The sequence below is a fragment of the Dermacentor variabilis genome, unplaced genomic scaffold (assembly GCF_050947875.1).
Source record: "Dermacentor variabilis isolate Ectoservices unplaced genomic scaffold, ASM5094787v1 scaffold_13, whole genome shotgun sequence".
Taxonomy (NCBI): Eukaryota; Metazoa; Arthropoda; class Arachnida; order Ixodida; family Ixodidae; genus Dermacentor; species Dermacentor variabilis.
This window is the reverse complement of record NW_027460291.1, coordinates 39447143-39591321: the sequence shown is the minus strand read 5'-3', so window position 1 is coordinate 39591321 and position 144179 is coordinate 39447143. Positions and strand designations below refer to the sequence as shown.

General features: G+C 45.5%; 1 protein-coding gene across 2 annotated transcripts; it reads left to right on the top strand.

Moving 5' to 3' along the window:
- Positions 1–24137: 24137 nt before the first annotated feature.
- Positions 24138–134990, top strand: LOC142566608 (nose resistant to fluoxetine protein 6-like). 2 transcript variants are annotated; one of them, XM_075677451.1, is made up of 16 exons: positions 24138–24194; positions 81323–82572; positions 85640–85851; positions 87893–88004; positions 90349–90433; positions 91231–91319; positions 98174–98353; positions 98881–98974; positions 99281–99367; positions 101139–101304; positions 103276–103358; positions 111495–111617; positions 122415–122535; positions 123888–124077; positions 130077–130219; positions 133166–134990. In XM_075677451.1, the coding sequence occupies exons 2-16, from the start codon at positions 81912–81914 to the stop codon at positions 133475–133477; spliced, it is 2658 nt and encodes an 885-aa protein (XP_075533566.1). In that variant the 5' UTR covers positions 24138–24194; positions 81323–81911; the 3' UTR covers positions 133478–134990. The 2 variants fall into 2 exon arrangements, with proteins under 2 accessions (XP_075533566.1, XP_075533567.1); XM_075677452.1 differs by lacking the exon at positions 24138–24194 and adding an exon at positions 31956–32124.
- The last annotated feature ends 9189 nt before the right edge of the window (positions 134991–144179 follow it).

The window sequence follows — 144179 nt, the reverse complement described above, 5'->3', positions numbered from 1 at the left end:
AATCTGGGTGCATGATAGTTGGGACACCCTGCAGAGTTCCAGGATGAACACATCTATGCTATTCTTCCACGGAGCAAATTCTCGTGCACCGTAGTGTGAGTACCCGCTGTGGTTGCTCAGTTGCTATGATGCTGGGCTGCTAAGCACGAGGCCGCGATATCGAATCCCAGCCAGGGCGGGCATTTTTCGATGAGGGGCGAAATGCGAAGATATCCGTGTACTTAGATTTAGGTGCACTTTAAAAAACCCCACTTGGCGCAAATTTTCGGAGTCCCCCACTACGGCATGCCTCATTATCAGATCGTAGATGTGCTTCGTAATGACATCGTGGTTTTGGCATGCAAAAACCCATAATTTATTTGTCTGTGTGTGTGTGAACATATTTGTTCCCGTGTATTTAGTGGTTGCAGAATACTTTCTTTGCACTCATAGATAAAAAAAGGCTAGTTTCTAACTCATTCAACCAGTGCTGTTAGTGTCAGGAGATCTGTGCATCCGCATCGACCCATTTACATCGTTTATGTCGATGGGTAAAGAGATGTTCTTTAACCAAGCAGTGAACGCCAGATGAGTTCGTCTTTCATCCAGGGAGAGATATACAGGTATTTCATCCAATACATTTAAAAAATCATAAAGGTAGGTATTTCGAGAAAAATAGGACTTCTCTTAAAGAGCAAGCTTTCAGGTTCGGCGGGTGTCAGAAATTATGAGAAGCATGCGAATTACATAGTTAAATAACTAAAATTTTGTAACGAACCTTTCCATTAGCGACCTTTGGTGGTTATTGCCAGTGGCGAATTTGTAGCCACGGAGACGACGATGCCGTATCAGTTTTTAATGCCAAGAAAAAGTCACTCTGTATAGCTCTGCAGCCCGCGAAAATCATGTATTTTTTCCTGCATGTGGCTATGGTGTTAGGCTGCTGAGCACAATGTTGCGGGATCGAATCCCGGCCACGGCGGCCGCACTGCGATGGGGGCAAAATGCGAAAACACCGTTAAAGAACCCCAGGTGGTCGAAATTTCCGGACCCCTCCACTACGGCGGGCCTCATAATCAGAAAGTGGTTTTGGCACGTAAAACCCCATAATTTAATTTAAAATTAGAATGCGGCGAACATGGTGCGCCGGAAATCTAGTGCGAACGCAACATCCGCTACGTCCGACATTAAAAAATGTCTCTGGTGGTTCCCCAGGCAAGGAGGCCTCAATGCTCAGCTGAGACCACGGCTGGCGTTATCTTTTCTTTCATTCGTAGGCACAAGAAAGAGGCTAGCCATTGCCCACTACATGGTCACTAGTTTTGGGAGCCCTGGTAGGTGTTGCCGGCAGGTTTACCTTTTTTTTCTTTGTATCCACCACTTCTGACGTCGCTACCTGACGAGCTAGATGTGAGGCGTCACCATCCGTTCATTTATTCATTAGGTTCATGTGCTGTTCGTTTATAATCGTTGCGTGTTAAGAAGCGTATGACACAAAGGTTCGTTTGCGGAGCCAGTAGGACTTTCGCGGCAGTGGCTGCACGCTTTTAGTTCCTGTGATTTGTAGCGCCAGTTTTACAAGCGCGTTTACGTTACCCTTTAAAGTGCTTGTTTTCGGGGTGCGCGTGCGACATAGCCATTGCATTACCACTGGTGTGACTTCGTCCATTTGAGGATCAAGGTTTCAACGCCGTAGCCTTAATATTGTACAAATGGCCCTGCCAGCGCAACTCCAGTACTCCATTGCCGAGGAAGTGGACATTCTGCTGGCTTATGTCAGCGCGAAAAAGGATGCGGAGGACGGATCGATGATGTATGCTGCCGAACATCCTGGCTGCCGTGTGCCAGCTCGCTCCACGTTCGTATCGATATTTAATCAGTTGAGCACCACTGGATAAATCCATGCACAGAAAAGGAAGCGACCAGCCAGTGCAACCGATGATTTACAACCGATGGTACAGTTCGGCAGCAGTGCACTACGGAGCCACATCTAAATTTTGCCTCTGCTTTTGCAGGTGAGCGGAATATCCTTATTTAGTCAATAAGTCATAGAATCTGTGCACTGCTGCCGAACCTATCAGCTTTCTTGTACTTGTTTGATTCATGTTACTGGTGTTGTTAGTGTATCGACGTACACTTTTGCTGTGCAATGTCGAAAGAGGCTAAGGCCATTGAATACTTGAGGCGGGAGCTCAGGGCAGACTTGAGAACCGTAAAAGATAAGTTTCAAGAGGTCACTGTGTTGAAAACAGAAATACAGCAGGTTCTAAAACTAAACCAGGATATTCGTGCAGAGAATGCCAAGCTATCATACAGAATCGAGGAACTGGAACAATATCAACGTTCAAATAACATTGACATAAAGGGCATTCCACTTGAAGGCGAACCACTAGTCGTTGTAAGGCAAATTGGCGAGCTAATTAAGGAAGAGGTCTCAGAGGCTGATATCGACATCTGCCACCGAGTGCCTACTGCTCGACATGATGAAGCAAATATCATTGTTCGGTTTGTCCGCAGAACCAAGAGGAATGCCTTCCTTAGCAAAGCTAAAAAAAAAGCAGAATGGATACAATTACACTGGGCTTTCAATCGTCCTCAAAGGTGTTCGTAAACGAACAGCTCACACGGTATGGCAAACGACTTCTAGGTGTCGCAGTAGAGAGAAAGAAGGAATTAAGATGGCGGTTCGTATGGACGGCTGGCGGCAAAGTGTTCGTACGCAAGGACGAAAATTCACCAGCTATTCGAATCGCCGGTATGGAAGACATTGATAAGATGACAAAGTGAGCGTCATGGCCTGCTTCTCTTCTTTCCTTTTTTACAGTTAGTTTCACCGTATGAACTGCACATATTATGATGTTGAGTCTTTCAATAAATTAGTGTCTCATACCAGTAAATTGCTAAAAATGTTTCACCTAAATGTGCGGAGCATAAAAAACAAAGAGGACAAACTGAATTCCTTATTTGCGTCAATCGCCCACAATTTTGACATCTTATTGTATTGTGAAACATGGCTTACTGTAATGATAACCCCCTGTACTGTGAAAATTACACATACCATGGGTTAGTAAAAAAAAAGTGCAGAGGAGGTGGCGTGGCTGTCTATGTTAAACAGTGCCTTGTACATGAGGCAATTTCAGAATTTTCACTTGTAACGAACAATATAGAATGTATAATGGTACGCTTAGAATATGTCACAGTTGTGGTTATATATCGCCCACCGTTGGGAAACAAACTGACGTTCTTTGATTTCCTAGAACAGGTACTACATTTCCTGAGCCATTCGTCCTCCCCCTTTATCATAATGGGTGACGTAAATATAGATATGTTGTCGGACGACATATCATCTAGACAGTTTGCTGGTCTCATCAATTCGTTTATGTGCACAAACGTAATCTCGGAACCCACAAGGCTAACGGCGCAAACAGCTACCTTGCTTGATATATGCATAACCAATGTACACCCAACTGACTGGCTTGCGGGACTGTTATCCGCTGATATAAGTGATCATCTGCCTGTATTTTGCTTCATTCCTCACGCGGAAAAACGAGGGGAAGGAGGAAAAAAAGCGCAGCTTTGCAGTTTCCACGCAAGCGCATTAGAAAATTTTCGTGCTCTGATCCTATCAACAGACTGGTCATCTGTATTTGAAAAACAAGATCCAAATTCCCCCCCCCCCAGCCTACGAATTGTTCTTTCATAAAATTATTACGTGCTACGACCTAGCGTTTCCGTTGAAATTTTGCAATCAGAGGAGCAAGAAACTACGAAAACCCTGGATAAATGCTGCTTTGCTAAAAATGATAACAAGAAAAAACAAAATGTATCACTTGTTTGTAAAATGCAGGAGTGTGCAATAGTTGACTGATTACAAAAAATACAGAAATAAGGTCAACAGTGCATTAAAGCAAGCAAAAATTAGGTACTATGAACGGCTATTTGCTAAAATAAAGAATGACCCTAGCAAAGTTTGGAATGAAGTTAGAGACTTAACATCTACGAAAAGACGGAACACGGAGATTAACATAAAGACAGCCACTGGCGTGTTGACAGGCAGAGAAGCAGCAGCTGCTCTGAATGAATCTTTTATCTCCAGCACCCAGCATCCGGACAGGGGGGAGCCCACGGCCACATCTACAGTGAATAAATTCAGTCTTACTAACTCAGTGATACTTACACCTGTTACACCTGCTGAAGTTGTGCAACTGCTGTTCAAAGTAAAAAAACACCGTCTCTGCTGGGTACGATGATGTGAAACCAGTACCAATGAAATACATTGCGGATATAATTGCACCTGTCCTTGTTCACATCATAAACAGAATGTTTGAAAGCTATATATTTCCTGATTGTCTAAAAATAGCACGTGTATGCCCTGTTTACAAAGGAGGTGATAAACATTTAATGACAAATTTCCGGCCGATATCTGTCTTACCTGTTCTGTCAGAGGTGTTCGAGAGTGCCCTGAATGTTAGACTACAAACATTTTTCACTAAATATAGTGTAATTAGTGACATGCAGTATGGATTCCAAAAAATAAATCTTGTGAAGCAGCTCTTCTTAATATCAAACATAAAATAATAACAAATATTCAAAATAGAATGTACACATTAGGTTTATTTGTAGGCTTCAGGAAACCCTTTGATTCAGTATGCCACAGATTATTAATAAGCAAATTGGAATAGTGCGGTGTACGAGGTAACGTATTGGAACTATTACGACATTACTTAACCAATCGCTATCAATAAGTCAGTATAAATAGTGATGTTTCATCTTACGCAGAAATCGTAAGGGGTGTTCCACAAGGATCAATACTTGGACCTCTTCTATTTATAATATATATTAATGATCTGTGTGACATCCCCGACTCTCCCGAATTAGTTATGTATGCAGATGATACTAACATATCTTTTAAAGCTGCTACTATAACAGAGCTCGAATTGAAAGTTAACAATTACCTGAAGCAACTCCCTTGCTGGTTACAACAGAATAAGCTACAAGTGAATTATTCCAAAGCAAAATATATGATATTTGCTCCTACTAATAAATCACGTAACTGCAATGCGGCCATTCTTTTTTGAAGATGGGCTGGTAGAGGAGGTAAAATGTCAAAAATTTCTTGGAGTGTGGTTCCAAGAGGATTTGGCCTGGAACATGCATGTTGACAATCTTGCTATGGAACTAAGCAGAACTGTTCGTTACTTATACAGACTGAGTACTCTGGTCCCTCCATGGTTGAAAAGTTCGTTGCACTACGCACTCTTTTATTCTAGATTAACCTACTGTATTTTAATTTGGGGCACTACTTCGCAAAAAATTATAATAAATTGATAGCGCTACAAAAAAGATCCCTACGCGCATTCGAGGGATACTATGGCCCTGTACAAAACTTCAGAACCACACCATATTTTATGAAACATTCTATGTTAAAGGCGAACCAGGTGTATTATTACAGGTTGCTGCAATACATTGAACAAAAAAAATCGCATTACATCTTGAATGTACCCACCAATCCGCATTACAGCCTTCGACAACATAACATGAGAACACCAAAAATAAGAACCGATTACGGAAAACAACTAGTCAGTTACCAGGCACCTTCACTACTAAATCGTCTACGCGATTTTGAAGATGAAATTATAGAATATTCGAATAAATCATTCAAAAATTTCCTCATCCTGAACAATATCGAGTTCGTCTGATTAGAACCACCCTATAAATTGTCAGTCTTTTGTTTCTTTTGTTTTCTGGTTGTTGGTCTCAAACAAAATTCATCGTACTTTGATTATGCTTTTGGTTTCTCATATTTCTTGCATACATGTTTTGTTTCAAGAAAACACTATTGTCTCGCGGCTATCCAGTTGATTTCAGTATGTATGTATGTACGATAAATGTTGCTGCGTGCGGCCTGCGTGCCAAATTGCTGTGGGAGCAGAAGCCTTCGTCAGGCCACATGGTCTTTAGCTTCTGTTTCCTTCCTGTTGTAAACAGGAGAAATAAATTCATTCATTCATTCATTCATTTTGACACCGGTGTGCTGGCATACGTCGCTGTCAGGCCGGAAGCGAGCTTCAGGGAAATTGCCAGCGCATATGGAGCGAGCCCAGCTTCAGTCTGGAAGTCACTTTCAACACACAGCTACCACCAATATCATTTGCGTCATCACCAAGAGCCGAGACCAAGCGACTTTCAAAAACGGCTCGATTTTTGGAATTGGTGCCTTATTCAGTGCGACGAAGATCCGGAATTTCTCAATACTGCTTTGGACCGAGGAGGCCCAATTTTGTAGGGATTCGAATGTCAATTTTCACCACGCATATTATTGTGCGATGAGAATCCCCACTGGCTTTGTGAGCATAAGCACCAGGTAAGGTGGTCATCGAACGTATGGTGTGGCTATTATAACGGCCGTATTGTTGGTCAGTACTTCATCGACGGGAAACTTACTGGAATGAAGTACATAGAGTGCGTTTTAAAGGGCGTCGTCTGCGAGTTTGCCTCGCATTTAACACTGGCGGCGCTGAAAAAAATGTGGTTCAGCACGACGGAGACCCGCCGCATTTTTCTTCGCCGGCTCATTAATTCATTGACGAGTTCTTTCCCAACCAGTGCATTGGGCGTGGCGGAAACACACCTTGGTCACCTAGGTCACCCTATTTGTCACCCTTGGACTTCTTTCTCTGGGGATATGCTAAAAATGAGGTTTTGAAGACGGAACCAGCCAACCTCGAGGATATAAGGCAACGTGCGAGAATCTCCCTCGACAACATTTCCAGACCGATGCTTTTATATACTATGAACTCCATGAAAGAGCGCCTTCGCCTGTACATCGCAATGGACGAAAATAATTTGAGCACATCATGTAAATATTCTGTGTTATCGCACAATATGATATTACTCTCGTGGAGTGCCCGAATAGGACTACAAACAAATGAAAGATTGAAATGAACCATTGTTGTTCATTGCGGTTTGTGACGTGATTCAAAACTGCTAAATATAGTATGAGGACAAGGGGCCCTATAACGTAAAACTATTCCAAAATATTTTTATTCCAATTTCCTGACGTCAAGTTTGCGTAACCAAGGACGCAAACATCGGGCGGTCACCCGCAGGGTTGTATGAATAGACCAATCAAATGCTCTCCTGGTTCATAGGAGGTCACTTTTGTTTGCTTCAAAAACGAATAACATTGCCTACGCTGAGCGGCTTGTCTTATCTAATTGGCTGACAAGAGGCGAGGAGCGCGCTCAAGTGGAGAGGGATTTGATGGGGCCGAGCCACTGTACTGAAAATCGATAACAGGACTAAGAGGGTGGTGCCGGCGTCTGCGACTGGTCCGCTTTACCTTATTTAACTCGCGGTGCGTGGTCGAAAATCGCGGCGGCATGCAATGGAAGGTTAAGAATGCCGCTAAAACGGATCCTCAGCAAAGAAGAGTTGGCAGAACGAGGTCGTAAACGCGCCGAAAGTATTCGAAAACGTTTCGCGGCCACACAAAAAGATTTATTATACGCAAATAAACCCATGCTTTCCGGTAGGTGCGAGTAGCCAGTGCCTGCAGTGATCGGCGGCAGCCATCTTTTATTCCTTTCAGAACGGGGCAGCCTGCGGCTATTCAAAAGAAAACTCAGTTTTCTTCGGCATATTAATGCATATTTAAGGCGTACACGTCACTTTGACGCGGTGAGTTCTTGTGGTTTTGTGACGTCGCGTGGCAGGCAGGGGAAGTGGGCGCAGCCCGAAAGCCTTTCACCAATAGCCGAGGGGTAATGGCGAAAAAGCGTCGAACCAGAAGCAACTTTTTTGCTTTTGTTCGGTCAAATCATCCATAATCAGCACTCGTCTTATCAGATGGGGAGCTATCGCGATTTTCGTGACGCCTTGTGACGGCCAGGCGAAGTGGGGCTGGTCGAAAAAAGTTTTTAACCAATCGCGTAGGGCTGATTGAAGAATTGGAATAGAAAACTTTGGTATAGTTTTACGTTATAGCGCCCAATTAGCCCGCCCTTGATACCTCCTGGCGTCCGCCGCAGCTAGCAGTTTCCTTCTGAAGAGGTTTTCTTTTTTTCTCCAAGAGCCTACTCTTCAGAATATTTGAAAGCGTTCGCTGTAACACCCTGTATTTGTGTCAACATGTAGGCTCCCTATTGGTGACATTCTATATCTTGCGTACATAGTCGTGAGTCATAGTTGTGCAAAAGACAATATTCAAGAAGAGCTGTTGCGCATTGTGATCCCTATACTCTAATATCAAGCAACGATTGGATAACGGCTCGATATAATAACTGCCCGTATAATAAGATTTTCATGGAGTTCACTAAATGCAGACGCAGGCAGACTCGCAAACAATTTAGAGAACAGACTAGCTAATACTACTTTATTGCGAAAAATGAAACCCAAGGGTTTTCATCCAAAGTGGTAGCTTGATCCTTGAAAACAGGGTAACTGAATGTGCATCGCCTTTTCTTGGATTCTTCATAAGTTGAACTCCACCACAAAAACGACAAACATCCGGCAGTTATGGTATTAATATAATTAACTGTAGTGTAGTCAGCATGCACATTTTATTTCTGTGTTACAATAACGTTGTAGCTAAATACACTAACAGCATCCAGGACAGGATAAGTGAGTGGAAACGCACAAAGCGCTTCCTTCGTTTCTTTCCGTTTGTCCTATCCTATGCGCTACACGCAGATGTATGTACACACACCTACCTACAACACGTACCAACCAGCCAAATTTAGCACTCTTCTCATTTGGAACAATGGCCCTGTTAATATAGTTTAAATGGCAGCGCATGCCTTAATTGAATGCACCTGATGAAACTGATGTGTGTATGGGCGTGACACAACATCACACTGGACACACATATGTTTTCTCGCTTTGCTTCTATGTTGTAAATATGTCTGTGCTAGTATCAAGGGTCTCATGTAAACATGTGCGGCTTTCGTACCCAATTTGATTCTGTCATTGTGCCCGAGTGACGAGAAACATAGTGCCAACATGACTGTCTAATCCTAGTATGAGACTACATATGCACAATGACTTAAGTCACTTCAGCATGGAGAGTAGCGTCAATGTTTCTTAAGACAGACACTGTCACGTCTTCAGAACACTTTACACGCCTAACTCCTTACAAGCGCTTTTCCCGCATCTTAATACAATCAGCTCATTACTTATGTGTACGTGCACTTTTTGAGAATGTTTCAGTTCATCAGAAACAGTACATTATCTATGCGAGCCAATACTCCAATTCATCGTTCTTTGTCAATTGTGGCAACTGGCCAGCGATTTTATTAATATTCATGCTGCGAGATAGAAGTTTTTGTCTTTGAAGTCTGCCCACGTTTTCACAGAAATATACAAATGTGAAGGACTTAACCATAACCGAAGGTAATTAGTCAGTGAAAGGCATATAATGTTTGCCTGTATAATATCTATTGTACAATTGCTCCTCAGTTTTATCCTTATATTGTAATGTCTCCTGAGGGGGCCTTGTTAACTGGGTTCAAGAAACGAATCAATAAGAAATTACTAATAAAAATGGAAACAACCATGAAGAAATGAAGAAAGAAATTTGACTAGAGGATACAGAAGAGCCGCAAGTGAGTCACAGCTGCTGTGCAAATGTATATAAAAGCGGTGACGCAAGAAGATAGATCAAATTTTGGTGTTGGAAGCACAAAAAAGCTGCAATTATGCAACACAGGTTTACCTAGTTATTCTGCCACTGACACAAATCGTGATATAAATAACAAAGAAATCGTCCACGCAGACAACAAGACGTAAGCACCCAAGGGCATCTAAGTTTCGGTCTAAGGCCGTCAAAGTGTCGTCGCTAGTGGCTGCATATGTAACGGTAAACAGCAAAAGTGTATATTTTTTCGTTTCAAGCAAGGACCTAACAACTCGGCTGTTTTTTACAGGTAGCGTAGATGGCATGTTCAATCGGCTGCAGCACTGTTAGCGCCCACAAGCTCAGCGGTGCCATGGTATCCTTCCAGGGTGTTTATTTTCAAGCATAGATGAAAAGAGGTGGTTGTTCGCTTTGCCCCGTTTCTCGGCAGTGATCACTTCCTTGTAAACCACATTGCGCTGCGACTGATGTGGGTTTTGATAGCAAAGTTATAGCGAAAGCTAGCCTTGGTTACTTCCTGTAGCCCACTGGGAAGCACTGTCGTTGCAGTTCCGGGCGCCCTTACGATTTTAGTTTTCCTTATCTTTTAGAGCGAGACACTTCAGAAACGATAAGACATTGCCCTAGCACTACTCGAAGACAATCTCCTCACGTTTGGTCGTGTTAAGACTATACGGGGTTTTGTTGCGTGATTCTTCCTGTAAAATGTGGCATCGGCGAACGGCAAAAGATAGGCGTGGTAGTAGGTGGGTCTTGTTAGCTTTTTTTCTGCTGACTTTGCTAAATGTCCTTCCGCCATCTGTTACCTTCCGCATACAAGTAAACAGGTACATGTAGATATCAGAAGATATTCGCATACCACCATTTGCGCTTGTTCAACACTGTTTTTAAAAATTGTGTACGTTTTATTATTCTGGTCTAGAAGTGTTAATCATTGGGACGTGAAAATAACTTTAGAAATATAAAAATCTATGAATTCTCTTTAATAAGGTGAAAAGTTCTAAAAACAAAACTCCATGCACTTCGGTCTATTAATGTGCTTCAGTTTTTCCAGACTGCAGGCACGTTTGATGAGAAAAAAGGCCAGACTGTTCCCGGGAAAGCGTAGTTACTACGACTAAGATATGCGCGACAAAAAGACAAAATCAAGAACGGGAGTAAGCGGTGCTGTTTTTGCGATGTGTAGGGCTTATTCGGGCAAGCGACAGACATCGCGAAATAGTGCCATGCGCGTTGTAATGTGTTGTCAATTAATTGACAATGATATCAAAAAATGAATTGCAAACGTTAGATGTGCCGTGTCATGAAAACTGTGTATGATTTCACAATGGCGCGTTCAAGGTTATTCGCCCCACAGGAACCTATAGCGTCTGTCATCTGGGCAAATTATTCAAATTATAACCAGGCGATCTGTCTACAGCGGCGTTTCGAGACTCTTACAGTCATTCGTTTCGCGCGTTGTTTTTATGATTTTTAACATTTCTCTTTGCTTGTTAGTTCGTTACTGCATCACTATCGTTTAGGAAGCGTCTTCTTCTGACATGTAGAACATATTATTTTTGGCAGTTCGCGAGCCTCGATCAACACGCTCGTATGCCTGCATTACGTGGTAATTTATTGAAAGAGAAGTGCTCGGTCGCGTGCTGTACTTCGTCTTCGAACTTCTGCCGACTAATGTCCCCTATCTTGTTCCCCGCAAAGCCCCTGCATCCACGCGGAAACGTGTATGGAGGGGCTTTAGTTCACCGTAGCTCCGTCGCTCGCAATTGCGACACTTCTCTTACCTTTGAGTTAATGTTGCTCCGTCAACCTTGTCGGTCTTACTTTTGTTTAAACTGATGCGTGCAGTTTAATACATTTAAAGGGGCACTATAAGGAAACACCAAATAGGTCTATACGGATAACTTATTGGCGCAGCATAGCCTCAGCCCTTTTGCGCCACTAAACCACATTTAACTAACTAAGGTGAAAGTAAACGTAAGTGTTTTTTTTATTTTGGGCAGAAAGCTAAGTGCCAGTGCAACAATGTGACGTCCCGAGTGCAAAGTGTGCTTATATATATACTTCTTCACTCGTTTAGGCTCCCCGCCCCAGAAAATTTTTCTTGAAACAATTCAAGTTGTGTCTCTGTCTCTTCGAAAATGCAATGCGCTCTATTTGTACCGATAAAAACTTAGCTCGCTGCTATCAGACGCCATAATAATAATAATAATATTTGGGGTTTCACGTGCCAAAACCACTTTCTGATTATGAGGCACGCCGTAGTGGAGGACTCCGGAAATTTTGACCACCTGGGGTTCTTTAACGTGCACCTAAATCTAAGCACACGGGTGTTTTCGCATTTCGCCCCCATCGAAATGCGGCCGCCGTGGCCGGGATTCGATCCCGCGACCTCGTGCTCATCAGACGCCATACCAATTTCATAACTTGATGGCTGGCTGCTGTGGGAACTCCAGGCTCCGTCGTCACCCATCTTTCGTTTGTGCGTTACCTTCTGACCCACGAAGCCTATTCTCATGGTAAGACATGAGCATAGCCGCAGAACGCCATAGCCCCTGGTCCGCCACGGCAGCTAACACGAACTGGTGAACCAGTAATACAGATTGTGTAAAAACTTCTGATACGATGGTACAGCAGTAAGCGTTAAGAACTCGGTACACAAATACGAAGCCACAAACAAGTGGCTCTTCCCTTCCTAACGTTCCTATTCCTCTCGCTTCACCAAATGCATCACTTCCGGGAGAGATGCATTAGTATTCAGTGACGCTTCTACGTGATATGGTAGCTTTACTTTGGCTTTCCGTCTTACCGCATGCCAAGTAAGCAGACGTTATCGGCTGTATCACCAACCATCATCCACATTTGTAGAGCTGTTTGGAGTATTACAGGCAGCAAGATGCCGAGAGTGACAGTAGTTGACAATGCATTATATAAGCCTACCGAAAAGGAGCCCTACAAGTCTCACAATATTTTTACTTTATGTTGATGACTTTATATTCGGCGAGACGTTAATATATCCGTGACTGGTTAAAGTAAAATCTGTGATTGTACCCCCCACCTCCATCAATATGTTGCAACGAGAAAGCAGGCCCACGGGTGTAGAATAATGTATATTTACAAGAGATAACGTTTATGGCGCTCAGGCAACGGCCAGAGTCTTCATTCTCCTCTAGTTCGTGTCCACTTATTCATTCTCTTCACCGTAACAACGTTCATCGTTGCTTTCCTAGTTGGTCCCGAGGTCTGTTTCCAGTGGCTTCCGCGCCACGACGGTATCGAAGAAACAAAGTATCTCAGATTGGCTACTGCGGCGCCCGCATTAGGTGCCCTGCCACCCGCCGCATTTGCCTCACCAGACGCCAGGACTGTTCGTTGCACGCTGCTGCACGCACTGGGTCAGAACATGTGGTTCGATGAGCAGGCAAAGCCACATCTTCCGCTAAGTCTATCCATTACTGCGCTTTTCACCAAGCCAAAAAAATTGGTGGTAAGTTCGACACACCCGCCCATCGTCGGCGCGCGGACGTAGCTTACACACCTCGCTTCTTGTGTCGCAATGAAGGAAGAACTTCCCCAAACAGTAGTTTATGCGACAACCCTGACGCTGCTGTAAACCACACTCGCATACTTATACAATGCCAACGGTATGCCAAGAGGCAGATGGCCTGCGCTCACTGATTTTGGGTCAGAAAGGTAACGGCACGCTAATGGGGGCACACCGTTGTGATGAAAGTCGGTCGCGCAGCTTTAAAGAAACAAAATACACACAAGATAAAGAGGATTACTGTTAATGGACACGATAAGCCTTTCAGGGTGCAAACATATGTTAGATTTGGCGGACCGTTTCCGAGCTCTCCAGAGCACTCTGACGGCGCGCGTTCCAATTGGTTGGTCTGAATTGAACGATCGGCAACAATCCCACAGGTCCTTTCAGAGCACCGCTCTCCGATTGAGAGCCCTCCGAAACGTTTCGACCGGGGAGCGGTATAGTTCCTGTGGTGTGGCTCAGGCAGCTTCTACTGTTGGCATCGCAATTTGGCACGTTGGCTTGCGCGGCGGCACAGTGAGCTCGCTGTGCATCGGTGCCTCGGTACCTACACCCCTTGCTTTTTTTTTACGAACAGAAGAAGCGCTGTTTTGTTTCCTCATCTGGCCTCCCATTCCTATTGCTAGCGGCTGCACGTCCGGCTCGGTCGCGCTTTCTGTGGCTTCGATGAAGAGCGGGCACAGTGTTGTTGCCGTCTGAGCTGCAGCGCGATAGGGACCAGATGAGTGCACCTTTGGGTCTCTTGCTGTGAACCCGTTGATGGAAAGTACAAGCAGCCGAGCATCTCTGATGGCTGGCGGAAGAAGCTAAACACGAAATTGCGCGCAACGAGAGTGTGTAGCTGCGCAAAACCACGCTCGCCAAAGATAGAGACAGAGTCATTTGAATACACGCAAGCAAAGAAGCCATTATAGATATGATAGAGGCCCAATATACCCTTGAATGCGAACAGCTGTTGCCGCTATTACAAGCGACAGGGCTACGGCGAACGAGACACAACACATATCACCTTGAGTGAAAGCGGTCTACCGACCATGTATCTTTCAACGGTGTGAATTACGGCGCAATGTCAGAACTAGAGCATACAGCACAGTGACTCATAAGTATCACACTTCAGTTTATTCCAAACGATTTCAATAATTTCATGGGCAAGCCAACACAAACGAGTCGGGCTTAGAAAATCTTTTTTTTTCGTGTTTCTTTTCTGTTGTACCGACTTGAAGTAGCGTATCCTGCATTAAAACAAAATCGACGACAGCGGTAAAAGTCTATTCACCTTCCCAAAGGGTCTTTAAAGAGAAGATACATAATGCTCAAAACTAGTTATTCCTGGTGAAGCAACCTATTTACGGCACAAAAATAACGAAAAAAAGCTAAACAGCATCACAACCAAACAGTAGGCGTAAAAGGAGGTATTTATTAGAATTATGATATGAAAATTTTCTATATGGATGCTTACTTTTGCTATTAGAACAATTCCTGCTTCGTAACGTTGTCTAAATTTGTGTGTTATCACACATGCTGACAATTTTAGCTTGCTCGGTATTCTTCAGTATCCTCACGTTGCTGAAAAAAAAATCATCTATCCATTGAGTGCATTGTCACCTGCATCATGAAACTCAACAACATTATCAGACTGCAGTGGAACCTCGCAGAATTTGTTGAAGTATTGTTTTTATTGTGTGAGCCATAAGACTTGTTCAAATATGGTATGCCTTTGTTGTGTGAGGCATGCAGGTTTCCACGTCATCGTCTGTACTGGCGTAGCCGTTCATGTCCACAGAAAACTCGTGCAGCTGTATCACAGTCACCTTTTCAAATCCCTTCGATCCGAACCTCTGATTGAGGAGAATAGCATGCGTCAGTGGAGGTTGCGCACAATCGGCCTAACCAAATAAGAGGTCAATAGGATATGCAAATAAGCGGGTGTTGATGACCGCATTTTTTTTTCTCTTGCCTCTATGGGAATGCAACAACCCAAATACTCCCGCATTGTTTCTGGTATCCGAAAATTGACCTTACACGGATCGTCTCTACGGGAGTCGCCTCGACTGTAAGACCAAGGTGCCAAAAAGCGAAACCAAAAACAGTGAAGAAACTAACGGCTGCAATCTTTATAAGTACACGTCTTTTTTCTATCATGCTTTGAAAGCACTCTCCAAATAAAATCCCACACTTTGTGTAAACAAACGAGCTAAGCCTGTTTCATCCATAGGTCGGCAGTATAAGTAACACACTCTTAATTACTCATGATTATATTTTGCAGGGTTCCAACTCACTCACGTTTGCACTTACCAACACTCACCGGCTCTCACTCGCGCTCAAACTCACGTCTACTCACAAACACACGTACTCACTCAAGTTCATGACCACATCCACTCGCACCCTTCTTCACCCGTACTTAAGCCTTTGAAATGAGCGTGAGTGAATGTACTTATGTGTGAATATGCCGACCTAAGGAAACTATCATCTTCAGAGCAAAGAACGAACAAACAAGGAACGCAGAAAAGCACAAAAACGCTGTTTCTCTGCTCTTGTGAGTTTTTCTGATTCGCTACGACCCTTGTGTCCTTGTGCTTTATGAAGATGAAGATTGAGAAGTGAACTTGTTTGTCTTTTTTTATAGAAAATGTGTGTTTCGTGTCTTTCATGTCTTTCGCGTGTTTGGTCCGCCGTGTACAATATTTACTGTTATTTCTCCCGATCATAGATTTAAATATGGGGCCCACGAAGTGAGAGTCAGTGGCAGCTTCACCAATCTAGATTTTTGTTCACAACGCTCACACGACTTTATTTCGCACCCACATTGTTACACATCCTACGATACTCCAGAAGCAAGGCTAGTGACCAATGTCACCGCGGGAAAGACATCCGTAAGAGCCATAGTGCCTTAAACGGAACCGAAGTGTATTTCATTTTGTTCGTCAGTATTTTTGGACCGCCAGAGTGCTAAGACGCAGGCGGAAGAAGAGTGTGCGGAGCCGATGACCTCTGTGCATACCGTGGGCGGTGCTTGGCTGCAATACGCGCGAAACTAGCCGATCACGAGGACCCTAAAAAAAGGCGGGCGCCGGCAGTAACTGAGCGGAGAAATGGAAAGGGTTGCGAATAGGAAGGAGCGTGAAATACAAATCGCGCAACGGCGGCGGCCATACACTCGCTCGCACCCGCACCGAGGGGAGCGGAGTTTCCACCGGCAACGAAGCCTGCACTTCCCGGTCGGCGGCCGCTCTTCCTTCTCCTGCGGGCGCAAAGGACGGGAGAGGAGGGCACGTTATTTCTCTCCCCACTTCCTTGGACACTCTCACCGGATCCTTCCTGAAGCCCCTTTCTGTGCGACCGATTCCTGCTGCGATAAAGCGAAACCGGAGAAGGAAAATTCAAAAAAACAAAATCAAACCTACGAAACAGAGGTGGAAAAGGCCGGTAATATAGATCGCTGCTGCGCAGCTGTGTCGTTGCATTTCGGGAAAGGTGTACCGTTATTTGATCTTTGATTATCGCGTTGCTATCGGTCCCTGGGGCGCCGGCCATGGCGGGACCAGCGTGTAGGGGAGAGTTGTTTTTGCCTTTGTGTTTGTGTGACGTCCTGGCGGGGTCTCGTGTGACTTCCATGAACGGACGCGGGAGGAGTCGCGTGCGAGTGCTGCATTTATCTCGAGAAGGCTCAGAGCTTTACGCAGTGAACAAAAACTAACCGCAATCAAGCAGAAACGTAACGTTAAAAATAGAGGAGTACTGATGACGTAACGAGAACCTGGTTCTTCGCGCGTGATCATCGATAACTGCTTCGCAAGGAAATAAAATTGCGTATAGAAGCACAGCTTTCAGACCAGAATGGATGAAACATAAAAAATTGATAGTCACATAACTGCTCTTACGCACTTGAAATGTGCAAGCATATTGACTTCTCTAATTAATTGGTTATGTCCATCATACCTGACGTCATACATGACCACGTGTTCTTCACAATTCGACCTTAATCCGCCTTGCTCTAATTTGTGCCAAGCGTGATCCACGTTAATCAGCTAAGTCCTCTTTTTTCAACCTCGATCACTTTAATTCACCTTTGTTCACTTTATTTCACCTTAATTCACATTGCTGTAGCTTAAGACACCTTACTCTAACATGGCTGCGACCTGACGTGTGCAATGACAAACGTACTAGGCATACTTTTAGTCAGCGAGAGCCGTAAATACATCGTGGGGTGGGAGCAGGGTGCTCGTCTCGCATTCCTGAGACCCGCGATCAATTCCCACCCAGAGTCGAATGTGTCAGAGTCGTTAATTGCATTAATTAATCTCCCTGAGAAATGTGGCTACAATCCGTGCGTTGTTTATGCGCCGTCGGCCCTATTTTTACAGCTTGATAACGCGAGATTTTCTGTCTCATGGGACATATAATGCTTTCGCATTAATAGCTTTTTTTATTGCGTTCAGGAGGATACATTGCGCGGCGGGTAGGTAAATGCGAGGTAAATATGGAATGAACTGGTTAAAGAAGAGGCCATTACGAAGGCGTAGCATTCTGCGAATACTATGTAGTGTTCGACCTGTCATTACTACAAGTCTATTCTTTGCTATGCCCCTCAGTCACTTGTTCCATTTCACCTGGCATGACCAACCAACAAAGAAATATTCTTGTAGCTCAATTTAGAAATATATTAACGAATAAAAGCTGAAATATTTTGAAACTGACCATTCGCAGAATACACTATACCCGATAATTTATTTTTAGAGGCATGGAAAACCATCGAAATTAACATTTTCCCTAGCGTTTCAACGCGGCTTCAATACCACGGTGAAACTTGGGCGCTTCCGGCTTATTTCTTGCGGCATCCCCTACATATCACAAGATTCGAGTCCCATGGCAGCATCAAACATCCGAGGACACCTAAGCACCTCTTATGAGTTGTGAATGCGAAAGCATTATTGTGCAATTGAAATCGGTTCAACGGTCCTTCGAGCTATGAACTCCTCGCGGGGAAGCGAGCGCGTTGAGACGTAGGGCCAACACCTCCTGATAGCACAAGGCCAGTGCACTTTGATCCGTGACCTCAAGCTACCTTGCCCGCAGTCATAGAATATAATAATTATAGTAAGCCGTGGTGACGTTGACGCCACTGGGTTCATCATGCGCCACTCTGGCAATGGAGGAGGAGGAGGAGGAGTAGATTTTAACGAAGAGAAATTTTGGTACAAGTAGCATGATGTCATAAAGAAGAGTGCACAGGCTTGCTGTATAGGAGGCGCCGGTTTAGCCCAGTGGGTAAGACACTCTGAGCGTGGGCTCGTAGGTTGGAAAGTCACTACGACCAACGTTTTTCCGTTCAAATTAATTCTGTCTCTATAGATTCATTTATTTATAGCGATTATCGAGGCGAAGTCAGAACGCAGGAGAAAGCTTGCGCGGCCAAGGAACGCGCGGATGACGCAGGTTTGCGAAGGTGGCTGTGAAGGAGCGTGACGGCGATGCCGTGTCCCCTCACGAAACAACTGGCGCCCCTGGACAGCGGCAGGCGTACACTTTTCGCCGGCTGTGCTCTGTCGAGGCGCGCCCGTCACGTGGACTCGCAGCCAGTTGGAAATTAGGTGCTTTTTTGCTGCTACAGACGCCACCTTTTTCGCTCCACGCGCCATTTGGTGCTTTCGCATGAAAAAGACTGACTAATATTGTGCGCTGATGCCTCATTTCGAATGTATTGCACGAAGTCCGGTCGCTGGCACTCCCCGATTATTTATTGAAGCAATGAACGTGGATAGCTAGTGGATATTCATGATGGTATTGCGCTAGTATACTATAATATACTAGCAATATTATACAAGTGTTAGAATATCTATAAGCTTGTCCCCTAACAGTATTAAACCTGTTGGTAGTTTGCGCTGCATACGTCCATTCCTTGTTTTTATATTCGTTATTCATGTTTCTCAGTCAGTATCGATTAAAAGTTTCAGTACCCGCCGTGGTTGCTCAGTGGCTATGGTGTTAGGCTGCTGAGCACGAGGTCGCGGGATCGAATCCCGACCACGGCGGCCGCATTTCGATGGGAGCGAAAACACCAGTGTACTTAGATTTAGGTGCACGTTAAAGAACCCCAGGTGGTCAAAATTTCCGGAGCCCTCCACTACGGCGTACCTCATAATTAGAAAGTGGTTTTGGCACGTAAAACTCCATGTATATATATATATATATATATATATATATATATATATATATATATATATATTTCAATGATGCCGTTTTACGTGCCAGAACCACGAACTTATTATGAGGCATGCCCTAGCGGAGACTCCGGAAATTTTCACCCCCTGGAGTTCTTTAACGCTCAGCTAAATCTAAGCACACGGGTGTTTTCGCATTTCGCCCCCATCGAAACGCGGCCGCCGGGGCCGGGATTCAATCCCGGGACATCGTGCTTAGCAGCCTAACACCATAGCCACTGAGCAACCACGGCGGATGTCAATATAATACTGAGCGTAATACAACCATGAACTTCCCGCCTGTATATTTTTTTTGTTATTTAGACATATACACAACGGATGTTAGGCTGGTTAATAAAAGAGCCAATGCACAATCTTAGAAAGTCAGGCTAAACTGTTCGTATGTGTTTTATTCATGATGATATGTGCATTGGGCAGCTATGTTCTTTTGCAAATTTCGTAGCGGAAGTTTTTAATTTTACTTCGGTAGTTTCTGTTGCTATTCGATATAAATTTTAAAGTGCTATATATCATGCACTGCGAGTAAGTTTACAAAAATTGGTCGTGTTCACAAAACTTCCGTATTACTAATTTTATTTTATTTTAATTTAGCAAAAGTCTTCAAAAAATTCGAGAATACGGCTAGCACTGTATAGCTCCGAAATTACCAGCAAAAGTTATTGCTGGTAATTGCGCTAACACTTCTTGGCAGGCTTGTTGGTTCAGAATCATGACTAATATCTGCGTCGCATCAATGTTACGGTAAACGAATAAAAAAAACATGACGTGAATGCTGACTCCCAGCTACAAAGATTCGTTCAAGTAACAACCACATTTCCCAACAATCCTTCATGGTACGTATTGCAGAAATTTGACCTTGTGTTCTTTGTATATCCTGCCGTCTTGTTTCCTTTCATAGTTAACGCATGCGTAAGTCATAAAGTACAGATATTTATTTACTTATGTTCTGCTGCCACTAACAGCTATGCGTAGTCTTTGTTCTTGCATCGTTATTGTGCTGTATTCCTCCAAATAATTTCCGTATAAATTGCCGATTCTTAAACTATATTGCAGACTATCGACTCTCCAAGTTTTATTGCTATATCCTATGAATAATGGAAAGTAGCGGCCACGACGTCCCACAAATGCCGTAGGCCCCATCTCTACCTACATTCTTAAAAGGAAGTGTCCGCTATGATCAGTACCGTAGATGAATTTACACAGAAAAGAAAGCAATGAGGAACTTTTGTACGAAGAAACGAGGACTATCAAGGGCTATCAACGTAGCCTTCAAAGCACTTCTTTCTCTTTAAACTTAGGACCAGCTTAATAGAAAGTGTTCTACTTTCTAAAAAGGTACAGCTAAATGACAGATCCGACACAATGTGCTACCTGTATACACTATTTCAAACCAGATACGCTGAATGATAAAGTTAATGTCGCGGCCAACACCAGCAGGGATCGCAAACTGTGGATGAGGCTCAACTATATAAACAAGGCTGTTCGTAGAGTTGGCATCAAGTCGATAATCCTCTGCTATAGATTTCCATATTTGTTTTGTTTTATTGTTAGCATCAGCTCTGGTGAATTGTGTTAGTGTGAAAGAAGAGGAATTCAGCGCTTCTCCAGCGATTTTGTCGGCTTCAGTGTTTCCTGGTATACATTGACATGTCCAGGACTCCATTGCAGCTTCCTTTGATGGGCTGACGACGCGGCAGTCGCTATCATAGAGAAATCTGATAAACCATCATTGTCTTTGTATCTCGCGGCAAAAAAGGACTGCAAGCATTGAAAAACTGGCTCTGAGTCGGTGAGAATACGCCACGCAGGAGGTTTCCTCTGAGATTGAATAAATTCAGTAGCCAAGAGTATTGCATCGAGCTCTGCTACCACTGACGATGTTCCATGTGAAAAGCGACAACTTTGATGTATTCGGAGTGATAGAACTACAAATGCGGATGTTCATCCTGACGAAGTTGTTGAACGGTCAGAATAAATTGACGAAAGTAACCTTCTCGGATGCGTTTTCGAGTAGCCCTCACCAAGAACAGGTGCAAGCGGAGAGCAAGAACAACTGCACGGCATTAACAATAAATTTTACGAAAGTATTTGCACAAACTACTCCATAAGAAATTCCACTGAAGCACTGGATTGTTAACATCTCCCAGGAGGGCTGCATGGCACACACACGCCCCACGCTGGCCCAAAGAAGACTGCCCCTTGATCGCCAGTTCCGGCTGCTTATGGAGCCCTGGTGACACATAAGTCCAGTGCGCACAGCAGCAGGTTTCAAGTTTACCACCATTACAGCTGAGGTGTCATATAGCGGTGGATGCTTATCGATCCTTGTGGCGAATAATCGACAGGATAGCGGCAATCGCCACATTGGTTGCTAATCGTCACGTAGTGTGTGTACTTTAATTCTGATAATCACGTATATTACTTCGACATTTAATGTCCCTCGAACGATGTCCTTGTGGCTGTTAAAATAAAATACATAGTCAACCGCTGGCTTAGCAAGATTGCAATACTAAATCGTATTGTCATTCTTTACGTGAAAACAATAATTACTGAGCCTGTAAATAATTATTCGTGAATAAACGTTGATTTACTCCGAAAACGAACAACATATGAGGAGCCCACGCTTCATACTTGTGTAAAGCCTTTTCAGCTTACTGCACTGCCGTGCTCTGCACCGTGTGCCCACGCGCCTATGGGTTGGCCGTAATGGTGGCAGCGAAGCGTTCTCGGAGAGGACCGCACAAACACGCTTAACACCTCGTTTCGACAACCAGCACGGAAAATTCGCGCGAGGAGAATAGCGCAACGCCAAGTGGGCGATCCAAGATGCTGTTAGCAGAACAACACTGGTGCTTCCGCGACGGCAGCCTTTCCGCTCTTTTTGACCCATGACGCACAGCTGCACAGGCGCGCAGGAAGTTCTAGCCCACCAGCTGCCTGTAGTCGAGTGTCACCATCCATGGCCTGTGCCTGAATGGACGCATTGCTCTAAAGCAAGCGTTCATAGAAACGCGCGCCTGCTGTGCAAATTTGGTCGCTTCCGTAGAGTCTGTAATATATATGGTCGGTAATTTTTATCAAGAAGTGAAAGATCCGTAGTACCTCCTTACCACCACTGGTTTCGCATAAACGATCGTGGGTCGGTAGAATGCACCGTATCCTAATTTCTTGTATATATACAGTATCCTGTCGCCTCATTGTAGCTGCTGTCGCTACTTGTGCAAGTGTCGATCAAGGAAAAGTTATTTCTCGTGCGGTAATATCTCGACGTGACCACGCACGTAAATTACCTTATTCTCATTTCCGGAGGAAAAGGTTCAACTCGGTTTAAGACCCGCGTCGATACTATCTCAGATGCCCATTATAATCTCGCTATCCGCGCCTCTCCGTGTACACAAAATCATAAGACAGCCTCTCTCCCGCGACTGGACACACAAATAGTTAAGCTTCTACCCCTGAGGGGCGCTACGTGTGCACATTTCCCTCAGGGGCATGACGCGATTCTCTAAGCAGCAACAAAACTGCCATCCGGAGGCTGCATTAAAAATAACCAAGGAAGAGAGCGAAAAGAGAGGACCTCGATTACTAAACTGGTCCCGACGAAAAATAAGCGGGAAGTCTGACTAAATAGCTCTGGTTAGCCACATCTGGTTCAGTACAGTTCTTCGTCACAAAGTGATCCTATTGCTATAGGAAGGCCGAACGACAAACGCAGGCTAGCGCGACAGGTAACGTTGCCACACCGTTTAATCGGTTATACGTAACGAAGGCGAGCATTAGTATATAGACGACACTGATACATTTAGTATAACGAATGTTTATTGTACCGATCTGTTGTGATTGTTCTAGACTTAACCGACGGGCTTCGGCTTCGATTGGCTGCCGCCACAGTAGCTAAATAAGCCATCTAGAGGCCAACAACGCCTGACATGTCCAACACACATCACTAAGGTGTTATCGCGTGGCGCATTTCAAACACGCGCTGTGGTGACGGAGAGGCTCTGCCGAAGCACTTATATTGCTTTGCTGTCATTAACGTTTGCAAGCCTGTTTCATAACAAAAACACCATGACGGGACGGTAAAAGCAAATGAAGATGTTCACCGCGAAAAGAAATGCTTCTCATATTCACGAAAGTAGTGTAAACGCAGAAGTAGAAATAATTTCTGATGCAGCACAAGTGAAGAATGTCGCTAATTGTTTAAGTAACTCGAAAGGTTCACAAATTATGCTATAAAAGTTTTTCTGTTTGTTTACGTAGATGTGAGAATGCTTGATAAGGTATCGTAGCGACGCATGAAACTTATGAGGAACGGTCCGCATTCTCTAAGGACCTCCTCCGCGGAGTGCGGCAATCAGATTGACGACAAAAGAATAGCAGCGCATACTAAGGACAGTGTAGAACGGCCAGCGTTACGTGAACGTGTTATGAAGAGCCGCTCGCTGCTTCGAAGTCAATTTGTGGCGCAGTTGGCGACACGTTCATAGCCTGTTCGGCATCCTTCAGCCCGGCGGTCCCGATAAGACGCCGCATCCGCACCATCCAGGAAGAGCTACTCTGCATTTTCGGGGCCTTCGAATGGCCCTACCAGGGTCTTCCTGCACCGCGGGGTTGCTTGCGATGAGCAGTACCATGGGTACTATAAACGGCGCCGGCTCAGTGGGGAGAGTCAGCGATCAGAGCGTGACGTCATGCGGAGCGGCGCGAACTGGTCACGCGGTCGACCACGCTGGAGAAACGGGCGTCTTTTGTGTGGCTCTGCTGAGCAGAGCGGTCGGGCGTTCCACCGGGGCCTTCGGCAATGTCTACATCGGTGAGCGCCTCTTTTACATTGAGTGTGTTTAGCAGTTGTGGGGCTGCTGGTCGCACAACATTTACTTTCACCGCGTGGGCTTTTGGAACTGTTGGTTCACGAGCGGTTTGTGCTTTGCTATGAGCCAATCTTTTCTCTAAAACGTTTGTCGAATAGCCAGGTCTCCTGGAGATACCAGGGTCCTCCATGATTCATACGAGGAGGGGAGTGTCAGCCCTGACACTTTCACTACGTTGCACCGACCACGCTACCTATGTCACCATGCGACGTACGCAGTGGTTCTTCTTTTCCCCGTTTCCGTCACTGAAGTGCTGTAGGCTTTGTATGATCCTTTGAAGAAGTGACGAGTAGAGCCGTTGCATGACGTCCACTGTGAGCCAGGTCAGTTACGCGCCGAAATCTTCAAGTTACCGTCGTAATTGCGTGTGCTCTCCCGCAGTTGTCGATTCCGCTACCTTTCGATGCACCAGAAAATGTTTGCAATCATGCTTTAAAGACATGCTCTTTGTTTTTGTATATGAAAAGTGCAGAATAGTGCGTAGAGGGAAAAGTCGATTTCAGGCATCAAAGCAACATAAAAAAAGTTAGGGAGATTGTCTGCAAGAGTCACTGGCCTTCTAAACTTTTGCGCGTTAAGCGTCGTGTTGCAAAAATATAGCGCAGTTGGCAGTCACGTGCCCAACATTTAATGCGAAAGCTCACCGACTCAAAAAAGAAATTCATTATGGCAAATCAGTACTGCGGAAGTCCGAAAGGCAGCGTAGGGTTCAGGAAAAGGGAAATTCTAATCCACCCAACTGTGACACGAATCTGCAAGACATGAATGACAATTTTTTTCTAGGGGCGGATAAGCATTAAATATTTTGAAAGCGTAGCACATCATATGATTCGATTTGTATTCGATTTCACAATTTATTATGCACAATTTCTTCATATTTCCTGATACAAATTGTATGAAAAGAGAAATGTCACGTTTCAGAGAATAATACCAATTTAAGCAGTCCCTTCGAAATGACAATGCTGCATGCATTTACACAACGTCGTTTCCATTACCTTGTACTGCTGCTGAGACTGCTGCTTCGCGACAGCTCCGCTTTCCAAGAGCACTTCCAAATATATATATATTAATAGCCAATAGCACCTGGATATATTGTTGTTGCATATTTCCGCACCTATATTTATTTCAGAAAGAAAACTGCTCCTTTGAATTATCTAATAGTGTTTACAAGTTATAAGGTGATTCATGGTGCTCCAGCTGCTTGTTACGGTTACATCGACAGTATCTTTTCGCGGTTTGTATTGTGATAGAAAGCATGTGATCCTCGAGTGGCGCACAGTCCTCCAGTCTTTTGCATGACTGTAACTCACATACGAACCCAATAGAAGTCACTAACCTACTCTTGCTGCTCGTTCGGGAGTTATTTATCTGATCAATAATTTGTGAAATGGATTGCTGGCATACAACAATACAGTGCTCTTTGATAACTATACAGCTTCCAATGAACATGTTCCTGAGATATTTTTTATAGGTTAATAAATGTTTGGTATTGAATTCGATATTCGCTGTCACATCGCGACTACTATGATTCAATCAGATTGAGAATAACCAAATTCAGAGCATGCAAATTTTTCCTGTTTAAGAGCACATGATAAAAAAAAAGTCTAGTCGGGGCAAATTGCCACGGTGATGGGATGTGCAACCAATTGTAAGCGGTACACGTGCGTGTTCGTGCGCCCAGATGTGCGCTTATCTTTTCAGAATGCTCTAATTGCAGCAAGCCTAAATAAGAGCACGAACTCGTGCTCCTATTTGTGCATGCTACTTAAAGCAGTGCTCAAAGAGCAAGCGTTACTGAAGTCGTAATTGGCTGCGTGCTAAGGGATATAGTGCATTTCACTGTATTTCAATAGTGATTTGGCCTGTGCAACCTGGCGTCATTGCGTCAATGAGCCATCAAGACAGGATATTTTTTTCTATTAAGCTCCAATTGACGAATGTCCATCTCGATAGCTTTAAGAATACAATGATGCGTAAGTATGTTCGCGAATAATACTGTGCCTTCTTTGTGAGTTTCGGTGATGTACAAGTGCAAGTATCAGTCCTGCCAGGCATATTCAGATAATTTTTTACTTGTTTTGTTGGCTAAACAACATGACTTCTGCATTATAAGGAGCAGAGACATCACCTGGGCAGCGTGACATCTCGCAGTGCAACTTAGTATTCCGAAACGAGAGCTTTCTTTGTGGCCTCCGCGCATAGAAACAAGGTAAAGCAAATTCGCTATCACGACATGATCTATCGTAGAAAACGACGCGGTATTTACAACGACAGCAGTTTTCGTTACCAAGTAATGATCTCACGACCCGCGTATATATTTTGTTACATTTGTGTCGGGGTAATGATGTTAGCAGTCGTGGAATCTTGTCATTAATCTCAGGAACGTTGTATTAGGCACTTTGTTTGTCTGCTTTTCGAGGAGGAGAGGGCTCTGATGCATCCTTGTACGAAATTCTGTTACTGATGTGCCATTTTTTCACTGTGGCATAAAGACGGCCTGCACCAAATGCTCAAACAAATAATGACGTTTACGCAATTATGAAGGATGCTGCGAGTTATCAAAAGTTGGATTATGACGTCACGGATTGCTGTAAACATTCTTCAAGTGAAATCGGCTAAGTGTGTGCTTTGGCCAGTTGGTTGCACACTGATGTCCGTTGGGCTTGTATGTGATGACAGTTTAGCGCTGAGGAAGAAGGACAGAAGGGAGACGTAGAAAGCACGATGAGCTGATTGTAACATTTTATTGCCGGAAAAATTGATAATTTTTTTTACTATGTACAAAAGCGCTGATCGTGTTCAACATGTGAAACTACTCTTTACAAGGAGGCCGTCTCTTTATGAAAGTCAAAGACATTGCTTACAGAGCTTTCGCCAATTCAACTGATAGTATCAGCCTCTATAGAGCTCACTGACATCCTCGCCTTTTGCCTGGCAAGAATAACACATTCACAAAGTAACACAGCCGCACTCCTTACAGTATAAAAAGACGACCGTCGTGGTAATTCTTTACATTTAAATTACATTTACCTTTACGTTCAACTTATACTACATTTACCTGCGCTTTAGATTTACATTTCCACTATGTTCTCTTAGACGGTCATAAGGTAAACGTATCGTTTACCTTATGTATTTCCTACGGACAATGACAGCTCGTACACAACTGCCTCTATATAAAAACGGCTGGACATGGGCCCTACAGCGTAAAATTAGTGAAATGCATATCTATTCCTATTTGCTGACGCCAAATTTACTTAACGCTGATGCAAGCATTGGATGGTGTGGCCGGCAGCATTGTTTGAACAGCATTTTGTTCAAACAAATGTCACTTTTGCTTGCTTTCAGTGAGAATGGCATTGCCTACCTTGACAGCTTTGTCTTATCTAGTTGGTGGACAAGTGGCACGGAGCATGCAGAAGCGCAGATACATTCGTTAGTGGCAAGATAGGGCAGTGAAAGTAGATAAGCGGATGAGTACAGGGGTGCGACGTCTGCGATTGGTCCGCTTTGCCTTGCTTAGCTTGCGGTGGCTGGTAGAAAATCGCGGCGGTACCACGGAAGCTTTAAAATGACGCTAAGAAAGTTCCTCAGCGTTGCATAGTTCGAAAAGCGATGCCTACTATGTGCCAAAAGGGCTCCACAACGTATACAGCAAGACATTTTTTTTCTGCACAAACACATGCACTCTCCCCGGTCGCTCTCAGTAGCCGCTGCCGGAGTAATCGGCAGGCAGCCATCTTCTATCTCTTTCGGAACTGTGCAGTCTCCAGCTATTCTGAAAAAAAAATTATGTTTCGTGCGGCATATTAATGCATCTTAACGTCGCATCGCATGACAGAAAGGGAAAGGGGCGCTTTTTGAGCAATAACTGAAGGCTAATGGAGAAAGAAGGTGCAGTATTGGAAATAAGCATCCTTTTGTTCGCTCGAATCATGCATAATCAGTATGTACATGCCACACCAGATGGGGAGTTTTCGCGATTACCATGACGTAGCGCGAAAGGCGGGCAAAGTGGCGGTGGCCCGAAAAATGTTTTACCAATCGTGGACGGCTCAATATATAAATGGAATGGGAACTGTCTGGTATAGCTTCACGTTATAGTGCCCCATGTCTCGTACAAAAACAGTTCCACATGGCTTCAAAGGGAAAAGCGCTGTGGTGTCGTGAAGTCTTCTTGCTCTACACTTGCGCTTCCTTGCCCTGAATGTTTTCCAAAACTGCGCATATGTTAGTGCTAAGAACTGTGACGCGGTATTAAGAGGAAGCTTTAGCTCGGGTGCTCCTATCTAAATACATGTAAAAGGAGAATTCGTTTTTCTCGGCAACCACTGCACTAAATTTGACTGGGTTTGCTGCATTTAAAAGAAAAACTTAAAATCTGGTGACTGTTGGTTTCGAATTTTTGAGTTAGGCCGTCAATATTTTATAAAAAATTGACAAAAATTGCAAATTTTCAGAAAACGAAACTATCAAGTTTACAACTCTGTAACTCAACAATAAAAAATGATGTCGTAATTCTGTGAATTGTATCTGATAGCACATCTGAAGCGGACAAAATTGATATGTTACACATGAATCTCAAAAATGTAGTAATATGTAATTACAACTTTTGCAGAACCCTCGTAAACAATGTAACAAATTCACGTAAGATGTAAAATGACATATAATATTTGTCCGCTTTGAATGATCTAATGGATGCCGTTTACAGAACCGCGATATCTGTTCTTGATGCAGAGCTATTAGTTTGTAAACTTCATGCTTCTATTTTTTTCAAACTTCTGAATTTTTGAAAATCTTTCTAACAAAATTCAAGCCCTAAATCAAAATTCTGCTTCCAACAGTCACCAGAATTTGTCTTACTCTCTCAAATGCAACAAATTTCATCAAAATCGGTCCAGGGGTTATCTCAGAAAAACGTTTTTGCGTTTTTACATGTATTTGAATAGGCCGCGTCGGAGTTGAGCCCGAGCTAAAGCTTCCTCTTAAGCGCTACTCTGGACATCTTAACATAGGCACGCCACTGCACTTCCCTCTAGGATTCTCAAGCGCCCATGCGTCTGAAGAGGCTACTGACACATCTGTGCTGGGCCATCTCAGCTGCCCTAAGGCTTCTAAATTACTAAGGATTAATTAAAACTTCGTGATTTAGAGCTCAAACTTAGATATTCAAACTTAGTGGCTTCATACAAACCGTAGTGATTTGAACACTAACAGAAAACATTGTAGTTTCTTTATTCCGCCTTAGAGCTTGCGTTTCACCGTCCATCAACTTCTTATGATGAAGATGCAGATGAGAGACCATCGGGGATTACTTCCCACTTCCTGCCAAACTGCGCCATTCCTGTGCGCGCGGCACAGCTCGTAAATGATGCATTCACGACAAAATGCCGAAGGGTTGACGTGACAGCTGATAAACGTTCTGTAGCTTATGAATTCCTTTAAACCGGCCATGACACCAATTTTTCGAGCTTGAATTATGCATTGCATGTTACACCGCACGTGTCACATAGCAAGCTGCAAAATTTGAGCGCGTTCGGTACAGTACAAATTTTGTATTTGAATTGTTAATGAACTATATAACTATAAAAAGTTGAAGTATAAAAAGATGCATGGCAACACTGAGTGCTGACAAAGGTAATTGCATCACCGAAAACTTCTTCCTGTGGTAACAGAAGCCGGCTTCGAAGGCCATGCTTGTATTTGCTGCACAGAACGCAAGTAGTTGCAAGAACTGGGAATATATCGTCGCCGCATGCGTCATTTTGTTTTTGTATGTGTGTTTCGGTGGTTTACTACTGCTTGATAATGCGCAAGTAATTGCGGGTATAATTCAACGGCTACGCCTTTGCGGCACTGTTGGGTGCTAGAGCTTGCGGATCAAGAGGTCCGATGTGGCCAAAATGGCTGTCGCTGTCGGTACGAGGCCCTTAGAAGCAGTGATTTTAGATCGAAATTTCTGTTAAAGATTTACGCGGAGAGGCCAGATTTTTCGTCTGTTTATTACCATACTGGACTTTCTTTTTTTTTTAGGTTACAATTATAAACTGAGAGTATTTTGACGAAAAAGTCATGGCCACTTTATGTTACCGGAGAACATCGAGGCAAGTACTTATATTCTATAAGAAACTAAATATTTATTGGATTGCGAACTGCCCTCTATAGAGTACTAATGAGGACAAGGCCCTGTGTACAAAACAAATAAGCTACAGGTCACCTCTTTTCAGGAGAAGTTCACTGTAGCCGCAGTGATCGCAAGGAAGCTTTTTTGGAGCACCATACGCGGGAAATCATAATTATGTTGTTCACCTGAGTTCTCAGCTAATTATTGAGCGTCTGTAATGATATTCTCGCACAGCTGTCGTTTGCGCTGGCTGCCACCATGCCCCTCAGGAAGTATCAGTGTGGTTCCTGGAGTGGTACTAGTGCAAGACATTCATGGATATAATATGGATAGAATTGAACATGCTCTCAGGAGCGGAGGAAGCCTAAAAACAGTGAAGAAGAAACTAGGAATTGGCAAGAATCAGATGTATGCGTTAAGAGACAAAGCCGGCAATATCATTACTAATATGGATGAGATAGTTCAAGTGGCTGAGGAGTTCTATAGAGATTTATACAGTACCAGTGGCACGCACGACGATAATGGAAGAGAAAATAGTCTAGAGGAATTCGAAATCCCGAAGGTAACGCCGGAAGAAGTAAAGAAAGCCTTAGGAAATATGCAAAGGGGGAAGGCAGCTGGGGAGGATCAGGTAACAGCAGATTTGTTGAAGGATGGTGGACAGATTGTTCTAGAGAAACTGGCCACCCTGTATACGCAATGCCTCATGACCTCGAGCGTACCGGAATCTTGGAAGAACGCTAACATAATCCTAATCCATAAGAAAGCAGTTGGAGATGTTCCAGCCTAATTTCCGTGAGAATCACCAGACACATCTGCTAACTGGAGCAGCCGTCATGTTATACGTCGCACATACACACATATGCCGCAGGCCACTCGCTGAAGGGTACAAAACATGAAGCGACGGTAACCGCACGCTATTGACAGAAGAAGCAATGCCACTTGTCCAGCCTCCCGGACACAATGTCGACGCAGGGGCAAATTCATGAACATGTTACGGTGTCTCTTGAATGAAATATTGCAATGATACCTCTGATTGACAAGCTTATTTTTGAGTCTTCCGCATGAACAGCGCCCAAGGATACAAAAAAATCACATTAGCTTTGCCTTGGCGTTATACCACCATTGTGACCGATAGCGACCTGCCGCCGATGGCCCATGTACCGGGCTCATGCAGGAACGCGGTAGCGGAACCCGTGGAACGCTACGGGGCTGCGCGAAAATACTCGAAGCGCTCGCGCAGGCTTCAATTTCCCGCACTTGGAATGGGTACAGCGAGTTCGCTTGGGCATTTCCCCCGCACGTGCTACAGTTAGAGGAAGGCACGCTCCACGCAAGACTCATTGCGCTTGCACGCGCCTCTTCATTTTTACACACACACACACAGCAGTGCAAGATGATGACAGCTCCATTCAGCCTGGAAGCGAACGCTCGTTGTGGCCATCGGAGGAAGACCCGAGCATAACCCCCTCTCCAGCCACGTACGGTGAAACCAGTTTCTTCCGCGAATCGCGAAGACAGCCACAACATTCGCGCCGGTCGCTTCCTCAAGGCCGGCGCAGCCATGCCCTGAGCGGACTTGCATTCATTCATGGCACGTTCGGAAGCACCGTGACAGCTACGTGGGGGCGGCCAGCTATGCCGTTCTCTAATTCCCATGTCTTGTTTGAATGGACTGGACCGGTGGCCACAGCGGACAGCAAGCCCGACTGCGCAACTACGCGAATATGACAGAGACAAGTCTTGTTGGAGTGAGTAATTCGTTCGCATAACAATCGCTATTCGATCGCGTTTACATCGGGACTTGTCTTTTTGTCTTTGTTTTTTTCCCTTGAATGTACTGAAGACGTGTCTTCGCTATACGAGCTAAATATAGCCAACAAGGAGTCTCACCGAAGCTGTCTAGCACTTGCAAGAATTTTCGAGTTTTTGTGCTACTGTCTCGCACACACTCGATACATTATTTGTTTATTTTGTGTGTGTGCGTGCGTGCGTGCGTGTGTGTGTGTGTGTGTGTGTGTGTGTGTGTGTGTGTGTGTGTGTGTGTGTTTGTGTGTGTGTGTGTGTGTGTGCGCGCGCGCGTCTGTGTGTGTGTGTGTGTATGGAACGACTTAATACGCACCATTGAAACCATGGGCGTGCTCCCACATTATTTCCTTTCCGCCTTTGCGATATCACGGGCGGTTGTTTTTTACTGGATGCGTTTGTCATCGAACCTAAATTACCGACTGGAAAATTTATCTGCACGTTTCAGTCACTTGTGGCTCTTTCTGACAGGCAAGTAACGGAAGTGAGTGGAGAATAGAAAGTCAAACTGGCATGGCGTGGGCAAATCTGTGGTTATTACTCTCTTTGATTACGGAAAGTACGGTACATAGTGGACCGTCCCGTATTTTCCAAGGCCCCACAGTTTAAATCATAATTCATAGCGCCGCGTGACCACGCATGACTGTCACCTTTTGTTACCTTTTATCGCTGGCAATACCCGGACTACTATCGAAGATTTATCTCTAATCGTATATTAGAAACGCCTCGTCATGTTGCCTCAAAACACAGCTGCCTTTAGTACGGGATATTATTTGAAGAATGCTCATGTTTTAGCTCACGCAGGATCTGTGTGAGACCCTACGTTCCACTACTTATCCGCTGCCATAACACTATGTAGCCTGCTATCTTGTCGCAATAATATTTATTATGGTGCACGTTCTCTCTCTTTAAGGTAAAGTAATTGCGCATTTTTATTTTCAGTCCACTGTATGCTAGGTGTAAAGGCCAAATTAATCACAGTAAGAATGGCAGAAAAATTTTAGAGGTAACTGTGTTTGGGCAAGGGGGAGGCGGGGCGCGCGTCATGTTACACGCATCATGATATGAAGTGTAGCACTTCATTTAGCTGAACATTTATCGTGTAAGTTTTACTCAGCTCATGATTACCATTAGATTTAGCGAATTATAAAGAAACTATGAAAACGTCTGCAGTACTGTAAATATGAAATTATAACCTGAAAGTGCAAGCAAATATAAAGGTGACTATGATGAAAATGTAAAATGTATGATGAATATCTTGTAAAGTGGTTGGCTACGCCACGAAATCTGCATACAGCTCCCTGATGAAGCTCAAGAAACAGTATACTGCACCGCTGCACTGAATGTATTGACATTCGCAAGTCTCTACTTCCGCGGTCTCTCAGCGTACGTTACCAAAAACCAGATGCTATTGTTTTCAACCTACCTGCCTTCCTTCTTATTCCCGCTCCCTACGAAAGTCACCAGATTTAATATACTGTATACTTGATTCAGAGAAGTTAAATTTGCGTCTCCGATTGCATAGTATTTCTCTCTCACGTTATACATGTCTAGAAACGTGCGAGCAAGACCAACTGGAACTGGCAGACTAATAGCTGGCAGAGTCGGCCATTCAGCATGGTGTTAAGCTTCCGACTCGCGTACCCGTTTTCAATGTGACTTTGAAATATACACTCCCTGTAGCTTCAGTGCAACGCGGAATCTCCGTAATTGATGGCCTACATGCCGACTGAAATGGCCTCCAGGATTCTTCCATGTTTCAATGTTTCGCTGTAAAAGCATGTTCCAACGACCATTTAAAAATATTTCGTATTGAGACACCAACATGGTGGCGCTGTTAAAAGCGTTCTTGCTGATAAGGTTTTTGCCTTCAATGTGGGTCATTTATTCTTCCGCATTCAATTGGCACAACAGGAGCGGACAAACAGTACACAGGAGCCGAACAGTAGCGAAGGCGAGAGTGCGACTGCCTGTTCCCCCATTGAAATGCTCCCTGCGCCCCGAGACCATATGTGAGGGTGAAGTATTATCACAGGACCAAATTGTTTACATTCCCTGGGTGACTAGTACGCGAACTTCGCTTCTGAGTCGCCACTGCTGTCTTACACTTAACGAAAACGAGAGAAGCACACACACACACAAAAAGAAAAATTAACCGACGATTACAATACTGCCTAATGCAAAATTTTAGTGCAACTCTATGCGTGTTTTCCTTTCGCCTGTATATATTTTTAGTACAATTATAGAGGTAACTAGTTTATATTAAAAGCGAACGCTGTGGTCAGCGCCCTCTGTTTTCATAGAAACGACGCGCGCTGCTCTTCCGCCATATCGTAGCCATCGCCGCCGCACAGCCTGTCCTGCGCGGCACTACGCTTTTCTTAAGCTTTCGGTCCAAGATCGGCGATAGCTGCCCTTCATCGCTGCGAATTCGTACCGCCAGTTTCAGCGGCGACAACTACCAAGGCAGCGTCACGTCCAGCCTTACTCGTAGCCACTCGCGATCGCCCCTTGCCGAAACAATAATCCTCGTCACACACGCTGATACCGCCTACTGACCTCAGCAGCTGACGCCATGGACGAGCATAGCCCTGGCAACTTCACGGCACTGTGCCCCTCCCTCGGAAGCGTATATGAGGTTGCCCACGCGGCTGCGGATGCCTTGGCTGCGGGCAACTCAGCGCATGCGCAGGCCGTTTCCCTTCCGCTCCTCCTCCACATTCCACCTCATCCTTTCACAGCAGCCTGCTTCTCCACTTTCCTCCTGGCGCGCTCTTCTTTCATATCGCGCGGCACTCCGCTGTCATCGCTGTGCTTGTTCGCTCGGTTACGCCAAGGTACGACGCCGAGGCGAGCCGACGCTCAACGCAGGAACGGGCGCCTAAAAGCTGTGCTTTAAATGAGGATATGACGCATTTGCGTCACGTGACTACCTTTGGACTCCGCTTTTCGCAAGGTAGCAGCTCGAAGTGCTCTAGACTGTTCGTTGTGTCGCTAAGCTGCTCCTGTTCTACCATTCAATACCAGCACTCCTGCTTCGGATCGCCCAATGGAATGCCCAGTAAGAAGCTCAGGAGCTCCAGTCAAAATGCATGAGAATGGAAAAATCTTTTTTGTGAGCAACCACTGCACCCATTTTGATTAGGTTTGTTGCAGCTAAAAGAAAAAAAGCTATTGAGTAGTGTCTGAAGAAAGCAGATTCTTTATTTCGGTTGTTAATTTCTTGAAAATTTACTGCAAGCATCAAAGAAAAAAAGAAAAACAAGACACAGCTGCGAAGTTTGCAACTCTTGAACTGTGCAATGAAAAGTATTACAATTATTTTAACTGCTCCAAATAATGCGTCTAAAGCGGACAAAATTGATTTATTATGCACCGCTCTGAAATGTGCCAGGTAATTGTGAGTCGGACATTTGCAAAACCCTTGTAAACAATGTGAGAATTTTACGTAAGCCGCATATTGATACATCAAATTGGTCCGCTTTAGCTGCTTCAACGGATACCCTTTAACAAGTATTTCAAGAGATATACATGACCAAAACTAGGGTACCTCTTTTTTTGTAGAGAGTTACTGATTTATAAAATTCGTACATCGATTTTTTTATCTTCGAATTTCCGGAAATTGTAAAAATTTGAAGTTTAGAATCAAAACTCTGCCTACCACAGTGAGTAGACGATAACTTTCTCATCCGAATGATACAAGTTTCCTCCAAATTGGTCGAGTGGTTTTCTCATAAAAGCATATGTGGCCTTTACATGTATTTGAATAAGAAAGTATCAGTTGGCCCTGATGTAAAGTTTCGTCTTAATGTCCTGCGCGCGCAAATGGGCATTGTTAGCACATGTGGCATTGTTATCCATGTTCTTTAGCTGATTCCACATCTAATATAATACCCCTAGTTGTGTCTTTAAATAAATAAAATGAAATAAAATGAAATGGGTATGCCCCGATATTTTTGAGTACCGAAATGTCCGGCAGAGAATTGAGTCAGCTGAACCCCTTACCGTTGTTTCTTTCTGCTTCTGTCTAACAGAATGCGTCGAGGTAAATGTGCTAACCGTGTCAAAACTTATTTTCCCAGAAGTAAGACAGAGAAATTTAACGGAAATATTATTTCCCGAAGGCTGAACCTGGGTCAACATTTGATCACATGTTGAGTTATTGGAGCAGCAAATTACTACGATGTTGTTGAGGTCAAAAAGGGCAAATGACCAGCAAGATGTTTTCCAACGAGGCAGTTCCTTGCTGTTTGTACTTTTTCTTTATTGATTCAGTTTTGTTCCTGCAGGCTACGATAGCATGGCGACGCTAGTTAACGGAGGCCTGATGGCACAGGGGATCGAATGGCCAGCATAGAAACTGATGAAGTTCCACGTTGCTACGGCTTTGGAATTAGTCTGCTGTCTTTTGATCGATACTTGTTGCAGTAATGGAATAATTGGCAATATGAGCGCACTTTCCTCATACCTGTGCTCTTAATGCCCACAACACACCCAGTAGTTCTCCCACTTCTGCTAAGGTCAATTTTCTGCTTGCACTCCATGTTATTTGCTGCTCCCTGTGTAGCTAACGTCAGATGACGACATGTCTGTTTTGGTGACAGATTGCGGTCACGTTCATGGCCAAGTTCACTGTTGTGTCAAGCCCCGCCACCTGTCGCAGCAGTTCTTTCATCTCTTCTATCTTGTCTTTCGGGCAATCATAATACGACGAAATGAAGCAAAGTGTCTCATGAGCCCCGCTCTTGCATGCTAGCCCTAGGGAGCTCAAAATAGAGCCAAATATTTCTCAGTGAAGGAGCGCTGTCATTTATAAAAGCGCACTTCAGAAACGCGTCATCTGTGCATTCAGGCCAGAATACGAGGTTAGACAATACATGATTGATTTGCACTTCTAGAACTCCTAGGATGCCAACCGGAGGTATTTTGGACGTATTCGTGCCTCAGTATATTTCACAATATTTTGGTGACTAATATGTGCGAACTTGTTTTGCGTTGGCAATTTTGGAGCCACGGGGACTGACTTGGCTGCTGTCTTTATTTGACAAATTGCATGGACACACTATATCTCTCACTAATGTATTTACATATGTTGGAACACCACTTAGAAGTTTTCGTCGGCAACCGTGAATGCGGAACCGTATGAGCGTCGTGTGTTTAAGTGAAATGATGGTTCAGGATTATATCAATGTTACTAGGAATATTTTCGCTAAGTAGTATACAGCGTATGTTGGTATTTCGAAAAGATTGGCGTTTGTTAGTATGACAATTTCTGTTCGGTATTGTTTGAACGAAATTTCCACAAAATAAAGCAAAAAGGGAGTTTGGTAAGCACATAATTAAATAGCCGCTATAGTTAACTATAACAACACGCACACTAGCGCGCCTAACTGCTTTTTTGGCCGGATGTGAGACACTGTGTACATATGGCATCACAACGACCTCGGAAAAGTCCTCTATGTGTCTAACTTTCTCTTCCATTCTCCAAACTTTCGGCAGTAGAACTTCTGACAATGAAGGAACAGGGTGCTCAGGATACTTGCTGGGCTTTAGTCGCTTGACTTTGTTGTCGAATCTCTTGGTGATTTGGTGGCTATAGGAGCGAACGAGGGCATTCCCGACCGCACCAAGAGCATTGGCCCTCTTCACTACTTTGAAATGATTGGAAGTGATTTGAAGCTTTCTTGACCGCGGAGCATACAAATAGCAGGTGCGGCTGTTGCCGAGGAGGATGCAGATCTCTAGAAAGCGGATATACTCATCAAACAGCAGTTCCCGCGTGAAGGACATCCCTACGAAAATAGCTTGGAAGGCGCCGAACATAATTTCAATTTGGCGCGGGCCTTCCTCAGCTTTCGCTCAGAAAATCTGGAAATAGTCATGTACACAGCGGAACACTTTTAGAAGGCTGACGTACTTGAGGTGCTCCTGGAGGAGTCTGATAATGAATAACAAATAGATCGTTCAAAAGTGGGGCGTTATGTGATCCGAAGCAGACTTCGTTTTTGATGCGAAAGTATCAAACTGCCCATTGAGCGAAACAGCTGGCGCCTGTCATCTGGACAAGCGAAAAACGAAACCTAAATTACCACTGGCTGTGACGCCACGACACGAACGCGCCTCAACGTGGCTGACCAGGTGAAACGGGACACATGTAGCTCCAGTAGCGCGCAGGGGTTGCGTGAGGGGGCAGGACATTACCGCGACGCCACGTCACCCGCGCTCTCGGAATATTGTGTTATCTGCTCGTTTTTTGTCCGCGCAAGCTCTCGCATGCGTTCTAACTGGGCCTCGGTCAGGTTAAATCAAAACTCGCCAAGCCAACGCCTCCTACATAGCAGGCCTTTGTACGCTATTTTATGATGTCATGCTGCCTGAATCGAAATTTTCAATGCCCACTCCAGCGTGATAAAAGCGGTGACGTGAAAATCACCGCAGCTTACTCGGAAGCGGCCCCATTACATTCTATAGTAGTCGGGCACAGTAGCATGACGTCACGGATGGAACTGCACCGGCCTTGGGATATCTAGGAGGCACTAGCCAAACATTTCAACTTGCTTACTTTCCCGCGTGCAGTTCATAACTCGAAGGACCACTGAGTGGCGTTCAAGTGGCTTTCGCGTTCACAATTAATAAAAAGTGCTTAGGTGTCCTAGGATTTCTTTTGTACCTGCAGATCCTCGTTGTGCTTGAGCACAGCAGACAGCAAATACAGTTGCATCAATTCTTTCAACTGGGTGATGCTGCTGCCAATAGTGCGTACTGTTAATGTGTAATAATATATAGGAAACTAGAAATATGAGTGCGCCATTTCAATGGAGAACGCGTGGACCCCGGTAATGTCGGACTCCGCTAGGTAGTGAAAAACCTCAGGAAGGCTACTGTCCAAGAAAAAATAGTTGATCTCTAGCAGAGTCAAGCACTATTTCATGAAGAACCCCACACATCTCTGCCGTGTTCCTGCTTGCGATGCTACTCTAAAGGGGAAGCCATTCTTATGCGTTTTTGCAGTAAAAAGGCAGAGACTCAAGGTTATCTTGTATTTTTTAGTGCATCCGGCCACGGGAACGGCATTTCGATGGGAGCGAAATGCGAAAACGCCCGTGTACATAGATTCAGGTGCACGTTAAAGAAGCCTTAGGTGTAAAAATTATTCTGGAGTCCTCCATTACAGAGTGCCTCGTAATAAAATTGTGGTTTTGACACGTAAAACCACACAATTTATATTTTTTAGCGCAGCAACCAACTTCGTCCAACTCGCTTGTGGAGATGTACCAATGGCCAACCTCTTGGCTCTCGTTGGGTGGAGAGAGACAGAAAGAAAGAAAACATTTATTTCCACTGTTGAGGTCGTTCTTCTTGAGGTCGAGCGGGTGGTGTCCTCATTCCAGGGCTCCACTGGCCATAGCTGCTCGATAAACTTGCTGGATGAGCACTTCTTGGTGCACCAGGGTATTGCCGCTCAGCTTGTACCTCCCACCACTCAAATGACGTGCTAGGCGTCTTTAAGTGCTGAGGTTTTCGCTGCGCCCCCACGAGATCAAGACGAGTGTAGGGCGTGTGTCGCCGCAAAAGGGGCAGATGCCGCGATATATTGGTGGGTACCTGTTACCCACGAATATATTCCACCAATAGGTGCTGCAATACTCACCAATAGGTGCAGCGGTGGCGTAGAGGTGGAACACCCGCCTCGCGTACAAGAGGTTTGTGGTTCGTATCCCGGTGCCGCGCAATTTTCCACCGGATTAAAAGAAAGAAAGAAAAGTCCGCGTGTTGATAAAATGGCATAAACAGGCCTGGAGTGTGGCCTAATCCCGGTGACCAGAACCATTAACACACTCCCTCACCAGAGCAGGATTGGCCACCCTGGTGCAGTACTTGGCCACAACCTTCTACATGAACAAAACAATCAAACCGCGGCCCTCAATCCCCAGCAGCTGCGAAGCAACTGAACACGGGGCGGTCAGACCTGCGACGTAGCAGAGGGTGCTGAGAATCCCTGGCTCCGGACAGGCCGCCATTGGAATATGAACCTGGCAACGTTTAACGCTAGAACGTCATCTAGTGAGGTGAGTCTAGCAGTGCTATTTGAGGAATCACAGGGCAGTAAATGGGATATAATAGGGCTCAGTGAAGTTAGGAGGCCAAAAGAAGCATATACAGTGCTAAAAAGCGAGCACGTCCTGCGCTACCGGAGCTTAGCGGAGAGACGAGAATTAGGAGTAGGTCTGGATTAATAAGAACATAGCTGGTAAGATACAGGAATTCTATAGCATCCACGAGAAGGTGGCAGGCGTTGTTGTGAAACTTAATAAGATGTACAAATTGAAGGTCGTACAGGTCTACGCCCCTACATGTAGTCATGATGACCAGGAAGTCGAAAGCTTCTATGAAGACGTAGAATTGGCGATGGGTAAAGTCAAAACAAAATTCACTATACTGATGGGTGACTTCAATGCCAAGGTAGGCAAGAAGCAGGCTGCAGACAAGGCAGTGGGGGAATATGGCATATGCACTAGGAATAGCAAGGGAGAGTTATTAGTAGAGTTTGCGGAACAGAATAATATGCGGCTAATGAATACCTTCTTCCGCAAGCGGGATAGCCGAAAGTGGACGTGGAGGAGCCCGAAAGGCGGAACTAGAAATGAAATAGACTTCATACTCTGCGCTAACCCTGGCATCATAAAAGATGTGGACGTGCTCAGCAAGGTGCGCTGCAGGGACCATAGGATGGTAAGAACCCGAATTAGCCTATACCTGAGGAGGGAACGGACGAAACTGGTACATAAGAAGCCGATCAATGAATTAGCGGTAAGAGAGGAAATAGACGAATTCCAGATCAAGCTACAAAACAAGTATTCGGCTGCAACTCAGGAAGAGGACCTTAGTGTTGAAGCAATGAACGACAATCTTGTGGGCATCATTAAGGAGTGTGCAATAGAAGTCGGTGGTAACTCCATTAGACAGGATACCAGTAAGCTATCGCAGGAGACGAAAGATCTGATCTAGAAATGCCAATGTATGAAACCCTCTAATACTACAGCTACAATAGAACTGGCAGAACTTTCGAAGTTAATCAACAAGCGTAAGACACCTGACATAAGGAAGTATAATATGGATAGAATTGAACATACTCTCAGGAACGGAGGAAGCCTAAAAGCAGTGAAGAAGAAACTAGGAATAGGCAAGAATCAGATGTATGCGTTAAGAGACAAAGCCGGCAATATCATTACTGATATGGATGAGATAGTTCAAGTGGCTGAGGAGTTCTATAGAGATTTATACAGTACCAGTCGCACACACGACAATAATGGAAGAGAGAATAGTCTAGAGCAATTCGAAATCCCACAGGTAACGCCAGAAGAAGTAGAGAAAGCCTTAGGAGCTATGTAAAGGGGGAAGGCAGCTGGGGAGGATCAGGTAACAGCAGATTTGTTGAAGGATGGTGGGCAGATTGTCCTACAGAAACTGGCCACCCTGTATACGCAATGCCTCATGACTTCGAGCGTACCAGAATCTTGGAAAAACGCTAACATAATTCTGATCCATAAGAAAGGGGACGCCAAAGACTTGAAAAATTATAGACCGACCAGCTTACTATCCTTTCCTACAAAGTATTTACTAAGGTAATTGCAAGTAGAATCAGGAACACCTTAGACTTCCGTCAACCATAGGACCAGGCAGGATTCCGTAAAGGCTACTCAACAATAGAGCTTATTCACACTATCAATCAGGTGCTAGAAAAATGAGCAGAATATAACCAACCTTTATATATAGCTTTCATAGATTACGAGAAAGCGTTTGAGTCAGTTGAAACCTCAGCAGTCACGGAGGCATTGCGGAATCAGGGTGTTGACGAGCCGTATGTAAAAATACTGAAAGATATCTATAGCGGCTCCACAGCCGCCGTAGTCCTCCATAAAGAAAGTAAGAAAATCACAATAAAGAAAGGTGTCAGGCAGGGCGATACGATCTCTCCAATGCTATTCACAGCGTGTTTACAGGAGGTATTCAGAGACCTAGATGACGGGATAAGAGTTAATGGAGAATACCTTAGTAACTTGCGATTCGCTGAAGATATTACCTTGCTTAGTAACTCAGGGGACCAACTGCAATGCATGCTCACTGACCTGGAGAGGCAAAGCCGAAGGGTGGGTCTAAAATTATTCTGCAGAAAACTAAAGTAATGTTTAACAGTCTCGGAAGAGAACAGCAGTTTACGATAGGTAGTGAGGCACTTGAAGTGGTAAGGGAGTACATCTACATAGGACAGGTAGTGACTGCGGATCCGGATCATGAGACTGAAATAATCAGAAGAATAAGAATGGGCTGGGGTGCGTTTGGCAGGCATTCTCAGATCATGAACAGCAGGTTTCCATTATCCCTCAAGAGGAAAGTTTATAACAGCTGTGTCTTACCAGTAATCACGTATGGGGCAGAGACCTGGCGGCTTACGAAAAGGGTTCTACTTAAATTGAGGACGAATGATAATTGAGGAAGAATGATAGGTGTAACGTTAAGGGATAAGAAAAGGGCAGATTGGGTGAGGGAACAAACGCGAGGTAATGATATCTTAGTTGAAATCAAGAAAAAGAAATGGGGGCATGGGCAGGACACGTAATGAGGAGGGAAGATAACCGATGGTCATTAAGAGTTACGGAATGGATTCCAAGGGAAGGGAAGCGAAGCGAAGCAGAGGGCGGCAGAAAGTTTGGTGGGCGGATGAGATTAAGAACTTTTCAGGGACAACATGGCCACAATTAGTACATGACCGGGGTAGTTGGAGAAGTATGGGAGAGGCCTTTTCCCTGCATTGGGCGTAACAAGGCTGATGATAATGATGATTACATGTTACTATATCTGTGTAAATTTGGAAACGTGTTTGTTTGGCTAAGTCTGAGAGCTACTGCCTCTTAAGTGGAGAGGTTTTTGTGACAGGGAGAATAAATGCTTTGGTTGCGCCGCTCGATCTCGAGGCGTTCGCGCTAATTGGATAGCGGGGGCACGAAGCTAAAGAGTGGGCATTCATAGTAAAATTGGGTTTGCCCCGCTCGGTTGGTTAGTGCTTGAGCTAAGACATTCGCCCTTTCGTTCCCCTCCATTCCTGCTTGTCCCAGCATCCAGGCGATTGAATGGGATTCTTCCAGCCCCGGGCCTAGGATCTGAGCCGGCAGCGGCGGTGTTCGTCTTGTGGTAAAGTTACCGCAGGCTTGTTCTGAGTCGGTAACGACGTGGAATCCCCTGGCCACCCTGTTTTTTTGGTTTAATACTAGCGCTGCGGCTATGGTCTCAACAGCAGCTGGGGTCTTTGCCCTGACGGAGGCCTCGAGGGTCAAGGTGTTGTCTTCCCATTGAGGTGGCTACTGCGAAGAGGTACGCCGCCCCGTCCAGGTATGATACGTATGGGTCAGTCTTGTATTTTCGGCGCTGTCTGTCAATGCGAGCCTTGCGTTGGCCTTCCTAGAATTCATGACTTATGTGCTTTAAGATGGGGCTCGCCTTGATCCTGCTTCTGACCTCGGGCGGGAGTAATAGTTGCGCATTGAGGGTGCGGAGTTCCGTTGCCTTTCCGGTTTGGTGGAGGATGACTCTGCCTGCCACCGTGTTTTATAGTATGGTCATATGCGAAGCCGAAACCAAGACCGACAGCTCAGCAAAGGTGTTGTGCCTCCCTAGAGCCGCTAATGTTTTGTTTGGGATGGTGACGGGGAGACCAAGGGCCGTTTTGTACGCGCCTCTGGTGATGTCATCGACTTGTTCTTGGTCTCATTTGTTTAGCGATACTTCGGCCACCTGGAAATTGTCCTGTAGCGTTTTGTCGGCTGAATGTTCATACTGTTCGAAGTGGCTCACGATAAATCGTCGTTTTTCTGACAGGCGCAACTTGAGTTTCTTATCTCCTAAAGTAGCTACAACGCTGGAGAAATTCGGGTGACGTGGACGAGAGGCTGTGCGCGGAAGAGCTTCAATGCATTCTAACACTATGCGATCATTTTTGGGGGCATACCTATGCAGGCAGCAATCCTGTCGAGGGACAAAGTCTTCAACTTTTGAACTTGTGGGCCCACACAGAACTTGGGGTTCAGGCTCTGTACTGTTCTACTTGGTCGGGGATGGCGACACCACCGAGCACCGTGACAGGCTGGTTAGGTGGCCAAACTGGAGGTTTCTTGGGGAGCCTAGGGAGCAGTGTCTACCAAAGGGATTCAGTGAACTGGGACAACACTTTTAATGAAGCAATCGCATTTAATCGGCCCGTTAGTAATCTCGATTGTGCCGCTTAAGCATGAAATGCTGCATACCAGCAAGGGGCATATGTATCTTGCTTCTGCTTTAGTGTTTTCTCCCTGTCAGCGCTGTTGATCTCGACCTTCCGTTGTACATGATGCTCCCATGAATAGCTATTCGAATCGAGTCCAATGCAAGCTTACTAACGCTGGAAACACACCTCATAGTCTACATATGCTGTCGCAGTGTGCTATTATGAGCAATATGAAAGGGAACACAGGAACGCGTAGAAAACACCCTCAGACCCAGCTATGTGGGTGATACGCAGCGGCCGCCGTCGGAAACAAAGTGGAAAGGTGGACGCTGTTCTAACTGTTCGCACTCAACGGCGATAACACTGTTAGATATTGCGTCACTGATAACTTTTTGCGCCGAATCGTTACAAAAGGTAGCACTGTTCCTGACTTCGATATTGATTTATGGTAGATCTTGTAAATCAGAAAAAAATGGTCTTTAAGGGTGAGTTCAAAAGAAGTTTATTGGCGCTTGCCGAATATTAAAAAGATATTGAAGCAAATGAAATAAGGCAATAGCGTCATCGCAGCTTACGCTCGTCCTTTGTTTTACTCGTTGGTGGCCTAATAACGCGTCATTCCACCGTCGATTTGAACGACGGCCTCCATTATTTGGGGCAGAGACGCGTAGAGAGCCTCGATGAATGCGGTATCACGCTGAAGACGCTTCCACTCATGCTCTATTGCTTCCCATACTTGGTCGGAGTTCGCCAATTCTAGTGACCTCTTCGAGAGGTTCACTTTCATACGGCCCCAAACGTGCTCTATAATGTTCATGTCGGCGCCCTTCGCGCACCACTGAAGTTGCATTATCCCTCGCTCTTCCGAAAGGCGCGCCACGTTCTTCGATGTGCGAACGGGAGACAAGTCCTGCTGGAAAAAATAACACCTATCTGGGTGCGGCCCGTTCGACACATAGGGGATCATCTGGTGCTCGAGCAGAGTGCAATACGAAGCCTGGTTAACCTCCCATCAATTCTCACCAGCTGGCCTAGGCCTTCGTGGGAGATCGCCCCCCCCCAGACGTTCACAGACACGCGTCCGCTGGCGGCCACCTCCTGGATATTTTGCGGACTAAAGCGTGTGTTTGTGGTACGCCATACCCTCTGTCGTTGGTCCCAGCGGCTCGAGAACGTGGACTCATCAGAGAAAACTACATCCACTCGCTCTCGCTCCAGCTGCGGTGTTCAGTAGCGAACCTCAGGCGAGCTGCTTTGTTGGCTGCGGTGAGCAGAGGTTCCTGTGCGGCGATGCGACTTCGCAGTCCTGCTTCTCTAAGCCTTCGTCATACCGTGCTGTCGCTCAAGTTGTCCACGCCAAGAGCACCTCGAACGTCCTTTGCACTTAGAAATGGTTTGTCGCTGACGGCAGCCACTATGCAAAGGTCTTGGTCGTTCATTGTTTATCGGGGTCGTCTGTGGTGCGGCGCATCGTTTATGCGTCCTTCGTCTCGGTAAGCCTGGATAATCCGGTTGACCGTTTTCAATGGGCGACCTGTCACGAGGGCAATATTGCGCAGCGCATAACCACTTTTACACATTTATATTATATCTTCCCGCTGTTTAAGAGACACTCGAGGCTTCTTGAGGCTACAAAATCAGATTTGACTGCTCTGCGTGGGCCACTACAGTGTGCTACGTGAATTTTTCTGAACGAACTTCGTGCAACAAAGTCGCACGAGAGACAGTTTATCAATGATCTTTTTAAAACTTTTTTTTATTCTATTCCTTTGTCGTCATTGGTTCGAGCGCCGCCGCTGTTCGAGGTGCCACTGACAACCGGGTGCGTCGATTCAAATAAAGAATTGGTTTGAAATACAGGGCAAACTTGGTCTAAGCATACTATCAAGCGGTTGCGCGAAGAAAAAAAAAAGAATGAAGGAAAAGAAAACGAATCGGCGTAAGTCACTGGCGACGATCACCGTCTTATCGGCTGCCGGACCATCCATGACGTAAGCTGCTTCTTTGTAGAAATGCCAGCGTGGTGAGAGTGCCAACAGTTAGTGGAAGAGCACCTCCTTTCCCTCTTTGTTTGTCACAGCGCCATCCGCGTATCGCTCCGAGTCTGTTTCGAGGCTGTTTGCCACGCGTTCCTGTGTTCCCTTTCATATTGCTCATGATAGTACACCCTGCACTATGTAGAAAAGCAGTGATGTGGTGGGAGCTATTTCTTGTCTTCGTTTTTGCCAGTGTGATATTTTTGCCACGGACGGAGATAGGGCGGAGATAGAGTGAATGCATGGGCGAGATCGGAGATATTTTGTTCGATACGCGTTCTGTTCAGTTGCTGCAACGTCACAAAGTTGCAGTATGCAAAATTTGTGACAGCGGGGCGGAGAGAGCAGCCAATCAGGAAGTGGTGACCCCCCCGGAAGTTTACTTCGGTCCTTTGTCGTCTGCTTGCAGACAGTATACTACAAAACGAAATGTTTCTCGTCTTCCAAATGAATGAAATCTTTATCTAAAAACATGTATTTCTTTCTTCTCAAGCCCAAACACGTTTTCAAATAGTAGTACGTGTAACTAATGCAATTTATAACTATTAGTTTCTTTGCATCGTCCCTAGGTGGTGTCGCGCACAGCGAGAAGAGAAAAAAATGACGGGAAGGGTGGCGCACTTTTCAAGAGGCAGCGACAACATTCCAGTGGCTCGCTGGCACCGATGATGGGGTCGATTTCTCTGTACAACCAACGAATTATTTGTTTCGAGAAACATAAACGACGCCGGAATTCACTTTCTGCCATTTCTTCAAACGCGTTTCGCTCCGCCACCCGCTCTCCTCCTTCCTCTAGAAACGCCAGCGCAACAACCTTAGTTCCCAACGGAAGCGCCATTTTCTCGAATTAAACTATGGATTGGATTCAAACGTGCCATGCCGCAGCCGCCTGTTGGATCCAATGCAATCCACTAGACCCGCCATGCGAAGCCGTATGATCGCTCCAAACTTCCCAGCTCCCGTCGGGTTCGGCGCCTAGCCTAGCAGACGAAATGCTCGGTGGCAGGATGATGGACAGGAGCGTGTCGTCATTTTGACGTCACCAAAAACGTGACCGCGCCCCGCGGCTGGCGACGTCGGCGCGGAGTAGGCCAATTGCGCGCGCCGGTAACTGATAGAATGCGCCGAACAACCATCTCCGATCGCGCCCCATGTGCCAATTTAATTCAAATGCTGTCTTGGAAAGCCTTTACCCACGCACATCACTAAATACAGTCATTTTTGCATCCTTCTGTTTCCCCTTGGAAATAACCGAAGCTCATAGAACGATCTTTCCGAGCTAGATTATGCATAAGTTGGGAGCATAAAGGCTGATTAATACGACGGACCAAATTGCTCTTCAGGACCGCGGTCCGCGCATCAAGTGATAGGACGTCACCAGTTCGTGCGTACCGCCGTTGGCCCGCGCAAGTCCGCGGCCCTCGCGGTCCAACAAATCGCCGAGGCTTTTCCCGCTTCCGTTTTGGCGGCGGACCGCACGCAAACCGCAGCGATTTTGGCGTAGCTAACGAATGTTGTCCGGCAACAGAGTGTCTTCAGCCAAATCCAATCTAGTTTTCGGCTAGCCAGTCGTTTCATGTCCGCCGTTCCGCCTACAGGTGCGTGCAGCAGATATATTTTTTAAACATCGTGTTCTCTTGGAGTGACGAGGAGTGTTTTTTTGTTTTCATTTTGTATGCCTCGTTGAGCAGTTCCCGGCTCTGTGGGACTCGAGCCGGAATGATAACCATGATAACACTCTGGCCGAGAGTGTAGCTGGTTGGTCCGCTCTACCACCTGCTATGGCGGTCCGCCGTGTGGATGTCCTCCGCGCCGGACCGGACCGCGGCGGGCCGTGACGTCGCATCACGTGACCGATCGGCCTTATGTGGTACGAGTTCAGTCGATCTTGTTCAGAGACCATATGTCGACTAACGTACTTTTATTTCCGAAAAGCTTTCGCCACGGCAAGGAAAATGTCTGTGTTCACTGGGAAGCCCGTACACCAGTGGGACTATCTGAGCATCCTCTGAAAGACATTCCCACAGCATGTGTCATAAGACCTGGGGCGAGATTCTTACTCTTTGTGCTTATATCGCAAAAAAAGAGCAGAGGCTGACAACCTTTTCCGTTTGAAAAGTGGATAAGAACGCCGCGTGTTTGAAAAATGTACGATGCCTTCTAACGCCCTCAAAAAGCAGAAACCTGCGATGCCCTGCTAAGCATTAGACTGACAATACTTCCCTAGAGTAGCTGCTAAATTTCAACTTAGCTAACCATAGCAGGGCTAACTGATGCACCATCAAGTGACAACTGACATTTCATCCCAAGGTACAACAGCCTATTAGAGAGGAAGGCATTACATTCAATTATAAGCCCCTAATAAAACGTGCAATACATATATATTTGACAAATAGCGCTTATCAATGTCAGTGGTGACTGCTATATAGGTCACGTACAGTAAGCGTGCTAAAGAAAAGATTTCGCAGGTTTTATAACCTCATTCGGAAATGACAGGGCCCACCTTTGTTTGGTACGTTGTCTACTGAGGCAGCGTGACACGTTTGTAATTAAACTAAATTCTGGAGTGTTTGGTACCAGAGAGAGAGAGAGAGAAGGGAAGACGGAAAGGCAGGGAGGTTAACCAGACTGAGTCCAGTTTGCTACCCTACACGTGGGGAGGGGAATGGGGAGTGAAAGAGGGAACAGAGCTTTGATTATGAGGTACGGTATAATAGAGGACTCAACATTACTTTTGACAACGTGGGCTTTTTAACGTGCACCTGTATCGAGTGCACGAGCATTTTTGCAAAGGGCGTCATCAAAATGGGGCCGGCGTGGCGGGGATTGAACTGGCGACCTCCAACTCAGCAGCCAAACCCCATAGCCACTAAGCTAACGCGGCAGGTGGTGCTTGCGATTTCAAGAAGTAAGAAATTGCACTCGCCTTTTTGATGTACTTTAATACCAAATGCCAGGAAAGACACCACTTGCGAACCGAGCTAGGTGGACCAGCGTGCTCTAGCCCCCGTGTTGATTGCGGTCAATAATTTGTTGCAGGTCGTTTGTGGCGATGCCCATTCACATTCACCACCGCTACGAATGATGCCAAATACTGACCTTAGCCACCAGGAGTCGACATGGCGCGGCGGTCGACTTCAGTCGCCTCAAGGGGGGTCACGGCTCTTGCTCCTGACGGCACGCGGCAGTAAACTACGTCGCGTTGCCCACTATTTATTGCGTGGACCTTTGGCAGCGTCATTGCTCCTCGGGTCCCGCAGCTTCGTTGCAAATAGCGAACCATCTAAGCGGATGAAAGGCATCGTCTCCTGACCGGTAACCCATGGTTCAGCGAGGGCAAATGCTGACCCGGAATCCAAGCCTGGACTTCCCCGCGAGCGCGGCGCAGTATTGCACCGCGGAAGTGCTGGCGGCTGGTGGCCAGAAAAAAAAAAAAGAAGAAAGCGCGACGAGGAAGCGAGAGTTCTCCGAGGGAGGCAAGGGCGCGCGCAGCTTACGCGTATGTGGGTCACCTCGCGGCTATCGCACCTTGACCGATGCGCTATTCTTGGCTGACATTGGAATCGCGCCAGCGGGGGCCCGGCGTGGTGTTTTTCTTGGCCGCCGCTTAGGGATTTCCCCTTTCGCGCTCTGCTCACTCTTTTTCGCCTTATCGCCCGGAGAAGGGAAAGTGTTAGAAATAAACCGACGAAGATTGTGCGGCGAATGAAAGAGTTGAAAGGAGAAGTGCGACCACCGTACACTGGGAACATGACGGCTGCCCGGAGACCCATGGGAACAGCGCAGGTTTCTTCATGAGTGGGGCGTGCGCGGACTTATGTCTGATAACGTGCGCAGGCTTCCGCGTCAACTGCCTTCTGTCCCGGCATTTCTGCTTTCTGTGATAGGAGAAAGGCTCGCCTGACCCATTTCAAGGGAAGTATGATTAAGAGATAGCGTTTTATGATCAATTGCGTATAGTAGACGAGTTCTTCGCGCACGTTACATACTGATAATTAAACAACAGCAATAAAATTGTCGTGATGAAGGAAAAGAGGACGAGTAAAAGAAGTAGTTGAATAAATAATGCATTTTAAATCACTGCTTAGGCTGATGGCTTGGTGAGCACTTTCTTTTTATGGACGCAAAGTTGTCATCTTCAATACAACGGTTTTTATGCATTATTAGGCCCTTCGGAAGCCACGTCTTTTTGTCGAAAGTCTCCTGCCATAGTCCGTGCGAATAGGGAAGCAGTGAAGAAAGCAGACAAAGGTTTCACCTGCGTTTCTACCGTACGTATGTGATATGGCCTTTGTAAGCGCATATGATATGGGTACGAGGGTGAGGTTGCTTGACTGCTTCCACAATGCCCCGCCACACTCATTCTGGCTGCGATCTCACCGTACAGAGTGGAACCTCATGGCCCTTAACAGCAAGCCTTAAGAGCACTGCACGACCCCAATGTTTCAGCCTTGTCGGGCGCTGGGCCTGGCCCAGGCCCGGCCCAGGCCCACCGTGTGAATCCCGGGCCCGGCCATGGCCAATGCCTGCATTATCGTATCTGGCCCACGCCCATCGGAGGTATTTAGGTCAAAGCAAGCCTTAAAACTGTCATTGCTTAGGTAGTGTACTCTAAGTAATTAGAAGAAAACTGTAGGCAGCGATAATAAAACGTGCGAAAAACTTTTTTTCGAGAGTGCACTTGCACTGGTAACAAGAGAAGGCCGAGAGAAGCAAAACTTAGGTTAGAAATTTCTGGCAAGGTATCTTTTTTAAAGCTCCTGTCTGCACTTAAGTTTGTAAACCCAAAGAATTATACGCACTTGTAAAATAAGTGACAATTGCGCCCAAAGGCGAAGCATTGACAGCGATAACGACGTTTAGCGTTCGGCTCCAAGTCCTCGCAGGCTGTTTTAACAATACGTGGAGCGACATGGCGCAACGCAGCATAAATAGCAACCTTGCAGATATGTGCCGTGTCACTATGCTGTCACTTGAGGAATGTCGGCAACCGCGTTACTACCGTCGCGTCTTGATGACGCGAGATGGGACAGGGGGGAAAATGGGGAAAGCTTGTGGCGTTTCGCAGCGCTTGACTTTGCTGGCCGTTTACTGCTCCTTCCTCCCTGAGAAGCGTCAGCACCATAATGTGGTAAGCACGCAGCAGGAACGCTAGTGTATGTGTGCAGTGGAAGCTAGAACTCTGCCCCGGCTCTGTCCGGAGCGTGAAGGTGATCCATTTTGGTACGCAGCTTCGACGATTGTGCATCTAAGCGTGATCTTAGCGTATATATATATATATATATATATACTTGCTCCCTCTCAACGGGCGGGTCGTGTGTCCGTGCGTGTCCATACTTGATAGCATGGCGGCGGCGGCGCAAACGCGCTTCTAGTGCCCTGATTGCTATCGCATTGAAATGGCTCTCGTAAATAATTCTTACAGGAACAAACATCTTAAATTTATATCCGGTGCAAGAACAGCTAAAAGCTCGAATCCGTGTATTGTAAATTAGGCACCGAAATATTGAAGGTGTGAAATGCTCTGCCTTCCCTGCGGAGCCCACGACAACGCAATTGTCGGTCCACAAAGAACGCTGCTAATGCAGTTAAGGGGGAAGCCATCTATGTGTGCTGTGGTCATCTTGAAGCAATCGTAAATGTGGTGCATTAAATAAGAAACCGGAGAGATGATGCAGTTTCAACAAAATAATCCTATCGAGATTGATTGAATAGTGCAATCGCAACAAGCGGTAACAATCACACCCTATCAAGGGCCCCCTGTCATATACTTTTTTCTATCGCCAGAACAAAGCTTATTTATGTAGCGACCACAAGAATTAAACACTTCTTACAAAACCAGGGAACCAACAAAAAATAATTGCTTTCTTTGCAACGTAATTATGGGGCAGTTTTTCCAACGAGTCACTTGAGCGTTGCAGAGAATACCTTGGATAACCTTTGTAACCCACTCAACTCCACAGTGCGTTTGCGTTTGAGGATATTTCGAATAAATAAATCTACGCATTCGCTCATCAGTGGACGGGCCTGGGCCCAACCAGGTCCCGTCAAAAATCGCTCGACCCTCCCCGATCCGACTCCGGGATCGGGGAGGGCCTGGCCGGACCAGGGCTTTCGGGCCAGCCAGGGCCCGTGCAGTGCTCTGGATGCGTTACCTGCGCAGGTACTGTCAAGACATGGAAATGTGGAAATTGTTTTGCTTACCAACCATGGCACCAATAATAATGAGGTTTGTAACATTTAAAGGAAACAGAAGGCCTATGTGAAGTCGAGGTTTTGACGGAAGCCCGTCTGGTCGGGAGGCATCATGAAGAAGGGTAAAAAGAAGGACACCGACCACTGAATGAATACAAGAAAGTTTTTTGACGTTTCGGCTCCCCTGACGGGAGCCTTGTTCACAATGAAATCAAGGACGTGCGATACAATGTTTATATGGCTTTAAAATATGATGTAAGCAGCGCGTGTAGATGGGAGGGAGGGTTCCGTCATTTCGGTTGAGGGTGCTATCTGTCATTTGGATTAGGAGGGATTCCAAGTGGTGTCTTGATGTCAAATTTCTTTCTTTTTCTAATATCTTGGCGTTATCCCAATCAATCCTGTGGCCCAAGTCATCTGCATGCTCTGCCAAGGCGTTTGAGGCGACTTTTTTTCTTTTTGACAACGTTGATATGCTGCTTCAACCGCTGTTCGAAATTTCCTGTCTCGCCGATATATACGCAGTCGCAGTCTTCACATGGAATCCCGTAGACGATGCCAGGAAACTTAGTCTTTGGAAGCTTGTCTTTCACGTTTACCAGCCGGTGGCGTAATTTTTGGGACGGTACGTGAGCTACCTGAACGTCATAGCCGCGTAGAACGCGGGCTAAGCCCTCGCTCACACCGGGCACATACGCTATGGGGGCGCGTTTTCTTGGGAGCACACAGTCAGGCCTTGGGGGCTGAGACAGATGGCGTTCCACCGAGTTAACAAACGACCTCGGGTAGCCACATGCCGAGAGATTACGGTGAACCACTTGTAGGTCGGCAGCCCGGCTTTGTGGCGTTGTGCAGATACGCTTGGTTCTGCCGACAAGAGAGGCCACTACCGATCTCTTCTGGTTCATCGGGTGTACTGAATTAAAATGCAGATACCTGCCTGTGTGTGTGCTCTTTCTGTACACGGTAAATGCCAGACTGCGCCTGTCACGTTTTACGAGGACGTCCAGAAAAGGAAGCTCGCCATCTTTTTCTTCCTCGACTGTGAATTGGATAGACGCTTCAATACTATTCAAATGTCACAAAAATGAAGGAATTTCTTCTCGCTGAATTATGCAGAACACATCGTCTACGTAACGTAGGAAGACTCTGGGCGCCGAGTTGAAAGAGGCGAGTGCTCGACGCTCAAGCCATTCCATAGTTAAATTTGCAGTAGTAACCGAAATGGATGCGCTCATCGGTGTCCCGTGCACTTGCCTGTACAAGGTGCCTTCAAAAGTGAAGTAGGTGTTCTCCAGGCAGAACAGGAGGGGCCTCTTCAAGTCAGGAACGTCGATGGGCGTCCTTTCTGGTAGGGTAGGGTCATCGTCCAGAGCGGCGGTGCAAGTTTCCGCGGCGAGTCGAATAGGAACGCTTGTAAAAAGCGACACGACGTCAAACGAGGCAAGCGCTTCCTGATCGTCGGGAGTAAAATCACGAATCTTGTTTATGAAGTCTTCAGAATGGTGAACGTGCGTGCTGCCTCTACCAACGAGAGGGGAAAGAACCTTATGAAGGTATTTGGACAGTTTATGAAGCGGAGAGCGAGTAAAATCAACAATTGGTCGCATCGGGACGTTAGGTTTATGTATTTTTGGCAAACCGTAGAGCGCCGGCGCCGAACCGTTTGTGCACAGAAGGGAGAAGTACAACCCTTTGTGTCTTGGATCTACAAACCGGAACACATCTGTAAGAAGCTTTTGTAGCTCCCTCTGTATCTTCAGCGTGGGATCCTTCTTCAGACGACTGTACGTTGCCTCGTCCGCAAAAAGTGACAACATCTTGTCACGATAGTCAGTCCTGTTGAGTAGCACCGTGGCGTTGCCCTTGTCAGCCGGGAGGATGACGAGATTTTGGTTTGAGCGAAGGTCTTTGATCGCCTTGTTTTCTGCCGCTGAAAGCGGGGAGACGGAAGGGTGTGCGCGAAGCCGCGAGAGAATGCCTATGGTAATTTTTTTGTATTCATTCAGTGGTCGGTGTCCTTCTTTTTACCCTTCTTCAGAAGGCCTATGTGTAGCAGATGTTTTATCTATTCCATAAGTGTAAAAAATTCTTGGACACCTCAGAATTTATTACGTATTGAGTTTATAATTCTGTAACAAAGAAAGTAGAAACAATAAAAAAGTCAGTAAGGTGCAAATATTCACACATTTAAAGGGAGCAAAATTGATGCATTGCTGAGCTAAATGGGCTAAAGTGTTATTAGCGTTATTAGGAACGTTGTTAACAAGATTTTGCCAAGGTTAGTGGTCATTTTAGTCCTAGATACTTATAAGAGGTTACTTCGTCGAACGTAGAAACATCAATGTTATAAAGAGGAGGGTTACAGGTGGCGGATTTTCTGAAGATTGTCAATACTTTTCACATTTTAGTCAGAGTGAAGTGCTTTAGATCAGCGGCAGAGGATATTTCCCGATATATTACGCAATCATCAGCAGAAAACCTCATAGATGACTAAACTGCATTAGCCAGGGTGTTGCTATAAATTAAAAAAAGAAGAAGGACCAGGACAGAACCCTGCGTTATACCCGAAGAAACTGGACAGGAAGGATATTTAAAATCATTAGCTGTCACAAATTGCGTTAAAGGAAGTTTTGGATCGAGGAAATAATATTTGGATCGATGTTTAATTTACCTAACTTTAAACATAGAGCAGGGAGAGACACGATCAAACGCTTTCTGAAAATCTAGGAATTTGCAATAGATGAAACACCCATTGTCAAGAGCAGCGCAGAGTTCATTAGTAAAACAAGTTAGTTGCCTTTTAGGTGCAAATGATTGAGAAAACACACGCTCTCTAGCCGTAAAGATGCATTAGATTTGAGCAAGGTAGCAAATCTTGATTAGAAGAAATATTCTAAATGTTTTCAGTGGATGCTAGTTAGCTATATAGGTCTGTAGCTTAGAGAAAAATGAGCACCACTAGATTTCAACAACAGCACCACCTTGCCCACCTTCCACTTGCCGCATTATTGGAGAAAGGCGATAACTGTACAAAAGGGTTATGTTGATATTGTAACACGCAGCTGAGTGAAGAATCCTGTGGCCGACCAACAGCAAAGCGAGAGTCTGGTTACAATGTGCGCTCTTCTCGCTAGAGTTCCACACTTCTTTTGCTCGCACCCGGCGCTGATGATACCTTTCTCCGATCGCACGTGCCTTGTGAGCACGTGTTGCCCGCTTCACTGCTAGTATCTGATGCATGTACCCGTAAACCACTAGAAGGGCACAGGAGACGACTGACGCACGTGATTTGAGGGCACCTTGTGTCATTGTCCCCCTTCCAAGAAAACAACGTCCCGATGCTCATAAAGAAGGAGGTGGTTTCCAGGCTGCCATTCACAATGCTTGTTGGCGAAAACAATTACTGGTTGTCATAGTAAGGTTTCATTCGGACGACATGAACGACATGAACGATGGGGATGAGGTTACTTGACCTTCTGGAACGTCTTCGTAATTCCAGGGGCTGAGTCGGCGAATTAAGTTGTATGGGCCAAAATAACGACCTAGATGCTTTTCGGATAGTTCGAGCATCCGCACGGCAGTCCACAGCCATGCTCTGTCTCAATGCGTGTGCTTGACGTTTGTTTGACGCAATTTGGATCAATGGGCGTCGGTTTGCTGCTGCTGATAAATTCAGCGTCGCGCCAGCGAAGAAACAAAGGGCTCATTGCAGATCCCAATATCGAAATGTATGGTCAGCAAATATCTGTGAACAAAGAGCACAAGTTCTAAGGCATGATACTTGACTCTAACTTTTATTCCACACAAAGTATCTCAAGATCAAAAGCTTAAAAGCAACGAACTTACTGGAAATTTTATCCCACACAACATGGGGCAGCGACAGGAAGTGTTTAATGAATCTTTACAAGATTCTGAATGCCTGATTCGATCACAGTTGGACTAACGGTTCCATTATCTACAATTCTGCCACCCCGAGAGCGCTAAAAATGCCAGATCCCGTCCACCATCTGGGGATCCGACAAGCCACTAGCGCTTTCAGAACAAGTCCCATTGAAAGTTTATATATAGAATCAAATGAATGGTCACTCCATCTGCAGAGAACATACATCAGCCAAACACATATTCTCAAAGTTCATTCTAATCCTCAACATCTATGTTCTAATACCGTTAACGATATGACATGTGCTACACCCTTTCGTCATCGTCCCTCTGTATGACAGACCTTTTCACTGTGTGTGAGGGAGCTTAGCGTTGAAATGGGTCTCCCACTGCTTTAACATCGCTTAATGCCTACAGCTAAGCTTCTACCTCCTTGGGAGCGGCCGCTGATACAATGAGATATATCTTTTCTACAAGTTACAAAGCATGCTCCAGAGATTGAAATCTGAATGCATTTCCTGGAACTCTAGTACAAGCACTGCTGCATGGAGTTCTACACAGACGCATCGAAGTAACACGACGAGGTGTCCTATGCAGCCATCGGTCCATCCTCTTCAGAATCCGATGTATAGTATCCGAAAACAAGTATCTTTATGGCTCAGGCCTACGCACTATTGTCGGCTGTGAAGCATATAAGGAAGTCAAAACTCCAAAAATCAGTTATACATACGGATTCCCTAAGTGTCGTCAAGGTCTTGATTTCATTTCGTAAGCACAAAAATCCAGTAATTATTGAACTCTATTCAGTCCAGTGTAATGCGTATATATCTATAACCAGCATGCGATTATATGCTAGGCTCCTGGCTATAGGGGCATCGAGGGTGACGTTCTGGCGGACCAGATGGCCACGTCAATTGCATTGTATGCTGTTGATCCTGCCGCTGCAGTCCCTGTCACAGATGTGAAGCCCTTCTTACGAAGGAAACTGCGAAACTACTGGCAGCGCTTGTGGGACGTGGAAACAAATAATAAGCTGCACGTAATAAAGTCACAATTAGTTTTCTGGCTTTCTTCAAGAAAATCAAGCCGAAGAGATGTCCTATTTTGTCGTCTCAGAATAGGACACGCATCTGGCACCCGTAACTTTTTACTCGCTGCAAATCAGCCTCCAAGCTGTGGTAGATGCAGGGAGAAGCTGACCGTCCTCCACGTCTTCTTGGAATGTCGGGAAGCCGAATCTGAGAGAAAGAAACATTTTCGCCTAGCATATCGGCAGCACATCCCCCTTCATCCTGTTATGTTCCTCGGCCCAGAACCGCTCTTCGACACCAACATAGTCCTAGGTTTCCTGAAAGATGTTGTGTTACATATATCATGATGCATTCGTATCGCATTCAGTCTTCAGAGGATGCCGCTGTGATAGTTACTGCGTACAGCACATGTTATACGCAGTAACTATCACTTGTGTTTCAAGGGCCCTGGCGAAGTATTAGTGTTCTAGGCAATTTTAGCATCTGACATATTTTGTATATTGCATAAATCTTTCGCGAGGCATCTTAGTGTTCATAGTACACGTTATTAGTCATTGCCATAATTTTATTACGCCCAGATTTTATGCAATTTACACCAATTCTTTCAGGGCCCTTTACAGCCACGTCAAATTAAATTCACAGAACCCACCAGTCCACTACAAAGTCATTAACACTAGCATGGCGCTCTTTGGCCACACTTGGCCCTTGCGCCATTAAACATGAAACCTTCATCGCCTGTGGCATATAACAAAACTTTTGGGATTGAGCTGGCTTGCTCATAGAGCTAGACGTTACATGCTTGAAAAAATCAAAACATATTTTCGAATAATTAAAAAAATGTCACTTAATAACCTCTTCACTGATTTCTTTACGACCAATATAGCAATTTACAGAGTGTGGCCGGTGAATTTGCAAGCCGTATCCATTTACAATTATTTTCAGGATGACACCAATTTCGAGATATTCATTGCCAAAATGTGTGGTTAAATACATAGGCGTTCGAGTTCCTTTTGTCTCAATGCGTAAGAGAGCGTTGCCTTAAAATGTAAGGGGAACAGCAATGCATTTTTACCTCTAGTTCAATGGCACACATCTTTAAACCCATACCATGCTCAAAATTTGTTCTATGCCATGCAAGCTCACCGGCAGCACTTCGTAGATTGTAATATGTGCCACAAACTTATTAGTTAGAAAGTCAATTAGCGAAATTTCGTCAATTATTTGATCATGTGCTTCGATTTCTCGTGCAAGTAATGTCCGCCTCTTTTACTAATCCAGCTGAAGGACGATAATTAACCTAGCTGCCGCTGCAACCCACTTGTTAAAAAATCTGTGAAGTTTACAACACGACTTGTATACACGTCTGTCTCTGCAGGAAGACATCTCTACATAGACACGTTTCCTAAAAGTTCGCATCATTGTTTTGATAACGTTTCGATGCTAAATGCCTTCCAGGTCTGCCTGCAATGCATTTAACAATAGACATCGAGATCGACGCGCATGAATGCAGACCGAACGGCGAGCTCGCCGTTCGAATACAAACGACTGTTCAGTGTCGAACTCAGTGCGCCATGCGGTAACGTAGAACCCATGGCGATCACCACCACGCGTCAAGAAAGTCGGACATTATATTAGAGTCCGGGCTATTTTAATTTAATCAAACAAACAAAACAAAAAGGTACGCCCACCTTTTCTGAATTCGGTTTCACCTTCTCTGTGGCCGCGTTACCGTTTGGTGACATTCCGCTTTCTACACGACCTCAGAGGCGCACAGCTAGTATTTTGATGCGTAAATGTTCTAGGGCTATTTCCGTCGGGAATCCGTCCGTCCGTAAGGCTAGACACGATGCGCTCCATAGGCATACCTGGAGTCCTCTGGGGATAAATATGAGAATGCCTTATCGCTACGTAAGACTACTGCGATCTATTATCGACTTATCTACTCCTTTTATACTGAAGAGGTATTAAGCATCATTAAGGTAAATAAAAGGCTAATTATATTATTCATTAAGCCTAAATAAGAGTCATTGAGACTAATGAAGGGTAAGGAAGCCTAACAGACATAAATTATTATTAACTACTAATTATTCATTGTTCAAATATTATGGTAATTAAAATTATTTCAGATTAAGGTTCTAGCCTAACGAGAGAGTGTAAGTTTAATTATTTAAGCCTAATCAAGGTCAATAAGGGTCATCATCATAGTAATCAGCCTGGCTACGCCCACTGCAGGGCAAAGGCCTCTCCCATACTCCTCCAACTACCCCGGTCATGTGATAATTGTGGTCATGTTGTCCCTGCAAACTTCTTAAGCTCATCCATCCACCTAACTTTCTGCCGCCCCCTGCTACGCTTCGCGTCTCTTGGAATCTAGTCTGTGACCCTTAATGACCACCGGTTATCTTCCCTCCTCATTACATGCCCTGCCGATGCCCATTTCTTTTACTTGATTTGAACTCAGATATCATTAACTCGCGTTTGTTTCATCACCCAATCCGCGCTCTTCTTATCCCTTAACGTTACACCCATCATTCCTCTTTCCATAGCTCGTTCCGTCGTCCTCAATTTAAGTATAACCCTTTTCGTAAGCCTCCAGCTTTCTGCTTGGTACGTGAGTACTGGTAAGACACAGCTGTTATACACTTTTCTCTTGAGGGATAATCGCAACCTGCTGTTCATGATCTGAGAATGCCTGCCAAACGCACCCCAGCCCATTCTTATTCTTCTGATTATTTCAGTCTCATGATCCTGATCCGCAGTCACTACCTGTCCTATGTAGATGTACTCCCTTACCACTTCCAGTGCCTCACTACCTATCGTAAACTGCTGTTGTCTTCGCGAGACTGTTAAACATTACTTTCCCTGCAAACATTCCCTGCAGATTAATTTTTACACCCACCCTTCTGCTTTATCTGTTCAGGTCAGTGAGTATGCATTTCAATTGGTCTCCTGACTTACTAAGCAAGGCAATATCATCAGCTTATCGCAAGTTACTTAGGTATTCTCCATTAACGTTTATCCCCAATTCTTCCCAATCCAGATCTCTGAATACCTCCTGTAAACACGCTGTGAATAGCATTGGAGAGATCGTATCTCCCTGCCTGACGCCCTTCTTTATTGGGATTTTGTTGTTTTTATGGAAGACTACGGTGGCTGTGTAGTCGCTAGAGATATCTTTCAATATTTTTACATGCGGCTCGTTTACACCGTTATTCCGTGATGCCTCCATGACTGCTGAGGTTTCGGCAGAATCAAACGCTTTCTCGTAATCAATGAAAGCTATATATAAGGGTTGGTTATATTCCGCACATTTCTCTATCACCTGATTGATAGCGTGAATATGGTCCATTGTTGAGTAGGCTTTAGGGAATCCTGGCTTGTCCTTTGGTTGACAAAAGTCTAAGGTGTTCCTGATTCTATTTGAGATTACCTTAGTAAATACTTTGTAGACAATTTCTAGTCTCGCCATTCGGGCGAGACTAGAAATTGCGGAAGGTCATTATTATTAGTGTTACTATTATTTGTTTTGAAAACATATACATGTAAGAGGAAAGAGAAAGTGAGGAGCAGGCTGGCAACTGCCCAGCAAGGGGCGCAACGCCTGCCTACTATTCAGAAGGGAGGTGACAGCAACACAGAAATGGCAGATAGGAAGGAGGGGAGCAAAGATGAAAGAAAGAATAACAGGAAAAATCTAAAAGAATAAAGTAGAGCACGCGGTTCAGATTACACATAGTAGGGCCGGTCACTGAAGGTCACGCGACTGCAGAATGGCAAATTACGCAGCCAACCCTCAGCTTGAGTAGTTGCGCTCTAGCGCGAGGGAAGCCTCGACCGCGAATACTGGGCGGGAACGTTCCATTTGCGACGTGCTGGTCTGGATGCTGCTTGAGTAGGTGGTGATGGATCAGCAGACGAGCGTCATCAAGCTTGCACAAAATGTCAGGGTAGACACAGCTGTTATGAGCGAAAGTTGAAGCCAGTCGATCAGCCTTTTCATTTCTGGTGATTCCTACGTGTCAGGGTATCCATTGAGCAACGCGATATACCGCACGTGATTAAATTTGGTTTGCAGAGCCAGTAATGCTGCGCACAACTGAGCAATCAATCTGATGGCGTTGCAGCCTACTAAGCGCAGCTCGGAAGTCCGTAAAGATGGCAATCTTCGATGTGGTTATCTCCTCTTGTACGTATTTCAGTGCAACACTAATCGCTACTAGCTCCCCAGTAGTTGATGAAGTTGGATGAGTTATATGAACGATAGGTCGTACTTGAGTCGAAGGGCAGAAAAAAGCTGCAGAGACGGCTTCACCGTCGCTTTGTAGAGATGCATCTGTGAAAGTTGAAGGTAATCTGGAAATGTTTCGAACATGTGAGACTGAGCCAATTGGAATATTGTTGAAAGAGGCGTATCAGACTTTTTGTGTATGTCAGGGATTGTGAGGTAAATGTGGAATACGTGTTTCGTGATATCTTTTGGAGGCGGAAGCTTAACTGAAACAAGCAGTGAGTGCATGAAATGCTCTCACTCGTAATTTCTGCACAGTCACATAGCCATATGGCGTTATACCATTTGCTAGGCTACTTCTCGGAAAATATTACGCATATTGCATGTAATTACGATGTTAAAGAGCCCTATTTGGAATCATAAGATACAGGCAAAGAAAAAATTAATGCAGAGAAAGTTCACAGTAAAAAAAAAATTCGCTCTATTTCTTTATTATTGTGATAGCAACTATATCAACCCTTCAGGAGCATTTCTGGCGCCGGTGTCGGCGTGACGTTCCGTATAAAATCCGAGGGCGATAAAATGGCCTCCGCGCACCTTGCGCTGCATCTGCGAGTGAAACCGTGTGAGGGTGAGCCGGCTATCGCGGCTCAATCTCGCGCGCTCCGCGTCGGAAAGCGGGTACGAAGCGCGCCGCCTTCCATCGCGCGCAAGGCTTCGGGGGTGGGGGGACGACGGTGATTGGGGGTCACGTTCAACTACGGACGTGCGCGCGCGCCCGACCGGGCCACTATAGACGACCGCACGCCAAGTTTCATCCTAGACGCCAGCGCTCGTTTCTCCCCTGGCGGAACGATTTCATCTCCAACGGGTGTAGGCTTCCGCCGCCGCTTCCCTTCACGGTCGCGCGCGCGTTCAGTTCGCGCTGCGCGCGAAACGTCTCGTGTTCGCGACGGCGCCTCTTCGGATGACCGGAAATTATTATTGTGTTGTTAACTGTCACGACAGCAATGTAAATATGAAAGGGTTCATTCCACCAGTGAAATTCTGCCGATTCACAAGAAAATGGTACGAAAAATGCAGACGACAGACATGGATTACTGCGGTGCGCCGAGCGAAGTAAACTGGCAAACGAAGCGACCTCGTTCATTGATCACTCCTGAGTGTATGACGGTTTTTATATGTAACCCACATGAATTTAATAATTACTCGGTACATAATCCTTTTATTCATATAAAAACTAAGTTGTTCGACGAGCGCTTGTCCTGTCTTCTTTCTCGTGTTTCGTTTGTGTGTGCGCTGCCCAAGAATGAAAACCACTTCTGTTGTATGCGCTAGCAGTGGCCGAAGCTCACGCGTCCCGAGAAATTGAATATGTGCACGATGCATTGAACATGACCGGAGTTCGTTCCCGCTTCACCACTGCACCGATCGATCGAGTTACTGGACGATACGCGCCCGCGTCTTGGTCGCGTCGGCATTGGTGAAGCAGGAATGATTACTAATACTTTCAACTTCCGTCTCTTGAGCACTGTTAAAAAATGGCCAAGCTGTCTACATTGCTGTCTATATTCCATATTGTAGGGGACGTACTAGTTAAAGTTGTGTGCGCATGTCGTACTTGTACTATGCAGCGATATATTTTGTTTATTTCTGCACAGTGTCGATGGAAGTCCGTTGTCGCCATCAGAGGCAACACAGATTTGTAGCAAACATATTGTGAGAAACTGCAAAAATGACTTTTTCCGGCGGCACATACTGACGATTTTTCCGGCGGCACATAGGATGTCGTTTCCAATTACCTGCTCAGCGTCACTTACATGGTTAAGCAGACGCTGCCCTTTCGCCGCATTGCAGCCATAAAAATATACGTCAAGCGTACCCATCTTCTTAAAGGCAAATAGAAGCGTGTACAGTCTGTTTCACACTTAAGGGAAAACTCGGAACGTATTGCATCGCGATGCGGCAAGGAATTGAGTCGTGCGGCGGCAGCAGCTCGAGCAGCCGCAGACGCTCGAGAGGCGGAGTCGTGATCTGCGTCGTCTGCTACGGCGGCGCGCGTTGGCCGCATTGTCGGGAAGCGTGCTACTGCCAGGGGCAGTGCACCGATTTCATCGGTACTGCGGGAACTGAGCTGATCTTCTTTACTAAACGGTGTGCCTCGCCAAACTCTGAACCTTCATCGGCGATAAAGGAGTTCCACAAACTTCTTTTGACAGCATCCTTCGTTTGTTCTTTCGAATGGCCGGGGTACTGAGCGCGTGCACGTATTTCTTCACTGTGTGTGCTACCGTAATAAGCAGCGACAAGACGCACTAAGATGTGCGCGCAACGTGCTCAGTCTTTGTTTGACTCGAAAGGAAAACAAAGCACTCAACAATGATAACTGTGGGGGTCGAACACGATAAAACAAACGGATACGATTAAAGGAAAGGTTTAGGTTTAAGACAATGAGCTGGAAGTGATTTTTCTCGACAATCATTCGCGGCACCAGACAGACCCTGCTCGCCGGCGGGGAATTGGACACGTCACGCTCGGAACTTCAGTTAGTATCTCGTCATGTCCCCAGCGGCAACGATGACAGCGCTCATCCTGGAAGGCAGTGAAGTGTAAAATGACTTGATCAGGGATGTGTTCATTCGCAGCACGTCTCAGTCGCTGACGATGGTGGATCGAACCCTATCCGCGGGCGACTGATAGAGGGGATGGTGCGGCAGCGATACTTTCAACGAGCCCCAGACATTTTAAATGATGTTGGCGCCCGGGGATCGAGGCGGCCACTCCAAGAGAGTGACTGCGCGCTGCTCTTCCAGCAGATCTTGCACAACACGAGCAGTGCGGATCGGCCACCTATCGCGTTAGAATATATAGTCGTCTTCCAGAAACGGGCCGTCAAGAATGTATGGAATCAGTACGTCATCTATGACTGCCCTGCAGCGATGAACTTACCTTCGAGGCGTATCAGTGGGCGTCGCACAACGCTTAGTAAAACATACTGGCTCATTTCACGCAGTAACGATGAGATCGGCGCCCTGCAACTGACAGTAGAACGCTTCCCGACAAATGCGGCCAGCGCGCGTCGCCGTAGCAGACGACGCCGTTCAAGATCCCGCCCCTCGAGCACCTGCGCGAGCTGCTGCCGCCGCCTGACTCAAGCGCTCGCCGCATCGCGATGCAATGCGCTCCGAGTTTTCCCCTAAATGTGAAACAGACTGTACTACACCCTTCGAATGAAATGTCCACGCGCGCACACGTAGGCACACACCGCGCGCTGCACGAAACGTGCCCAAACACGCGCAGTGCAGGAGGCAATCAAGGCGGTGCGAACGAGAGGTGGGAGAGGGGTACCACCCGCTAATAGAATTTTGCTTCGCATGCGGCGCTCTCAACGCCGGCGCAGCAGCGCCGCTCTCGGTGCCGTTCTTGTCCATATCTTGAAAGCCCTCTGCGACGGGTGCAGAGTGCGCGCTGCGCTTTGTTTTCGCGACTTAGTTCAAGTCGATGCGAGCGGCGGCACGATTCGCTCGCGGCTGCGTTCCCTCATTGCAGTCTTTTGACAGCGAGTTTCGGCGGTCATCGAGTGAGATGTGTTCATGTTTGCTTGTGCGTGCGTGACACAACACTTGTTAACTTAGTGAGTAGGCCTATGTTTACAAGTTTACACGGCGGACAAAACTAATATCCTTACTTCGTACAGCTGTCCATTAATTTGCTATGGCAATCGATTCTTCGCGTTTCGAGGGTATCTGCGACTTTGTTTATTTATTATTTGGTTGTATATATATATATATATATATATATATATATATATATATATGTATATATATTCTCGGCTCCACCTGCCACAGCCTCTCCATCTTGGATCTTCAGTGGGCCGTAGCGCGATCCCCATCTGTTTGCTGGCCTTCGTGGTGAAGATGTGTAGGAGTGGCTTGACAGCTACGACCGAGTGAATCCAGCTAAACGTTGGGATGCGGCGCTGGAGCTGCGCCTCGTCTCCTTCTATCTCACGGGCGTAGCGAAAACTTGGTTTTTCAGCCACGCGATCGACTTACCGACTGGAATACTTTCAAACTTTCAATACTTTCAGCTCCGACAAGTTTTTGGTACCCTGGCGGTTCGATATGCCCTCGCGAAGAAGACACTCGTCACTCTTAAGCAAATACTCAAGTCCTACAGCAAGTCCTATACGCCGTATGTAGATGACGTCCTCGCTCTTGTCACCGCGTCAACGATTCCATGACCCAGTCAGACAGAATACGCCGCATACTCAAAGGCATCGGGATTATCGCCTTCAATGCATTGGCCATGATGGACGCGGCAACCGTCACTGATATTGTACCTACGAGCCCTACGTGCAGCTACGTGCCTACGTGTACGTACGTTGCCTGACGAACTCGGAACTGTACGACTGCCGCCGGACACCCCTGAAAATATATAGCGTCCGCGAAATCGTACGAGAAGAGATGCAGTCTCTTGGATTCTCGGCAGGTCCCATTCCTTCTCACGCCTCCAGTATCATTTTGCGTGACGGTGTCAAGGAGGACGTGCTTTCCATGGCTGGTACTGCTTATACGGTCCCTCTAGCCCCTAGGCCCCCACCAACATACGCATGTAGCCACAGTTACCCCAGCCATCATTCTATCGATGCCTCCAGAAGCGACGCCAGGCCACTTAGCTTCGATGTCTCTCAACGCACCTAACCAACCTTAATATCCGCCATGGCGTCCGATTCGACCTATCGGCCACTTCTGTGGATATCGTGGCTATATCGCACGTTTCTATCGCAAGCATCAGCAAGCCGAGCGTCGCGGAATCGACACTTTCGAACGGGACGACTTTCCTGCTGGGCCACTTTTCCAGGCCGTCTTTGTTACCCCTTTCCCGGCTGCTCTCCATTGCCACCTGCAACGTCGAAGACGGCTCCTAGCTGCCATCCTACCAGACTCCGCTCGCCGTCACCCGTTCGTCGCTCTACGTCGCCACTTCGACCAGCCTCTAAATTCGCCAACCGTCGCCAGGAAAAATTCAACTGTGTAGCTTTTGAGGCAAGAGCTCAATCGCACGACTGGATAGAAATTTCTCCAGCGCGTCCGCATAATATGCTATCTGTTTTAGTAGAAGAAGTACACGTGGAAGCATTATTAGACACTAGTGCTAGTTTGTCAATTATTCCCCGTGATTTGTGTTCGCGTCTACGCAAAGTTACCACTCCCTAGATGAACCTACACTACTCACTGCTCAAGGGGATGCCATTCGACCTTCCGCCATGTGCACTGCTGGTGTTCTACATTGATGGAATTCAGCAATGTGTACAATACGCTGTGCTAGGTTCGTGTGCCCAGCAACTGATATTAGGATGAGATTTTCTTTATGCGGCGTCCATATCGATCTGCTGCCGGCAACATTTTCTCTAGATGACCGACACTGCCTATTCGCTTCATGCAGATGAGGCACCACTTCGCTTGCTTGATACAGAGGACAGCGAGCTACCTCTTTGGCGTCAGCGCGTTGTTGCAATTGCGTCGGATGTCATTGACCGTGGTGACGTGCTCGCACAACCATCTCACGCTGTCGCAAAAAAAGGATAACCTTTGCCTTAGGGCAGGTCAGGTTTGAAAACGGCTCCGCTTTCGTCTGCGCTACTAAGCGGACATCCGGAGCAGTTCTAATCCATACGGGCATTACGTTGGCTTGCGTCACTAAATCAGAGCTTCTTTCTGTTGTTTCCGTTGAAGTGGCTTCCTCTAAAGCTCCTTCTGTTGAATATTCCGCATTTCCCTCCGTCCTTGCAGCTGCCATCAATTCTGATTTGACCCCTTCGTATTGACAACTGTTTATTGCTTTGCGAAAAACCATGAAACTTTATTTGGGGCGCATTCCACTTCAGTCGGACTGACTTTCGCCACCACGCATCGAATAGAGGCAGATGGCAGGCCCATCGTTCGCCGTCGACCATATCGCGTATCTCTACCCGAGCAGAAAGCCACTGTTACGACTTTGAGGTGGTCCCGTAGCGCTCGTCACCCGTTTCGTGACAGAGCGTTGGTAGCGAAGACTCCGAGTCAGGCGTCGGTGAGAATAACGAAAGGGATTTTATACACTATATACAGGTCATTATACAGGACAAGATCGGAACGGCACGGGGGCCGAGAGCTCACAGCAAACGCGACTGTTCCTGCACGGCGACGTCCGGCGAGACTGCAACGCGTGACACATCTCACTCCACTCGAGAGCGGCACTCAGCTACCGGTGGGTCGGCGGATCCGGTTTTCCAGGCGGCGGCGTCGGGACTTATAAAGCCCCGAGAAACGATTGTTACTCAAACGGCCCAATACAAAGCCTGCACTCGACGGTCGTCCGAGAGGTCAAACCAGCGACCGCGCTGGCCACCCGCTTCCAAGTTGCCGTGCGCGGTGACTTCCAGGGAAAAGGAAATACGGCGCCGGGCTGTCTAGCACTTTGTTGCACGTTTGGACATGTCGCTTGCCGATGCTTCTCCGGGGACGCCGCTGCCTGACGGCTCAGCATCTTCGACTTGTCAAGGGAGAATTAGGGCGCTGTGCCTTTCGGCGCAGCCCCAGGTTTGTCCAAAGGGCGTTCGCAGGATAAATTCTGCATCTTGTAGATTCGGAATCCGGGCTGGTGGTAATGGCACAAAACCACTGAAGAAAACGTCGACTACATGCTGCAACACAAGATAACGCGCCCCTCCGCTAGCCCTTGGTCATCCCTCGCCGCTCTAGTTGAGAAAAAAGACGGCTCTGAGTGCTTTTTCGTAGATTACCGGTTACTAATTAAGATCATTCGCAAAAATGCATATCCTATGCCGCGCATAGACGATGCCTTGGATTCGCTGTAGGGTGTCAAGTGCTTCTCGAGCCTCGATCTGCGTTACGACTATTGGCTGATACCTATGCATGAAACGAGAAAGAAAAAAAAACAGAATTTTTGGCACTAGATTGGCTATACGAGTTCAATATAATGCCATTCGGCCTCTGCAATGCTCCCACAACATTCATACGCATGATTGACTTCGTTCTGCGTGGCCTAAAGTGGGAGACTTGCATACGCTGTTTGGACGATACTGTCCTTTTCTCATCAACCTTCTTTTAACACCTGCAACGTCTGTACGAAGTTCTCAAGTATGTCTGTGTGCAGTAAAACAGTAATGAACTTCAGGGACGTGCGGACAGACCTAAACCAACATTTATCGATGTTGGTAGAAGTGAAACAAAAAATTGGAGGATGCTTAAGCTTCGCCATCAAGAGTGGAACGCGATAGCGTTATCGCACTCCGTTCGCACCGCCCACTCATTCGCTCGGCATGCTCTTGAGTCACACAAAGACGAAACGTGCGCCTGAACAAGCAGAACGAACCAAAGAACTTGGTGTCTCGGAGGGAGAAAGGACATACGCGAGCCAAACGTGATCGGCACGGACAGCCGGGCGGCGACACGCCATGAAGGCGGGCGCGATCATGGGTCTGACGCGTCGATGGGATCGTCCTCTATCTCGCCTGGGAGCACCACGCAGAAGCATGACTCCTCGCCAGCAGCACGGCACACTTCGCAGGGGACGCTTTCCCACCAGACGCGCTACGGCGCAGCGGACACGTCAGAGGGAGGCGTCCCGCATCGGACACTGCACCTAGGAATCGCGCTGTGAGCGGAAAGAGGAGCCGCGTCGCGCGGGCGAGTGGCGCGCCACCTGTAGGGGCAGCGTCGTACATTGCGAGGAGGGGGTCTTCAGTGTTTGCCGCACGATGGCTCTGCGTGCGCGGCAAGCACAGAAGAAATGTAGCGGAAACGTACTTCGCGACTTCTGTAATTTACATGCTCATATATACCGATATACACCGCAGTATAACTTCCTACGGCACATTTCTAACGCAACACCGCATTCACTAGAGCGCTTTTGTCCCGCTTTGAAGCATCGAACTTGTGGCTGAGTGGTAGCGTCTCCCTCTCACCCTGGTTCGATTCCCACCCAGCCCATCTTGCAAGTTGTTTTTTATGAATTGCCTTCCGGGATTTTCCGCTCACTGCCAATCGCGCCCACGCCGACACCGACGCCGACGACACGGGCTTTTCTGCGACACGAGCTCCTTAACGCTGTCGCGTTGAAACAAGCAGTGATCACAGAGTACAGAACGAAAGTCCCCAAAACAAACACATGTTTACATTAAATTCTACGCGCAGCGTTCAAGAAGGGAGTGAAAACTGCTCACAGATCCAGTTTCGATTATATCGACGATAGGCAGTAGAACTGTCGCGACGGTTCTAATTGGAGGCGAGCCAAGGCAGGATGACTCTCGTGGGAAATGAGCCAAGACGCGATGTCCGTACTGGTTATCAGATGAGGCAGGCGATGGGCTCCGGCTGCATTACCATGGCCTACGCTCTCGAACGGGTGTCAGGTGTGTGGCTTCCACCTCCACAACTCCACGTGCCACCTCAAGCAAGACGCGGCCTCAAAGCAAAGGCCTCGGTTGGGCCTCAATCAGGTCTCCTCCTGGACACAGCGTTAGGCTGCTCCGACAGGCGGCTGCGAGCAGGCAACAGCCAGGCCTCTTCCAAACGGCATCACACCAGGCGCCACTTCGCGTCTGCATGAACAGGCGAGCGCGTCTTCAGGGCCACCTCAGGTACCGCAGCAGGAGGTCCCGGAACCGCACACTGGTCCTGCGTCTTCCAGATCACGAGCGCCTCGCCTGCTCATTCGGCACCCACCTCTTCTTCCTTTTCACTTCTTCAATTTTCTTGATGCTGCCAAGCGCGACACAAAATGTAAAACCCTCCAAAGTTCTCACAATGTCCGCATTTACATGAATTAAATAAAGATAAGTCCTCGCACTACAATTATCTCCCCACTTAAGAAAGTTGTTTGGGAAACAACTTGTCCACAGTCCGCACAACTGGAAAACATAAAAACATGATTCGCATGCTGCTGTACACATTTGTCGGGTAGTAACGTTAACAATAGTAACGATAGTAACGTGTCTGATAGTCACGATAGCAACTCGCTACGACAGCATTTTTTGAGTATCTCTCTGTTGTAGAATCAAGGAAGGTGTTTCATGTTCTTCCACAATATAAGACTCGGCGATAACTGCGGCGTACTGCTGGTTATGTGGTTCTGTTTCCCGTTCCTCTTATCTTTTCAGGGGGTTAACGTGCAATAGACTCACTCGCGGACCCAGTTCTATAAGGTAGTCATAATTGTTGCGCTTTTCAACGACTGAGAAGGGGCCCTTCCATGTCCAGATTAGCTTGTTCTTCTCTGAAGGAAGGAGCAGTAATACTTTGTCGCCCGCAAAAAACCGTCTAGCTCTTGACTTTCTATCATACTACTTCTTTCGGGAAGCTTTTGCCAGCCTTAATTCTTCATGAGCCATTTGCAGGTGTGCTGTAATCTTTCCTGGAGCTCTACGACATATCCGTACGTCGCCTTGGTTTCTGTGTCGAGATTATCGCCTGTCCAGAGTTCCTTAAATATTGACATCGGGCCCCGCACAAATCTGCCTTACAGGAGGTCAAATGGCAAAAACACAAGGTCTGCTTGTGGGACCTCTCGGTAGGCGAAAAGCAATAGGCCATGTATCTATCGAAGTTTTTAGGACATTCCTAACACGTATCTCGAATCACGCGAATCATTTGCTTAGGCGTTCCATTAAACTTTTCCCAAAGACCATTCGCCATTCGATCGTAAGGCGTTGTGGGCAGTTATCGAAATGACAGTTGTCGCCCCAGTTCTTGATTTCAACTGGGTTGAAATCAAGAAAAAGAAATGGGCATGGGCAGGACATGTAATGAGGAGGGAAGATAACCGTTGGTCATTAAGGGTTACGGACTGGATTCCAAGGGAAGGGAAGCGTAGCAGGGGGCGGCAGAAAGTTAGGTGGGCGGATGAGATTAAGAAGTTTGCAGGGACGGCATGGCCACAATTAGTACATGACCGGGGCTGTTGGAGAAATATGGGAGAGGCCTTTGCCCTGCAGTGGGCGTAACCAGGCTGATGATGATGATGATGATGCCCCAGTTCTTGCATTAGGCTGGGTGGGGAAGACTTGCCACGGTCACTCACTATCTGTCGTGGAACACCAACACGGGAAAACATTTCTGGTAGGCCTTCTGCTACCCGCTCTGCCTCAATACTTGGTAATGCTACCGCAGCGGGGTAGCGTGTAGCAAAGTCGATCATGGCCGGTACATATTTATTCCCTTTATCAAACGTTGGTAAGAGAGGACCAATAATGTCGACTACGGCTCGATGGAATGGTGTCCCGATGATGCACATATTTCCCAACGGCACGAGGCTTACAAGGTGCTTCGGTGCGGTCCTTTGGCATATGTCACACAATTTTACGAAACGTGTAACATCCGCCTGTACTCTCGGCCAATAAAATTGCTCAAGAACACGGTCTACTGTCCTCTTTTGCCCCTGATAACCAGCAAGTAACCCTTCATGTGCCATCTTCATTAATGTGTTCCAGAGCTTCTTGGAAACCACAAGTTGCTCCAAGTCCCGCCGTTCTGCAGTCTGGTAGCACTGGAAGAGGATGCCACGAACCAACACTAACTCTGTTATCGCTTGCTTCTTTGACGTATTTCTTTTGTCCAATGCTGCGAAACAAGCTTCCAGCGTGGGATCCGTGCTTGGCAGCTTTCGCCATTCCTCGCCATTCCTTTCGCCATTTCGCCATTCCTTTCGCCATTAACGTGTTGCCTTGTGGTGCAGGAAGTTTAGGTTGCTGCTCTTACATTTCCCTTTAGCAGCCGGCATTCCTTCTTTACGTGAATTTGTCGCACTGTGACTTCACAATTGCAAATCGGATTGCTTGCACACAGTATTGTCAATCGAGAGGACACCTTCAACGTTGCCAAGTACAACTTTGTACAAAGGGTTTTCCATAAAAACTGCACGAACGTGTCCCTTGAAAAGCGGCGAGTCAATGCGCACCTCCACTTCTGGCAATCTCTTTGCAGACCTGTCTAATAGGCCTATGATACCGCTACCACCAGTCAGTTTGGAGTTCGGAATGAGTGCCCATTTCACTACGACTGTGTTGCGGCCGATATCTCGCAGGATGGTCACCCTTTTCCCTTCAAGCTAACTCATTATGTCGGTATTGGTTTTGACACATGTGCACACGTTGCACCACTCTGGGCAACGTGAAGAACATCATGAACGTCTTCCGCACATTGTGGGGAATGTTCCTGTTGTTTTGCTTGCTCCATTTTGACTTTTCCCGAATTTCAGAGACAGCATGACGCTTGACCACACCTGCTAGAGCAAGTGGGGCAAGCATCAGCCCTATGGCCTGTCTTCTTGAATATCCAGCAGGATGACGCCTTGGGAGTTCTAGATCTTGTACCCCAGTCGAAAGCTCGGTGTCTCTGTTTGTTACTTATAAAGCAGAGCGCTTTTTCTTTGCTTTCATTTGTAGCCACTGATTTATTGTGGGCTAGAAGCTTCACCTCATTTTCCTTTTCTTCCTAGCCCCTTGCAAAATTTCTTATATCTTGCGCTTCCAGGTACGAGTTGGCTGTCTTTGCCAGTGTGTCAAGATCACTACCTCATCTTTCCTTGAGAAAGATAGCTAGCTTTGCCGCGCAGCCTCATGAAAACTGTTAAGACACGATATTATCTCGCAACCCTTCATACGTATTCGGTGTCATGGCTAATTCTTGTCATTGGTCAAAGTAAGCGTGAAGACGTCCTGCAAACTGTCTTGATCGCTCAGCATTCTCAGGATTCGCATCCCGAAACTTCACACAATACCCTTCTTCTGCGTAGCAGAACCACTGAAGAAACGTCTGTTTTAACTTCGCAAAATCCATGGCGTTTTCCGCAGACATCCGACCTACTGCCGTTATTGCTTCCCCATTCAGACACAGACTTAATGACAAGGCCCACTTCTCTTGTGGCCAGCCTTGACTAACAGTTACTCTCTGAAACCTTTTTATATAGGCGTCTAGTCCATCTCTACCCCCGTTAAAGGGCGGAATCATCTGATAAGGGCAGCGAAAAGCATGACCACCAGCAGTCTCATCGCTTTCGCCACTCGCATGTGAGCGCTCTGCCTCTACTATCCGCCATCGCTCTTCACGGAGCGCTCGTTCAGCCTTCATGCGGGCTAACTATCGCGTATGTTCTTCCTGTGCCGCTATCCTTGATTCTTCTCGTTCCTTTGCTCCCTGATCTAATGTACTTCTGCTATGCGCTCACCCATGCCTTAAAGCCTCTCCACTCAGTCACATCTCCTTACTTAAATCAACAAGCGTTCTTTTTTCGTCCATCATCGTCTACCACACGCAAACTACATGCAGCTCTAAGGTGTAACGATAGAGCTTGTCCTGTCGCGGACGCCAGAAATATAACGGTTGTTCGTTACGTATGTCTGGGCGGAGTCAAGTCGTTATGAACGTCAGAGAGGCGCGCACAGACGTAAACCAACATTTATCGACGATGGCAAAAGTAAAATGAAACAAGCAGTAAACACAGAGTACAGAACGAAAGTCACTAAAACAAACATATGTATACATTAACTCCTACGCGCAGCGTTCATGAAAGGAGGGAAAACGTCTCGCGGATTCAGTTCCGACGGTGGCCACGATCGGCGTAGAACTGTCACGACGATTCTAGTTGGAGGCGAGCCAAGACACGATGACCCTCGTTGGAGGCGAGTCAGCACACGAGCTCTCGTGAGAGGTGAACCAAGACGTGATGAGGGCACTGGTCATCAGGTCGGGTAGGCGACGGGCGCCGGCTGCCTTACCGTGGCCAGCGCACTCGAACAGGTGCCAGGCGGGTGGCTTCCACCGCCAGAACTCCACGTGCCACCTCAAGCAAGAGGTGGCCTCAAAGCAAAGGCATCGGTTAGGCGTCAATTACGCCTCGTCCTGGACACAGCCTTACGCTGCTCTGACAGGCGGCTATGAGCAGGCAACAGTCAGGCCTGCTCAAAACGGTATCACTCCACGCACCACTCCGCGTCTGCACCAACAGGCAGGCGCGTCCTCAGGGCCGCCTGAGGTACCGCAGCAGGAGCTCCCGGAACAGCGCACTGGTCCTGCGTCTTCAAAATCTTGCAATCATTCTCGTTCGGCACTCGCCCCTTCTTGTTTTCTCTTCTGCAATTTTCTTGATGCTGCCAAAAGCGCAAGCTGTCCCTGGAACGCCTTCTTCAGCTTCTTTCTTCATCCTTTTCGACATAAAATTCAAAACCCTGAAAAGTTCTCACAGAATTTACGTCCACATAAATTACATGAAATTAAGTCCTCACACTACACCCATCGTCATACATGGGACGACAATCGAAGCAGAGGACCAAGCGCGATCCGATTTTTGATGTCGCCGAGCGAGTGGCAAGGGTGGGTGGAGGTAAGCTCGACGGACGCACAAAGACAACCACTTCCCGCGTTTCGACCGATTTCAAATTCACAAAAAGAGAAATAAACAATAAGTTGGATACGCGGCAACCGTTGGATCACGCATGTTCTTTGAAACAGAAACTAACATTCGCCTTCCGGGTGGTGATTCAAGCTCGACAATTGCGTCCTGTAGCGCCATATCTATTACACTGACGGTCAACGTTGAGTGCTTGCTCCACCTCGCTCTCTTGGCGCTAATGATCTTCGGACCTATCACGACGTCATGAATGCTGGTCTGCTTGGTTTCCAGAAAATGTATGACCCCATCGAAGATCGCTTCTACTAGCCTGGCTAATGCGCTAGGCTATGCTAGGTACGTCGCTTCCTGCACCCTTTGTCTGCGCCGCGGGCTCCCAACATTGGTTCAATGCGGAGAGCTCCAACCTTCAAACAGCTTGCGTAACTTCAGTGTCGGCTTCTGAAGTTACTGCATTTATAATTCAAGCATTAATGCTGCGTTGCGGGGCTCCTCGTGTCATCCTGAGCGACCGTGGAAGTGCATTTCTTACACAAATCGTAGACATCTTGCTCAGAGACGCCGGCACCACCGATAAGACAACCTCGAGTCACCACCCTCAAACAAATTGCCTGACTAGGCACTTTCATCACATGCTCTCAGACATGATAGCCGCGTATATCCAACTAAACCACACAAACTAGGGCGCAATTTTGCCATTCGTCACTTTTCCGTATAACACCGCCGTACAACGCACAACTGGTTACTCGCCATTCTATCTTGTCTACGGCCGTTCGCCCTCTTTTCTTGACGTCTCTTTGTTCTCCGCCCCTGTCACTCCAGCTGCTTCCTCTTGTGCACAATGTATATTCCTCCTCCTCTATTGTCGCCAGCTCGACCACATCAACGCTGAAGCAAGGCAACAAGGCCCCAAAAACCTCTATGACGGATCTCATCGCACAGTATTCTTCCGCCCTCGCGAAGAAGTACTACTCCGGACACCAGTTCACACCTGGCTTGTGCGACACGTTTTCGTTTAGGTTCATAGGCCTATACACAATCGGGGAGCAGACTTCTCCAGTTAATAATGGCGTCCAACCAGTTGTTGTTCCAAGTGACAGCCGCTGTCGCGCTGCCGAGATTGTCCACGTCTCTCGTATGAAGCCTTTCGCATGCATTCTCTCTTCCTTGAAGTCGCGGAGTGGCAGGCCGCTTGCCCGCCTGGGGAAATTACTGTGGGCGTTTCTTAGGCACCTTTGCATCGCCTGCACATATTGTTCTTGTTCCCTAGAGAAATGGCCCAACTCACTCTGGGGGATCGACCATAATCGGGCGGTGAAGGAGTTAATAGCGATTTTTTTAATAAATTAGGGTGAAATGAAATAAGTGTGTTGCAGATGGGGTTGAAAGTGTGTACTGTTACAGATATGAATAATCAATTATCTAGGTATTTTGTGAATTTTGTGAGCATAATAAGTATTTAGAAAAATTCACTGGTTACTCGGGGCTCGGTTATTTGGAGACTTGCAGCGCGGAACGAGGGATGGAGCTCCCTTAACATCGGGTTTCGTCCAGGTGGCTGTGTGGGCTCTTTTGACGCGTGGTCGGACCAGGACGACGAGGCGTCCAGAAGACTCTTGGCGCAATATGACGGATGTGGCTTGTTATTAGGTTAACGCGCTTCAAGCTGGGATGTAGCCCATAGGCAGCAAGCACTCAGTGTATGTGTGGGGGGGGGGGAGGGGAGGTGAGGGGCTAACCATTGCAAACCATGATCGAGGAAAAATACTAATTTTGATCGATGACAAAGGCCGCGAAGCATCCTGTTGAACCTGCATGCTTCAGTATTGCATCGTCGCATAAAGCAAAGATTTTTACTGCCGTATCGGTGCTTTAAGCTTCCTGGCAAAATCGGGCTTACGTAGATTCCAGATACTTTCAGTAGTTTCATCCGGATCTGATCAATTAACGTGCGGTATTACTGGAAGACTGTTGCGGCAGTCGAATAAAAGCCAACACAGCCACGTGCACGAACCCCGATATGAAGGGACAGACCTCCATCCCACGTTCCGTGCTGCAAGTCTCCAAATAACCCAGTCCCGAGTGACCAGTGACTACAAGATTCCTTTGGTAATTGAAATTTAAATACTGTTTCTGTATCTTTTCTGAACTGCAGGAAGATGACTGAAAAACGCATTCGTGTGGAACTTCATGTGTCCACCGTTAGAAAGTGTGTTATTACTTTAAAAAATCCCTAGGGGTCTTCCAATTCATGTAAACCCGGCTGCCTATGAGCGATCGACCGTAAACAAGCATAAGTGGCAAGAAGTACTGAGTAGTGCTTCATTCCTGCTAGTCAGTATTATTCTAAATCACTATGAATCATCGGCAAGCTCACTTTTAAAAGAAGAAAATACCTTGGTTGACCAACTTATCCCACATGAAGTACATTTGCTGAATGTTTACGAAGGAAGAAAGGTGAACGCGTTAAGCAAAATGAAAAGTCAGAAACTGTTGCGAGACAATATCCCTATAGTAACTGATTCTACCAAACAAAGCTGTTCGGCAACTTCAATAAGCCCAATTGCTAAAACATTGCCGGAGGCAACCCACCCGAATACTGCCATAGTTAACCTTTCTCATGTTGCACTTCTGCCTACGGAAGAAAGGTCCTTTCAAAAGGCCTTAATTTCTGTCCAGCCACCGGGGGCTACGACGAATTCCAACTAATGAAAGACATTGAAAACTTCTCCCGAAATTTAAGACTCATAGAGTATTTTCATGACCGCGCTAGCAGCAAACAAGGCCACCCAGCTATACCGTTCACGACACACTGGACGCCTGCCTCGCCATGGCACAAATGCCTTGACCTATATATCGAAGCTGTTTCTCGACGTGCTCGACACCTACTAGACACGCGCCCCGTTCCAGATAAATCTTTCCACTAGCGAATTCGATGCTCTTAGAAGCCTAAGCACACGCGATGATATTGTTATTAAACAGGCGGACAAGGATGCTTCGGTCGTGATAATGACCTAAAGAAAATGACATAAAAGAAGTCCTAAGACAGTTATCTGACGGGACATCTTATAAAGAACTTCCTTGCGATCCTGCCGATCAATTAGTTTCCATCATTAAGGACACCATAAAAGCATTGGTGAAGCTGCAGAACATCGACGATAAGACAGCATGCTCCTTGATCCCGCTTAGTTCGGCAGCGGGACACTTGTACCTGTTGCCCAAGATACATAAACCAGGTAATCCAGGCCATCCAATTGTATCCGGCGCAAGACCAGTCACAGAAAAAATCTCTGGTTACGTCTATAGTTGAATGAAATTTATTCCAGCCACGTTTTCTTCTTTCGTTAAGGATACTAATGCTTTTCTCAACGACATAATAGATCTAACCGTCCCTGAAGGCTCGCTTCTAGTGACGATGGATGTCACTTCCGTCTACACGAATATTCCCCGTAGGGATGGCATTCAGGCTGTCTTGAACTCCTATGAACACCTCATGTGTAATAGCCTGATTGACAACTCAATCCTAGAGGTTCTGCTGAAGTTAGTTCTCGAGTTGAACAACTTCGAATTTAATAATTCTCATTTTGTACAAATGAGTGGAACATTGATGGGAACGAAAATAGGCCCTAACTATGCAAACGTCTTCATGGGAGTGCTCATTGACGCGTTCCTTAAGAGTGTATGACTAAAACCTATCTACTTTAAACGCTACATCGATGAATATTTTGTATTTGGACAAATAGCGAAACAGAACTCTCAGACTTCGTTGCGGCATTCAACCAGGCACACCCTGCTGTCAAATTCACACATCATTGCTCAACATCGTCTACAGGCTTCCTTGATGTCACTATTACTATTTTCAACGGACGCCTAATCACAAAACACTACAAAAAGCCAACTGATATTCATAGATTCCTTCATTTTCAAAGCAACCACGTGCGTCATTGCTAGACTGCGATTCAATACAGCCAGGCACTGCGCTTTAAGCGCATATGTTCCGAAGAAGACAATTTTATTTCTTGTTGCCAGGAACTTGCAACTTCTCAAGAGCTCCAACAAGAAACTTCTCAACCGTAAATATCCAGAAAAGATGATCGATGACGTGATACACCGAGTGGCAGGACACGACCGGATGGTCTTTGTAAAGGGCAGAAACTAGCCAAGTGACTCCCAGTCGGCTAATTTGATACTCACATACTCCGCGTCTAACCGAAGGGTCTCGGGCATACTCCGCGAACACTACAACATTCTTACCCAGAGGAACAAGTTAAACGCCGTTTTCTCTGAGCCATCTCGTGTCGTGTATAGACGTTCGACAAACATAGGTGACATACTAACGTCTTCAAAAATCACTACTTCTAACCCGACCGGTTGCAGCCGCTGCAATAAACCACGTTGCAAAGTGTGCCCTCATATAACACCTACATTGACAGCCAGCAGCACAGTCAGCCAATTCATGCTCACAATTAAAGGAACTCTGATTCATGTAACGTAGTGTTCTTGCTCGAGGGCAGCACTTGCCATATGCAAAACATAGGCCAGCCTGAAACACCTTTTAGGATCTGTTTTCACAATCACAGATCGCACGCCAAATGCCCCCCACCGAACCTATCACTCTCGAAACATGTTACCGCACCGGGCCACTCCTTTATTTTTTTCTTTATTGCCACTCCTTTAATAATCGCTAAGTAACCATACTCGAATCTCGAACCGGAAAACGTAAAACTATTCCAATATGTATTTATTCCAATCTCCTGACGCCAAATTTGCGAAACCACCGACGCAAGCATCGGGCGGCAACCCGCAGGGTTGTCTGAACAAAGCAATCAAATGCTCCCCTCATTCATAGGACGTCACTTTTGTTTGCTTGAAAAACGAATAATATTGCCTGCACTGAGCGGCTTGTCTTATCTAATTGGCTCACAAGGGGCGAGGAGGATGCTCGATTAAGCCGAGTCACTGCACTGAATATCGATAACCGGTTAAAGAGGGTGGTGCCGGCGTCTGCAATTGGTCCGCTTTCCCTTACTTAGCTTGCGGTGGCTCGTCGATATTCGCGGCGGCATGCAACCTAAGGTTAAGAATGACGCTAAAACGGATCCTCAGCAAAGAAGAGTTGGTAGAACGAGGTCGTAAACGCGCCGAAAGTTCTCGAAAACGCTACACGGCCACGCACAAAGGCTTATTACACGCAAATAAACCCATGCTCTCCGGCAGGGGCGAGTAGCCAGTGCCGGAACGATCGGCGGCAGAAATCTTTTATTCCTTTCGGAACGGGGCAGCCTACGGCTATTCAGAATAAAATTCAGTTTTCTTCGGCTTAGTAATAAATCTTTAACGCGTACGCGTCACTTTGACTTGGTTTTTGCGGTTTTGTGACGTCGCGTGAGAGGCAGGTGAAATGGGTGCAGCCCGAAAACTTCTGACCAATAGCCGAGGGCTAATGGCAAAAAGGTGTCGAATCAGAAATAACCCTTTTTGTTTTGTTCGGTAAAATTATGCATAATCAGTGTGTACTCGTCATATCAGATGGGAAGCTTAGAACGACAGAAAGCTGAGATAGTTGGTAAGGATTCATTATGCAAAAAGGAAGTGAGGCGTGCAGACAGGACACAAGAGTAGAGAAGTGGACAACACGAACGCCGACTATCAATTGAAGGGAGCACAGAGGCGAAGAAAGAAAGAAGGCACAAAACTCATCCTCGCATGCTCAAGAATGGTAACACCACGTGTCAGTTGGGTACACGTGCCGGTCTACGTGAGGGGTAACTGTTAAGGCACTTAATCTCTTCCATATGTAACGTAATCGAAGGCTGACTCACGCACACACTTCCATTATAGATATGACATGCCTCTACCATAAGACGCGCATCTTCATTCTTATGCCTTCATTCTTCTGCAAATCACCAAGCCTTTTGTGGCATCCGTTTTTGTGTTCACCGCTGCTCACCAACCAGACCTTACGTGTATCGTCAGCAACATTTGAGCCTTATAGTGAAACTATGCCTTAACGCCAGTGAAGGTTGAACGGGTTGTGAGAGCATAAGTATTTTATGGTTTTCTTTATTGAAGTAAATTTCGTCTTTCTCTACGTAGCAGGTGCTCACCACATCTGGGGACCTCAACTTCGACACCGTTCAAAGAGAAGCCATCAGGCGTTCTTCAGCGAATCTGGCAACCATGCTGGCGTTTTTTGCCACAGTAACGTCGACTCCCATGACTTCTCTACAGTGCCCTTTTTATGCTGCCGATACTGTAACCCGTGACATTCAGGTTTGAACTAAGAGAGAAAAAACTAGCGAGAGACATTTTGATCGTATGGCCATAAGTTAGCTTGTATGCAAGTTTACAGGAAGAATATTTACTCATTTTTAAGCAATATATTGTAGCTACCATACATGGCATATGCGAAACTTCGATAGTCCCTTTCACGTGACGGTAACGCTGCAAATCATTACATTAAACTGGTAGACACTGATTTCATGCGCAGCTATCAAGTCAGCGAACATCGAGGGATTCAAGTGGCAGCCCTGACTTGCGTCGGTTGATCCTAGTATACAGTTAAGGAGGTGGTGAGTTCTCGAGCCGGCCATTTTTACGCCCGCTTTATATTTTTGAAAGAGTGCTACTACTGAGGCAGGACCCCGTCGCTCCGAGCCAGTGAACCAAGTGAGGACCTTCGGCGATGGAGCTCAAAGCGTTTACATGTGCGCTATTGGGTCCCTCCAGAGAGTTGTTGCTTCTGCTGATACTGTGCATGTACAGCCGACACATGGCGAAAGGCGAAAGTGCGGCCATGGTGGCCATGCACGCCAGTGCGCTCAGTGCAGCAACGGTGGTAGACAGCAGTACGCTTTTCGGAACGACGGACGCCTTCCCCAAATCTCAGTCGAGCGGCCCGAGCGCAGTTCCCAAAGGCGCCCCCGTTTCCATCGCGGCAGCGTCCAAGATGATGGACACTGCCGGGCGTGCATCTGGTAATAAATGGGGCGTGGTCGGCGTCATAGCCACGTCACTGAAATCAACGACCGCCGATGATGTTGCAGCGAGAACTTCCATGGCAAGTGTAGCGAACGTTTCTGCTGTGACGGGGACGAACCAGAGTGCGGTTGAGGCTGCCCCTCCCAACGCCTCGCAGAACTTCACGAGTGGGGGTGCGACGACAAGGAGCACCACGCGGCCGCCGCAAACGTCGAGGATCCGGGCTCTCATAACCAAGGCTCTGTCCAGCATGAGTGGGAGACTCATGCGTCGACTGCTTCGGGCTGACATCTCGGCGGAATGCAGCCTCGGCGTGCTTCACTTCATGCGCGCCATCCAGACGCTCGAGCCATGGGCTTTCAGGCGTGAGTATGCCACTTGCCAGACGCTTCTTTTGTGCTTACTGCAGGCGAATTTTGTTTTGAATGAAATTACGGCTTATTCACTATGAATTTGTTCACCGCCTACTATAATTGGTAGCAATTAGGTATGCGACTTTCGGCATACTTTCGCGAGGTTACTGGAGCATAGCGAAACAATTTCTCGTCATTTGTATTCGCCTTCTAATATGAGAAACATTATTATTTGTGCTTGCAATCGCAAACTATTTAAGGTTTACATATGTAAGTTCCAGAAAAAGGGAGGTGGGTTACGAAATTTGCCCCATAACTCGGCCATTGTAGAAAAAATGCTTTTGCTGCCATAAGACCTGATATCAAATAACTTAAGTTATGCGGGGATGATATTAACATGATTAGAAGGTTGCGTTTTTATAGAGTGCCCACAATGGCTACCGCAAACCATGTGAAACTTCAGAAATGGTCGCCAATGCCACACTTCTCTGTGGCCTAGTGGTTGCATTGAGGGCTCATAATTTCTTTCAATTTCTACAAGTAAGCCTTAAAATATAATGCACAGAAAGAGAATTTTTTGAAACAAATTGGGAGCCCACTCAAGTTTACTTAAATTTACCTCACTCACCCACAGTGTAAACCACAATTATCATAGTGGTGGTGTTGAAGACCAAATTGTCAGCCTTCCACGTGGTATATAATTTTCTTAATAGTGTTGGCATTGAGTAAGACAAGAATTAAATAAACACCCAACTGCTCACTTTCGGATGCGCGAGAATTCTAGGCTCCTAGAAGCTTAAGTAGCAAGAGCGATAGGCTTCATGATTTATAAACAAGATTCAACGTTTATTCCACTATGTTTATGTGAAGAAAAGCTAGTTTCCAAGTTCTTCAGAAATTTGCACTTGCGTTTCGACATTATGCTATGCACTTCAAACAGCACATGCGTGAAAAGCAAGACGCTTGTCATTGCGCTTTGGCTTTGTTATGGATCCTTAGCCAACGCACTGAAAAGCCCATTGTGGCTGGATTGAGAACACGATAGTCATACGTGCTCGCGCGTTATGTGCATCACTTCCGGCACTGTCTCGCTCTGCCGCCTGCCTCTGGAGTATTTTAGAAGGTGGGGCCAGCCCACCCGAGAAGAGCTGATTTGGCGCCATAGGGCAGACATTTCTGGACAACTGGAGGTCCGGAGACACCAATACAGGACAAAGCACCGTCCCGCAGAATCTGTCGGACAACGGGAGCGCGGCAGTAAAGGCGGAACGTGTGCCTCCTAAATCGGGACATCTGGTCAGCTTAGGTAACGTGCCCCTGTAGCGGCGTGGCGACCAGGAGCAAGGTCATCTGCTTGAAATGTTCACAAATTTCAGAAGCCAATGAAAACGAGCAAACATTACCCACAAAAAGATCGATTCAAATTTATTGCGCGTAACACGTCTGTTATAGCTCAGTGTTTTTTATTTAAACGAAATAAAATATGGCAGCTTCGAAACAGAAAGACACCGAATAATTTCAGCAATAATTTGATTTCACCAGAACCACTGCCGTCCTCGTAAACTTCATTGCCGACATTTTAAAAGTTATACCTCACGCAAGGGATTTCCGGTGAGCCAACAAATATGTATCTGCGCCGTCAGTCCTTATCAACTGGCATTGGACAAAGAGCAAAGAAGCAGGAGCCCGAGAGGTTGGTATGACAAAAAAAGTTGGGCGCCTGCGCAGCCGAATGACCACATGAAGTGTGTGGAGCGAGTGGTAGGAAGCGGGGGGAACGCTAATACGTGTGCTTTCACAAACCGCGTTTATATGAATGAAGCAATCGGATATCTTAAGAATGAAATCTCAAGCATTGCTTTCTAAGCCCGACAACCGGGAGAATGCTCCGGCGCAGTGCGGGTAGCACACAGAGAGTGACGTGTCTCGCTTTCTTACAGATGGGAATGGCTGCATTTTGAAATACTTGTTGTCCTTTAGTGCCTGTATTTGAGCAGAAATAAAGAAAACGTGCTAGCGCTAAATGTACAATTTAATGCAATGAACTGTCCTTTTGTGTAAATATTCAAACCCCAAACTACAATCTTTTCGATCAACCCGTATTACTTCCATGAAGGGGATGCGCCTTCATTTATGGTGCATCACCCCTGCTTGCAAGCGTGCCTCGCGCAAAAGAAATATCGTTGCGCTATTCTCACATTGCTCTAAATTCAGCTTCAGCTCAGGCAAAGATACGGATAACGCTAGGACAACGACACCTGAATCTAATACATTTCGACAGCATGTAGAACTGAACCTTGAGCATAAGGAATATATTCCGGAGTTGGAATATGGAGCTCAATCATTTGGCCATGGCGCATGCTGCCACAGATATCGAAATTTTTAGCATGGCAGAGTGCATATATTTCAAAAGACGGCTACACCGCCTGTTACATTTTGTTGTACTCCGTTTTGGAGGTGGCTCGCGGCTACCGCCGGTCATCTGACATACGAACGCAGAGATAATGATATTCTAGAACAGCGACTAAGCAGCTTTATAATTTTTTAAGTTGATGGAACTTTATAATCTATTACTTAAAAGTAAAGTATTTCTGTAGTTTTTATTCACGCCCTTTGCCTATTCTGAGTACATTGTGCAGCCTAACGCTTACGCTGGCCCAATAAAGGTATATTAAAGAAATTTGATAATGGGAATCCGCTTGACGCGGGAGTAAGTCATATGTGAAGCTTGACTTTTTCACTATTTTTTCTTAGACGCCTGGAAAGTGACCGTCCCTTCGGAGCTATACAGAAACTGCAGATTGCAGACATATTAGTCGTCACAATCAGGACTTGCTTGTACGCCAATACTAAGAGGACATTCGCAGCGCAAGTGCATGTGGAAAGAGAAAGAATAGGCGAGACAGAGAGCAAATACCGAGACGTGGCACTCCGTGTCGACGATTTTGTTCTTCTTCCCCTTGTACGAGAATTTTCTCAGTGAAAACCTCTCGATATGAAGTGTCCTTCAGCTAAGGCTTGTCGTTGCAGGGAGTCTTTTCAGCTTCCGTTTTCTTGCCTTTTTTATTTCGTCCCACAGTGGTCGACGCGACGGCTAAGTACCCTACAGGTCTGCTGCAAGCGTCCACGGCGAATTTGGGAGCCTACGATGAGTGCATAGAGACCGTAGCAAGAGACGAGTATGGTATAGAGAAGGCTCGTGGACAATACTGCAACGTGCATCTCGCGATTGGGGAAGACAGCCCGATTATCGGCGAGATCATGCCAGCGGTGCTGCTCTCACACAAGAGAGTAAGCCAGCGCCATTCTCTTACCCTGCTACCGTTGCCTTTTGTCTGACGGGGTCAGGTTTTTGATGGTTACCACTTGTGAGGTCTCGTTTTCTCACCTCGGTTAAGGAGTGCTTGTTCTACGCCTTAGCGTGTCCTGTTTTTACGTGGCGGACATTAGCCGCCACACCGACGCACGGCTACACAAGGTTTGAGACCCAGCAAGCTAGTACTCCATCATGTTCCGCATATCACAACAGCAGGCAAGAGACAGAATGGAACAATGGAGACAAGATCTGACTTCTAACTTAACTGTATTATCATAAACACACATATATAACCATAGGATACGCTATGATAACCTTAAAGTGCCGATGCATTGTGCCAAAACTTTTTTTCACAGTGTCACAAGTTTTCGGGAAAAATGGGAGAAGTACGTTTGCTTTTAGTGAATTATGTTAAAAATAACTTCTTTCTCAAAACCGGGTTATTTTATTCCATACATGAGCTGCAAAACGTTCCGATCGTCCCTCGTGTATACTCCTTGATGAATGTTCGATCGCAGTATTAGTGATTGTAGGAGATGAAATGTAGCTCAAGTGGAACAGGTTCCACAAAAAATGCCTTGGAAAGCCTAATAAATCACCCGCCTATGTGGTGCCGCCTCAACATAAAGACTTACGAACAGTTCTTTCTGAGAATCCGCTTGTTACGTGCGGCCTGTGGGTTCTGGCGTCAATCCGCAATCTCAACAAAGGAACGACTGCTTTAGAGTAATTGCAAGCAACGCCTTTAAGCGAAGCTTTATTTTGTCTCTTCATTCAACTTTTATACTGCACCTACTGCTGCTGCTGTCGCTGTCTTGCAGGCCGGGTCGGAAAGTGGTTCAGAGCGTGCATATACATGGAAGGAGCGTGGCAGAGAGGGAAGGCGATGCGAGAAACTCGTTTGGACCTTTCCATCGTGTCGCCACAGTGCTCCCTGCAGCTTCCTCGGCATCACCAAAATACCCTCTTGAAGGCTGTAACTATCCGTGAGCCCCCACTAAAGCATTGCACAAACAGCAGCGCTCACCTTTGTAACAATGTGCAGCAGTCCGGACGGGTGGAAATTACAATGGCAGAGAGGGGGTAAGGAGAGGACGCTGAGAGTGGGTAGAACCGACCCAGTTGAATAACAGCCTTGAAATATTTCGCTCGCAGCTGCCACACGTAGGCGGAGGGTAGGAGAGGGTAAAGTGACCTAGGTAGGCCAGAAAACGCTACTACTAGGCATGGCCATGGTTGTTAGCAAAGTGATAAATTTCACGTTCAAGGTACGGTACGGTACGTTTCTGATTTTTTCTGAACCGCCATGTAATTTTGTCAAGCGGACAACAGACGCAGGGCGTGCCACGGAAAGGCGCATGAAAGCCCCATAGCCTCTACACGGAAGCGGCCACACTTCAAATCAACACTTCTGTGCCCGCCCGAGTTGCTTTGTAGCTATGGCGTTGCTCGAGGCCACGGATTCGACGCCCAGCGCTGCAGCTGCATTTCGAAGGGGGCAAAATACAGAACTTATATGCTTAAATTCAGGTCACTTTAGAGAACGCCTCGGGGTCAAAATTAATCCGGAGTCCGCCTTTACGGCGTGCCTTATATTCCGATTGTGGTTTTGGCCCCGTACAGCCCCATAATTAAACTCTAAATCTTCTGCCACGATGCGATGAGCCTTGTGGAGCAACGACAATGCTAACCTTCTAGGAGGTTATGAACAATGGCACACAACAACGCCCCAAGCAAATAAGTCTAGCTGTGTATGCTTGAACTACGTATACAAACAGCGTTGGTGCTCGCAAGGTAACGTTTAACATCAACTCACTACTCGTATTGCACTAAACGCGGAATAAGTTAAACAGCCCTGAACATCTCCTTCGAATATCGTGAATAAAGACCAACAGCACAGAAAGCTTCGTTTATATGGATTACCACAGTGCCTGGTGTCCGCATGATTTTTTTCTTCAGAACATTCCATCTTGTACGGTTATTATAACGTCTTTTTTGTTAATTTCTGCCCCTCAGACAATAAATTTCACAGAGTATATGACAGACGAAAGACTGCCTGGGCTTCGTCTCGGAATCTGCTTCATCGCGGCCTGCAGCGAGCAAGACCTCTCTAACATCGGTCGCAGCTGTAAGTTTTGTAGACAGCTGTCATGTTTACCGAAAACGTTGGTTCTTTTTGTGAGCTGCTTGTACACAACCACATTGGACAAGAAAGCCATTTCACGTTAATTAACGACGTTTCTCTGTCTGTCTTGATAGGGGCTAAGGGTTGTTCTGGCTGTTTTCTTTGCATGTGGTTTCCTCTTCGAGTTAACGCTTTCGCACAAAGCACTTTCAAGTGCTGTATGTATAGTTGTACACGCAAAGAAAAGCGTAGGAAAATGTCACGCAGTAATGAAATAATTCAGGCTGAAAACGTGTTGTATACATATTGAGAAGTGTATATTTGAAGTTGTGCTGCACAATTTATATCGCGCGAAGGGTGTTATGTTAGAGAGAAAAGGGCTCGACGCCCATCTGATTCGGGCCAATGAAGATATGTGTTCATGCCACTCATTATTTTTAAGCGTGTAAAGCTTTTTTAGGACGAGGACTTAGAATATGAAAATTCATTGAGTGGCTCTGTGTTTTCTAACTGCACTCTATGTGAAATAATAAATTTGGTTCGCGTACCCAAGGTATTTTTCAGAATGCCAATGTGAATGAATATTTTGGGGCAGCGACACATTCCCACAGAAATTTAGGCTACGTTCACACTTGGTCTCGGAGCAGGTGGAAGCGGAAAAAACTTGACAAAATCCGCCCGCCTAGGCGGGAAAACGCGCGGAAAACCAGGCGGCGAAGAAATCGGTCTCGGTCCGATTTTTTCGCCACGGCAAAGCGGAAAATGGTTCCGCTTCACCGGAAGCTGCACTAACATGTAAACATCCGGTCGTAAAATTTGACATTTTTCGTTGTTCATTCTCTATTTCTAGGAAAAGCAACTAGCTAAAGCTATCGAAACTATGCCTTGTTTACGTTCCATGGTAGACGAAAGTTAAAAACGGACACGCGCAGTTGCGCGTAATGACAGCTTTTAGTAAATGATGGGTCAATTAATGAACGTATGTCTTGAAATAGTGTGATGAACAGCGCCACCACGCGGACAAACGTACGCAAACTAGATGGATGTGGGCGAAAGCGGCAGCGGTTTTCGCTACAGTGGCGAAACGAATGTGAGCATCTTGTACATGCGCGGAAAAGATTTTCCGGCCGCTTTGGCTTTTCCGCCCGCTTGCTGTTTCCCAAGTGTGAACGTAGCCTTAGTGTGTTTATGTTGGTTATAATGCTATAGGGGCAATGATTGTGTTGAAACGTAAACTTTATCAAACGTTATTCATCGTGTGTGAGGGGGAGAGGTGCAGGTTAATCGAAATAGTTGTATCAAATTTCCTGCGCTAAACTTGGCAAAGCACGGATGTGTTGTGGTACAGTATTGATAGAATTGTTCTCACTTTCCCAACCAGTACCCATTCCAGCCAAACCAGCCTTGTAACTAGGATAATCGACTCATGATAGTCGCCAATACAGTTGTACCGCAGCTGCTATGCAGGCGTCACCACTCTGTGCCCGTCATAGTGTAAATACTGTGAAGCACGCCGCGTGCTAGACTGGCCGTTGTGCTCCACCAGGCGTTCAAAATTAAGCTTTATGCCTTTCCTAAATTTAGGCAGTGGGAGGTACGCGAAGACCACCTGTGCAAATAAGTTATATGGCCAGGGGGACACAAAGTGACATGATAATTATCGCTGTCAGCAGCCCAATTAAATAAAATTAAATAATTACATTTTTACTCAATGCAGTAATTGTGCTTTTGTATTCAAAACTTACATACCCTCTTACGGTAGTCAAGAAAAACTTAAATATTCAATTTTAGGTAACTGGGCTGGTGACAGCGATAATTATCATCTCATTTTGTGTCCCCCTGGCCACATAACTGATTAGCACAGGTAGTCTTTGCCTGCCTCCAAGTGCCTAATTTTAAGGAAACCATAAAGTTTAGTTTTGAACACCCTGTAGATTTTCTAGAGGGAAAGTTTGCTCACAAGAACTATGATCACTTGCGTCAGCGTAATGAAAGGAAGCCGGCTCGCGCAGTAGTCACGCCGACTCGGACCATATGTCTACAGCTTCGCGTCTGGGCCGTATTCGCAAAGCATTTATATGTTCTGTGCAACATTTTTATTCAATTATTTAATAATGCCCTCAATATCTGAGAGTTGGCGCGCAATAGAAACATAAGCCCAGAGCTGACCTATATGAGGGCTTGCATTTGTCAATCCAGACATAACAAAGACACGTTACCATACCTAAACGCGGACTCCCAGGATGAAACTTCTGTTGTTGATATCTCAATATCCATACAACCACTTCGTCATCAATATGCTAGAAAGTAATTCAACGATATATTTTTCTTCCATTCAATAACGCAGTAATAGGCCCTACTACCAGAATTACAGTGAAGAACTGCGTGACAAGCGTGAACGGAGGGATAACTGACTCTCAGGCCTGGATCTTGTGAGTGTGTGACTGAGTTATATACGTACCAGACACCTTGCAGTACTCCCGAATTGTCGCCTATCTGATACTAACAAGATGCGACATGTAGGCCTTGCTGAATGAAATGCATTCTGCAAAACAACTTTCTTTTCTTACAACGGAAACAGTTCAACTTTGTTTCGACGCATTGGCGCATATATTACAACCAGACTCCGGAGGCAGTACAACATACTAAAAAGATAATGCAGTGTTACTGATATTTGTACGCAGGCTAGCTGATAATTTAATAACGCTAACTACCAAGAATTTTGCAACCAAGTACATTCCTAAAGCTCCACTGACTGCGTCCCGAATGTGCTTAGCTTATGCTAAACTTTTACACTGGTGTTTAAAAGTCAAGAACGAAAACTTAAGAACAAAGCGGAGTTGTGTGAACTATTTTGAATCCAGTGTTGAAAATCCCTTTCATAGCAACAATTTGAACCTCCTAATTCCCTGACCCCTCATTATCATGCGTTTTTCTTAAGTATTCAAATTCCTCCAACGACAAAGAAAAATGTTTAATCTTTCAAAATGTCTACTAAGTATATACGTAACACGCTTATTCGTGTCCTTTCATTTTTTTTAACTAGTAGTCATTACCATAAAATTAAATAATATTTTAATGAACTGCCATGTAGACTGCAGCAAAGGGCAGAGTGGAAGCCAACGTCGTAAATCTTCCACCGGTGATTGAAGTGTTTCCATTCTTATACAAGAAATAATAGTATCTCAGCGTCTGTTTTTCCTTTCACTTACCTCACTGTCTTTTACAGAGCTTTTTTAGCCATCTTTGTAACTGCAATTGTTGCCGCAACAGCCTTCGAACTATTCACCAGCAAATGGGACGTTAAGCGAAAGAATGGTACGTATACACCATTACTTTTGACAATTGCCCGCCGCGAAAGAGGCATCGTGCTGTAATACTCCAATTATTTGCAGGCACTGAAATGCGCTGTACATCAAAATAGTTAAAAAGCACCCTGGTTCTGAAGCCTGCTATGACATGAAATGCAATATCTGAATATTCAACTCAGTATTCGCGTTACTCAATGTAAAGCATTTCAAACTGAGTTGGTTTACGTAATACTTCAGCAAACTTATTAGAAAAGCACAAAACTGATCATTACGACACTATAGGAATAAACCGCGGAAACAGCAATTGGGGAATTATAATACCGACACCTCTAAGTATATTTTCTTGCTGAAGCGGCAGTTCGTAGGGAGAAGAACAATAACCTTTAAAATCTGCAGTTTAGTCACTTATCTTCTGGGCAGTGAAATTCCGAATTGGGGCGCAGTAACATCTCACCTGTTGCGGCTACAGGCATCAACACAGATCATTACGGAGAAGCAAGTCAAAAATTTCACACATACTTGTCATGCTTCTCCATTTCAATATAAAAAAACTAAAAAGCAAGTAAGAAAATAGGGACCAGTGTTATTTGCTTACCAGTGTGACTAATATGGTTTGTACATAGAGGAAAGGAGCTCTGCTTGTAACACAACGTATTACACCATTGGGCGCTAGGGGGGCCCTAACCCTGACTGTATAACTTTCACGTCATCGAGCTGATATTTTGCCGCTATGGTTTTGATGTCACTGCCTATTCGACGATTATTTCCCGAATCGACTGTTTAGTTATTTATTTATTTGGACATACTACAGCGGGCAATAAGCGCTATAACATGAGTGGGCTAACAGAGGGAAATATGCTCGTGCACAGCAAAATACCATACAGCGATAAGGATGATGTGCTAAGGCCTATATCTTGGATGGGGGGTACAAAACTTCGGGATGCGTATGAGCGAATATACTTAGGCAAGGAATTCTATTCTTCTATGGAGCCAGAGTAAAAGCAGAATTTATACATATTTGTGCGTACAAAGTAGGGCATCAAGTTTAGGTTGGGATGTCGTCTCATCGATGACTCTGGAGCGAAGTTTGTATAGTTATTTTATGAAAATCCATGCGAAGAGTTCACGATGCTGTGCAAGAAGTGTAATGATACATTCGGCAATGGGAACAGAACTAAGTGAAATTTAAGGAATGAAGTGCAGAAGAGGGTGAAAAGTCACTATCATAATGGTAACATACAAATCTTGCAGCTATTTTCTGATTTGTTTTTAACCTGGTGATATCACATTGCTTATAAGGGTTTTAAACGACAGATGTGTAGTCAAGAACAGGACGGATTAGCGATTCATATAGTAGTAGCTTGGTAACTTTTGGAGAGTTCGATAGTGTAAACATAGGTTACATATGTAATAAATTTGCTTAGACCATGACATGTTATGCTTTAAAATGACCCCGAGATACTGATACTCAGATACCCTAATTGCAGCACAGTACGGTTATTGAAGAGGTAATAAAAATTAATGTTCATTTGCCATGTGCTGCACCAACTACAAGACCTAGAAAATGACTCCTGGAGATAGAAATGGTCCTTTTGACAGTTAATCACTTCATATAAATTCAGGTCGTCGGCATAAAGACGATTGTTAGAATAGATGTAAACAGGGAAATCATTTATGCATATTTAGAAAATCAATGGCCCTATAATATAGCCTTCGGGCACCCCAGATGCCACATCAATATCAGTAGACTCGGCTGTGTTGTAAGACATAAACTGGGAGCGAAGTCACATAAAGCATGAAATCCAGTTAACTATAATATTATTGAAGACAGCGCTCAGTTTAGCAAGGCGTTTAGAATTCATTACTATGTCAAATGCTTTCGAGAAATCTAAAAAAATCACCACCCAAGCACTCCGTACAGATGGTTCAGCAGCGAAGTCAAAACGCGCGGTCCCGGTGTTTATCACTGGGTTAATCACTACGAATAATGAAACGACAGATTGGTAGGCTGCCGGATCCTCGGTACGCATTTGCTGCTTGCGCTCGGCTGCACGAGCGTGTTCGTGTGACCAGGCTGCAGCGTAGACGTGCTCGTTCGCAGTTCTTCTCGCCGCGTTGCTCATCGAAAGCTGCCTGCTCATCAGGAGTACATATGATGCATGGCCGACCCGTTTCAGAGCCGGAGAGAAACTGCTGCTCGCGCGCTCGGCTGCGACGGAGAGCAACGACGTCACTACTGGCGTAGTTAATCCAACACCACCTAGATTGCAGAAGGCATTTTCACTCCGATCTATGATGTCATGTTTCCTGGTCCGACTGCCATAGATTATAATGGGGATGCTCCCGAGTATTGAGCAGGGATTTTGACGTCACCGCTTTTATCACGCCAGTCTTGTCAATAAATATTTCGGGCCAGGTAGCATGACGTTTGGATCGTAGATAACAGGCCTTGTGCTATTTAGGTGGTGTGAGCTAGTGGTGTGCCTCTCTTCCTCTCTTCTTTTTTTTGCGCACGCGCATGTGGTTGCACTGGGGGAGTTTTCGGAATACAGGCGACCGGCAGACGGACGGACACACAAATGAACGAATCGGATACCCATGTACAGCTTCGCTGTACATGGGTATCCGATTCGTTCGGATCTACCTGGTTGGGTCTACCTGGTTGCCAACGTCAAGGTCAAAGAAAATGTCATACATAAACTCCGCTAACTGCGTTGTCGTGCTGAAACCGCGCCTACACCCGCGCTTCATGTGAGATAATAGATTGTGTAATTTCAGAAAAAAGCACGACGTGTTTATGCGGGATATATTCCAAGATTTTGCATGACTGCGATGTCAATGAAATTGGTCTGTAGTTCGACAAAGACTGCTTATAGCGGTATTTGTACAGAGAAAGCACTTTAGCTAACTTCCAGGAGGAGGCAACAGCGTTAGCTAATATTTCTTGGATTTGGCTGTCAGATATCTTAATCACCAGGAGGAATAGTGAACCAAGAATGCATCGCGTATCCCTTCCGGAGGGGTGCATTTCTCAGTATCCAAGTTTACTATCAACTTAAGAATAACGTCATTGCTTATGTCAATGTCACTGATTGCTTTAAAGTAAACTATATTGGTGAGAGAAGGAATGAAGTTGTTATCGGGAAGAAACACAGACTCAAAATACTTGTTAAAATCTCTGATATTACTGACGGATCACTGATGACGTTATTGTAAAATTTTGAATGAAGTGCGTGAAGCATAGTGAGGTAAAATTGAAGACCGAAATTCACGAGGGTTAGTTATTAATAGATCAATCAGTTGAACGCAATAACAAAATAGAAATTTTGACCATTTCCAGTCTAAAATTAACTTCATTTTTCGCCTTGTGAAATCTGTCTTGGGTTATGCGATCGTTGGTTCGTTTAGAACGCCTGAGTCTACGGACACGACGACATAAATGCAAGATATCGCGATTGATCCAGGGAAGATTAGCATTACTTTTCTTAGTTTTAATGTGTGCAAATCTTTGCATATATGACTTGACAATACCTTCGAAGTAATTGACCAGATAATTTGCGTCCTGTCTGCCTTACACAGTGCAAAGCGTACCGAAATGATCAGGTAAGAGATAAGTAATGGAATTGGCGTCCGCGTGAGTGAAGTCAGGCAAAACATAAAACGTATAGAGTGACTTGCAGGTTGCACAAAAGAGCGATAACAAAGCAGCTTCATGACCTAAGTGTCCCTCAATTACTTCGCTAGAAAATCCATTTTCGGCTAGATCAGCCTATACAAAAACTACGTTAAGGATGGAACTTAACCTAGGTATGCTAGAAACAACTTGAGTGAGTCCACAGGACAAATAAATATTTATTATTTTTTTACAAATTGCTACGCCACATGTTGTATTTAGTCATGGCCAGTGGATGCTAGGGAGAGATATAGAAAAAATGATAAACGAAAGCAGGGAGGTTAACCAGGACTGAGCCCGATTGGCTACCCCAAACTGGGGGAATGGGAAAGCGGAGGGAAATATTAAGAGAAGAAGAGAAACTTTACTGTAGATAGCACCATCGTGGCAACAGCTTTCTGCTCTATATAACTGACGATCACTCAGTCCGGATCCCAGATGGTCACGCAATCCAATAGCTTGCAAATAATAGACGCAGCGCTTCTGTGGCATTTTGTAGCTGCGATATGTGCGACCATGTCGAGGAGACTATAGAACACAAACTGTGCTGTTGCGAAACTTTTGAAAATGAAACGCATGACCTCTGCACAGCTCTAAACAGTTAGATAGAAAACCGTTCATCCTGAACAAGTGGATGCTAGAAGCATTAAAATCACCCATGCAGATGAATCGTCATGAAGCAATGTTAGCTTCTCACATGTAATTTCCAATAACATGAATGACATTAAGGGAAGAATCGGGCGGAGGATATACAACGCTAATTACAGTACACTGATTATTAAGGAAAACTTAAACCACGCAAATTCCGTCCGAGGGGCCGAAGACAAAACTGAGAAACGAAGTTCCGAACGGATAAGCAGTGCGACGCCGCCGCCAGTGGCGTGAAGTCTGTTTAGGCGTACGGCAATAAAACCAGGTGGAGTAAACTCGGAGGCAGAAAGATTATTGTGTAGCCATGGCTAAGTAATGCCATTAAGATGCGGGGAAAAATAGAAGTAAGCGACAGTAAGCCTGGAAGTATTTTAGCAATACTGCGAGCGTGAATATTGAAAAAGACGCGGTTGTCGAGGTGGCGATAATGAGGTCAGGTAGTGGATAAGCCAGTAGCCGAACACACAGGCAGGTAAGGTAATAGCCTATTATATAATTTTATTAATGTATTTGAACTGCCATCTCAGTTATCATGAACCATGTGAATTAACGCATGATCGTATCTTAACTTTACGACAAAACCTGTTACGAAAGGAAAAGATGCTTCTAAGATTTTTTTGTCCAAATAGCTCTAATCCTTGCAGAGAAATCTTTAATCCAGCAGTATGAGCCCGTGAGTTTAAAAGTGTTTTTAAAACCACGGTTTTTTGTTAAAGCAAGAAAGTTTTAGAGTGATCGGACGAATTTCGCCAACGCGTACGTGTTCGGTAGAAAAACCTGTGGACGTGTTTATTGAGAGGACAGCTAATCTTCAAGGTCCAGGTAAATACCGACGAAACGGTGGAGAACAGTATGACAGCGTGTTGATTGCGGTATTGCAAAATATCGTGTATGAGAAGATTATTTCTTCGAGAACGGTTTTCTAGAGCATCATTTTTTAAGACCACCTTGGTAATTTTAGAAAAAAAAGAAGTTGATTTCTGCACGTAATTCTCAAATTGCACTGTAGACATTAGATGGAGATTCTAATGCAGCAATGCACAGCTCTAAAGCATCAAAACGGCAGGCGAATATCTGTTGAAATGGCTCAATGTCTGCGATGCCTGGAGTTAACTTATTTTGCCCAATCAGTAGTTTAGAGAACATTTCGAATACTGAAAGATCATCAGTGTCATAGCGTACTGGAGGATAATGTGCATCAGCAGCCCCATCGAGAGTGCAGTTGGAACCAATCGCATTCCGGGTACCAGGCGAAAAAATTTACTGCTACGCCCTGACTTTGTGAAGGAACCCGGATTGAGCTCCCCCTCACCGCTCAGGATCACACTACTTCTGTCATATAAGCGTCAAAGCAGTAGACTACAAGGCTATGTGTGCAAGGAAGCAGGAGGAGAAAGCGATCATGAGATTGGATACGTACAGCGTTAAAACAGTAATCCACCTGCATGAAGAGCAAGGAACAAATAAACATCGTCGTGGTGCTGCTGCAACCTGGCCAACTGAAGAGTGGACCAATGCGCAGGACATTTATACTCTTGGTGGCTGACGTCACAGACCGGCAGTTGTCGGTGATTGGTTGATCAAGAGGCATGTTATGGGGAAGACTGACATGCAGAAGTTTAAACAAGGACAGGCCGGAGCTATCAGATATCGAAATGATAGGGTATCCCAGAGCAAGCACTCGGCAACACTTACGTGCCCGGCCATAAACAGTAGAGCAAGGCCAGACGAAGCTAATGCAGGCGTGTGACGTCCCAGAAATTGTGGTCAGGAAAACAGGCGAGGCACTCACTGCATGAAGAGCAAGCCACGATTGAACACCGTGCTGGTGCTGCTGCGACTTGGCGCAGAACTTATGGTTGGAAGTCACCAGGGGACTGTCAGATACTACAATGGGCGACAATCCTCTGTGCCTCATTGATTATACGCTTTCTCAAACCACTTACCATGCCACATTTTCGAAAGAAGTAAGTCATTTATTTTCTTATGGACAGAGACCGTTTCTTTTGCCTGATCCATAGTGGGGTGATTGGGCATCAGATTAGTCTAAACAGACTGGTACTTTCGCTTTTTCGCTTCATGGAGTAGGAATGTTTATGCGGTGCCTGGAGTCAAGCTTTCGGGAAGCATTGGCCTTAACCTGTCTAGTGCGCGCGCCGCCCGCCGTCTTGACTCTAGTATTTTTACCCCGTTACATTCCTCTGCCTGAGTAGTGTACCCCTCATACAGAATCCTCGTAGACACCTGTTCTTGACGTTCTCAATTCAACCACAATTCTGACTGCGTAGTGCTGAAAACGTTCTTCTGCTCTAGACTGACCAAACCTGGCCTTGCTTTGCTCGAATGAACGTGTGAAACCTGCAAGACTGCTATGAGGGACTATGCCTTACACGTATTATTTTTATTGCTTAGATTTCTCTTGCTTAAGCAACCGTAACCAGCCTAAGACTACTGGTCTTGGCTACTATATCCATGCCTTTGCGAATTTAAATTTTCAAGAATAAGCAAAGATGCTTATGCATTTCTTTTTTTTTCAGCCGTCCCTTACAAGTGCTTCATAGCGTTCTCCGTAGTGACAAACACAAGGATAATCTTGAAGGTCAACGAGGACAAGTGTTCCGATAGCTACGCCTATCGTTTCGTTCATGGAATTCGGTTCCTCAGCATTTTCTGGATTTGCCTTGGTCATTCCTACGCCATCATCACTGAAAATATAAGTGAGACATATTATTTCATGTTTTCTTCTCATTGCATGCCGCGAAAAGTTTGTGTTATGAGTTCATGCTATCTGAAACTCATGTGGTATGTTCATAATGAAAGTAACACTGCACATCGTCTTTCTTAAGATAAAGCAAGGTAACGTAACGAGAATGAAACTTCAAGTTACAGGTTTAATTATTCTGCGTCTTTCGAATTTTTATATATGGCGTAAGCGCTGTCACTAAAAGTGTTGTAACATTTTTGAGCGTATCTAAATGTTTAATATTATTGATAGTATACAGTTCTCAGCTGCGGCTTGTTCAATGAAATTTATGCCGCATAGAATATTTAAGTTCTTTCACGATATAATAGCGCATATTTAACTGTATGAGGCTAGAAATTTGTTTGGCGTGGAATCTGCCACTTAGAGCCACGGATCTCAAATGTTGCACACTTGAATGTGAGCCGACATGTGAACTTTTCTGACGTTTCACTGCAGAAGACATATTGGATATTTATTATTGTGATGCAAATTTTTTTTCAGCAAGGCTACTTAACGCTCTGCACTATTTCGAGCGTTGGGAAACGATGATAGTAACGGCTGGTTACCAAGGCGTAGACAGTTTCTTCTTTTTCAGGTGAGGCGCATGCCCTGCATGCTACTGTCTAGAAATATATGTGCACTAACTTTGTGTCCCCATTCGCAATGCGGTCTTCACACGAAACAAGATGGGAAAGGAAACGATGACTAAAACATTAGGTTTGCGAGTGAAATGCTCTCTGGATCTATTTAGCTTGTGTAGGGGACGCAATTTCATTATTTTTACAAAAAGTGGTGATAGAGCTTAAAATTGTGTACAAAAAACTGAGTTTGACGTTTGTGTGCCGTGAAGTTTACATGTTTATTAGGAAAAAACTGTTCCTTTCACTGCGTTTTCCCGCAGCGGATTTCTGCTCTACTTTGTACTCAGGAAGCAGAAGCACGACCGACTAGTCGTGGCTGCAGTTGCTATGATTAGACGATTTATTAGGTAAGTAGAACAGTTATAGTTCTTCGTAATAAATCACCCAACGTCGAGATTTTATGAAAGGTTTATGCCGCAAGCTAATTGTATAGTATACGCAAGTACGCAACTTTTCGAACATCCTTCTTGCTTCTTGAGCTGTTCATTTATTAGAAGGTTACAAAATTGCCTCAGGTAGCACGAATAAATGCTACCAGTTTGTTTCAGCCACTCTGTTTCATATGTCAACTGTCCTCTTTCGTAAGATGGTGCTTGGGCTTTTCAGCAGAACGCTAAACAGTAGCAGGTAGACATGCATTTACAGTATTCGCACCAGAAGAAATCAGGCATGTACTCCTGATCGCAAGAAAGGAGAGGCTAGCCGGCAGTTGCCAGAAAAAGTGAACTGGCCTTAAGTTTTCATAAATATGCTGTACTTTATATGCCTCTTGGTGTGAGTGAGTTCAATAACTACGAAAAGATGTTCTATCGCTAGCCCAAAAGCTATCTATTCCTACAAATTCAGTAACCCTTTAACCCTCAATCTCCAGCTGCACTCTTCACGGGAGGTTGTACAAATATCGCCAATGATGAGTCACACGCATTAAGCCCGATGTTGTGCTGCTCCCGCTGCCGTAGGCTAGTTACGGTCAGCATTGAGGGAAAGATACACAAAATCATGGCTACATAAAGAACTTGGAAAATTTGGTCTGTTGTTTCCTAAATTATTTTGGAGGTTAAAGGTTTAAACACGAGAAGCAAATGTGCACCTCTTCGTAGACAAAGATCACGCGTTTCAGACTTCGTGCTGTCTATTCTACAACCTGTACCATCATCGTGGTGCTTCAACGGAAATACAAGCCAGACTTGTGGCAACGCAGGCTCCTCATTGGAGTATTAATTGTGTTGCTTCATTGCATTGAAATGTTTTCATGGGTAACACTTAGAAGAAATTAATTGAGATCGCACCTAATGCATATTTTCACGGGTGGTTGTGAACGCGAATGGCAGTTGAGTTTACTGATGGATTCCGAAAGCTAACACTACCGTAAAGAACGCTGCTGCTATGGTCAATGATTTCCGGGTATGACTACTAGGACGTGCAGCGACGTGAAATAAATTTGGGCGGAACCCAATTGAGTTCAAGAGGCATATAAAGTACAGCATATTTATGAAAACTTAAGGCCAGTTCACTTTCTCTGGCAACTGCCGGCTAGCCTCTACTTTCTTGCGATCGGGAGTACATGCCTGGGGAGGAACCCAAGCATTTTTGTTTCTCTGGCTGTATCTGGATCTTTCAATCAAAAATACTTTCCAGATTTATGCCATCTGCGCACTCTTCATGTCAGTTATTATTGCTTCCATGACACAGATAACTAAATTTACATAACGTATATACTTAAGAACGTCAGTAGTTCATGTCAAGTCTTTATCCATGGAGCAGAGACATCAGCAGAAAGAAAATGTATAGAAAATTCATCATTTAAATTTCGGCGTACAAGAAGAATCGCCGATCGCTAAAGCATTTCCATACAAAGCTGTTAAATCGCTGACGTTGCGTTTGACTTGGCTGTGGCATAGTTAGCTGGCATCGTTAACTCTTTGGTACCTGGTAGGTTGCGAAAAACAAATAGAAAGGGGATATGGTCGAATCCCGTTCGATTCGTCAACGGTACTTATCGTAATGCGTCCGCTGTAACACAACCACATAGGGTTGGCCATGTTATGGCTGCCTGAAAAACCCGCGGCATATTCGCACCGAGTTTTCAGACAAAACATCGTTTTATTCTCTTCCTAGGTGCACCGTGCCCTTGTTTTTTATGATAATGTGTATGTACCTTCTGCCACTTATTGCATCTGGCCCAAACACCAAAGAATTTTATAAGAATTTCTACTCCGAAGTTCGGAATCACTGGTGGGACCTACTCATTCAGATACGAAATTGGAGAGGAGACTCTGAAGTGGTGAGTACGCATCTTGCTTTTTAAGAATGACGACTATACGGCGAGGAAGTTAGAGTGATTGTAGAGAACCGGTCTGTGCCGTTGATCACCCACGAGAGCCTGCACAGGCCAAAAACACGCACTAGAACTGTATCATAGCGGAATAACGTAGCGTGACCATTTTTCCGTGGCACATGCATTCGTTTCAGTAATGATTGACACTGTTAGTTTAAATCACTGATAATTTCTGGCAGCCAAATAATATGTTTGCGTCAACGACGTTTGTGTCCTTGTTGTTTTATAAATTTAAGAATGCTTCTCATGCCTGGTAATTAAGCACAGAAGTCTCTCCTTGGCAATCCCTAGCCCTTTCGCGAATAAACCGCATATATGATCATCATGAATAACGCAGAAGTAAATATGACGCACACGTAGCTACTTAATTGATCAGGTATTGTTGCGACCAATAACTCAGGCAGGATAACTGCACGTACAATTATGACGGTCTGAATACTGTGACATCCTAAAAGAAAATGGTCAATAGTTCCGGCGCCATTTCCCCATGATATGTATGAATCATTTTTATCCTAAAATGTTTCTCTATAACTCAGCCTTCTCGGACCCCATAATCCCGATTTCAACAGTAGGGCGCTGCCCTTTGAATTACGATAAAGTTCGCCATTCTGAGTTTATTCTAGAGCACTCGCGAACCCGAATAATTAAGCACGGGTATACGAGCGCTCCTAGATGCACCTACTCTTGTCGCATGGCACTTACATTAGCAGGAAGACATGAAATTCTCGTAATCATGGTTTTAGGTTGCGTTGTTGAAGTTTACGTCTTCTGACGGCTTGTTCCTAACTCGTGCTTCTCACCCGCTGAAGAACTTCAGATGCCACCATGTCAGCGATAACCATCAGCCACCACGCATTCTTAGATTAGCGCTACTCAGAATGAGTGCAGGAAACAAGAGACACAAGAAGAAAAGAAAATAGGTGGGCGCTAATGATAAAGCCACCTGTGGCCTGATTCTTCCTTTTCGTATTATTTACTTCGCTCATTTTGAGCCCCGCTAATTCAAGAAAGCGTCATGAAATAGTGACTAGCCCAAACTAACGCCCTTCCTAACAACCACTTGGTCGGTGAATTTAGCTACTTGGTGAAGCATAGAGTGACAAGAGTAATTTAACAGACCCTTGGCGCTGTCCGGTGTCACTGCGCATTGGACTATGGCCATTCCCTTCCAAGATTCATGTGTAACATTTAGTTCCATCTCTAAAAAACAGTCTATTGCAGTCATTTCATTACAAGCCAAAAGAAAGACTAAACTTCTTTTCTAGACTTATGTAAGCAATGCAAGTGTCATTGTAAAGAAAAAGTGGCTCGAGTACGGCCTCTGAGGATATTTATTGGGTCATGTGAATGCAGTAGGTAGGTCATTCAAAGGAGGTGCTGGGCAGTGAAACGGCTCAGCCCTGTCACTGAATGAGAACTGTGGAGTCTGTGCAGGGCCTGTGTGTTGCTTATTGTGTAAAACTGCGTGAATACGGCACACAGTGGGCGAGAAAAAGACACAAAGAAGAGCCGTGAAGCCCTTTTAGTGCTTCACTGTGTCGGTTTATTGTCATCCGCGTCCCATCTTCATGATTTCTTCTATTTTTCACGATAAGCCGTGTAGAAATCGGTTCTTGAAATGCAAGGATTTTTACGGTTAAAATCTTTGGCACTTTAATGCCCCAGCATGTCTTCGAAGGGATATGTAGCTAAAGGAAGGCATTGGATAATTGTTAAAAAGTACGAGTTAACGCATATACACATGAGTTCGCGATCATAATCACTACAAGCACTCCATACGCTGTAACAATCATGTTCAATTTCCTTTTACAGGCTACCACCTGTATAATTCATTTATGTATGCGCTATTTTTTGTTTTTCTTCACTGCAATGTCTCTATTGCTACCCATTTTACTGATGTGTAATATTTTTTTGCAGTCCACCATGCTGCACTTGTGGTACCTTTCTGCAGACTACCAGCTGTTTGTAGTGGCCGTCATTGTGATTCAGACTTGCAAAACGTGAGTACATGATGCAATGCTGCCGTTACAGTGAGATGAAATCTTACTGGAGTTCTTGTGTTTATCATTAAGCCTCAAATTATCCATCTAAGAAAGGCTAGAAATTCATACTTCTCAAACATTTCTGAACAATAAATTTGCCGGCTAACTTTTATGAAATTGTCAACACTGATTATGTGATTTTTTAAGCACATATGTCAAAATTAGCCTATTTACAATTAGTAGAAGTCGACGCATACCCGCTCAGTTTCTATGCATAAATTTTCCTAATGTATTTCTTGTCCTGTCAGATACTTTTCTCAATTTTATCACGTGCATGAGGACACAGAAGTCACTGAACACTTCAGTTTTTTTTTACTGCATGACTCATGACGGAAACATGCCACGTGAATGGTTGCCGCTACTGTTTTTAATCGATAATCGCAGGTTTTTACTCATGTAGTCACACCTCTGACGAAGTACAGTTCCAGGAATTAAAGAGCTTTCATTGCTTGCACTAGTATGCCGAAGTTAGGTTAATGAATGGCTTGAATTTCTTGAGTGTTGTTTCCTACTTCCTTAGACATTTGCACAGCCATCAATTATGACACGTCTCGTACTTGAAGGATACTTAGTGTGTTCTATTTTTGGGTGTACGTTGTGAACGACTTTGCAGAGGTCATTATAATTTATCATTCTGTTTGACACATTGCATCATTCTGCTCTGACACTACAGCTCGGAAAGTAAGGTGTTTTTACTCAATAAAACCTCCCCTTAAACACTCGGTGCAACTTGAATTTGCGAAAATATGCTTAGTTAGAAATTCATCTACCAGCAGTACGCGGCCTGCTTGTCTAACTAGACCTTCCTTTTCTCGCGCTGTCATGCACTGAATATTGAAACATGTTTGAATATGTTATTGATCAGCAATAAAATGCAACAATAATGGAGGCACCGTGACAGTGCCCCAACAGCTCACTGTTCAACTGCTTCACGCTGAATTCTGTCTTGGCTACTATCATGGGCGAGCTATCCGGTGCCTAGAGGGCGCTTTAAGTGAGCGCCGTAGATTTCATAAAACGTAGGGCTGCGCGAATATTCCAAAACCTTAATCCGAATGAATAGCATTTGTATTCGATTCAGTAATTCACTAAGTTGTCAAATACTTGTTTTATTTAACGGAAAGAGCACTTATTGGAGTCTCGCAACTCGTGTTAAGACTGTTCTGAATGATTCTTTGTCAGGATAGCTACAGTTGTTGCACTAGGGCAGCAGTTCCTGAGCGAATGCATTTGGCAGATAACTCAAGGTAGATAATTTCTAGCCATTCAGCAAGAATGGCTCACTGTGAGCCAGCCTACATATGAATTTGTTCCCATTTATTTTTTGACCAATCATAGCCTTCTTGCAACAATCTGTGATGGTGTAGTATCACATCCCTCTCATTCAGCGAACACAACACTGTACGTGCCTCTAGCAACATGCTGCATGTTAATTGCTTCACACTGTCATTGCCATGATGCCTCAGATAATCCAAAGCAGTTATCACTTACAAGCTGCTTCGTTATCAGGATATCTAATCGCGAATGATCTTACTTGCACACATCAATGTGTGTAAGCCTCATTTCTTTTTTTTTTCCACCAGACAGACTCCACCAGAAGTTCGCATTCCATATGAATATGCATTCTGCTTTAGAAACGTTCAAAAAACATTGTATCACATTTGATATTCGGTGGTAGTTTTTCTCAAATATTCGGATTTGAGTCAATTTGAAAGTTGCACCATTCGAACACCCGCAAATAAAAGCATGTGTTGCAATCACCAGCGTGAAAGGAGGCGGACAGAAGCCTTTACTGGTCCGCTCTAGAGCATAGTTTTTGATTTCGACTGTTAATTAACATAAAGAAATAACACTCTTTCTTCGAACGCAGGCCGCCTGTGCACACTAAACAAAAAGAGCTGCGCCCAAAGTGCATTGCATGGAGCGTTTTCCTCGTTTCAAGATTTTCGGTGATGCTAGCTAGCTAAGCCACTAGTTTTAGCTAAGCCTAGCCAATACGAAGTTGCCTCGTGGCTGTGGTAGCATCTACTCTAACCAACACCACAAGCTCCTCACTCAAGGTAGGCTTTTACGCTTAAGGCATTCGGATCGTGAAAACATTTCATTACGACAGCGCTGTTATGGACACTGCAGGGGAATTTTCACTGCAGCCATCGCCGCCGCCTTCATATTCCTGGAGATTCCAACTGCGCTATAACGTTAAGGGGGTCACGCGCGGTGCGCTCGACTGCGGGGGCAAGCGTGCGAGGGCGTCCCGAGAAGGACCGTTGCTTGATGTGCGCCTTCTTCTCGCGGGCTGGAGGTGACCGAACTCTAGAGTGAATTCTAGGCTAGCCGCGCGGTGGATTGGCACATACGCGGCCCACGCGCCGTGTGTAGACTATCATCTGCGGAGGGTTCCAGGGCTAAGGGCGAGCCCAAACGGCCGGTAGCTCCATGTGCGCCGTCTTCCCGCGCGCACGGTGCTGGAGGTCGGCGTAATCTAGGCTTGGAGACGCGGTGATGTGAGCGGCAGCGCGAAGCGTTCCCTTCTCGCTACCGGCGCTCATCGCGCGAGAGTTGTGACAGCGGGTGCTCGCGGTCATCCAGTGGGATCGCTCCGTGTTTTCTGTGTGCACGTGTCGCCGCGTTTGAGTCGTTAATAAGTGAATGTTATTTTGCTTCAATTTATACGGCCTATCAAGTTAGGCACCTTAATCGGTCTAATATGTTGCTACCGCTACCAATGCATCGACTTTAGGCCGATGCAGCGACTCTTTTTTTAAACCAACATGTTGCGAAAAACACGTGTTTTCAAGGATATGGGAATTCGTGCAGAGGAAAGTAGGCAACCTGCATTCAAATTTAGGAAGCAAATGACAAACGTGCATTGTTGTTCCCATCTTTGAGTGACGAGTATACATCGCGTCGGTGAATTGCGCGTCCCCCATAGAATTGATAAAACCAACTCTGAAGGAAACGCTCCCCATAGAGTCCATGCAATGAAATCGGTAACGGCAGGAGCGCCGCCATGTTGCTACTGAGTGAAGGAGCGCTGGCGCAGACGACGAGGTGCAATTCAAACGAGACGCGCAATCAATGCGATTGCGAGCTTTCCTCAACATGGTGCCACCATCTACCTCAGGCGTCTGCAAACAAATCCTTTCGCGCGCCATAAATTCCGATTTAAAATATTACAAATAGCCATCATATCTTTAAGAAAGAAAAAATTATGCAGATCCCACACACTGTGGGAATGTAAGCGAAGCTTTCCGTGCTGTTCGTGTTGATTGACGATAATTAGTGGTGATGCTGTCGGCTAATAGTTAATCTTCAATGTTTTGTCCAACAAAAGAGTGGTGAGTTGACGTTAAATGTTACCTTGCGTGCACCACTGCTGTTTGTCTGCGTAGTGCACAAAACGCAAAAGGAGAAGTGTTTGATTGAGGCGTTGTTGTGCGCCATATTTCATAACCTCTGTGAGGGTTGAGCGTTCTCATTGCCTCACATGGCACATCGCATCATGGCCGAATCATTAAACTAGAATTGGATTAAGGGGCTGTAGGTGCCAAAACCACAATCGGATTATGAGGCAGGCCGTAGTGGCGCATTTCGGGCTAATTTCGGCACCGTGGAGTTTTTGAACATGTCCCTAAATCAAAGTGCGCGAGCATGTTTTATTTCGCCCCCGTATAAATGCGGCTGCCGCAGTCGGGATCAAATCTGCAACCTCGAGCAATGCCATAACCGCAAAGCTACCGCGGCATCCACAGAAGTCTTAATTTGACGTGCGACGTTTTCCGTTGTGTCGCCTGGACTCTGCAATGCGCTGTAATTAATGCGGCTCTGCTTCTGCACGCTCTGCGTAAGTTGTCCGCTAGACATATTTGCATGGTTTTATTTTTTGCACATAAAAAAAACGCACCGTACCGTACATCGAACTTAAGTTTATCCAGCGTTTCCTTGCCTTCTTACGTAACCAGGGAAGTATGAGCGAAGAGTGGCAAGGCTGTTTCACTCGTTTCTCGATTGCGTCGGTTCTAACCATTCTCTGCCTCCTCTCTCCCCTGCTCTCTTTCATTTTATATAGCTTCCCTCTGTACTTGCACGTTTGTTCAAAGGTAAGCGCTTGCGCGGCTCACGAATAATTACAACTCTCAAGAGGCTAATGTGACGAGGGCATTGTGTGCATTCGAAGCGGTGCAGCCCAAACGAGTTCCTCGCGTCCCTTTTCATCTCTGTCACGCTCCTTGAATGTACATAGGCACTCTGAACTACCCCCTGGCGCAGTGTGCCACACAGCAGCAGCAGTGGAAAAGTCGAAGGGAAAGGCAAAAAAAGCTTCTCTTTATTTCGAAATGAATTTTGCGCATTGTACACACGCACATGCTACGTGTAAATGCTTGTTTTTGCATCATGCTTTGTATCTTTTAAGGTTACAGAAATAAGGCTTAGCCACATGACGGCGCCTTTGTACACGGCACATTTATCACGCAGCTTGTCCTCTAGAGTTAGCACGCTAACCCTCAGGGCGTCCCCTAAGAACGCCATGTGCCAGTTTGCGATACAATAACAGCGTTATACTTCATTCTGTGGATGTATGTATTTCTCAACGTGTACACCCACCGCTTTGGCTCAGTGTATGAGGTGCTGTGTCGCTGAGGATCAAGTCGGGGGTTCGTTTCTGAGTTCCAGCAACTACATTATCACGAAAGTGAAATGCAAGAATGCTGGTATAACGAGTATTGTCTACTCGAAAAGATAGCCCGAGCAGTTCAAAATTTAGACTGACCCTTCCATTCTCATTTCCATTTGTTCTGATAGTCAATGTACTGCTTCTAGCGCCAACAATACCCGCCAACGATTCACTTCTCCTGCATCGCAGCAGGAATACATTAGCAGCCGTCGTCTTCATTGAGGGACAAGAAAACGAGGCTTTAATTTGAGTTTTTCTTTTCCAACTCTGCACAAGTTGGAGTTTTTGTACTTTCTACACATGAATTTCACCTCGGTGACTGAAGGAAAAAGCCCAGTATTAAGGATTTAAGCCTCACATTGTTTACATGAATACGATCCTGCTGCGCCCCAGTCTCATCGTACTTGACGTCAAGGGAACAGTACCGGGACCGTAACTCTCTGTTCTTCGCTGCTCACAGGAACATGCAACATGTTCCGCTCGCTTTCACACGTACATAGCCAAGCACGTTGCAATGAGTCCAATGACACAATGTGGGGTGAGCGAACATGTCCCCCAGCGCTGCATTATCTCGACTCGATCTGGCCGTCTTGGCAGATTTTTTCACCTTCATGTCGTTATCTACCACGATGGGAAAATGTGCTCACACAAACTCGTTAGTCTAACGCAAGCAACAAGTACGAATTTATGTCTATCTGTGGACTTTCTAATGCCAGACTTGCTTTCTGTAAAGTGGCAATTTTTGCTGTAACTAATGTATAGACACTCTATATGCAAAAGTCGCTAAGTGGCTCCATCATCAGGTCCCACCAGAAATTTTATTTATGCTAGTGATCAATGATGAAGTCTAATAGCATCCGCTTTGAAACTAGTTGGCAACGAATGACCACCTACCAGCGTCGGCCAACCAGCTTTTACAATATATTTACACTGTAAATTGCAAGCCGCCGCCTATGGTGATAACAAAATTCATATTGTTTGGTTATTTACGTAGATAGAAACAACTGAAGATCTCAAAGCCATGTTTCTAGCAAGCGATCTTCACCGCCAATTTACAGTCCTTCCCCTCGCCTCGACTAGCGTCCACCGAAAAACTTAAGCTAGTTGTGCATAAAGTGTTTAAATCGAAAAGGGCATGATGTGCTCTTCTTATGCGCAAAATTAAGTCGCAGTTGAAAATAGTGCATGCGCACTTGATAGCGGAAGCAGCCACTGTTTACTTCCTTGATGTGAAAAATTAAAACTGGAAGACACTCGGTTTCTTTGTTTTATTATTTATTTAAACTTGGACACTACGTAATACCACGACCAATCACACAACTGACTACTGCAGTGTTGAATTATTTACCGAAGTCACGCGTAACAATTGATGTTCTAGGTATTCTTTGTGACGTTGTTTCTCTCTCGGAATACGCGGCTGCCACAGCGGCAAGGGCGCTTGAGCTGCATTTTCAATTTATAACTCTTTTCGCGACGTACTCCTTAGGCACACAATTATCAGTACGTGCACAATGATTATGTCTGTTTACAATGCCCAAACATGGTGAGGGGCCCCCTGGAAAGGCCCCAAAGTTTCTAGCAGATCAATGATGAGCGACTGGTTTTTCTCTCACCTTTATTGCCCTCCCCCCAGACATTCTCTTCTACTAGCCGCGTACTTCTCTAGAAGGCATACGGAAACACGTCAAAACCAAACGTCATGTCGTCGCTATTACTTGAAAACAGCTTCAACATGCGCCCGCATGGAGAAGGTGTGCAGGCAGACCGATCTTACCTGATTTGCCTTTCATATGGACCAATCAACAGTTTTTATTCTGATGACGTCACGTGCACAACCCTGCTGGTGTCACTACATGTAAAGAAGGAACCGTAAAGACCCAGAAGAGGAGCAACTAATTGTTTTATTTATCGAAGCTGGTTTCACACACACACACACACACACACACACACACACACACACACACACACACACATATATATATATACTTGCTGTCTTCTTGCGGTCTATACAATGCCAGTAAAAAAAAAAGTCGTCAGACTGACTGTTCCTTTAGCCTATTCCGGCTGTATATAGACTAAGTGCACTAACATGCCTTTTTTTTTCAGTCTATTCCTGCTCTACAGATCGTCTAGTGACAAGGATGGTTAAGGTGTCTAATCGTTTAGCCCATTCATTTTATAGCTGATATCTAGACAAAGTTATTATTGTATCTGTGCTCACTAAGCCAGGGCCAGGAAGAGCTACGACTGTTTACGTGTGCAAGAACGAAATGAACGATATCATTCGCTCGAAGCGCTATAAAAAAAGTTGAACAATAATAATACGAATATTATTGAACCATAACAGACCCGCCGTGGTTGCTCAGTGGCTATGGTGTTGGGCTGCTGAGCACGAGGTCGCGGGATCGAATCCCGGCCACGGCGGCCGCATTTCGATGGGGGCGAAATGCGAAAACACCCGTGTGCTTAGATTCAGGTGCACGTTAAAGAACCCCAGGTGGTCAAAATTTCCGGAGTCCTCCACTACGGCGTGCCTCATAATCAGAAAGTGGTTTTGGCACGTAAAACCCCAAATATTATTATTATTATTATTGAACCATAACAGAAGCACGCCTGCATCAACGCTCGCTTCGGCCAGTGGCGCCCAACAATGCGCTCTGCATGAGCATGCGCGTCGTGCCGAGAAGCGCACGAGTTCCGAATTTCTAGCAGGCCAGTTTGCGATCAGGACATAAGCTGGGCACCTGTTCCTCATGACGCACGGTAAATTTGCCGGTTATAAATAGCACGATCTTCTACTAAAAGCTACAATCAGTGCTTTCAGTGCTGCCTTTGGTTTACAGCTTGAGCACTCGTTTTCCTTATACGGTCCATAAAAATTCCACCAGTCTTCAATGGAACATTATTATTCAATGTCATCCTACAGTATAATATCATACACTATTCTAACGGTCCACAACTACCTGCACTGGGTCTGTTCAATATCTTCTACGATTAATTCGGTAGTCCGGGTTCGATGCGGGGCCCTGGTAGCCGCATTCTGATGGGCGCGCAGTACAAAAACAAAATTACATACCGCACTTGGGGCACACTTTCAAGGAGCATGAAGGAAGGTAATCGGAAGCCTTCCGCTATGGCTTATCTCGTTGCCGACGTGATTTTTTGAACGTTCAAGGCTATTAGTAAATCACGCTTGTCACAAGGCACGTGCTATAGCCGTGATCATGAAACGGCCCCTTCTGCCGGCGAGTTTACAAAAGAAGTCACATCGCGGGTAGGGCTAGCGCACTCGTAGTGAGGTATGCATAAATAACTTTCTCTTTACCATTGTGTAAATGAGGCGTGACTAGTTTTGTAACAGCTGTAGCTTTCATCGAGTTTTTTATTTGGCTTTATTTTTCTTTTGTGTCTCGGCTCAGGCGAAATCGGCTGGCTGGATCCATCTTCGTCTTGCTCTCGCTTGCATCTTGTGCAATAGCTGCGTGGCAAATATACGGCACCAACATGACGCCATTCATGGTCCTAGTGCAAGGTTCGTACAGGTGAGTGTCATGAAGAGATTCGTTGTTTACTGGGAAATCATCGTTGTCAGTCATTGACGATGATGCAGTGAGGTGTGACAAAGTCATGGTGCGACCTATAATTGCTTGGCCGCTGGCATTACGGGTGAATGTTCGTTGAAACCTAGTACACCGGAGGTTATGGACTGGGAGAGCTTGTCAAATAAGCAGAGGGAGAACATTTTTTTTACCATTTAAGGAGATTATACCAGTAGAAATAACATTAGGTCTGCACAATCTTGGATTGCAATCCCTGGGATTAATACTTTTATGAATATGAATGGACTCAGAAAGTAAACTACGGCTGGTGAAAGTCATTAAAGAAATAATACCAGGAAACTTTAGAGTTGTCTACACTTGGAAATATTCTAAAGCCTAGAAAAAATACCACCATGCGTCAAAGAGAGAGCGAAAGACAAGAAATAAAGGCAAGGAGGCTAACAAAAGTCTCACCCGCTTCGCAAGCCTACACTAGGGGAAGAAAAAAGAGGAAAGATAAGAGAACATAAAAGGTGATTATGATATTTTTTCCTACAAACCAGTTTCGGTTTCAGTGCACGTAAGAGCTGAATGTGTTATGACACCACGTCACCTTGGCTCCTTTCGATCGCTGCTTCTGCCGCATGCAAGCTCCAGTCAAGAGAAACACGCGCAACACTTGCGTATTTTCTTCATCAGCGACGTCATCACACAAGGCCTCATTGCTGTGCGACGTCAGCAAATTTTCCTTTGGGCTATGACGTCACGATAATGTTAACAAGTCCGAGATTGCGAAAAAAAATTATCTGATTAGTGCTTCTCAGCCTCCACTTGCTTGTGTAATTAACTTATTTGTAAAAAAATATGAGTAAACGAGTAATAGTGTTTCTGAAACTTGAAAAAAGTGTGTGCGCGCACTGGTGCCGCCAGTTTAGTTGTTTTCTCCATAAATCTATTAGTTTTTATTTTCTTTTTCCGCTGTCGAGCGGGCACACTTGTTCGCTCGTGGGTGGCGGGTTCTTTAGCAGTTTTCATGTAACGTTGACTTCTTTTTTGGTGGCCATAAAAATGAGGAATTGTTTGAAATAAATCATGCTTCACGCGTCGTGAACGTGCAGCTTATCTATGCCCCTTTTCATGTAAATGAGCATTATGATCTTTCACAAAGGGTGTGCTTTGCATTTCATCCTACATGTCTACTTGCTTCGCGATTTTGGGAATTTCGGTGTGTGAAATAAATCTAAAAATTATGATGGCTAACGGCGCTTTATGAGAAATTGTGCTTTCGTGGTGCAGCGCTGATGTTGAGAGTATCTTCAGCCAGCTGGATGTGATTAAATGCAAGTTAGAGAACAAAACGTCCACTGATATGACCAATGCCATAGCGTACGGATTGATCTCCAAAGAAATTATAAATGATGCTTCAGTTACACGCAGCCCGAACATGTTGTTACCTAGATCGGCACGAAGGAGGTCTACGTGATCACCGATGGCACCCACCCCAGAACCCGCCTCGCCAGCAAACGAATAGACACTGAGAACGAGAGGCCGTTCCAAGATGAAAGAGACGAACATTTTCTGTTGGTTTAGTCACTTCCCGGTAGTTCAAGTTGATTGCTGGCCAGTGATTGTAGTTCACGGAAGCATCTTTATTTACTGCAGAATAACTGAACGGGCGAGTTGTAATCCATCTTGGGCAGTGCACCCCTACTTTGGGCCGCGCACTCGTCCGGTTTCTCTCTGGTGTTTTGATTTTTATGTGCGCGCTGCCCAGTAATGGCCATCCTAATTTAGTTTTGTTTCACAATGCATTTCTGCGCTTCAGAGTAGCACAAAAAAGCGTTTATTAGTATTAAGAATATTTATCTTTTGTCTCATTATCGACGGGAAAAAACTGCGTAGTGAAATTTTTTTACAGTGTTTTATGTACACGCAATTAAACATGTTTTTAACGTCATTCTGATTCTCTGCATTCAGCGGAGTTTTAAATTGCTGTATCGCAGGTCGAGATTTTCGAGGTTTCGACTATTGCGTTTTTCTAATTTCTAGCCTGAAACACTGGTCGCAAATCCTTTAATTATTTGCTAGCAGGTCCATGTAAGTATTGCATTGAATATAAAGTGGGAAAAACACGTGCATTAAAAATAACTGTCCAAGAAAGAAGGTTTGCTCTCAATGAGCCATACGAGGTCTGTCTCGAACGATCGTGCAATAAGTTAAAAAAATATTTCACTAACTTACGGGTGCCTCAATGCAGTAATATTTAAGATACTCACTATTCTACATAATACACTGGTTCCACCTCTTCTTTCACTGCTGCAAGCACTCTTGGATGTCATCTTCTGTCAAGTCTTCAGCACTGATGTTGTTTCTATTTGAATTGCCGTCATACCCCTTAAAAATTTTTGTTCCCGGAGCGAAAGTTGACATTTGGGCAACAACAACAGCAAAAAAAGAAAAAAAGAAAAAATCTCGCACGGGGCTACAACCCACAAGTATGGAGGGTGTTCCAGCAGAGTGATGGAGTCGCGAGCCAAAAACTCCAGGGCTATAGGAGCCGAGTGCGCAGGGGCATTGCAGCGGTGCGTAGGATCTCTCATATGATTCAGCACTTCAACTGAGAAATTGGCATTGACAATTTTACCTTCAGGAACAAATTTGTGTTGCACAGTTCCTTCGCAGTCAAAGACACGGTAAACATGACTGATGTTTCCTTTGTTTTTCCGCATTTTTTGTCCTTAGCCAATATTTTCTCCTTTCCTAGCTCTGCGATGTCAGCTCGATGTCGCACTTGTAAATGGAAGTTCCGTCCGCGAGGGCGACCATGTGCAAAAGTTCATTGCTCTCGTCTGAAGTTTTCCGATCACTGCAAACTCCTTTTTTTTGGCAACTTCTTCCAGGAAGAAGTTTCGACTCCATCTTCACGCGAACATCTTTTACTTCCTAATGTTCAGACAAAATTCAATGAAGCGATGACATTCGCAAACAAGGGGCGTCTTCTACCATTCTAACAGCCATTCCGCGGTCACTGAGCACAGGCGATCGCACACGATTGATGTTTTCATCTACTCACGAGCTGGAGAGGCGTCCTGGTCATGATGTTTGGTGCCTTTACGGCCTTGCCGAAAACGATGGCCCTGCTTAAACGCAGTTCTTTTCTTATATGGCATCGCTTCCATAGGCGTTTTGCAACATTTAATGAATGTCGGCTGGATTCTTGCGAAACTTTACGAGGAATTTGATATTAATATATTGTTTCTTCTGCTCGTCTACCTCTATTTCGCCAAAAATTAAAATTTGTTAAGCAGAATATACGCACATAAAGGTCTACCTTGTCATGCACCAATCCACTCAGGTTCGTACAAAACGTCAAACGGTTTTTTTTGTAGCAGATACATTGAGACACCTTCTCTCGCATTTATAGCGCAGCTCTTAGGCGCCCGTTCCTGCGTTTCGCGTCGGCGTCGTCCCTCGGCGTAACCGAGTGAGCGAGAACAGCGAAGGATGAAAGAGCGAACGCGGAGCGCAGCGGGAGATGAAAGACGGCGATAGCGAAGAGAGCGCGTGGAGGAAAGGGATGAGGAGGGTACGGCAAAAGTGTGAGGAGAAAGGCGTAATGCCGCGCAACATGGGCTCTACGGCGACGGCCACTACAAGATCGCGCCAGGGTAGCGCGCCGTTGTCCGTTCAGCGATGGCATGCGGCGAGTTCGTCGACCGATACTATATATGGAAACAAAGGGCTGCATGAGCGAAGGTCTGTCTGCGGCAGTTGCCATGAATCGCTCCCGCGCGTCACCCACGCGCTGCCTCTCGCGATCTCCGGTTTAGCGAGGCTGTTGCGCGCTGTTGCGCCACACTTCCCTCCGTTTGCAGTGTGTAGCGCGAGAGAGGACTACCGCGCCAGCCAATATGTCGTGTGATGAAAGCGCATATAGAGCTACACTCAAATTTATTGGCATTAGGGAGCATCGTAATCGACGGTGAATTTTTTTTGCTAACTACATAAACTTTTGTGACAGGCCTTGTAGATAGCTGTACTCAAAACACACATGTAGGCATAATGTATCAATAGACGTCGAAATACATTGCCAAAATTACCTACATTGCAGTGCAGCTGAACACTTGTTTCTTGCCACAGCTTCAGCATATGAGGTGGCAGAGCGCTTGCCAGGAGAAACCCAGGGATAAATAATTCTCGGTTGAGGAGACACAGGCGTTCGTTTCGGTCCAATAATTTCAACCATTTCGTCACTCTAGCGAAACAGACAGACAGACAGACAGACAGACAGACAGACAGACAGACAGACAGACAGACAGACAGACAGACAGACAGACAGACAGACAGACAGACAGACGGACGGACAGACAGACAGACAGACAGACAGACAGACAGACAGACAGACAGACAGACAGACAGACAGACAGACAGACAGACAGACAGACAGACAGACAGACAGACAGACAGACAGACAGACAGACAGACAGACAGACAGACAGACAGACAGACAGACAGACAGACAGACAGACAGACAGACAGACAGACAGACAGACAGACAGACAGACAGACAGACAGACAGACAGACAGACAGACAGACAGACAAATAACTTTATTGATCATCGGGAGAGGCCCCGATGCCCCCTTTTTATGGCGGTGATGAATCCGTGGGCCACTCCCACGTTGGGAGGGGAAGGCCATGCCTCGCAGCCGCATCGTGGGTTCTCTGGGCAGCCCATACTTGACGTGAAAGCTCGGGGCTCCGCAGCGCAGATCTTCACTCTTCTGCGGTAGAGCTATGCGGGCCTCTCTGTAATAAGGAGCAGTGAGCAAATAAATTTTAAGATCATAAATGAGTGAACTATTGAAATAAGTTTCCCTTATTGCGCCGTTACTCCACATCTTGAATATAATTCCTTGAGCTAACTGCCTAGATACTAGAACGTGCTAGCTTTAACAGGGGTGTTTCTTGGGCAAATCGGACTTGCATATTGGTATGGTTTGCGCTTTCGAAGGCAAGGGACCCTATACCGTAAAATAATTTCAACCTCCTGACGTCAGATTTACGCAACCACCAATGCAAGAATCGGGCGGTTACCCGCAACGTTGCTGGAAAAGCGGGATCAAACGCACTTCTCGTTGATGGGATGTAACTTTTCTTGCTTTCAAAGCAAATAGCATTGCCTACATTTAACAGTTTTTCTTATCTAATTGCTGACAAGAGATAAGGAGCACGCTCACGTGGAGAGAGTTACGATAAGGCCCAGCGAGCATTGTAGAAGTAAACAACCGGATGAGCAGGGTGGTGCCAGCGTCTGTGGTTGACCTGCGTCCCTTTACGTAAATTGCGGTGGCCGCTCTAAATTTGCAGCGGCCTGAGATGGAAGGTTAAAAATGATGCTCAAATGGATCCTCAGCAAAAAAGAGTTGGCAGACCGATGTCGTATAGGTGCCCTAAGGTCTCGATAACGTTATACTCTAACGCATTTTTTTTATCATAAGCAAATAAATCCATGCACCCAAGCAGCTGCGAGTAGCCAGTGCCAGAGCGATGGGAGGGCAGCTACATTCTAGTCCTTTCGGAATCGGGCAGTCTCATATTCCAAAAAGAATTCAGTTTTGTTTGTCATATTGACATGTGTACTTGTTCGTCTTTATCGGGCGTCACGTTTCACCACCTAACAAATGTTATTGTACAGCTCAGGACGCGCGTGCATGTATCGGAAGTTTCTGGAATGTTATCGATGCTTCCATCCGCTGTCTGTGACCGAGTCTTGTGTAAACTATTCGCACGTGTGCGCGACGCGAATAATGCAGAACTGTAGAAGGCACGCGGGTCCCAGCGATTACTCTGGAACATTCGACGACTGATGTATAAAAGCGGACGCGCTTGACCCGCAGATCAGATTTTCGACACTGGCCGACCGTGTTCGCCGCTATCGTTGTGCTATGAGTGTAGCCTGTTTTTGAGGGCACAGGTTCGCTCAATAAAAGTTAGTTTTGTCTTTCACAGTATTGCGACTGTGTTCCTCAACGTCACAACCACGTGACAATATGAATACTACTTTAAAGGCAAACTGTAACTAGATTCATGACTGAGTATAAAGCCCCATTTCAGACAATTAAGACGTACAGTAGCCTCTGTGGAAAATTTTAGGCTCGAAATGCCAGTGGGCGCTTCAGAAAACGCTCGCAAAAATAGATGCTTTTCATACCGAAATTGAAAAAAAAAACACCACCAGTACCTATCGCCGGAAGTGACATACTTCGGAGACTGTAGAGAACTAGCACCCGGATGGTCTCATTCCCTTCCTTGTATAACGTTCCCGTGTATCAGAGAGCAAGTCCTGCACGTCTGCTAGCCACAGGGTTAGTATACTTTTCTACCTGCTCCGTGCGCTGTGCCAACGTCGTTGCGAGTCCGCGCTGTTCTTTCAATGCGAAGTATTATCCGAGTCAAACCGATTTTCTCTATCTGTTTTTTTTTTTGCCCTCAAGAAGCAGGGTTTCGATGCGTTCTGCCTGCGCTCGTAGAAGAGCGCACTGAGGCGGCCAGATACAGGCGCGGATATAGTTCGGCTTAACGCGGACGTGATCCACGCGTTGCGGAGCTTTACACTACGTCGGCGAAAACTGGACGCTCTACAATGTTTTCTGGCTAGTGCGGGAAGAGAATATGTTCTAACGCACGCCGGAGCCACTGGAATAGGTTGCATCTCGCGCTAGCTTGGCTGAACAGCAGCATGCTGACCAATATGCAATTTATGTTCACTGAGGCGAGCATATGACTTGATTGAATGCGATCGTGTTGAGTTTGCGCTTTCGACAAACCGCAAAGCTCTAGCTCGCTGCGCGGTTCTGCGCTGGCGCTGGGGCAACAACTGATCACCATGCTGCTACAGATCATGTTTAAACCTCGGAGTAAAATTTTTGCCATTTCAGCGTCTACTGCATGACGTATCCGACTTCACCAGCTGTTTCCTGGCACGCTTTAAACGTCGGACTCGTCGACCGATCAGGACAACTACCGCCGTCTTTAGTAAACGATGATAAGAAGCTGAGGCTCGGCGCAGCCGAGCAAGATGGGTCTACCTCTGGCACGGTCGTGGCCTCTGTGCAAGCGCGCGTAAACTCATGGCCAGACAGACCGGACTTCTGCCGTAATGTTTCGCCCGTTTCCCTCTGGCGGCCTCGCATTCCTGCGTGGCTTGCTGCCACATCTGTACCATGCCAGTCGCTTCGCGTTTTTCTTTGTGACAAATGCAACATGCGGTTCCTGCTGATAGCGTTTCTGCCGCTGCGTCAGAAAGGCTTTCGTTCGTCTACTTCGACGCGCCCGGTGTAGAAACGCGCGAAATGACTCTATGAAGGTGCACTACCGGGAATGATCGCTGGAGAATATCACCCCTGAATTCAACTTATCTTTCGGCTTATAGTATTTATAGTCATCCCAAGAAAGCGTTGTCTAAGCAGATCTTGCATGGATAAGTGACTGTGCTCGTGATGTAGCCTGTGCAGCTTCATCAAGTGCAGTTTACGTGCTTTGTGAACGTTGACTGGTCCGCGTCGCACTTTCCTGCGGCGCCGCGGTGCGCCCCTTGCGCTTTTACAGCTAGAACAGGAAAGATGTGTTCGGCCGGCCTCTACTCAGCGTTACGTACTCTACAGCCATCGCTTGTGTCCGAATACGCGTTCGAGCGCGCGACGGCAATGCAACGCGTCGGCATTGTTGTAAGAACCCAAATCACGTGCGCAACGAGCAACTATGCCCGGAGAGACACCCATCGACTTGTACACGTAGAGCGAGCGACGCACCTGGGGGCCTAGTTTTTCTAGGCGCAACTGAGAAATCAGTAGTCGTGTACAATTTTGCAACGTTCGCCATTTCCGCATCGCCACCGTTTGCCGCAAGGTGCGGGCATATTATGCTTGGGCGCTATTAAAGGCTGCTAATGAAAATTTATACACAATTGCCAGGACCGAGGCTTTGCCAAGATTACATTGATAGTGTACAAGAAGCATATGCAGGCAATTTATACCATGTGAAATTTCATTGCACTTCGCCTTTAACGAGCACACCTCACTTCGACGGGATGAGTTTTCGCGGTTTTGTGACGTCCTGTGACAGACAGGTGAAGTGGGCCCACAACGACAACGTTTGACCAATAGCAATTGGTCAAAGCGCGCCTGTTACGCTAATGGCGAAAAAGGCATCGAATCACAAATTATTTTCTTTTGTTCAGTCTAATCATGCATAATCAGTGTGCACATATAGCGTATAGACCGTTTTTGCGGTTTTTGTTACGTCGAGTGACAGACAGGTTTAGTAGGGGTGCCCCGAAAACTTTTTTGACCAATCGTCGAGGGATGATTGCAGAATTGAATGAGAAGAGTTTGGAATGGCTTAAAGTTATATCAGCCATGGGGCGCTATAGCGTAAAGCTATTCGAAACTTTTCTGTTCCAATTGTGCAAACATCCCTCCGCGATTCGTCAAAAGCTTCTTTGAGCCATCCCCACTACGCCTGTTTGTCAAACGACGTCACGAAAACCGCGACAGCTCTACATCTGATAAGACGTGTACACACTGATCATGCAAGAGCAGACCGAACAACAAAAAATATTTATTTCTGATTCGACGCCTTTTCGCCATTAGCCCTATGCTATTGGTCAAAAGTTCTCGGGCTGCGCCCACTTCGCATGTCTCTCACGCGACATCACAAAACCGCGAAAGCTCACCGCGTCAAAGTGGCGTGTACGCGTTGAAAATGCAATAATGTGCCGAAAAGAAAAACTGAATTTCTTTCTGAATAGCCGGAGACGGGCCCCGTTCCGAAAGGAATAGAAAATGGCTGGCCGCCGTTCGCTCAGGCACAGGCTACTCGCACCTGCTGGTGAGCATGGGTTTATTTGCGTGCAATAAAAATTTTTGCGTGGCCGTGTAACGTAATTAAGCCCTTTCAGCACCTTTACGACGTGGCTCTGCCAACTCTCCTTTGCTGGGTATCTGTTTTAGTGGTATTAACCTCTTTGACCAGCCACCGCAAGCTGGTCAGAAAGTGCAGGGGAAGCTGATCAATCGCAGACGCGGGCACGGCCCTCTTTATCCGGTTATCTATTTTCACTGCGCTGTCTCGGCCCCATCGAAGCCCTCTCCACTTGACCGTGCTCCTTACTTCCTGTAAACCAATTAGATATTAAAAACCGCTCAATGTAGGCAATGTTATTCACTTTGAAACCGAACAAAAGTGATCTTTCAACAAGGAGAGCGTTTGATTGGGCTGTTCCCACAACGCTGCAGGTAACCACCCCATGCTTGCGTCGGCGGTTACCTAAATTTAACGTCAGGAAATTGGAATACAAACACATTGCAATAGTTTTACGTTATGGGGCCCCTGGACACAGTAATGTTTATCTGTGTACCTTACTGTGTTCTTGTCTTCGAAAGCACGCCCCATACCAGTAGTAGCCTGCTTCGTGTGACATATAAATTTCAGATACGCAAACTTTTTTCAAATGGTTGAAACTTCCCTGCAGCCCCAATGCATCAGCGATGTTTACGTGTCGCTGCGGAGCATGACGTCACGGTCTCAATTATAGTCGCCGAAACAGAATTGTTGTGGTTGCGCTATGCAAAAATGTACGTTCAATCAGATAAGGGCTCTTTTTAGGAACCTTAGGTAGTGAAAGCAATTACTGGATCACTTACAGCACCGTCTCTCATTCATATGTATTAGCTCAGAGGTACGGGAACTTCGCCAGCAATGGGCTTCGTATCTAACACTCATAGACACACACACACAAAAAAAAAACTGCCCAAAGAAAACAAACAACAACGAAATGAAAGGACACTTAAAATAAGTCTGTAGTGCTTTGGCACGCATGTGCCATCGAATAGTACTTTAGAACATGTTGTTTTCTCTGAGAGGAATAAGATCGGATTAGCAAAGGCTTTCTTTTATCAGAAATGTTTGTCGTTCGCCCTCCGCCTTGTCCAAATGCATGCTCGTTGCAACAATTGATCGGCGGCTCTTCTAATTAAGGGCACTCCCGCATGAATTGGCGTCTGGACAAAACATTCAGAACTGCATGCTTCAGCCAGTGCTCAGCTTAAATTAAAACCAACCAGCTTGGAATATGTCTGTTCCGTACACGTGTGAATTTCTGTTGGGACTCTTGAATTCGTCATAAAGCGCGTGTGCCTTTCTCTATAGACACCAGCCCGTGGAGCCTGTGTCCTCATATTTTCTTCTTCGCTGGTGCCATCGCTTTTACGAATGACCAGCACTGCTTCTCGTAGGTTGCGCTGCGCTACCAACAGCTTGGTCGAGCCAGAAATCGGCGTGGATTGAAAATATTCTTTGTACTGAAGTGGCAGTTTGGGCACGTTAGTGTGGCATGATTGAAGCTTTTAGCGCAGAAAAATACGAAGACAAGAAGTTGATACGAAACAAATGCTTCAATATAAAATGTTGTAAATCAGCACATGTATGTTTCATGTCTGTTTCCGGTCCTCGTCTTGGCGTAAAGGTTCAATTTTCTATCGAAGTTTTAGCAAGATCATCTATCGGCGAATTGCGTTAGCGGACGCGCCTGCCAGTGGCAAATTTTGCTGTGAATGACCTTTATCTTGTAATGGTTTTTTGTTTGCTTGTTTATCTTGACTTATCATTGACATGGACTTTGTGACTAAGCTAGAAGGAACATCTCGCATCACGCACCATGTCAAACTCTCTCCTATAATCATATATAGTAAAAAAGAGATTTCGAGATCAGAGAGTGACCATGTTCTATTTTCCGGCAGCACTGTTGTGGACACGATGGACCACTACTACATGCTTCCGTTTTACCACGGAGTGTGCTTCTTCTCTGGCTGCATCACTTTTCTCATCGTTGAGCGATACGGGAAAGCTAACATTTCCAAGGTGAGCTGATCTGTCTTAAGCTCAAGGAGCAGCATGCTTCTTGAGAACATGAACCGTTGAATCTACTAGTTAGCCGTTCACATAATTTGGGCATTACAAATAAACAAGCCTAGCGCCTAGATTCCGTAATGCTGACGGTGCCTACAAAATATTACTTGTGAATACGCCGCAAAAACGCGTCAGAACTAAAACATAGGAAACCGCGCCATTCTTCTCAGCGCAGCCAATCCCATGGCTACCAAACAAGGCGCCACAAGCAAAGCACGCTGTGGTCCCATTTGCAGCGCATAAAAAGCCGACATTCATTTTCCGTTAGTCTTGTTAGCACTAGTAAATATGTCCCAGCAAATGCATCAGTACCAACTAGCCCAACTTTCTACGTTAATCCTAACTAAAAGCACGGAGTTTCCTGTGAAACAACGCGCAGTCAAAAGCGACGCCGGAAATTCAGAGCGAATAAACGGTGAAGGGATGGGGAGAGGAACGTAAAAGGTGCTCTTTGGGGCGACGTAAGCGGGTCTTGCTTTCTCAGCTCTGATACACGAGGACGAAGAGGTGGAATGTTACTTGTTCACGCCCGTCGAGGCACTGAGTAAAAGACGATGTTGCGGGAAGGGTAAAAAAAAAATCCCCTCTCGTGTCATCAACACTAGCAGCATTTCATTTTCTTATTTGCTTCCACCTAGCCCACAGCTCAATCCCTGTGCAAAATTGGTGTGGTGAAACGAAGTCTGGAGAGCACTTTAGGCAGTGTAATCAAAAGGCCCGATGGCGTCCTGTGAGAGGCCCTTTGAGGACAAAACTATCCAATTTTGTAAAAGAGATTGGTAAAAAACAAATAAAGCCACTTTTGAAAGCAGTTTTATTTGCAGCTTTTGTACAACTAGTGTGTGTCACCCGAATGAATATGAGCATACATTATCAGCGAAACTGAGCTGTTCTCCAGTGAAGATTAGCTGACTAGAGCGCACTAGCTCAGGTCGACCTCTCTGTCTTTTCTTTCAATAAGTTATATCTGTCTATGAGCTCTTCTGATTATACTTCTGTTGCAGCAGCATAATTTGCAAGTACTATTTGCTCAACGAAGAGCAGTAAAAAAATCCAACCCCCTGGCGACGTTATGCCATGCCCTCCTAACGAGTATGCAGTGGCTGTTGCTGTAAGGTTTTTGCTGATTGGTTATTCTCTACAGATCTCTGTCAATGACTACCCGACTGACCACGGCATATGTGTGTTTGAGGAACAGACTGACACATTTTTTTGTTATTTGCTGTGGATAGACAGGAAGCTATAAAAATTTCCATAGGATAAAATTTTGACTCGCAACCTTGTCTCTTCTGTTTCACGGGCAGATGATGCAGGCTTCTCTGTGGTGCATATGCTTCTTCTGCGGCCTGTATTGCCTATTCATGAAGATAGAATGGTACAGCAAGAGTGAACGCGCCAGCGAAACGAAAAGACTCTTCCACGCTTTCACTGACCGCATCATCTGGTCTGTGTGCATCGCTTGTATCGCCTTCATCTGCGCTACTGGCCGTGGAGGTAAAGAACGGTGCCTGTTTTGTGCTTTCCATTAGTATTGATGAGCTGGCTTTTAATACTAGGCTCAAAATATGGTTAAGGGAGAGAGGGGACATTGGAATTGTGGTATATATGAGCATGAGCATGACGTAGCAAGTTGTCTCTGCACTTTAATCACTACTTCATGTCGATCGTGCTTGTATCTAGATGGGGAAACTGGGGAGCTTCATCTTTATTCAAGCTCACCGAGAGTAGCAGCGTTAAAATAAACATGGTACTTGCTGGTATTTTTTTTTTTGGCGTTACTCTAAATAAAATATGGCAGTTATTCAGGAAAAGAAAGTTCACAACTATTGGGGCCCTATAACATAAAACTATTCCAAACTGTTTCTATTCCAATCTCCTGACGTCAAATTTAAATAACCGCTGACGCGAGCATCTGGCGGTCACCCGCAGCCCAATCGAACGCTTCCCTCGTTTATGGGAGGTAACTTTTGTTTGCTTTCAAAACGTATAATATTGCCTACATTGAGCCGTTTTTCTTATCTAATTGGCTGACAAGAGGCGAGAAGCACGCTGAAGTAGAGAGCGTTTCGATAGGGCTGAGCCAGCGTACTGAAAATGGATAACCGGATGAAGAGGGAGGTACCGGCCTCTGCGATTGGTCCGCTTTCCCATACTTAGCTTGCGGTGACTGGTCCAAAATCGCAGCGGCTTGCAACGGAAGGTTAAAAATGCTACTAAAACGGATCATCAGCAAAGAAATGTTGGCAGAGCGATGTCGTAACACGCTGAAAGGGCTCGATAACGTTATATGGCAACGCAAAACGTTTTGTTAACGCAAATAAACCCATGCTCTCCAGAATGTGCGAGTAGCCAGTGCCTAAGCGATCGCCGGCCGCCATCTTTTATTCCTTTCAAAACGGGGCAGCCTGCGGCTATTCCGAGAAAAATTCAGCTTTGTTCGGCATATTAATGCATATTTAGCGTTACTTTGACGCAATGAGTTCTCACGGTGTTGTGACGGGGGTGCAGCCTCAAACCTTTTGACCAATAGCAGAGGGTTAACAGCGAAAAGGCGTCGAATAAGCAATACATGTTTTTCTTTTGTTCGGTTGAATAATGAACAATCAGTGTGTACACGTCATGTTTGATTGGGAGCTATCGCGGTTTCGTGGCATCACGTGGAAGACAGGCGAAGTGGGAGTGATCCAAAATAAGTTTTTGACCAATCGAGGAGGGCTGAGCGTAGAATCGGAATAGAAACGTTTTGGAATAGTTTTACGTTAAGCACTGGCTGACAGATTGGAATAGTTTTATGTTATAGGACCTCAATAGTTGTGAGCTTTCTTTTCCTAAATAACTTCCACATTTTATTTCGTTGAGTAAAGCAAAAAAAAATTCATACGAGCAAGTACCAAGGTACCAAGGGCGGTACCCTTGCAGTGCTTTAATATTCAATAGCGATTGCGTAGTAGTTAGCAATTAGGGGCGCTATAACGTAAAGCTATTTCAAACTTTTCTATTTCAATTCTGCAAGCAGCCATCCGCGATTGGTGAATGACTTTTAGGACTACCCCCATTCCTCCTGTCTGTCAAGCGACGTCACGAGAACCACGATAGCTCCCCCTCTGATATATGATGTGTACGCACTGATTATGCATGATTGGACCGAACAAAAGAAAAATAGTTATTTCTGATTTGACGCATTTTCGCCATTAGCCCTTTGTTTTTGGTCAAAAGTTTTCTGGCTGCACCCACTTCGCCTACCTGTCACGCGACATCACAAAACCGTGAAAACTCACCGCGTCAGACTGACGTGTGAGCGTTAAAGATGCATTAATATGCCCAACAAAACTCGCAAGGAATAGATGGCTGCCGCCGATCGCTCAGGCACTGGCTACTCGCAGCTGGCGGAAAGCATGATTTTTTTTTTTGCGTATAATAAAACATGGGGTGGGGGGGGGGGCGCGTGGCCACGTAAACTTTTCCAGAACTTTCGGCACGTTTACGACCTCGCTGTGCCAACTCTTCTTTGCTGAGCATGCGTTTGAGCGGCATTCGCAACATTCCATTGCACGCCGCCGCGATTTTCGGACAGCCACCGCAAACTAAGTAAGGAAAAGCGGAACAATCGCAGACGCCGGCACCACGCTCTTCAACCGGTTATCTATTTTCAGAGTGCTGGTTCGGCCCCATCGAAACCCTCTCCACTTGAGCTTGCTCCTCGCCATCTAGAAGCCAATCACAAACGAAAAACCACTCAATGTAGGCAGCGTTATTCATTTTGGAAAGCAAAGGGATCTATAAAATAGGAATGCGTTTGATTGGGCTGTTCAGTCAACGCTGCGCGTCAGCGCCCGATGCTTGCGTGGGCGATTGCGCGAATTTGACGTGAGGAGATTCAAATAAAAGCATATAGGTATAGTTTTACGTTGTAGGGCTCTAGGTCTTAGTAAGTGCAGGACTCACATGCACCAATACGGTTTATTTTTTGTGGATTGACTTTTTATGTTTGCGAGTGTAGGCGCTTAAGTCAATTGAGCACCAAGTAATATGTTCAAGAAAGTGTAAGAAACCCGAGCTGTAAAGGTATAAGAAATCTCAGCTAGCTGCCTCTGAGTAACGCTACCTTAATTAGCGACTGGCTCCAAAGCCCAGTAAGTCCAGGGTGCTGATTGTGTGGGACTATCACTCTGTGCCAGTAGTCTTGTCTCTGAAGCAACGCAACCAGTGTACGCTGTATTAACATGCCCTACAAAAACAACAACACACACGCACTCGCGCAAATCGTTGGAAGAGCACTCCGCAGCCGGCTAGCATGGCTCCGGAAAATAAACGTGCGATACACCGAGAGCGTCCTCAAGCCACGCTGATTTCCTTGCACCAAAATGTTGTACTGAATGCGAGAATGCAAATCTGTCCTCTATCAGACGAGATATGGAGCACTGATTAAGACTAAGAGTGTGGAAAATAGGAGAGTGCTCTTAATAACTGCGCCGTTTAGCGTTTATCTATCAACCATAGTGCTTCGCAACATCAGTTGGATATGGGAAACTAGAAGATCGCTTCACGTAATGAAGAACAGTGGAGAAGGGGCATAGGAGACAGCTGTAATTAACCTAAAGGCAATTTTTTAACTACTGCAGAAAATATAGAAAATGCACTGACATATTGAAAACGGCAATTCTACTCACAACTGCCTAAACTTGTTTTACGTTACGCGATAACTGGGTAAAACATAGTGCACACATAGGCATAAGTGAGTGACACCAACGCCTTAATACAAGTTGACGGAACCTACAGAACTGCGGGTTCATGCCTCCGGCTATATTTACCTCGTCGCACAGCCATACTTCTTACAGAGAACTCTGCTATTACTTGATCTTAAGTAAAGGCAACTTCGTTAAATAACGTAAGTCAGTTTTATGAGACTTGCTTTTACTAGCATGCGAGATGCAATAAGATGCATGCAGGAATTAAAGGTAAACCGAGAACTTTCACACCTACGAGCTATCAAAGTAAAACAGGCAATGTTACTTTGAGGTCACCACGAACAATTTATTAGAGACATCCGACAAAATATATTTTCAGTTAGGTTTTACTCAGATACATAACAACCGCAATATTTGTTCTGGCTCATAAGTTACATCTTTCAAAACGTACTAACAAAAGCTGCTGGCATGTTGTTTTTATGTTTATATCAGCCGTGAAATTTATGAATAATCGTCACAAGATAAGTTCCCATACGGTCTATCCGGCGATTTAGGGAATCACGCAGGCAGGCCCTACTAAGCAATTCAAGTTTACGTTGATGCGATAGTACACTTGACAATCTTGTTCTAGGCCACCATGAAACTTCAGTGATAAGTGCAACAAAGTTTAAAAAAAAGGTAGAAAACAACCGCGATTGTGCCAGACAAGAGTGCTTTTGTTTGCAGCATAAAATTCCGCGACTACATAGGCCGAGAGGCGCCTGAACTTTTTGTATTCCTGTTTGCCGAAGTTCGGGCTTGGCAGCAGTGTACGCCATGTCGGCGCGACTGACATTTCAACTGTGATTGGCTAACGATACGTATATGAGAGCCACCAACTCCGCGTCATTTCGAGGAAGAGCACCTTAAACACGTTTGGAACACGTAAATGAACGTGCACAGTCGCTTCAAAACACTGTAGTGAACATTTGAACCGAATTGATATAATTTTTGTGCATTTTATCTGGGAGTCAAAAATTTCGTTCGTAAGGGCGATGCCTGCGCGATTTCTGTCTTTGCAGAACGCCCTACACTTCCTCTCTTTACTCCTAGGTGGTGGAAACATTTTTTGAGCGTCGCCACACGGCAGCGCCTTGGGAAAAAGCATGAGTGGGCAAATAACATCACCGATGCAGTAGTTGCGCCATGCGTTGCCACGCTGCATGACTTTGAGGTCATCAAGGGGTGTAGGGTAGTGCGAATAAAAGACGGGACAAAAGAAGAGACACAGGGACACACACATCGCTAACTTCCAACAATGTTTGCTGGAAGTTGTTTTTGTTGGAAGACAATGTGTGTCTTCTTTCGTCCCGTCTTTTAATCGCGCTACCGTACACCCCTTGAAGATGCATTAGCAACAAGCCCACATTGCAACCCTTTTGAGGTCATGCCGACCCAAACGCTCTTCGATAGGATCGGTAGAGAGTGGTGTGCATTGTTTCGTGTGCACCCGATGCACAGCTTTCGACGCTGTAGAAACGACGATAAGGATTAGAAGGCCGTGTATACCATGGCAGCGGCAGAATTTAAAAGCCCATAAGTCGGTTAACACAATGCGCATCCACAAAGTTTTGTTTTCGTTCTTTTTTCTTGAAAAGCATTTGTGAACAGAGGTCTTTTGTTACCAGCCGTATGAAATATGTTGCAGCGACTCTACATTCAGCTTTCAAGACTTACGTTAGATATAACAACTTCAAGAAACCTTAAAAACGGTCACGTAGCACAGCGGCTGTACAAAAGCCGATCGCGTTAGCTCTGTGGTGACTGTGTGCGGTGCTTAAAGGAAGCAAACTGCCATCAAGCAATGGGTTGGATTGGCAGAATAAAACTAAATACTGTATCTAAGTTTGTCAAGTGCTTCATTGCTTGCAACTATACAAACAATGCACCTACAAGGTACCTACAAGATATGCACAGAGGCTGGCCTGGCTAGACAAACGATGCACTGTTGTGCCACCCGCATTTTCTACAAATGAATACATGACTGTTATGGTGAGCCAGTGTAATAGAATGAGTGATGAGTTAGCATAAATGATCGGCAGAAACACACACCTCCATAATCCATGAGGGGCATTGTCGGTGCGCTCACGCAACGCTGTTAGCGCTGTAGTCATATAAATGCGTGGGCTGGATACTTTTTTTTACCAGCAAGACAAGGGAGAACGCAAATGAAAGCGCCACCACATCGTCCCTTCACCGGTAGCCATCACCTTCCATAGTCGTGTTTTGCATATTTCTCCATAAAAATATGGCGAACCGTAAAATATTTTTCCTTCCTTCCACGGATTTTTGTCGAGCCGATGACTAGAGCAACGTTTATTTTCTTCGTCTTAGAGCTTTCCTGTCTCCCGCAGGTTTTGTATACCAAAACGAAAACGAAATGAAACCGCGCTTATAAATGAAATATTCGAGCGTTTTGCACAAATTATGCTAACTGGCTGCGAGTTGACCGATCTACAGGACCGACGGCAATTGTCACCCCATAAGCACCTTGTACGGCGCTCAAACCCCACTTCCTGCAATCGTGGACAAAGACGACTTGCAGCAGTGTACGGCCCGGAAAGGCTGGTGTGCCATTAACGGAACGAAAAAGTCCTGGGAAGGCCTGGCGCTCAGCTCTTCGTGTTTCCCTCTTTACCACTTTCTTGGTTTGAACTCAAGCCATGCACAAACAAAATGGCGCTACGTTTGGGCAACGAGTTTTCTCATAGCCTCCGCCCACCCCTGTTCCCCTGAAGTCACTGCTTTTTTCTCTATCTGCCGCAGGAATTGTGAACCGCTTTCTTTCCTGGAACGGCTTTGTGCCCTTGAGCCACCTGTCATTTGGAGTGTACCTCATTCACTACCCCGTCTTCCTCCTGACGCACCACGTCGCCAGGGAACGCATCTTCTATTCCCATTTCACTCTGGTAAGTTGCATTTCTGTTTCTGCATAGTTAGTGACGAATTCACGGTAATTGTGCTGAGAAAGGACTTCACATTGTCTTTAAAAATGCGGACATTTCAATTTAGGCGCTCAGGTTAGAGCGTTTCTCTTGTGTTAACGTAACGGTCATCGTTGGCTTGCAAATGTATATCATGACCACACCGATAAAACTTTAATGTAGGCAATTTTAGAACGAAAGACATAACAAACTTGTTCGTTAAGCGTAATTTCCCATTCGAACGATAATTTGTGCAGAAACAGCATGTGATTTATGTTAAGCGCATTGGTGATTAAAAACGCTACATTTCTTGCCACAAATTTGTGATAGCGAGTGGCAGTAGCCCCACCAAAAAGTATGTCTTCATAAGAAGACAGCCGGCAAGAACAAGAAAAAAACTATTTTTGTAAGCAAGGTCACCGGTTCACCCTCACATGAAGTTAATTTTTCCTTTAATCGCCTGCTTTCAATGGTAGCGATTTTACCCAAACTCTGTGAACTGCGCTGCCTGTGCAAGGTTCACGTGTAAACGTACTTTAGCCGAGCATTTATAGAAAGCATGCGCGGCTGTTCGAAAAGTCTGGTCACACGCTAAGTATGACTTCCCCCTTTCCGGAATATGACCAATTCAGCCAACACCTTCTGTAGTTGTTCGGTGATGGCTGCATATAGATAAACACGGACATGGTTATTTAGGACATTCAAATATGAGACACTTGGAATATCACTGTCCGCATCACAATTGGCAATACCTTCCTAGGGAACATTTCATGAAGGAGTACTAGAGCAATTTACCGACCTACGTCCGCCGGCATGTGTATATAGAACAGATATGCCCCGTGCGTCGCTAGCATGCGTTCTTCACCAGTGCTTCCGCCTCGGCGGTGCGAGCACGAGTTATTTTAATCACTGCTAAGATCAACTTGTTTCGAAGCGCCCAGCCACTTAAGTCCCGTTAAGGGACCGTTCATGGCAGGCACACCTCACCAGTTGACTGATTTCCATTTTTAGTAGCCCCACGCAAGATAAGCAAACCCGACTTATTGGCGCGATATCTGAGCTACTTTCGTGCATTCAGGACTTCCGTAAAGATAGCATCATTGTTGAGCAGTCGCTAGTGTTAGTGCTAAGGAAAGGCAAATAGCGCCGACGCATCAAGCTTTCACGATGCTGTATGCGGCGCGTATTTCACCTGGTGGATGGTACGCAATGCCGAACAAAGATGGAAAGTCGGGAAAATCGTTTCACGCTTATTTTTAATGTTCAATACGGTGAGAGAAAAAAACAAACAAATTAAAAAAAAAAGAAAATGCTTGCGCTGGCTCTCATCTGAGCATTCCATGCAAAAAGGGGCACATCTGCACACAAAATACGCCAAGTATACGCATAAAACACAACGTGCGCCTGATCGGTTCCTGCACGACCTTTGCTGGTTTACTTATTTGGCAACATGCCCTCTAGCCTGCTGTAATATGAATGATGTTATGGTTTATTTCACGCTTTTGGAGATACAGCTGATTGCTTGTTTTACTGCTTAATTGTCAGTTAGCTCTATGGCATTATTTTTTCCGCTCTCTTGATTGCACTTGTTCGCATAGTTTTCTTGTTATTTTTTTAGTATTTTGATGCGCTTAAGTGAGCCTCAACTGCAACCTTTCGGCTTCTGTTGCGCTTTAGCATGTGACGTCACGAACGCATATTTTTTCAGAACAAAGCATCTTGCAAGCGGAAATTATACCCACAATTCACGTGATAAGGTAGTTACGCGCGAAAACTTTGGTAAAGTTCTTGTGATTTGCAAGTTCCAGATGTGATGCGCACTAACGCGCTGTCCTGTTACTACAGTGGTTATAGCAGAAAATTATGACCTATGTGCGGACAATCCAATTAGTCCTCTATATAGGGCATTTTTAATATGTAGTTTCTTATATGGTGTGTCAATACTTCCAGAAACTTTTCAAGTTTGATGAAGCTTCCTCCCATACCCATGACCATGACTTAGCGGCGAAGGCGCGGCTCTGCTGAACGCTAGGTCTACAGTTCAATTCCAAGAAGAGGCCGTGTCCTTTCGAAGGGGCGCAGTGCAAAAGCGCTTGTTTGCATAGATTTAAGAACAGGTTGAAGAACCCCAGGGGGTCGAAATCATTCCGCAATACCCCACTACGGCATGCTTCTTAATCAGATCGTGGTTTTGGCACGCAAAACTCATGAAAAAAGTTTTTTTAAACATCGCCCGATCATACCGATTCAAAATTTTCATGGCACTGCATCAAGGTGCGCGTCACATTGCAGGCTTTAAGCTGTGCTTCAGCAAGTGACATGCAGATTGAACCTGCGTCTTACTTATTTGAGACGCAGATCTTTACCTCGCACTAGATGTCGACGCGGCAAGTATCAGGGCTCCTTGGTGTTCCACCTTAGTGTATACATAGGCATCAACAATATGGAACTTTAAAAAAACAGAAATAAAATTGCAAAGCAGTCGAGGTAATACCGAAACTTAATTGATCAACAGTAGGCGAATACGAAATGCTAAAGCCTGTAGTTAACGTTAGGGCCAGTAGATTTCTCTTTGTCAAAGCAACAACACGAGGTTTTCCTGAATAGGACGGCGAGTACTCTTGTCGAAATTTTGGCCACAGACTGAACGTTCACATGTTTCATCAACACTTTATGAACAGCATGGGACACATTTTATTCATGGTAAGATTGTACGCACCAAGTTCTGTGATACAAACGGAATGCAGCGCCAGAAGTACGTCGCACGTAACTTGCATGTGCTTGCTGCTTCAGGCCCCACAGCCTGGCAGACGTCTTACCGCACTTTACAGATCGTGTGCTAGAGTGGATCAATGACTTGTTTGATACCTGCGCATAATTCTGGCAAATGCCTGTGCGGCGCCTTTAATTTCATTTTTGTGCCCAACTCAGGTATCCCAGTGCTTCGCCGTCGTGGTATGGAGCTACATCCTGAGCTACTTCCTCTTCATCACATGCGAAGCACCGACGGGTCACCTGGAGAAGCTAGTGTTCATGCGTGAACGACGGACAGGCGCAGTGTGTACCAACGGCACGACAAACGGGGCAACTCAATATGGCGTCAGCGGCAACAACGCCAACCACCTGGCCGTCGGGATCATCGCTACCGGTACGATCAAGAAATTTCTGAGCGGGGCACCTACCTCGAAGGCAGCAGCAGCAGGCAGCGAAGCAAGCCGCGCCAAAAAATGCAACAGATTCTGACGGGAACTTGCTGATCCTTGCCCTCTCCCAGCAGAGGCTACCGAGTGTGGCAATTCTATGGTGACACTTTTTTTTAGCCCGGTGTGACTCACCAGTAACGCTGTCGTTGGACCACCACAGCTTCTAAGAAGTCAGTGCCCGAACTGTGAAGTGATGTGCGTGTGCACGTGCGAAGGACAGGTTAAGACAAACTCGGTGGTATTGTTGCCATGTTTCTGTCTCAGGAGCATCTTTTGCCACAGCAGGAGTATGTACTTGCAGCCACTGAGCCTTTCACGTAACGTGCAACCAGTTCTCACCTGAATGCTCACCACTCTGCTAAATAGTTTGACGGTGGCTTGCACGATCGAAATTTTCCAGCCGCTCGCAAATTCAAGTTATTCTGCATTTATGACATGTAGTGAAAGTTGTGTGTCACCTATGAAGAATTATTGATAATAATCACATTGAATATTATAACATTGGCGTCCTTCCTGTCTAGCCAAAAAGCGCAATGTCATTAGACGTGTACATATAAATGAGCACATTGCTGCATCAGAAATTCACGCCATGCGGCGCATCGCTTTACCTACCCATTAACACATTCATACTACGGTACTTGTCATAGAAGAAGTACCCTGCTCTGAATAAACTGGTGAATCCCCTTTCTGAAACTACCGTCAACACTAACCGCAGTTACTTGGAGGTTGATGCATAGTATATCTATGTATAAGGTAGGCCTTATTTAAGTAGAGCGTGACAAATGCAAATTTTTCAGTATGACTGCGTCACAGAACTTAAGGTGAGTAATGGCTGGGTACACCTCATTGCTACAAGGACCATTTTGTGTGCGTTTACTACGAACTAATGCCTTACCACTCGCGCAGCTGTGTGCCTAGATGTTCGGTAAACTTCGCTGACATCCAAGTGTTAGTTTGACGCAGAGTTCGTAAACTTACGTTGCGCCCATGAGTTTTAAAGAGCAGGTGTGAAAATTTTATGCTAAATTTCAAAGAAGGCATGTGATTGTATTTTTGACGCTGAGTCACCTGTGGGAATTTCGCCAGAAATGCCGAGTGTAGAACTCACAATTACACATGTCTTCATCCCTGGGTTGGTTGAGAAAGAGTCACATAGAGGGCGGATCAATCAGATAACCCTACACCTTTTCGGGCATGGTGGTAAACTAAGAAGTGGTCGGTGCCTCTCAATATAGGGATATCGGCTAAAAGCTGTTTAATACTGGCCTCAGTTCTCAGCACAAGATTGCATCATGTATCTAGGCCAGTTTTCCACTTAATTATAGCACGAGCTAGATAATGTGGTAAGCGACCAAGTATGTCGAAAACAATTAGAACGACCAACAAAAAGACAGTGGTTCGGAACGGCTACTACATCGCACGCCCTACACAAAGTGAACATTCGTTCGTAAAAAGGTGCAATAATAACCAGGGAGACAAATAGTTGTGTCGGGGCTATGGTTCGCACCACTGAAGTTGTTACTGTACAGAACTTCGTTAAAATAAAATTTACTTTTCAGCATAAGAGGATTTGTTAAAGGCTGTAATGTTCAAGCGTCTGTGCAAGTTCTTTGATGATAGCTGTAGCAAAGTCCACGGAACACGAAACTAACGCGACAATTGCGCCAGCTTGGATTGGTCAGCTGCATATGGAAATGAATGCGTCATGCTCACTGAAGTTGCTTTCAATCAATTGAAATGTCACTAGCTGGTGTGCTCACTGCCTACACTGCTCTAAGTGCATTATCTGTCTGATGACTCAGGAATGCTGTCTTGCTTCAGGTGGGTGCACACACGCAAGTTGTAACCAGGCTTGCGTCATTGCCCGCATGGGCGTCGCAATGGCAGCGCGTGTACTGAAACAAACCACCATGACACCGAGAAATACCATCTAGAAGCAGTGCGGGACCAACGCTTATACTTCTTCGAAGGAGGGGCACTGACGATAATACAAAACTTTGAAGTAATATTGGTGGTTTAGTTCTATGCCAGTACAGTATGGCGGCTGCGAGTTACAAATTTCAACTGATCCTGGCGCTATGCCATGATTTTTACATGCTGCTTTTGTGAAGACTGCCAAAAATCTCTAATAACGCAGCTTCAAAGATGAACTTGCATTTTTTTAACCAAGGGAACGTAGTTTCAACCGGTTGTTTTCATTCTTCATTCACTTACCCATTTTATTTATTTTTCACAATCTTTCCCACCATCAATCATTAGCAGAGTTTCAGGAAACGCGTTCCATGGTGAGATAGTGCGACGGCAAAGCGAATCCTCAAAAACGTAGTGCGAGAAAAATATGGTGAAATCTGAAGATTATGTGCGTGACGTGTTGGTCATGATAAATGGGGTCGTCATTTTTCAACGTCACTTGTAATCGGAGGCATCATTTGTCGCTGGATCACTTCTGGCTTCACCCCTATTATAGCTAGCATTGCTAACTGTGCGAATACGTGCTACATAGCAGGGCTGTGCACTCTGTTTTGTGACTTCATGCTACTTCGACCAAAATTTCCACTATCAAGCCCGGCGTGACAAAGGCTGAGACGTTAAACTCACCGTAGCCTACTTGGGAGCATCACCATTAGATCTCATTAGTCGGGCAAGGCAGCATGCCGTCATGTATTGAAGTGCACAGGCTTTGTGCTATCAAGGAGGCGTTGACTGAGCTCGCAGCGTCATATGAATGGAATTAAATTGAAAAATTCCGGGCAAAATTTGGCTCTAGAGTGATCAGAAAGTATTCTTAAGAAAGCAAGTCACGTGAGCTACACTTTCGTCGCATACAAATATATATATTTTTAATTATTGCACTTGGATGCCTGTTGGAATTGGAAGGCTTGTTTATTCTGACAATTCATATTCTGACAGTGGTGGCCGCATTCCGATACGGGTGGAATGCAAATGCGCTCGTGTATCGTGCATCAGGAGCGCGATAACCCCAGACAGTCAAAATTAATCCGTAGACCCTCACATCGGTGTGCCTCACAATCTGATTGTAGTTTGGCGCGTGAAGTACCAGAATATAATAAGCCCCATACGCAGAGTGTGAATGCATTAGTCACCGATTCGTAACAGAAGTACTAGTCTCTAACTGCGTTGCCGACTTTATCAAGGGCTTTAGTTAGGGCGTGCGTTGTAATACGGTGTGCTTATGTTAAGCATGCTTTTTGTTAACGCCATGAAAACACAACTGGAAATCCTCCTACTACAATTTAATTTATCGTACACGTATAATGGAAAAATGGTGCAACAGAAGGTTTCCGCGCTCATGTATGCGGGCGACATAGTGCTACTAGCGGCCAATGCAAGAGATTTACAGAGACTGGCCAATATGTGTGGCAACGCAACGACAAATCTAGGCCTTTAATTTAGCAGAGAGAATTCGGGAATTATGATCTTCACTGAAGAGACAAGTAGCTACGTGCTTTCGATTCAACAGAAAGTTATACCCATAGTCGAGCCATGTAAATAGCTCGACGTATAGATAAACAAAGGAAATGGTTACTCAAGCACCCACCAAGGTAACCTTAAAATAAAAGGGAAGCGGAATGCAGCAATAATGAAGCGTAAGGCACTTTGGGGTCACAACAAATATGTGGTGGTGCCTTAGAATCTGGAATGAAGTGATAGTGCCAGCGCTGACATTCGCAAATGCCATTCTGTGTCTAATCGGATATATTGTCGGGTTGGAAGTTAACCACAGATCGGGGGCCGGTTGGCACTGGCAGCCCACCGCAAAACCACAAATGTGGCAGTGCAAGGGGAGATGGTTTGGGCCTCATTTGAAGGCGGAGAAGCGAAAAGCAAAATTAATTTCAAACGAAAACTCAGGTTTGAAGAGGTAGCTTAGCGCAAATAAACCCACGGACACAAGGAAGACAGACAAGGACAAGCGCTACTCACAATTGTTTAATGGAAGGAAGGATGGTGCATAAATATATATATCCTCTTGTCACGCATGCGCCTACCAAGCAGAAGTGAAGCCGGTACATGCACATCAAAGGCGGTCGCGCATGAAGTTAAATTCGGCATCCAGTAAAAGTGATGGAAGGCTCACTCACACATCTATCTCTATTCGTCTTGATAAAGAAGGCCTCAAGAGCGAGCCTGGAAGACACGTTGCCGCTCCTGCCAAGAATAGTTGTCGCAGAAAATCGAGCGTCGCAACCACACGCGGTAACATGAGCCACCAAATGTGCGCCCTTATCCTCTTTTTTCTTTAGTTTTTGCGCATGTTCCCTTAAACGGTCATTCACACAACGCTCAGTTTGACCAATGTAGAGCTGCCCACAAGGGTGCAAGGGTATTGCATAAACAACCCCTCTGGAGCACTCAACAAAGGGCTTCTCATGCCTCGTGCGGCAGCCCCGCCTGCTCTTACAGCAAACTCGAGAACACAGCTTCGAAAGCTTGTTGGGCGCAGAGAAAACCAGAGGAATACCATGACGGTTAGCAACCTTTTTAAGGTTGTGTGACACCTTGTGTACATAGGGAATAACCTCTGGTCTTACCTTCTGTCGTTCGACTTCTGCGCTCGCCCTTCGTGCTCCAAGCTTTACTTTTTGCAGAAGAGACTCTACTATAGCATTGACGACCGTCAAAGGGAAACCAGCTGCCAAAAGGCGTCCAACTTGGTCAAACTGAGCGTTGTGTGAATGACCGTTTAAGGGAACATGCGCAAAAACTAAAGAAAAAAGAGGATAAGGGCGCACATTTGGTGGCTCATGTTACCGCGTGTGGTTGCGACGCTCGATTTTCTGCGACAACTATTCTTGGCAGGAGCGGCAACGCGTCTTCCAGGCTCGCTCTTGAGGCCTTCTTTATCAAGACGAATAGAGATAGATGTGTGAGTGAGCCTTCCATCACTTTACTGGATGCCGAATTTAACTTCATGCGCGACCGCCTTTGATGTGCATGTACCGGCTTCACTTCTGCTTGGTAGGCGCATGCGTGACAAGAGGATATATATATTTATGCACCATCCTTCCTTCCATTAAACAGTTGTGAGTAGCGCTTGTCCTTGTCTGTCTTCCTTGTGTCCGTGGGTTTATTTGCGCTAAGCTACCTCTTTAAATATGGACGACCAACTAGCCCAACACTCAACTCTTCTAGAAAACTCAGGAACATGACCCAAAATAAACAGGCGGCCAAAATGCACAAGTATCCGTACCTAAAATGCGTGGACACAGAATGTAGGGAGAGGACAAGAAACTTGGCAGCCAAGTACAGGGTAATTGAAAGTGTAGGCAAACAACGAGGAGTAATCAGAAAGAAAGTGAGCCAAAGACAGCAAATTGGATGCAAAGAATGGAAACGAAAAGACCAGGTAAATTTACAAGGATGAGAAAGAGAAATCAGAAGGGAAAATCTGTACGATATCACGAAGGGAAGTACTTGCTATTTGAGGCTAGAGCTGGTTGTCTAAGCGCAAGAACATACCGGAGCATATATTCGGAAATAGATGAGGCATGCGTTTACTGTATCAAAAATCCGAAGACCACTCCGCAAATCCTAATAAAATCCGAAGGGATTCACCAAGCGCGACCAGTACGTGCAACTTCTAGAAGCGCTTGGATTTAAAGTGGACGAGAGTGTTAACTGGTCAGCAGTCGAGATAAGAAAGAGATGTTTTGAGTATTGGTGGAATAAAAGCAGGGAAGAGACTCAAATGACCGGACCCATACAGGCATAGGCCGTGGTAAAAAGTAGATATAGAATATTAAAGAGATGTATACAAGAATTCAAGCAGAAGAAAGCATTGACAGCATACCTGAGTAACTTTATCAGGCTAGGTGACGATTTGTGCCCGTCCTGTTTCAAAGGCGATGCGAATAAATCATGATCATCATCATGCTTCATGACCTGAAATTCAAGGGTACTTTCTTTTTGGCTGCGTGGCAGCCGTACGAAATAGAAAGCAATAACTACAGCCTTTGCGTGGTTTCAGCGTCACGGACGCACACACGCTTTGTCATGCGCCCATCCCGCATGCACTTCTGCTTTTACCCAAAGACGTGAAAAATAGATCTTTAGCATAATAATCTTTCATTTTTTTCATCCCGCCCCCTCAAAACAGCCTTCTTTAATAATATGATATCATAACAACGCGGTTTCTGACTGCTCGATAGCTCTTTAATTTTTTGTCTTTAAATCAAGTCGCACTGCTGTATTTTGAATCGCGCAGAACCAGCTGATCCCACTTTTCACGTTAAATATGAAGGCTGACTGCCACAAAATTATTGACCGCGTAAAAAGCCTAATTTATGATATTAAAAATACACGAAAGCTTCCATGCAAAATGTTACGTTTGAAATAGCAGCGGATGTGTCTCGTAAAGCTCGAGAAGATAGCAGTTTGTCATGCCGAATCTGAAAAAAAAAAGCCCCACCATTATCACTTGCCAGAAGTGACGCATGATCTAGAACGCCCAGCTTCTAGGCTAGGCTTCCGATATATTACGGTACCCACGGCTGCCTCTGACTCACTGAAATTGTGTGCGACAATGTGCTGAAACTTACGTCATATGAGGTAAGCGTCAGAGGAGCGCGTCGTCTGCTTAAGTGCCATTTAAAGCTTGCTAATAAGAAAATGAGGTAATTAACAGTCCTAAAACTTTGCCAGGCTTTCTGGAATACTATATACTACTCTTTTATAACCAATCTACTCACGCGAAATTTTTTATAGCTCACCTTTAATGATACTTGCTGCAGGGTAGCAAACCAGACGTGTGGAAGGTAAGCACCCCCACATCTGCTTTCTGCTATCTCTTACTCTGTAATAGTGATGACAGTTGCTGAGGTGCCCATGGTATGTGATTGCCACTTAGTTTCGTTCTGAACACCATTCACTTTTTTCATTTGTTAATGCAGCAGTACAAAAGCAGTGCGATTCGGGGTGCAAGGGCAACATGGTCACTAGATGTGCCCAGTTTTCCCTGCAATACAAAGCAGCACGCACCTGCCATGGTTGTTTGGTAGCTTTGGTGTAGAGCTGCTAAGCACGAGGTCACACGATCAAATTCCGTCCACGGCGGCGGCATTTCGATGGGGGCGAAATGCAAAAAACACCTGTTAACTTTGATTTAAGTGCAGCTCAAAGAACCCCAGGTAGGTGGGTAAGTAGGTAGGTAGTAGGTAGGTAGTACGCAGGTAGGTAGGTAGTGCACTTTATTCAGGTCCGGAAGAATCTTCATCCCGTTTTTATAGGGGCTAGACTGCGGGCCGCTCCCACGTTGGGACAGGAAGGTCAAACCTCACCGCCGCATTGTGGACCTTCTGGAAAGCCCGGAGTTGATCAATCCGTAGGAGAGCAGATAATTGGGCTACTTGGTTGAAATGCCTACTCAAAAAATTTGCCCGGAGACACGAGGACAATGCCGAGAAAAGACAGGCACGAGCGCTAACTCACAACTGAAGTTTATTTCAAACGCACACACGAATAAATAGAAAAACAAAAACAGAACAAAACAATGCTATCATTTTCAACATCACGTGTTACCCCGTGTACCTTATTTAGTTGGCCAAAAACCGAAACTCCCTATCAGAGAAGCGGACGGAAGTCTAACTGACGTTCTTATCTCCGGTGATACGAATATGGAAGGCTTCCATGAGCTCTCGCAGGCGTTGATTCCTGTGCCTGAATAGGATTGTTGTTTTGTCAAAGAGCAGTTTCGCGGTTCTGCTTCGCGGTTCGTTCCTTGTGCCAGGGTAGTTGTCTACCTATGGTGCACTGTACATTGGACGATGCGTTAATGAAAGATTAGGAGTACACCAAAGATTACTTGGGGGAGATTCCCTTCATAAGCTCCATAAACATTGCCGCACGTCTCGCAAGAACGATAAGAAAAAGATGCAATGCAAACCGCTCTGCGACAAAACAACAATTCTATTCAGACACAGGGTTCAACTCGTGCGAGAGCACATGGAAGCCATCCATATGCGTATCAGCGGAGATAAGTGCGTCAGTCAGACTTCCGTCCGCTTCTCTGATGGGGAGTTTCGGTTTTTGACCAACACAATCAGGTACACGCGGTAAGACCTGATGTTCAAAATGAGAGCCTTGTTTTGTTCTGTTTCGGTTTTTCTGTTTATTCGTGTGTGCGTTTAGAATAAACTTCAGTTGTTAATTAGCGTTCATGCCTGTCTTTTCTCGGCATTTTCCTCGTGTCTCCTTGCATATTTTTTCAGTATGCATTGATAAATCCAGTCGTGGCTCTTGACCAATGAATAAAATGTTTTCGCATTGAATCGTTTGTTTGTGTGATACTGTAAATAGACGCACTCCCAGAGCATGTGCTTAAAGCCGCTAACCCCACCGCAGTCGGGAGGGGAGACCTCCGTGTACCCACTGAAGAGCGTGGGATACGAGTTCTTTTGGCTTAATCCGGAGTCCCACACTACGGCGTGCCTCAAAATAAGATCGTGGTTTTGGCACGTAAAACCCCATAATTTTGTGAGGCAGCAGACATTTTTCATTGAGCCCACAAAATGCACAAATACGACACGTGGAATGTTCTGAATAAAGGCTTTTTCGCACGCGATTTCAGATAATTTAAGCTAGCCGGGTTCGGAGCCAAAAGTTTATTTGCTACATAGACCCAAAGAAAAAACTTGAGATAAGCACACACAATATTATACAGTGTCCAAACGTAGCACAATCGACACATCTTTCACACATCAGGCAAAAACCGTTGTGGTGAGATCCAGTGATGCTTTTGCCTCGTACTATTCGCTGGTGTGGAAACACTTAATCGAGGAACTGCCACGGGTGACAATTAAAAAAAATCCCGCTGCTATCTTGTACTGGAACCTACACACGCGTTAGATACTCAAAGACGGCTCCAACGCAACCTTAAAGACTACACTCTTCAACACGCAACCCACCGTGGTTTCTCAGTGGCTATGGTGCTGGGCTGCTGAGCACGAGGTCGCGGGATCGAAACCCGGCCACGGCGACCGCATTTCGACGGGGGCGAAAGGCGAAAATATCTGTGTGCTTAGATTTAGGTGCACGTTAAAGAACCCCAGGTGGTAGAAATTTCCGGAGTCCTCCACTACGGCGTGCCTCATAATCAGGAAGTGGTCTTGGCACGTAAAACCCCATGATTTTTTTTTCATCATGCACTTGGCCTATTTGTTCTCTGTCAAGTTCCATGAATAAAGAACAGGCCAGGAATGCGGCTCTTTATAATGTCGCATTCCAGATTGGCTGCCCCTCTGACTTTGTGTTCCTATAGGCGTAACCAATGTGGGTTTCTGTAGAAGGAACAGTGCCCGTACTGCAAGTTAATTTGGGGCGGCTGCAAAATGCGCTTGGTCGATCAGAAAAAAGAAAGCCCAGCGAACACGCAGTTACAGGCGCCAGTTGCTATCTAGGCCATATTTAAATAATTGTCTGTGAAGTCTTCGTGCAAGAATACGTTCTATTGATGAAATTATTATGATATTACGATATTGTGTTACTGATGACCGCCATCGTCTTCATTAAGGATCAAGATTTCAAGTCCGTCATAAGCGCGCATCTTTCGTGGGATCTTTTTTTGTATTTCGTTTTCCCACTCCTCTCATTTTAAAGCCCAATATGTCTGACAGTAACTTGCTGACTAAATAAAGAAATATGAAAGTCGTCAATAGACAGCTCTCAAAACCAAAGTTGCGCTTTTTTTGGCTCTGTGGCTATTGCGGTTTAGTTAATGTATTTTTTCTTTAGGTTGATTCTGAGATTATTGATACTTTATCTACAATAATTCGGGAGCCAACAATCAAAGTTAGAATTAAGGAATTAAATATGAAGTAGGCAAGCTCTCGCAAGTAACAAAGGACCTATGTAAAATATACACCAAAGAGCACGAAAGAATAATGTGCCGAACTCCAAATATCAAATGAAACTGACTGAATGTGAAAACGCACATGTTAGAATTTGTGCTATTTGAACTTAAAGTGTTACAGAGATTGAGGAACCAGAAAAAAGGTGCGCTGATTTTATGTCAGAAGAAAACGCATTCGCACAAACAAGATGTATACTGTAAGATATAATCAGGACAATGGTCATCATTCAGGACAATGATCATCACGCGGCCATTGACCATCAATGGTCAATGGCCGCATTTTAATGGCGGCGAAATGCGAAAACACCCGTGAATCCTAGGTGGTCCAAATTTCCGGCGTCCCCCACTACGGCGTGCCTCATGGTCAGAAAGTGGTTCTGGCACGTAGAACCCCATAATTTAGTTTTTACATGACCTGCCCAGCTCCATTTTTTCCTCTTCATGTCAACCAGAATATCAGCTATACCCGTTTGCTCCCTGATCCAAACCGCTCTCTTTCTGTCTCTTAACCTTATGCCTACCATTATTCGTTCCATCTCTTTTTGCGCAGTCCTTAAATTGTTCTCAAGCTTCTTTGTCTGTCTCCAAATTTCTGCCCCATAGGTTAGCACCCCTAAAATCCACTGTTTGCACACTTTCGTTTTCAATGATAATGGTAAGCTTCCAGCTAGGAGGCCAGGAGCTGACAGTGTCTCCCATATGCCCTCCAACCCATTTATATTCTTTTGTGAATTTCCTTCTCACGATCAGGGTTTCTTGTGATTAATTGACTTAGGTAAGCGTACTCCTTCACAGACTCTAGAGGCTGACTGGCGATCCTGAACTGTTGTTCTCTTGCAAGGCTATTGATCGTTACCTTTGTCTTCTGCATAAT

Coding starts and splice junctions, on each gene's coding strand:
- LOC142566608 (XM_075677451.1), top strand. CDS start 81,912: ATGGAGCTCAAAGCGTTTACATGTGCGCTATTGGGTCCCTCCAGAGAG. Junction 101,305..103,275: donor GGAGAGGAGACTCTGAAGTG/GTGAGTACGCAT, acceptor ATTTTTTTGCAG/TCCACCATGCTGCACTTGTG. Junction 103,359..111,494: donor GTGATTCAGACTTGCAAAAC/GTGAGTACATGA, acceptor GTCTCGGCTCAG/GCGAAATCGGCTGGCTGGAT.